At 40.9% G+C, this 144,179-nt stretch overlaps 2 protein-coding genes and 1 long non-coding RNA gene across 3 annotated transcripts in view; 1 reads left to right on the top strand and 2 right to left on the bottom strand.

The window, feature by feature from the left end:
• The window catches only part of LOC111267781 (uncharacterized), a 6,169-nt gene extending 554 nt beyond the window's left edge, over positions 1-5,615 (bottom strand). Inside the window, exons 1-2 of the long non-coding RNA XR_002684816.2 lie at positions 5,480-5,615; positions 5,120-5,258 (exon numbers count right to left, since the gene is read on the bottom strand). This is a non-coding gene — a long non-coding RNA (uncharacterized LOC111267781). The remainder of the gene's footprint in view (positions 1-5,119; positions 5,259-5,479) is intronic.
• An 18,933-nt stretch (positions 5,616-24,548) lies between these two features.
• LOC111267780 (uncharacterized) lies at positions 24,549-28,256 on the top strand. The gene is made up of 3 exons (XM_086971446.1): positions 24,549-24,767; positions 26,329-26,610; positions 28,064-28,256. Exons 1-3 carry the CDS (start codon positions 24,694-24,696, stop codon positions 28,254-28,256), a joined length of 549 nt encoding a protein of 182 aa, XP_086827572.1. The 5' UTR covers positions 24,549-24,693.
• Positions 28,257-32,259: 4,003 nt separating this feature from the next.
• On the bottom strand, positions 32,260-126,841 carry LOC111267785 (uncharacterized). Its single transcript, XM_086971445.1, has 22 exons — positions 125,906-126,841; positions 103,178-103,419; positions 65,193-65,225; positions 49,241-49,310; positions 47,818-47,858; positions 46,758-47,115; positions 44,611-44,921; positions 44,270-44,323; positions 43,986-44,117; positions 43,596-43,802; positions 43,032-43,208; positions 42,447-42,666; positions 40,970-41,121; positions 40,468-40,647; positions 39,632-39,944; positions 39,439-39,477; positions 38,921-39,009; positions 38,238-38,378; positions 37,953-38,051; positions 36,599-36,729; positions 35,614-35,793; positions 32,260-35,265 (listed from the first exon to the last, which is right to left on the bottom strand). Exons 2-22 carry the CDS (start codon positions 103,337-103,339, stop codon positions 34,788-34,790), a joined length of 3,567 nt encoding a protein of 1,188 aa, XP_086827571.1. The 5' UTR covers positions 103,340-103,419; positions 125,906-126,841; the 3' UTR covers positions 32,260-34,787.
• Positions 126,842-144,179: the final 17,338 nt, after the last annotated feature.

Here is a 144,179-nt window from a genome sequence, read left to right as displayed (position 1 = left end):
GTTTTCTGTTTATCTGTGATGTTAACAATAGGTCTGCGTCCGCCTGACGTGACTCACTCAAATAAAACTCTTTCCCCTTGTAAACGTATTTTTTTTATACTAATATAGGTATAAACTAATATAGGTTAGTCACTATTCTTATTAAAAAAAAAAAAAAGAAACATTTACTTAGCTTAGGTGAGACGAGTTATCAATTGTAAAACCTTACCCGAGTGGCTTTACAAAGTCGAATCCGCTGTTACAAGCGAATCCGGCGGACTTTGAAATTGAACAGCTCTAATGACCGAGAAACTTGCTAATGAAAACTAGTTGACTACATTTCAGGAAAAATAAAAAATAAAGAAAAAAACCTCTTTTCTCGATCTCGCTAAGGGGTTAAGGTTTTGTTCCTTGAAAGCGACAGCGCTCGGAAGATTCATCGAAGATCCATAGAGTCATAAGGCAAGGAGACCTTAAGGCACAGCACAGTGTGTCAATGGTGGAAACTGAAGTGTTGAAGACCAGTTAAAAAAAATGACCCTATATTGCGGCCTGAAATATAAAGATGCATTGCTACAATCGAGAAGGCTTTTTGTCAAAAAAGAGCTAGGAGTATAAGTGTTCCCTCGGCCAAAACTGGGACTACATACGTAACATGGTACAGAATTATGATCCGCATACTAAAAAACGGAGTCAAAAATGCGTCCATTGACTCAATTCAGTTGGTAATGGATATATGGTGTACTCTGCGTACAATTTGCGACACAAAAAACCGGCCTGGAGCATACAGTCGCCGTAAACAAGTTGCACTTTAATCTCTACCGCCAGCCGAAGAGGAACCTTGGAAGGCAATCGAGTTCGGTAGCGGTAGCATGTCAATTTGGACCAATGTGATTGCAATGGGCATTTGGGGTATCTGCTATTATAAGATAATCATCGAAGACAAGACAATGAATACCGCCCACCATATTAAGTTTAAGATGCTCATAAGTTGTTGGCACGACAATCGAAAGAAAGTAGTCTTGGTGACAATGTTAGATCTCATCGCCATGCTTCAGTTACTTCTTGAATTGAGCAAAAAAGTATCGAACGTTGCCTTCAATCCGTTTGTCCTCCCAGTCGAAGTCCATGTGATTACAAGGCTTTCCGTGCTTTGAAAAGGTAGGTTATGGGCGAGCACATCTAACTCGTTGATTTACTTCGAAACACCATAATGGAATCAGATATGGAAACGCAAATGGTGGGTATAAGGCTGTCTAGAATTTAACCGAGCACTATGATAAGCGCGTAGAAAAAGAGACTGCCCCTAACACATTAAAAGGTCACTCTAGTTCAAAAGTTATTCCATTGCAAAGTCCATTAGATCCGCTTGTAACAATCTAATAAGAAATGGGCTATCGTTATTTACAATAATACCGTTTTTGTTTCACGGAACAACGATTCCAGCAGAGATTTAGTTGAGGAATTAGCTCTGGCAAAATTGTCTTTGTCCTGCTTATTTTTACTAGACCCTTATATGAAAAATGCTTTTGAAATTTACTAACGATTATTATATGATTAATTATTTTAAACTAATAATGAAGGGAACTATCTCTTTAATACTCTATTGACGCATCCAGCTAAGTTCGTTTCGACTGCGCCGAAAATGAACTTCTTGACGGGTCGGATGGAAATCAAAGTAGCTGAACATTTCCGATGACTCCGATAAGGGCCCTTTCGTATTGCAGGCACCAGCCGATTGAATCTTGCATATAACGGTTTTCTTATTCCCTAGCATCTTTTCTGGTACACAAGTGTTCGGAAGCTATCAACTATGTAAACTGACGACGTCTGACGTCACGGTTGTCCTGGGTGTTGTTCTCCTCGATCTTATGAATCGCCGTCTGCGTGACCACTTTCGGCACGGCCGAAGCAAAAAAAAATCTCATCCAGTTGCCATGAAAAAATTCTGCTTTCGGTGTGTTGTTCTTCTTATCCATTTCATAACGGTCATGACGTGACGACCTCAGTATCTTCAACAGTCTTAGACGGAAACACTATGGTTCTTAAACAATGGGCAATTTTGTATTTTTGACAAGGATTTTTGGTGGTTTGAGAAGAGATGCAGCTGGTCGGTTGCATCTTGACGAAAGTCTAGGCTTTGTAAGGGTTCAATGAAACAATAAAACAGCCTGTTTCTCAAGTCTATTCCCGACCTCCGCAGAACGTCAAGGTGCGGTAGACAATACACTCAGTCGTACGGGTCCACGTTCGGCGCTCGTTGTAAGTTGTGTTTTTGGGTCCTGCGCCAACCGCTGTTTTGTGATTAATTGGAAAATTAGGTCTGCTATAGAAAACTACGAGTTGATATACTCGTAACTCCAAAGCATACCTCAGCAATATGATGACCTATTGTTAGAGATAGTAAGTGCTGTAGATGGGCACATTTATTCACGATCTTTAATCCGTCAGTAGATTAAACCGTCTGTTAGTACCCTATCGGTATCGGCCTGTAAGTATATCGACGGTATTGCGCCACGTAGATCAATATCAAGAATTCTCTTTAAAGCTGAGGCTTGTTGGATGGTACTCCACAAATAGTTCGCCAACAGGATGGCAAGAAAAATTCCGGCGTCGATGTCTTTACTACTTGTGACGATAAGGGGAAACTTCAGGATATAATAAACGTTGTAAAAAGAAATAAATCTTTGGCTTTCAATCATTGCAATTCATCGATGCATTCAATCATTTGCAATCATTCGACCACTAATATGTGGAACCAACACTTCGTAAGTCCTGAGTAGACTCAGGGATGCACGTACCTAGCTTTAGGAAGTAGTATTTTGTTGACCGTCTAACTTTTAACGGATTACGGACTATGACGAAGTAACAAAACACCGATTTTGCAAACGTACACTCCTCAGATTCATGTGGAGCCTTTGTTTAGCGCTCCATTTAAATAAAACCAGTATTCTCTAGTGGCCCTTCGAAACGATTATTACCAGTAACAAGTGCCTTACTTCGGTACTTCGAGATACCCGACTGTTCTATGCCAAACAAGTTGGCAATCTGCTGGAAAACTCTCGAGGTGCATATCACCTCGAAGGCATCAGCCCAGTATGACAACGTGATACCGTGCTAGTATCGTAGCGAGGACCTGTTATAGTACGGATATAACCAACCGAGTACATAGTTCTAGCGATAAGCGAACTCTATCGTGATGAACTAGAACAGATTTGCGTTAAGCTCTTTGACTTGTTCTCGTCCTACGTTGACTGGACATCGTTAACAATGTCTTGTATTCTAGAATCTACGGAACCGCAAATTAAAGGGTTAACGAAAACCAGAAAGTTAAGCCATAAGCAGGTCCTCACTGAAACTTAAGCAGATGATACCTATAAGCGAGCTTATTACATATCCTTATCGGAAATCAAATAACTTCGCAACACTTTGAATTCTACTGAAGAAACATTGAAACCGCTGCTTATTTGCCATGATTTACAACTTTTTTTTTATTAAGCAACGGATTCAGTGCTGTATACACACCAGTGGGGAGCAATGACACGTCTATTTCAATGTGTGATTCGCTTTGATCCGCTAGTATGGTCACTGACTAAAGTGCCACCTGCCATGAAGCTTCGCTCAAAACAGCCTAAATCTTCAGTTAATAGTATTACGAAAAACTGGCAAGTCGGGGCCAAGCAGGTCGGGGCCAGCGTGGCCACGTTCACCTCTGTCTCACACGACTTTGATACTTGCCAGAAAACGAAAGGCCCACTTTCCTTTAAACTGTACATTTTACATTGCGTCTCAGACAACGATTGATAGAGTATCACCCAGTTTTTCACTAGGGATTTGTATTCTCCCGGTGCGTCGAAATAATGACGCTTTTTGTACTAATAATAGTAAGTTTATTTTGATAGCTCTTTGTGATTTGTGGGTCTGATCCCGGAGATGGGTGAAATGTGGGCGAAGCTGATAACATGAGATCTTTTTATAAGCCGCATGACGAAATCCAGATACCCACGTAATGTTTTTACTGAGATTTTCCACTAGAATGTATTTGCAGAGCAAGAAAGAAATGAAACCATGTCAGAGAAGCACATACGAAGGTTGCGTGACAACGGAGTTGAGCGTTCCGCAGCAGAAATGAAATCTAAACAAACTGGCATTAGAACGTGAAAAATTTACGACAACTGCGCTCAGAAACCGTCGTCGATGAAATAAATAATAAAAACATTCTAAATTTGTAAGTTGAGGAGGTCTGGCTCTTTAACACAATACAACGATTATAACGTCTACAGTTTTTAAATGACTTGGTGACATAAGTTTAATGACACAAGTTTATCTATACGCCGAACATTAATCCTTTCATAACTAACTGTAGAACGTGGCGAAGTAGCATCTGTTCGAAGTAAATACTCCTATATTTCCTAATACGAAACAAGACAACAAATTATTCCACGTACAAAATGATGATATCTTAAAATAATAGTGCCCGCTCAGATGCATGCACCCGCAGACCCAAATCGGGTTGAATCGACCCACAACAAAAATTAGTGCTTGTTCACAACGACTCGATATGGGGCAATCAGAAAACCCGTTGCTAGATAGCGAATTTAGAATAGGGATTCCTATTCTGCCGCGAAAATCACGCAAACCCAGTTAAAGATTTGGAAGCACAATTTGAGATTCAAGCGCAGCCTTAAAGGCCAATGGTGAGTAGTAAGATCGGCTGTTCGGCTCAGCATTTTTCGACGTTTGTTTTTCCCTATGGAGCAGAGCTTTCTTAAACTGTCATGTACTCCCTTGAAGCACCAACATAAGGATCAACACTCGACAATGTGTCGCGATAATCTCGCGTAACATTTTACATTGCAATTAAGTACAAATCACTTAGAAATCTATCGTAGACCATCGGATTTTGCAGTCGCCAATCAGCAAAGATTTTCTGATGTAGAATGGTAGAGGTCGAAGTAACCCCCATATTTAGAATGGCACCTGACTTGTATTTAAGCAAGGTATATTGTTCAATTTATGTCGCAGATTAACAACAACGCGAGTGGTTAAAGTGTATTGAAACTAAGGTCGTATATAAGAATTTTGTTTATTTATCCTTAAGCTGGCAGAGCCGTTGCCAAGGCACTGCGTAGTACGATACCTTCATATTGTCCTCGAGACTACAATATTCCCAACGTGCTAGTTGCGTAGCAGGTCCTTCCGTCTGTATCCCGGGACAACTTAACCTAAGAATTTGTCCAATTTGATATAAGAAAGTGTCGATTTCCATTGTGCTCCACCTGAAGTAAAAATATAGAAAAGATCAATACTTGAACGACGAAGTGACAACTAGCAAATTGATCTAAAGAGAATCCACCGCCTTAATAACACTAGTTACTACCACACAGAACCAAACTTACGACTATTCTACAACAATTCTCGGAAGTGACCAACAATGTTGTTGTTATCGCTCACTCTACGACGTAAATAAAGCATAAGATACATAGTAATGGCCGCCTACCTGCCCGTTGAAATTTACGAGCGGCCCCGATAGACTATTTAGTCAAGAAAGACTCTTCAGGACATCATTGACGTCGTTCGACCAGAACCAACAATCGCACTGCGCTAAATTCGCACTGGCAACCACCTGATAAAACGCTATGCAAAGAAGCACTCACCTACTGAGCCTGCAGTAATCCTATTACAAATATAATAGGTTGTTGGAAAGCACTGACCGTTTTCGAACCAAAACGAAGGCAATTTTTTTAAACATTATAAAATAATATCACCAAACTAATATGGGCTATTGTTATTAATGAGACATTTTTTCAGCTGAAATCATAGTTTTATCACTGAAAAGCTTTTCCGCTTTCTAAGTGACAACTATGACAAATCACCCTCCACAGAAACCGAAACACACGATAGTGTAGTGATGTAAAATATAGGCTATACGGCGGATACGTTAGAACTTCTAATCTAAGTTCTCGCGATTTTGTAGGATTGCTAAAGGAGTACATGGCCCTATATTGTCATGCTGGTAGATAAGAACTTTTCTCCTCATTAGTTCCGCTCGATTTTCCCAAAGAGCTTGCTGCACTCCTGTTTGTTGCCAACAGCAGAGGTTCGATTCAATCGTTCTGCTGGGTGGCAACAACTCAAAACGTACGATTCCTCTCCGGTCCCAGCAAACGCATAGCGTCACCTTCTTTGGCGCCAGTGCAGACGTTGCTAGGACTGTGGCGTACGTACTTTCATCTGCACATAATTATCGATCCGCTTTTCATTACCCGTGATCAATTGCTCCAGACATGGCTCGGCTTCGTTGCGTTTTTTTTTTTTGTAAAATTTCGCAGATACAAATGCAATCCTGTAAAATATTTTGCGTCAGTTGGTGTGGCAGCGAAAGGTCAGGCTTCTGTTTCCGTAGCCAGCTTTCATGAAATGGTTCCAAACTGTTTGCTGGTCAATGATTAGCTTTTTTTCCGCTATGTTATGACTATTCACGTGACGGTGTCCCTTAATTTTACTTTGTTCTTAATAATTTTATCGACTTTCTTCGTAATTGTCAATCACATTACGAGATCCTTCGCTTCGACATTTGCCGAACCAAAGGGATAGAGCCATTCGTAAGCTGTTTCTTCCGAGAATGCTGACCCGACGTGACCCATATTATCTAGTATAAATGACATATATATATGTATAGCAGTTTTACTAGATCCTTGGACATTGAACGCCACGAGCCGTTAGGCGCTCGTCTGTATATACAGCCCGACTGGCTTAGTTCTCCCGTTGGCTGACAGGAACGAGCATCTCACAGTTGTGTTTATGAAGCCGTAGACGTATATCTACGCCCGCATTCAAGCTATATCTATTACTAGCCACGCTTACCCGGAACTAGCTTTTCGTCAAGAACGAGCTGAGATTGTTGATGGCTTCCCGATCAATAATTCACTTGCCTGCTTCTATCCATTAATAAACATGCATCACTTATATAACTTTATTAACCGTATGTTGTATATGTATTGTTATATTCACAGCCATCTATCAAAACCTGACCTTCTAGCTAAACGGAGATTCCACGATAGCGGAACTATACTCAATACGTTGAAGAACTACAGAAGCTTGTACGCCCAGTTCGCCCACACGCCACTTCCTGCGAAGAAGCTAACCCAGCTACTCAAAGCTGGCCGCAGAGTGAATCACATTGCAGAATTGTACACGTTTTGATTATGCGTATTTGTTCACGCATAGAATCCTTATTTTTATCATTTCTCCTGAATCCACTTACGACGAACGTACACGCAAGGAGTATTAGCTTTTTACATGGGCTATACATATATATATATATATATATATATATATATTATTTTCAAAAAGGAAAGCGTCCACAAGGTATTTATAATAATCTCGATGAAGTTGCTGCTGCTGCTGCTGCTGCTTCGAACGGTGGAAAAAGGCTACCAGAGTTGAATGAGATCTGAGATCCGCGTAAGAAAATAATGGCGGTTCAAAATGTTACCTAGTTATGCTTTTTTAGGAAACTGAATGAAATGCTCTCGCCAGAATTGCAGGCAGTAACAAGTCGACTATTCGTGTGTGTGTGTGTGTGTGTGTGTGTGTGTGTGTAAAATTAGCCGAAAGGAAAGGAAATGAAAGCGACTGCTATGGTCGTTTTGGTTCATTTATCAAGGTCGACACGTAATAATCTGTTTTTGCTAGAAAAAAAAGCGTACGTATTTTGAGGAATACACGTACTTACAGATAGCTAATCTTGAGTATTTTCCCATGTGTGTGGGAAGGCAAAGGGGATGCTGGTGACCTTTCAGCAATAGGCTTCCATTAGCAAGACTGTCTAGGTTACCGAAATTATTAACTTGATCGCTTTATTATTCGTTTGTCTATCTGCTTATTTCAAGAAATGACAGAACAAGACTCCGAATTAATGATATTTGGTACTCTGACAAACAAATCCTTCGACGAAATTATCAGTTTTCGAATTTCCTCGAAAATAAGTAGATTACGATTTCTGGCAGTGATCCCCCTTGCGAGCGGCTGGGCAAAAGCGTTCTTCGACCATGTGCTCGGGCGGCCGACGCCTGCTCGAAGGTGAGCCGTGAAAAGCCCGAATTCAATGAATACCTGCACAGAAATGTAGACGGGATTATAAATTTACCTTAATATTTGCAGGCGTCACACGTGTGCTCTATTGAATCAGCTATCAGAACTTTGATAGCGGAAATTTGGTCTTCTGTAATTGACACTAAGTATATTAAAACACGTGATAAACGACGCTTCTGACATAAATATGTGTAGCTTATGCTGGGTCAGAAGTGGAAAAAGTGATATATTCTGCATGTAAACGGTGGTGCACGAAAACCCTTTTAACAGACTTTACGAATCTTCGCTAAATAACCAACGCCAGTCATTATGACATGTGTACTAATTAAAATAAATTATAGATGAAATTGTAGAGGCGCAACAATCGTTGTATGATTTATGTGTGGATGACGATGATGATTTCTGTTTTTGTTTAAAACAATTACATCGGTCCAGGTCGACGTTTTCGTGGAAACGTGACATTCAGCGTTTCTCAGAGTCGCTCATGGCCGAGGAAAGCATTGTTTTAACATACTGTAGGGTGATAAAGCAATGCAAGTCTCCGTCGCTATGAATTTTTCTTAGAGTTTATATTGTTGCTACCTAAAATCAACGTAGTAACAACAGCCGTCGAATTAAAGCAATATACATCTGAAATGGCTTCGAAAGAAATTCATTTTTAGGTACATTAGACGTAGTCCTATAGATGATTTGTAAAAGACTACTCGCGTAACACTATACATAAAGCCGCCAATTTGCATTTTCAGTACTGAAGCTCCGTTTTCTGTTAAGTCATTAAATCGTAAACTATACTTATATTCATGTTTGCCAGGCGCCTATGTACGGTTAGTGATTCCGTTGCCAATGAAAAACTTCTGAACCCAAAAGAAAATCTAGACAGAAAATCTTTAGCTCGCCTTTTACAAAAGAAAACTTATTGGCCATATATATCAGAACCTAAATCAAACGTTTTCTGTGTTAAGCGCTCAACGCACCATTAAACCTGTCACTGTATCCGCAAATCTACTGAACATAGTCTAGTTAAATAACTGATCATCGTAAATGTGGTTCGTGAAAGGAACTGCTTAAAAACAAGTGCTTCCATTGAAACAGGTAACTTGGGGTAACTCTAATTACGAATAAAGTTAAGGCTATTCGCTGACACACAGATAAGTCGTTGTGATGAGTGATAATCATCATAAACGTAACGACTATTTCATCCAAAGTCACCTATTTGGCTTATGAGCTTTTAAGCGCATTTCGTTTTCGTGGGAGTATCTCATAGACTATATATTTTGACAGCGGGCTCTGTCGCCTTTTCCAATCGCGCGTATCTTTGACCTCTTTACAAAGGTCGCCTTGTCTCTGGTTGGATCCGACGGCCCTTGTCAGGCCTGACTGATGCCCGCGCTGGCCTGCTTACACCCGCCGAGTGATCCCCTCAATTAAGCCACACCGCAGGGTGTCTAGAGATCTGACGCAAGAAAGCAACAAGTTATACGTAATATCGTATATGAGATATCGGCTGCTTCAATATGTGTACCACCTTGCCATACGGGCCAGCCCCACTAGTATTAAATATGACTTATAGGTCCGATGTAAATGAGCTCTTGATAACAACATTGCACGATGTCTGCTCTGTATAAGCAACTACGTATAGCAAAGGTTGTTGCTGATGCATAGGGTTCACGGGGTAGTAAATGCGGAAAAAATTCGTTTGCAATAGAAATCGTCGCAGGATTTTAAGGCGGCGGGTTACATTTTTCCGGCCAATGCTCGGCTTGAGCACCTTACATCTTTGAACTTTGGAGTCGCCCTGAATGCTACTGTGAAAACTGCCAGGTGAGGAGGGCAAAAGGAAGGGCGTTTCCGTTAGGCAAAAAAGTAATCGTAAAACATATGTGATAAATACTATTAAAGGGACAAGCAGCTGATGAGGTCGGAACTTCTTCAGAGAACTAAATCACATGTTGTGTCGGTAGATATGAAAAGAAGCATCAGGCTTAGACACTGAAGGCAATCTAGTCGTTTTTTTAAATACGACATATCGCAAGCACAGCCGTAAAGTACCTAGAACATTGATTTTTTACTTCTACGTATAGCAACGTGTGGCGACCCTAGAACTGACTTCCGTTGGGTCCCTATAGCTTACTCACAGAAATTAGGCAAATATAGATGGCTCGTATTGTTTTATTGTCACAGTGTCGAACTCCTGTCGAAAATATCTTCATGAAAGCGTATATCTATGTAGCATTTCAAAAAAGTTGTCTTTTCAGTTGATGATCTAATGATCAACACCGGTAAATACTGTTCGCAAACTCCACTTCCGCATAAACTATCTGAGAAATTAAACTTCATCCAAGTTTATAGTTGATACGTGCTGGTCCGCCGACGAGAAGTTCAGCTAACGATATGTACTACGTAGAGGTGCTACTATCTAAGGAAACAGTCGATAAATTAGACGAGTAAATGTATTTAGGCACACTTTCCGAAAAAGTGCGCCGTTCGACAGCAATAAGCTAAACCCAATTGTTTTATTAGCACTAAACCTAGTCAAAGGTTAAAAGGTCGCCTCTCTTACCCGTAGCTGTGTACGGCCTGCAGTAAGGCTTTAACGTTATACTGCGCCGCCTATCTAAAAACTAATGCCGCCACCATTGCGAGTAAGCTAGGGAAAATGTCAGAACTAAGCAATGGTTACTGTGAGACGAGATCATTTGCAACTGAACATGAACGACTCTTACCCGAAGGATCTAACGACTAAATTGTTCGTGTTTCTTCCAGCAATGCTCCATATTGCTGCTTAGGTTTCAAGTTGGAACATTGAAAGAGAGAGAAGTTAAATTTTTTTAAACCGATCGTTGTGCCTAACTTATACTGACATAGAGCATTCACATACGATCCAGTTATACGAGAGGAGATATGTTATAGTACATATGTCGTCCGAAAATGGCCAGGAACAATATCTCTTAAATACAATTATTCCCTGTTAGATTTGGCGGTCAAACTAGTTGTTGTAGAAAATAAACATGGTCCGCTTTTGAACGGACCTCGTTATTCGCTTGTTTACCATTATCATTATTATCTTTATTATAATTCCCCATTAAAATGAAGAATTGAAATCATTATTATCCATCTATTTATCTCCTCGAATGGATATCAGACAGAAGTTACTGGTTGAACTTGATCTGTAATGGAGTGGTAATAATTTAATATTAATAATTTAATTTATTATTAATAATTTAGCTCCTTGAAACCTATTTTTGATATTGGTATTATCCGTAGTGCATTTCAAAGTCTCTGTTCCATTATGATAACGTAGAAATAAAATAAACATAAAGCGAGAGTTACGAATAGCCAGTATAGCACCAAAACAAACCTTAGACGGCAACCCATGGCTAACGATTGTAGTTTCACATAAGACGTTAGTTTTTTTTAGCTAGACCCATTGTTACCGACCCCACCCACTGCTGGGCATCATAGTTATATTAGTGTTTCAGTGTTGTCATGGTTAAAACTGGCATTAAAGGTCGTGAGTATAAAATTTTGTTCATACGAATGTTTGTTAACGATACAGAATCAGAGATGAATCTAAGTAGTAGCAATATTGCCGTGCTTCACTACCATTTATAATGTTCATAAGATTGCGCGGCACAGTATAACGGGTTCGGTTGTGTCCTTCAGGTCACAGCGTCTTTGGCGTCATCTGCTTTTCATGCCTTTGTCACCTTACTCAATATTCAGTCTTCCGTAGAATAATGCAGCAAAACGCCAATGGCAAATGTGTACAAACACATACATACGTACACATACACTTACATGTATATGTTACAGTGTTGTCTATCCCTGTCCCCAGTCCCTGTTGCGGGACGGACCCGTTGCATGTCCTGCTCGTGATTCATACGTCGCGTTTGTATGTTTTCTACTGCCTCCCACACCCTGTCCTGTTCAACGTTGTTTGTTTACGATAAGGCAACCGACGATAGCGCCTTTGTGCTATAGCGAGTATATCGTACCTCTGTCTGAGCAGCTTCCTGTTCAAGTGCCTAGCAATGCGCTTTGGCCATCGTTGATGACGTTATTTGACCTATTTGAGTAAGGGAAGGCAGGATCTATAGTTTAACGTAATTCTAGCAGCACTAAGAAATTTGCGTAGACGGCAGTGATAGCTTTTGTAGATACCAGTGAGAGACCAAACGAAGTCAAATGGCTCACTACATAGTCGCTTCCTTCTTCTGGCGACTGCTAGGAAAAGCATTCGCAAACACAAGTAATTGTTGGGTGCAATACTGGTACAAGAAGTAGGCATAATAAGTACATCCAAACGAACGAAACTTAAACAGCCGACACTAGCCAAAGTATTACATTTCTGATTATCTTTGCCTCTATGAGCTCCTCTGTGACTCTGACAAGATATCGGAGACACGCTCTGACAAGACGAGCTGTTTAACGTCAGCTCTTCTATTTGGGATGCAGTACCTCCAATAAAAAAAACAACCTTCTCTATAAAACGACATTCAAACAAAACCACCTTTGTATTTATATAGGCACCGTGCGGCACGCGTACACACGACGAGGAGGTGCGAATGGCCAACATTATGACTGGCTATTCAGACAAGAGATACCAGGCAGTTAATAAAATCCAAAACTAGATAAATTAGAATTACCAATTACTATGCATTCGTTATTTCCACCTATCGCAAACACTAAGCAGTCACAGATGAATTCTAGACGCAGCAGGTGATTGGTGGATAATACGAGTAAGGGTCTCCTGTGATGTCGCAAACCATCCTTTACGGCCAGACCGATAAAGTCCGTACTATACGTAGATGACTATTTAGAGATGTTTCATACAGACGTCCCTAGTTCCCAGCGGTGGAAAAGGTTGAAAGTATTAACGTCGTGACGATTTACTTGCGGGGAAGGGGTTCACCTAGTGAATTCAACCCAAAACCGGCGATACGCGAAATTGAACGATAGTGATTGTGTACGGTTGAATTAGAAACTAGCCGCAATCATTTAGCGAAAAACAAAAAAAGTATTTTGCTGAAGTTTGTTATGCCATCATGGTTTTTTGAATTTATTCTTGTCACCGGTAAGCAACGCAGTCGAACTCTATGTTAATGATACATTTCGAACAAACATTGCCCATTGATTTCGATGGTGGTAGAACAAGCTGTTAAGCGTTAGTGAGGTATCACTAGTGAATGTTCCGCTCTCACCATAAAAACCTGGCCATTAGCATTAATGTCGAGTGCTGCGTATAGAAACTTTCTCATCGAAAGTTTTGAAATGCGCGGGCAAAACGCAAGAAACAAACGCTTCAAGCCACACGATTAGCGTCAGAGAGTCAAGTGATTGAATAGCGAACCTGTATATTTATATTTGGCGGTCAGCCGTTAGAACATTGTATGACTTGTTTTTGGGAAACAAATTTATCTCTCGCATTAGGTTTTACTGTATGACTGACAGAATTCTAGAAGAATAGAAAGAAAAATCTAACAACAAATATCTATTCGTTCTGATATATATTATTCCTGTGTTCCCATTGCAATTTTGGCGCCATTAAACACCGATTGAACAGCTTTTTTCTTTGAGCGAGCAGTACATAGCTTTTTATTATTAATATCGAGACCGTGCGAGTGTCGCCATCTAACCCAGCTGGTAACTGAGAGAACCGTATTTCTTCACTATCCACTTAGCGCTGACTGTAAATTTTCAGCTTGATGCTGTTCATTATATCTGCTCCATATTACCCAGGCCCGATCCTGCCATGTGTACCGGTCTAGCCCAAAACCAATTTGATCGCCGGGAACGCGAAGCGTTTCAAGGCTACTTCTTTAATTATCTTATTAAAATAATCACTGCTATTCCGTTCGAGTTATCCCAGTGACGATATTGAGTTATTCCGTAGCGATGCTATGAGATCTCATTACCCTGCTTCAGAAAACTGACTTCATTATTTCTGTCATTCCGTAAGTTTACTGCGTTACATTAATTCGTTGCATTACGTTACCATGTTCTAGTGATACTGTAGACGTTCAGTGCTTCATTTGTTCCGCCTCCTTATTACGACTGAGGTGTGCCTATCTATACAATTTCGCCTACTTCGTTACCGCAAGATGAAATGATCCCTAATTTTCAATACTGTGTGCAAATCTTAGAGGGCCGGAAAAGCTAAGTACGTAGACCGAGTGAAAACATCGATGGGCTTCAAAACTTACAGCTTTTCCTTGAAAAAAAAAAAAAAACGTAATATGATTGAGAAAATTGAACATTTAAAAAAAATACTACGTAGTGTCTATGGTAACATGTTAAGCGACGTTCACACTTAAATGCTTCACAGATTTTCACGAGAATATCACTTACAAAAGGTGACCATTTCGGCTCCTTTTTTTTTTTCGTTTTTTAGTTTTTGCATTACTAGCAATTTTTCTCCGTCAAGTTATTTACGAAAAATTCACAAGTTGCATCGAAATCTCTTTCGAAAACGTCACAGTATGTAGAAGAAGAGCCAAATATATTTATATAGAATAGAAAAGAAAAAAATTGTACCGGTCAATTTTCCGAAAATTCTACTATGTGACTTAAGCGGAATTAATTATACATTGATTAATTTCGAAAAAAATATCAATCGAGAACACCTATATCATTGGCTGCACCATTTGGGGGTTATATAAGCTGGAGGCTATGTAGGCTACTAAGGACAAAGGTTAGGCATCTAACAAAGCTAACGATAAAATTCGTTTCCTCATAGAAAGGGCTGTAATTCTAATCATTTTTAAGTGACGCAAGAATGCGTTTAGCATAAATCCATACGAAATGCCGTATACCGTGCAGGGCGAAACTGGGCTTCGAATAATTCCGTCCATCAGAATCAGATTCACAAGCTGAGTTTTGTTTACGAAATCAGAAGGTACAGTAGAACCAGGCTAACTCAATAAGGCCTGTGTAGCTATCACTGTTATGGGTGATTTCTATACACATAATTACCCGTAGTAGATTTAATCCAACTCGTGATTACTCGCAATATCATGCATATCTTAACAACATCGCTTTATCGCCTTATCTAAATGATACGTTATGCCAATGAAGTCGTGAGATATCCTTCAAAATGAATCAGGAACGCGAAACTACGATGCCTTAACTCAATTTTCCCATGACACTGAGGTGTAAATTGAGGCTACCTGTATGTTCTGCTCCTTTTAGGATATACCATTGGTGGCATCCGGTTGTATTCGCGCCCGAAACGTAGGGCTTCATATATACCCGCCTTATACTGCCTTCAGGGTGGTCTTATTATAAAACTCTTTGTATGATCTTTATAAAACGTAACTCAATAGAAAATATGACTTTGGAACAGGCGAAATTGTGGCGGAAAGCTGAGCTAGTTACTTTGCTCCTTTGTCGTTCAATAAACGTTCAACAGAATCTGAAATAAAGGCTCAGCCCTCTAGATTGGTCCCAAATTGCAATGCACATTTTACGGTTTGGAATCGCACCAAATTTCCGATCGATACACATCTTGATAGTCTGAAAAGTTTTACAGTCTGAAAAACTTGAAAAATGTACGTTCCTTTGCTAGGAAACAAAAGGAAAAAACTAAGCGGCCTATACGAGGGCGTTACGTCCAAATCGATAATAGTTGAAATGAAATGAAAACTAACAATGTAATAACGTTTGGTTGTAGCCTAACGCTAGTTGTTGTTTTTGTTATTATCGCAGATGGTGACGGCGGGCACCGTACAAAAAGCCGCAGCTTCATATGGACTTTTCGATCGGGAAAACGATCGGGTACCCGGATCGTATCGTAGTAGGCCGCAGCAAGTAGTACTCCCTACATTTGCACGGCAACAACAGCGACAGCAGCAGCAACAACAACAACTTCAACTTAGAAAATCAGTTAACAACTTGTAAGTGTCTACGCATGATGTACGAACGTGCAGACAATGCACGATTTTGAGGCTGCTCGGCAAGCCGCGCAGCTTCATAGGAGAGAGAACGAATTATGACGCCACCATAGAAATATTTCAAGCAATATCTCTTTTATATCGTTTTCGAGCTATGAAAATACATAGATATAGCGTGTATGGCGAAAGAATAATGAACGACATTCGTTGTGGACGGCAAACTTCGCTTGAACTTCTAAAGGCCTTTTGAAGTTTTAGGGAAAGTTTGATACTTTTCACGAGAATTTTCTTGGGAGTTCTGAGCCTATGGTTTTGGAACCGCACTCCGCTACCGATTCACGGGGCAGCGGCTGAACGAGAGGCACAACATTTTCCCTTTGATCTCCGTACGTTCCCGTAATTCTCTCTTAACCGATGAACTACAAGATATAATACACGTTCAGAATGAATTTACTTTATTGAGCTTATTGTGTTTCTGTTTATAAACTGTTGTCTCTAATTGATTGAGAGAAAGGTACACTCAATTGGTTTCAAGGCAAGACCGCGTGAACGCGTACGCAAAACTGTATATGACTGAAGATGCCGTCGTTGTTTAATTATATGCCGGCATATAATAAGCAGGCATATAACTGACAGCAAGATACATTTACTTTGAATTTTCTCTATCAAGTAATGAAAAAGTCGAAAAACTGAAAAAAAATCAATCACCAATATACGAAGGCGTCAATCACTTGTCGAAAACAATTTTTAAATCATTGAGCAATGTTAATGGTAGGACTATTGCATTAGACAAAGAATAGCCACTGTAGGCGGATAATTCTATCATTAATTTAACTCTAAATTATTGTAGCCTTCAAATGCCGATCCAATTCGAAATTACCATGATTTAGAAACGTTTAAATACCAGAAATACGTACGTCAACGCTCCTAGTTACGAAATGTTTGTATGAAGTTTTGCTTCTTCACATGGCCAGATTTAGTGCTTGTAAATTTCTAAAATGTCGTATGCACTAGCTCAGCACTGAGAACCTTTCGCCGCTAGAAGTGCATGCCGAAAAAACGGGCAAAGCTTCATAGAAGTTCATCGCGTACGATCGGTGACCGTCGAATACGCACGTACGGAGCCGCTAAACGTCACCCCAATAAATGACGGGGATCTTTGCGTCAGGCTGCCTGGCTACACAATTCTTGGGAACGCTAACTAACACATATGAGCAATTCATTTCAGCCGCTGACCCACGATACCTCTAAATAATAGTACCTTTGGCGATAAGCACAATACGAGGCAGCAGATGAATGCAGTCCGGAAACGGTGACAGAACCCGGGGCTTTTACTTATTTCTACCTTTTTGTGTATCATGCTATTCTGCTCTATATATTTACTTTATAAGTTCGCTTCGACTGAACTTATTCGGAACAGAAGGGATTCATAGAATGAAATGTGAAATTTAATTTCAGTTACTCGATCAGGACTGCATTGCTCCACTGGTGGCTCCTGGTTGACGACAATAAATACATGATAGTTATATTTAACATTTTGTACGCGCACCGCTATAAACCTAAACAGTTTGTAAAAAAGAACGAACCCCTAATTCTATCAATTATTAGCTATAGAGTCACTCGCAATAGACAAACCAAGGGGTATAATCTAGATCACATCAACCGGGCGACCGATTCAACTACATGCCAGGGCGGCATTTCAGCACGGATCTCGCTTTTTATCCAGTGAAACTATTCACAAATTATGGTGTTGATCGTATAGGAGCTACCCAGGCCGGGCACGTGTAATGAAGTACGTAGTAACTCTCGACAAAGCAAGCTGCTCTCACGATAGCAGCAGCAAAAACAAACGCCCAGAACTAAAATCTCCTATCCTGGTACAACGCTAGATACCGTCAATCGTAAGAAAGAGAATATCGTTAATTTACAGCATAAAGCGTTGCTATACCTGTTCAATTTTGTTCTTTCGAGACGGGGCGTCTTTTCGTAACAAAACCATGAATCGAAACATAGCTTTACAGACAAAGCACGGAAGCACTTCGTTCTATGATATGTCTATGCAGATATATAAGCGCATGTATATTTGACAAGCGGGACCATTGCCGACCGCAATGACTAATCCCAACTATTTCTGGTAAATAGAAGTAGCTTCAGAAAACAAATCAAACCTTTTTATAACCCTAATTTCAGTGAGTTGCGTTTTACAGTTATATCTCAGGTTGGCAACAATCCCTTAGCGAACCTACCTTGCATCTGAAAAGTGCCCTGTTAAACTTTTCAAACGTCGTCTGACACCAGCCACCTATGAAAATAGAGTGTTTATTTTGGCGTGCCATCCACCATATCTGCTACGGATGTGGATTCCTTCTAAGTGTGACCTGTTCACTCCCGTATGGTGGCCATGTTTATCCGTAGTGCTTTCGCTATTACGCTTGACCAATACGTTGGCCTCATACTGCTGTTCATCCATGTCTTTGTGGTGTAGTACGTACGTGTGCAATAAATGCTGATAGTTGGAACGGGTTTATTCGGTGAGGCGAGGGATTATTCAGCAAGTATATTAGAATGCGGTATCCGATGATACAATCAATTGATCTACTGTTCTACATGAACCTACGGAAAACTCTCGTGCAAAAGGACCTAAGTTGATTTTAGAAAACATAAAGACTTCTTCTGTACGAAAGATCAAGTGTAACAGTTACTTGGTTTTCTCTACTCGAGAATCAGCATCGCCTTCATGGCAACCCCTTAGCTTGAAACACCCTACAACTTCAGCTGTTGAGTCCTACTGAATATTTCTATGGAAGCTGCGAGCTGCGCTAGAATTACTTGTAAATCTAAATAGCTCTGTTCGTGCTGGGTTTGGCAATAGGTAGTAGTTCCTGCGGTAAAAATGGATTTAGGCTTTTGTTTGCGTGCAAATTCCTAAATTTAGCTTCGTTCTATTTCGTTTGGACCAAGTATTGTTGCTCTGTTTAATCTGAAAGTGCGTTTAACCGACCTAGGCTTCTTTAGATAGAACTTTTCTGTTCACACACACATATATATATATATATATATATATATGCTATACGTACGTGTTATTCTGTGGTTAGCTGTTTTAGGGTCGAAGAGCAGGACCAGACAGGTAACGAACATACGAGGGTATGTGTCAGACGGCGGATGCGAAGTATAAAAAAAAGAGTGTGCTGACGTAGTAGCGTAAGTATCCAGTCTCGAGGTGAATCGGTGATGTTATTAGGGCACTACAGGTACTGCTACTACACTATCAGCTCTAATAGTATCGATTCTTATTGCTGCTGCTGCTGCTGTCGGAATTAGTTGTCCTACCGTTGGGCCACAGATCCAGCACCGTTCCATGCAGGGAGGGAGCCCATTCATAGAATTGATAATAATATCCGATTCGCGTACCTAACTGGACAGGATTATGCTGCTAGACAGTTTCCCTTTTGCCCTCGTTGACGGCAACGTTGGTTAGTATGATACAGTGGAAAAGTGAGCGAACGGGCATATTGTGAGTGGGAACGATTTGTGCCGGCAAAAACCCACTTAGCGACCCAGCGTAATGTGAGACCATCAGTGTTTAACATACGCTATCTCGTCGTTTGTAACCGCGCGCGCGCATCTAGGCGTATAGTTTTATCTATTGTCCGGTTTGAAAAAGATAGTTGTGTTATGCTTCATATCTATAAACTTTATCTACAAGACACGTGTGTCGATCTTCGTTTGGGCAGGAAGCGCATGGAGAACGATAAGAATAAATGTGCAAAAAAGAAAAAATTCAAGAATCAATGTATGGTAGAAAATGATGAAGCAGACGTGGTCATTTACTCCTCTAATAAAACGGGCCTTAACAAACAAAACGAATCTTTAACGATGGGTAAACTAGTGTAATTATTCTATATGCCACAAACATGAGTCCGGCCGGCACTAAGAAATTTTTTTTTCTGTGTTAGACAATAAACAGAATCATTTTTTAATGATGGGCTTTGTTAGCTTTTTGCCAGGTCGTGAGGACGTTATTAACCTCGAGTTTTTTTTCTGTTATTTCGCATTCGGACTCTGCATCTCATGAAAGCCGATTACTATATTTAGTTACAAATGGCCGCTATTGTATGGAATAATTTTCACAAAAACCTTCTATTTCATCTACATTAAGTGACTTCACTATTAGTGGTACTCTGTGCCGGCAATAGAACAAAATAGATTGCATAAAGTACGTTGATAATCGTTCTAAAATGAGCAAAAGTAAAAGTCACAATATGATCGAGATCTTCTCCGAAATTTTTTCTTAGAATCCATTTAATTTTCTGGTGAATTTCTTTTTTAAGGCTGAATAGGAAATAGGGTAACTGAAAACAGTATTGACGCCATTTAGGCTCTCCTTTGCGGCTGGACAATAGTCGACCGTGATAGCTTTGTCCTACGAAAAAGTCAAGTAGTCTTGTGGCATGTTTTTTGGTGACGGCGCAAAATCAACCAGTTCCATAATTGTTTATGCTTTCTGTAGTCGTCGATATGTATATATATATATATATATATAAATAAATAAGGAAACAAAATCGTATTTATCTCTACAAACTGGTTAAGCTTGCTTAGTGGAGTTGAATTCGCAATCTACTGGTCTGATTTTCGCTCGTCCATTTGGTTACGCCCGTCAACGTATGAACACGTTTGGAACGACGTCATATTTCATCATACGTTTGCTGTCTAGGGATAAAAATATCTGTGTAGCGGCGATTTTAGTCATCTATTTATCATAGATTATCTAATAAGTTGTGACTTCAGGTCAATTCCCCTATTTACTATTACTTTGTTGATACTCCTCATTTTACATTTGATCAACGCCCAGCTTTCGTTTGGACGCTCTGCCTCATGCAGATACTAACAAAAAGTATGAATATCTGTAAAGCAAGTTTTACACACGAAGTTTGTGCATATATCGTGTTTATCATTCATCATGGTTACTGCTAATGGTGGATTTTCCATTTGGCATCTCCTACCTTGAACCGGTGCTCCCCACCGTTCTAATTGAACGATTGCATTTCAGTAGCTCTTCTGTTGCTCCGCAGTGTTCCTACTTCAGCTGGCACTGGGCCTTTTTAAATACTTCACGTTTACAAGAAGTAGGATGGATCATACGGTATAGATTGGCCCCGAGAAAACACTGAGGGTTCAGACAGGGAATCGGAAGCTGGAGCAACGAGCCAAGGAATTGGATGACGGCTCTGGAGGTCCGCCACGCTAAGGAAGGCTGAGACTGACAAATTACATTGTTCGTTGCGTTCCTATTGGTGGCCAATCGTATTTGCAACAATACCATTCTGGGTAGGACGCGCCTGTCCTTGAGTGTAAGCTGTCCCGTTAGAGAACTGGAAGCCCTGCCCTTATGGTAAATCCTCGTAGAGGAAGGAAGTAGAATACCGCAAAGGTATGATAGGTCATCCAGTCTCATAGACTTGCATCAAAAAAACCGTTTAAAAATGATTTCTTTATCATATGAGGTAAAAGGAAACCGTCGCACTAGTATTGATATTAAGTAGGGTTTGACATAGTATACGTGTGTAGCTTCTGTTTAAGCTTACATGCACACTAACTGGAGATAACCTATAGCTGCTGCTCACTGTCCACCTGAATTATATTACAGAGCTTCAGAAAAGAAAAACGGTTAATGAATCGCTCACAACAAAAGTACCAAGGCGCGAAATTTCAAAGCGACTTTGAGTACCCTATTCACGCTTCCTACCGTTTACGTAAATAACTGCTTTAGCCACACCTGATAAAATCAAATCAAAGCTAGAGTACTTTATTTTTAAACTGCAGTGCACGTCTCAAGTAATCATGTAGCGTATTTTTGCGTCATTCTCTGGAACTCATGCTTCATGGAACAGTCAAATCTGCATATATATATATATATATGTATATATATACATATATATATAGAATGTCTCTATATATATAGGTAAATATAGAATGACAACTTGCACACAGTTGGTTTCTGCGATGATAACCTCTGCGCTAAGTATAGCACCTAAAACTACCCAAGCCATCGGAACCATTATTATATATTGGTTATGCCGGTACGCTGAAGTATCCACCTTAGCAGCTTCCATTATAGAATCTGAATTAGGCGATTGAAAAACTGCGCCTGTCAGCTGGGCTGGTGTCGATATAAAGGAAAATATCGCACAACCGCTACTCATTTAGTTGATTATTATTATTAGGATCTTTATTCTAGTTAGTCCATTAACGATATATAACACATTTCTGCTTGAAAGTACGACCAACTTAGTTTGTACTTTAAAATGATATATATTTTCTACTTATAACTTGTTAACAAAGAGGGCCAGTTCATCTCTTTTGCAAGAAAAATAGTCAAGCTCTTAGGGAAATATTGATATCTATTCAGAGAAGGTGTTTACTGAGACAACAAATGAACACTTTAAATGAAAATAGGATACGTACACACCGTTGATTTCGTTATTTATATGTCAATATGTGATGCTTAGATGGGGTAGGTAAGTTCTAGGTAAGCGAACTTATGCACGACCCAAACGTGGATCAAGTTCTATTGTCTAGTATTTTTTCTGTTCAAGTCTGGCTATGCAGTAAACTTGTAATTTCCAGGAAACTAATTATACAACGACAGATTATACTTGGATGTTTACGGATGAATGAATATCACGGGTCAAGTTGTCTTGGTACTGAAGCGATCTAACTTTGACCTAAGTAAGTGATGTTGTTATTATTATATATGATCACAATAAAAAACGAACCTCTGTGTAACCGGACGTTTTTTCGACGTGCTCATAAATATTAGGACTTGTTCAGTCCTGTATTTCTTCGAAGCCAATACCTTGACAAATCGCATACTGTATGGTCGCCGCATACACTATGTCCTTCATACGTACGTAATGCAGTTATGCACAACAGTCTATCGGCTTTCATTGGATCATGGAGGCAACATCGCCCTTTGGGAACGTATTCCGGTAACCGAATGGTTGAGACAGAAAAAAACATCACTACATCACCACATAGGGACAAGGACGCTATCATTGTCCAACGAAGCCAGCAATACTTTACTTGGTTTGTGTCCGTGTAATGACAAAAATCCGAGATAATACCATTTTAAAACCGATCTGCAGTACTAACTTTGGGTAATTATTCTAAGGGTACAACCAATTCAAGCTCCCTACAAATCTATTCACGGCCAAAATTTTGCCAAGAGACGATTATACTTCGCGTAGCAATGTTCTGTCTAACGTTTTTCACTAACATATAGGGGCAGACATCTATTTCCATCAACGTTTTTAATAGCATCGCTACTTTTTATTCTGACAATGTTCATAGAGACGCAGTGAAAGCGCTAGTATTGGACAGGTATGAGTACAGAAAAAAACTTTGCTATGAAGAACGCTGTGACGGCTGTTGAGTAGTTACGTTTGCGTAACTATAACTTGCACTAAGTCTACAAATCCTTGTTTCAACTTCAGGTGAAAAAAAGGAAGAGGTATTGAGGCAATAATGCGTTGATTCCAATCTTCCGTAGAAAACCTATCTCAAATATTAGTTATAAATCGTTTCCTTGAATCGACATCTGTAGCTTCAAAAATAAATTGATTAACACTAAACCTTATTGTGTTATGCTTGGCCTCTTTGTAAACGTTTCTTTCTTAAAAAATGATTCGTTTTTGAAACTTTAAAACTTACGGAGTAATTCAGTCACTAACCTTACCCAGACGGCTGTTCAGTAAAGTTCATTGGAAAGGCGTTTTGGCTTGATATTTAGCTTAGGATTCGAATAGGCTGGCCATTTTCTTAAATGATGCCCCGAACAGCTGTGCTAACTTTACGACTAGAGGTCTGCCCCCAATCCGTACTTTGTATTCCGATAGATCCCCCCTTGACCTGGTAATTACGTTCGCTATTGTGGTGGATATCAATGATGTATATTGCATTGTATATTTCAGTTTCAGCTCTGCGGTCTGCCCGCGATAGGTTGTTACGTAACCTAACTAATACAGCCAAACTGTGTATTTTGCATTGGACTGCTGGTCGCTCCAGGCCACTTCTGCTTGTCCTACTGTAAACGAGTATTCAAGCATAATATCTATCAGAAATTCGAAACACCTATTAACAATAAAATTTAACGAACTCTTGAAAATTTAATTCGTAGTCTTTCAAGCTGTGCTTCAGTGTATTGGTTTATAATGTCTATCATACATATGCACGATAACATACAATGATCGTATAGTAACTATCAGCCAAATGAAGTACTAATATAACATTAAACATGCAAGTAAACATAAATGGCCTAACAGATTATAATTCGTTTTTACGTTATCCTTAGTTAAGAAGTGCTAACCAGCATAACCGTACCGTATGAATGATAGTAGCTAAAAGTGTGCAATAGGGCCCGTCATACATTGCTTGTTATTTATCGTTGCCTTATCAATACACTAGGCCGTCTCGCCAGAACTAGGCTCAACACATGGCGATGCTCAATAGCGTTTGGTATGTACCAAATGATTTCTTGTGTTTTTCCATATAATGCAGTACTGCTCGTGCGGTTTTAGTCTGTACATACATAGTTGTACATACATACATAGTTGATAACTACGAAGCGGTTGGTGTATCGCCCGAGGACTGCCTTCCTGAAAACGTTGCGCAAACATGTCCGTTTTCTACGTAATGCGTTTACTCTGTGAAAAAAGAAAACGTGTTTCAAATGCAGGACAAAGCCTACATCAGTTTCCTAACAACATTTATCATTGCTGCCGGAACTTGTAAGACCTTTTCGAGGTAGGTACGAGTACATAGCGCGAGTTATGATACGTATTTTGTTCAGTATCAATCACGGTACTACGCTGGCGATCAGGCATAACGCTAAACAGATTAAATAACTAGCACACGCTTCTCTTCTATCTCATGGCAATATTACGGGTCAGGCCATGCCCTGTCAATCCATGCATCTACCGTTCTATCAAATCATTACACTTTACAACATGCCTCGATAAACAAAGACACCTTTGCTTTTACGGTCAACGGGGCATCGGTCCCACTGGCACAGTTAGAATCCACAGGCGTAAAAAGCAGTTATAGTGGGCAATGGGAAATGTCACCGCATCCCTCAGGAACTGTGCGGTAAAGAGTCAGGAGACTGAACGACACAGACATGCCCTAATGCAAGATTGGTGACATGCCCTAACACATCGATGGCGTCGTTGCGTTCCCACGAGAGGCGTCGGCCGAAAAAAACAGGAACATATTGGCGAAAGCGTGATACAAATGTCGTAGACTGGATAAGACAGTCTAGGAGCAAGGGTGTGGGAAAGGTACAGGGAAAGTTAACGAGACAGTAACGAGGAATCGAATTTAAATGGAGAAGGTATTATTCAACTTTTCTTTGCAACAATAACAGGTGTAAGGACATTGATATAATTAGCGATATCGTTTTCCTCATGGTGCAGTGAAGCCATCCTTGTCTACCAAATTAAAAGACAACGAAATGGTCCAGGTTCAAAAACGAGTGAAAAGACGCTTTGCTTTTTGCCAAAAGCCAATGGCCTAAGACAGTATTCAAAGGCTGCACTGAAAATAGAACCTGAAGTATCCTTGATTTGCGGGAGCCTATACTAAACATTACACGATTTTAGTGAAACACAAATGGCGAAAAATGTTCCTTTCTATAATAGGTGAGATTTACAGGCTTCACGAATGAGTCCATATCGATTAGTATGCGTCTGCATAACACATTAACTTACACAAGATTATACATATTCCTTACCAATCATGTGAGTGGTGTATGCAGGAGACTCTCAAAAGAACGGCTATGCTCTTTGTTTGCTTATTCTTTAGCGGCTCTGTTAGGGTTATGAAGAGATAGATATTCGAATCATAGAAATATCTCACGGGCACATTCGGCCCAAAATCGAAAGTTGTGACCCGTCGCTCGAGTCGACCTATGCGCGGAAGTGCCATGCACGTACATGTGGACCAATGTTACGTTGAGTTAGGGTACTGTGTCGTGGGGCTTTGACAGGATGAGAAGTCCGACATGTCTCGACCGTAGCGGTAGGGGCACCATCTATGAGAATTAATGAATATACATCCATTCACTTTTTGTTTCTTGCCTTGTCTAGCCTCCAGCTAATGATTTAGTGGTATCGACGATGAAGGGAAGAGGCGTATCTATCACACACTAGTGATGCGTAGAGAACGTATTTGAAGCATTGAAAGAATCAGTGTTTGTGTCGAACCTAAATGTATTGTCATATCGTCACGATCTTTGAGCAATGCATAAGTATCATGATTATCATTTTGGGTTGGTTTGACAGGGTGACCTTATTCAATTCTGTTACAGGTATAATAGAAATGCAATATGGGGAAGCTCCTATGAGGATACGACTGTAGCAGCAGACGGTGGCTCTTCGTTGGAGCTGTTAGGAGCTTTACCGGATGCGGTGCAGGATGAAGTTGAGGTTCTTGAGAATCGTGATTGCTGTCCATCAGTCACCGAACTCATCCATCCGTTGGCAGGCGTTTCTCGTTCTGGCCTCATACTTGAGATCTATAGAGGCGAGAACAAAACACAGAAGTTTTATCAAACCTCCTGCCGTCGAGATGTCAAAAATAGGCCGTGCAGGTACGTGGCGCTCAGCCTGATACACCGTTAAGGGCCATCGTGGGCTATCTAAGGCATACAATCACATTAATTACACTCGAACTGTGTAGGCGAAAATGACTATTTGAGTAAGAAAGCAATGCAACGTCTTTTCCATAGTGGTCTTGTATTAAAAATCAAAATTAAATACTGTCGACCTTCATAGTACAGCGTGTTAAATTTTTCGGTCAATAGTTACTAATTAAGAATAACATTCTAACTAAAAACAGAAAAAAAAACACTGAAAAAAATCACTACTTTTCCCTAAAAATAGCACAAATTGGGGATAGCCAATTTTAATTTATTTCTCAATAAGTATCAGCTTCTTGTGACCTTATTATTGACCAAGCATTGTGACATGTTTAGAAGGAAGTTCTTATTTTTGGCTTGCATTTTATGGCGGTCGTGTACACGTAACAAATTTTCAAGCTATAGAACAGATCGTTATAAAATACGATATTAAACTTCATAGAGTACTACCCATTTATTCCGTAACAGACAGAGCAGAATTATTGGCAATCAGCTCTGTTGGCACGCCTGTCTGGTCGCGCTGCCCCGCATAGATAATGTGCGCCTACGGATCTGATCCAGAATTGTTTCAGAGCGAAACGTGTAACGCTTTGTAGGATCGAATGATATATCGGATAGTATACCTCTCCAAATTCAATGTAATGAGCGTTACGACGCAGCGGAGCACGCGTGTTCTTAGCATGATTGTTTCTAAAGTTTAATAATATACATGAATCTCGGTAGGACTTCAACTGTTCACCTCACTTTGAGCGACTGTTTTAGCTTAAGTTCTTGACAACTTCATTATGAGGTTGATTTGGCATTCAATGGAAGTTATGTTCTTATATAGCTGCAATCATTATGCTGCTAGACAGGCTGTTGTCTTATATAAGTAGAATCGTGCACGATAAAGTTGAAAGTTAAAAGATGTGTCGACAGTCTGCTCGCAGTAGTTCGACCATATTCTACTATAGCACACACTCTTCTACAACATCATAATGACGTTTAGTATTATTATATTAGAGGTGTAAAACGAACTTTTATCCACTAAGTACATTAGTATTTAGGGATTCCTTCAAATAAACAAATAAGAATACTACCATTTTTTTCTTCGACTAAAGCTTGCCGTATCTCTAACATTGCTTACGCGAATTGGAAATGACAATATGCGCCACAATGGCTAGAACAATACACGTTTTGTATGTTCGAACAGAAGTTCTTCTGCTTCGGTAGTTTCCGTCAAACTACAATGCCGTAAAACGTTTCTCAATTCAAACTATCATACATCTCGGGCTATGCGTAAATAACAATTGTCTAAAAACTCGCGCAGAAGAAAAAATCCGCCTGTAAAATCTGACGCACCACGAACAAGTAGAGAATTAATGAAATAGTTTATAATAACTTTTTTCACTCTATATATTTACAGATTCGTGCGCTCCAAATACGAGCTATCGTCGCGCTGCACACAAGAATACAGTTATACATATGCAATAGTCCGCAACTTAAATTCGAACGGTCAGTGGCGTATGGATCATATCCGAGTTCGTTCTGGCTGCGCCTGCAAGGTGATTAAGGTCACAAGGCAACGCAGTCAAGAAGTGCGTAGACGACGCAAGTGAGCAGTAAAAAAAACTATCTGCACAGAACGTTTTTACCGTCGGTGGAGAAGTGGCCTGCAGTGGATTTTGTGGCGTATAATAGTAAGTGTAACTGGCAAACGAGTTACAACACAAACCTGCCAATTTGACAAACTTTAAGTTTCAACTCTATGAATAGTGAAGAAGGTCTTCACTGGGCTTCGTAACTTGTTCGAATCGTAACAGAATAGAGAAACGAACCATGATTGTTAGTAATTAAGACGCTATAGTTCCTGTAGCACATTCGCAACGACCCCCTAAGCTAGCTGACGATGATTCGAGTATTCCGATTATATATATATATATATATATATAAACCGTTCTATAGGTTGCTAAAAGTAGTTTGTCGCAATAACGTACAACTCTAAAAAGTAATTTCATCCATCGACACAAGTTACGATTTGTACTTAGGCTGTCGGGTGAGGGTACAGGAACGGGAATGGAGCGGCAGAGGAAAAGACGATAACGATTAAAGCAAATTCGCGCCCGGAAAAAAGTTATTACACGTAACCGTATAGTAAGTACTCCTCGACAATGTAAATACGATGCGCATCGCGGATTTCGCTACAAATCTTCATCCCAGAATCGACCGTGTTCCCCATGTTTTAGATCCCGTTAAAAACAAACTGCATTAGTTTCATCCATTTTGAACGGCTTTTAATCAATGCTGCTGCTGCTACAGGAAAGCGAGTCTCGATCTCCGTCTGTACAGTTGAAGATCGCGGTAGAAAATGTGACGTCGAGACAACTTACTTACCCTGCTAACTACGTATAACAAGCCTATCAGTTAGTGACTCCTTGACCTCATCGTTGGGAATTAACTAATATGACGTCCTAATATACACATACATGACAATTTCAGACAGTACTTTTTAGTTAATCGCTAGACATTGGTAGGTTTTCGTCTAGTACGTAAGGAAGTAATAGCATATATGAACAGATAGAAGTAGGAGAAATGCCTCCCGGAACAGCGCCTGAATCCATTGTCGAGACTGGAAGCCAGAGGTGGCGACTTATACACATATTGATATAATAGAAACGGTTGTCCGAGCTCACTGAGCCGAAGATCAACACACTGTAGAGGTTATCGGTCCTGCATGTGTTTCTAAAACTAGCTAAATTATTATTAATTTTATTATAAATAGAGTGTCTTCTAGCGTCCCGTCCCCTTATGTATATAGCTTGGTCCGCCGAAGACGTCGCGGAAACGAAAACAACAAGCCTTCGTAGCGACTAACAAACAGACATCGCCCCTTTCTCTTCTTATACATATATATATATATGTAATGCAGCAGGATAATTATGTGATTCTAAATAGTAAATTGGGCACCATTCGTGAGGCTGACCTCGTTACTTTTTGCTTATATTGTTCTTATTTTTATCATTAGTCTGATTATGATAAGGGCAAATCATGTACAAACGAAGCAACCATCACCTTCACTGAAAACGACTGGCTGTGTGTACGGTTACATATTATAAGAGTAACGTTGTAGGTCCATTCTATATATACGTATTCACACATAAATGAAAGGAACGAAATAGAGGGACGTTTCGTTCTCCTTTTATATATGAAACAATGTTACATTGCTCGATGATATTGAACATTACGCCGTTGTCTCGCTCGTAGTGGATACAATCACAGCATACATAAAAGAAAATGAAGAAGAGGCGTGTTACTATCGCTACCAGCCAACTATTCTTAGTGCATACAGTTAGTTAGCGCGTGCCGTCTACGACGTGGAACTAACGTGGGCAAACGAATGGAGCAAATATCTGCGCGTGCATCATATCGGTCAAGAACAATGCGCCATTATTATTACTCAGGCTCAGCACGTGATACGACACGTAGTAATAGTTGATTGGCCTTGACAACAAATAACAGTGTGTGTGTGTATATACAATAGTCATTAAGATGAGATTAAGGGTGACCGTCGATAATTAAACTATGCCTACCTTGTAGGATGCTGTTGAAATAGGACAACAGTAACTAACTTGCGTCGAGCGAGGCTACTTCGAACGAAGGACATGAAAGCAAAACGCGCGTCTGTGAGCGATGTCACTACGTTATATTGATGGGGTCTAATAATGAAAAAAAGCTTATCATTCTGTTATAATGCAATATGCGAAATAGAGATATGCGGAAGAAGAATTACAAATATATATATGGACACTTGTACATTTAGTGAGACATCTATATCCATACAAAAACATATACCTTGTGGGAGCTGGAAAGGAAGAAAAAAGCTACTGCCAGTTACCACCCACGCCGCTTCCAGTAGATGTTACGTACGCTCATGTCGCATCCGCAATCATAAGCCCCAAGAGGTTCATCTATTGCGTTGGTCCCGAGCAGAGGATCTATGTACGGAAAACCTGAGCAGAGGGTGAGGCTAAGATTTTCGGAAAAAATGTTCGCTTCTAAGGATTCCTCGTGCGGAGAAAAATCTCAGAACTTATCGCATAAATGATGTCTTCGGCCTGCAGTTGTAACGATTTGCCTTGGACTCACATAAGACTGGTTACTTAGAAAAACCTTGACGGCTGTAGTAATGAATGGAAACATGAATCCCTTTGAACGTGAGTAATATTCGGGAGACTAGAAAGTACTTGGTTGCTTTGAAAAAGATACGCTAACACTTTACCCATACGAAATAATCTCCTGTGCGTTAATAAAGTCCTTATTATAGGACAACAATGGAAAATGGTAGAGACATTTTGCGTTTATGAACACGTTGTCCAGTCTAAATTGGAATAATAGATTTTCCCCTTGCCAATAGCAAATCAAGGTACGGAAAAGAAGTGAGTTTTCCCTTGACTAATGCACTGGTAAAAGTTCTTCCTTCGATATAATAAGGGCTGGTAAACCTATATGAAGAATAACCGCTTCAGCCTATGTAAACGAATATAGAAAGAGGAGTTAATTTGCTTAAATTTATCATCGCATTTCTGTGTCAGGAAATGAGAGAGCGGCTTCATTCTATTGGAAACTCCCTAAAGAGGAAATCAATAAAGGGGTGCTGGTAACCAGCCGGCAGAGCGTTTGCCAGCACATACTTAACAAGATCCAATCAGCTGTTTACAGAAACTCTAATTAAACTTCAACAGCAACAGCAACAGCAACAACAACAACAACAACAACAACAACAATATAATTATATAGAGGCTAAAATAATAATAAATCATAATCATGTATTTTTGCTGCCTATGAATAGGTGTGCTTTTTTAAAATAAAAACCTTAAAATAGAAAATTATTAATTTTAGAAAATTAGAGGACCGGAAGTGTATTTATTAAGCATGCATGGCGAATGACCTGATCTATGAAATTTGAAAAAAATTAATCAGCCTAGGCCGGTTCATAAACAGTCTAACTCAATAATTTTTCAGGTTAAGAATACATGTCTCGATGACTGCCGTAGCGGTAGCGAGGTTGGTATCGCTTTATTATCGTAAAGGTCACATATCCTAACACGTGCGTACGTGCAGAAGTCTTATAGCGGACATCCTTCTCACAGGGACGTGTCTCCACAATGAGAAAATCGTGCGCGTGTTCTGAATCGATTGAAAGCTATATTGCCGGGGGAGAGAAGGGGGGTTTAGTGCGTTCACCTCATTCAGTAGCAGTGGTCAAAATCGTCGCTGCCCTGTCCTTGAATTTAGAGATGTGAGGATCTTGAAGTAGACGGACTTGTTTTATTTTAAGGATTCACCGATTGAGTCAATGGTCCCTTACAGTTCCGCTATAGTAAAACTTGCTCTAAGTTTTTTATTTATTTAATTTTTTTATTATGAGATCGGGTAGCTCTCTAAGAAAGTATGATAGCTTTGGCGACCTCGTAGTCATTCGTACGCGTGTACGATTCAGCGTACTCAATGGCGGCGAACGCGTACCGTTTTGATCTGACCGTTTCGTAAATCTGTGCGTGTCTAAAGTGCTTCAACGGTAAACGCAAGGTGGCAAGCACGAAAAAAGAAGGAAAAAATAAATTATGCGACGTGATGTAAGTAGGTGCAATGATCATCACCTAATACTTGTATTTCAATACTTTATTAAATTTGTTTTCTCGTATACCGAATGGTAAAATTTATTCGCAGGCATCTTTTGTCAATATGTTCGTACATATGGCAATTTCCGCCTATGGGTTAATTCCGTTGTGGATATAGGTACTAACCTGCCCGTGGGTAAAGGGTGTCTACCACTCGATCAGTATGTATATATAATCTTCAGCATCTCTACTTGACGCAAATGGTAAATTAACTTTGTATCTTATTATAATAGAACTTATTAAAAATAGTACAGTAACAAAGGTTTGTGTGCCTGTAAAATTATTAAAACTACATTCGAGCATATTTCCATGTACTTGATAAAAACCTTTTTCTCTGCTTACATCCTACGCCTTTTTGCTTTATCATCTTTTGTAGGTCTCTTATTTTCAAAGACCGTTCGCCCAATTTATATTATCCTGTTCCGTTTTTCGTCCTAACTCTTAGCTATACTTTCCATTATCTAGTATAATCACTATTATGGACCTGGTTGCCTTTCATAGAGCTAGCCATACAACGTAATTGTTTTTTTCGCCAGACACCCTGTATGGCTCTCTGTTGCAAAAAAGTATATATCCATTGGCATAACGAATTTTTTTAATATGTATGAGTTATTAAGTGTATACACGACTTGGCAACAGTTTTACGCCTTTGATAAGTGTCGCTCTTATTACCTAGGCAGTGTCATATGCACAAACGTACACAAGTGTAATTATCAGAGACGTAAGATGAAGACAAGGTACAGCTCGTAGAAACACGCTTATGCTATTGTTAGGTTATAAACCGACGCGATAATCAGGAGTCGTAAATCAATGAATGAGCTAGCAAAAGACATCTTAAAAAATTGGAAATATTATCAACATACCTAATTGAACGGCACTCTATGATTGCAAGACCAAACTCGTTTAACACGTCTCTCAAACCGCATAAAAATAAGACTACGATTCAAAACACGACGAAACCCCACACAGAGGTTTACAGGTTACATGCCAGGCCTTCTACGACCGTCGCGACTGATGCTGGAGGAAAATAAATCCATCTATAATCTACACCTACAATTTGATAACATAAAGTAAGGAAGCTAAGTACACACAGGTTGATATTCATATGTGTTTATATATAGATACTACTGTTAACGGAAATCTATCGTCGTAACTACTCACTGAAAATCATCACTCAGTTACCAGCCGTACTATTCAATATCTGGCACGAAACTTGATTTTGGAAATTTTCAAAAACTCGCGCGTTCACAGAAACACAATTCGGTAAAAGATATTATTCTGCTTCTCTATATGTCATGATGATACATTGCTCTGCTGACTGGTGTCATCTGGGCATCGTCGTTACCGGCGACGCCAAAATAAAAATTAATACAGTACAATGTATGCGCACACAGAAGCTACATTCGAGCTGGCTGACCAGCATTCGCACCATTGGCATGCTAGTTTCGTATGTAGGCATCTTGCGTTGTCATATAATGATAATAATTATGTTGCTATTGGTTATAATCATCATATATTATGTATATATATATATATGTATATATAGTATAAGTAGCAGTAGTAAGTATATAAACTAACCTAAACAGAATACAGTTTTCCCGGTAGAACCTTGGTAATAGCAGGACCAGGTTAGCATTTGCTTGAACGCGGTCACCTTTGGTACACGGAGGAATGGTGATTTAGACGGCAGATCGCTCGCGATGTTCGTCGAAGGAGGATTGTATAGTATTAGTGTACCTTTGGTTGTTTTCTGTTCCCTGCTACTTGCTTGTTTGGTTTAGCTATATAAATAAATAGGTTTTACAAATTCAGTCGTAGTTGACGTTGCCATTTTGATGATGTCTCCTCTTACTGGGATAAAAAAAGTAGCAGTTCAAGGCTTCGTAGTCGGCTCACTCTTCCTGCGGTTTTAGGCCCATGTGCTATTTCCGCTTTGGTTTATAATCGATTCAATGTAGTAATTTTTCCTTTTTCCTTTGTTCGTTAGTTAGTTAGTGGACTAGTGGTGGGGTAGTTAGTTAGAATAAACCAAGCGCTATTTCTACTTATAATAACGCCGGCATCAGCGTCGAATTATTAACTATGTATGTATATACTGAGTATTATTATTATTATTGTTTCTCATTCTTTTTCGGAAGGACAAAGGGGATTTATACACTGAGCTGAATTTATAGGTGACTGCGTATATCCATGATTGCTTTTGTACGTGCCATATGATGTAATCATCAATGGCCTGTTTTGTTTTTTATCGTACAAAAGGGTTTTTTTTGTCTCTTTTCGTTCGTACCGCTGCGAACACCGTTCTTAAGGCCATTTGATCGTGTTGGCCAGCGAGCTAGCCACCACAAGATCGCCAATGATGTTTTCGCAGTTCGCAGATGCAACGATACCACTGATGTTGTGCTAGCTTGAAATTTTGATATCAATTTTTATCGATATGATTATTGCAGAGCGGCTTTTACAGACGTTTTACAGATGCGGGTCATTTTCAATGGTCCAATCGCCAAACCAACTGTCCCTGGATTTTTTGTCCTTGTTGACCTTATCTGCTCCGTCCCGCGGTTCGATGACGCGGTTTGCGAGATCAAAATACTCCTCGAAGGGCATCAACTTGTGTTGTGGTGTCGACGATGATAGAGCATCCAGCTCTCCGTTGTTTGCTGACCTCCTTCGGCGTCTCCACTTAGAAGCCTCATCTCTATGTCCTCCGTTATGACTGCCCGACTGAGTGAAACTGCCGGTGTTCGAAAGACTGCTGCTAACTTCGACGCAGAGTACGACAAATCGCATGTTGCATGGGTATTTTTGCTGATCGAGCAGACGTCCATGAAGAAGCGACGATCCGAAGCCCGTCTTTCGTGGAGATGCGGAGTTCCACGCATCGCAGTAATTCTCCATACTGCGGGCCCCATTTCGGTCGGCCCCATGCCACACGACCTTCTGTGGCCTACAGTAGCAGAAGAGGGAAAACGAAGCGGACAGGCAATCTTAATACTAATACGTAGGCTTTTTATTCATGCCTAAATAAGGTCTGTGGAGTTGGCAGTCATGTAGTGCTGCACAATTTTCGCTGTGGTTATAACAGACTGCAGCAGATATGTTGTTATATCTTTTGATACTTTGCCGTGACAAGTCATCATTTGTGCTTAGTTTTTCTCGACTAGTACCAGCTTGCCGAAGGCCGCATGGGTCCAGTAAGCTAAGTAAAGAATTGCGGTTTACTCAAGAATGAATCCATACAGGTATTTGTATTTGGTCTATAATAGATAGAATGTATGTAGATGAATATCCGTACCATGAGGGGTCGTTCATGACATTTTTCCCGTCGAATGAGTAAATGCGCGGGCTAATCGGGAAGTGACCGAGACCCCCGGAAAAGATTTCCCGCCACGAGTTGAATAACAGCTCGCCCTTGAGGTTCACCACGGGCGCGATTGCATCACGAGCCCGTACTAGCGAGTCCACGTTCTGGATCCTGCCAAAACGGAAAGAGAAATATGTCTCATTTTCTATGCTTACTCATTAATTGCCTACAGTGATCTGTCCTTAGGTGGATTTAGTTAGGTATAGTTTCTGTAGACAATGCCCATTGCTACGCTTGAATATATCATTTCATTTTCAAACCCTGTGAGTCAGTAGAATGTACATATACCTTAGAAAAAGCACGACTCCATTAACTGACATAAGAAACCTTCATATATATAAAATTTAGCTAACTAATAGCAAAACTATCACGCTCAGTAAGATGAAGGTTTGATGTATCCATCTGTCTGGCTGGTTGCATGGAGAGAAAAAGTGATAGAAGAGAAATTGCACCGTTCTGCCTCGGTCGACGTTCGTAGACCTCGCATAAGGCTTTGTTTCTCGATAGAGCATAAAACCGAACATTTTCACTTCTTGCCATATATGGTCTGAGAGTTGACGATTGTGGCGTACGTATCAGGAATGGCCTGATTGATCCTTGGCCTGTTCAGTTAAATTTCGGGTGTCTTGTGATACTGTCTAAGCATATATAGCAGGCAGCTTGGGTGCCTTAGTTGTAGGAACAATGTATCTCAGATCCCTCTGCTATCATTTACGATACAACAACCACATGAATGGCTCGTAACCTTAAAGTGGGTTGCCGAGCCTTAAATTTGCAAATGCCAAATTAACTTGACTGCACTTATCAGTTGCTTACACAAACCTCTACAGAGATTGCCGAAGCATATGTAGAGGTTAGCTCGACCTACGCGTAGGTGTAGGACTCGATTATCTGTTTCAATAGAACAGAATCCTACCTGGAGGCAAGAAATGCCTTGAATGTGCCATTTAGACCGGCGTTCCGACTTTCACGATAGCATTCATAGTCCGCGGAACGGACACCGTGCATATCACCGCTAGACGCAGAGTTCAATGCCGCCATACGAATCTGAAATGTAATAGAAAATGCAGTGTAAAATTAATAGGGCGATAGAACAAACACTATCGATAGATGGCTACATTTTTTTGTTGATTCTGATGGTTGGAGAAGCTTGCTTTTGCTACTTTGCTATAGTCGAGTTATAGATTATTTGCACTTTGATTGGAAAATTGAAGGAAATAAAGGAGCCCATGATGCCGAACTCGAACATATTCATCTTACGTAGACTGGCAATCTGTGCAGGCCCAATACAGACCCAACTTCTGCAACACTTAGAATTGGCAAGCGAACATCCTTACCTTGCGTCTCTTCTTTATACGGGCAAGCATGCGTAAAAAAGTTAATTTTGTATTAGACAATAGTCTCTAAGGTCCTTGCCTGGAACCTTCGAAATTGTATCGAAGCAAATATTAACGAAATAAAAAAATTCCAATTTGGTGCCTCCTAAAAAAATTTTGAAACAATGGGTAAGGCTTAATAACCCTCTCAAATCCCTGTGAGGGATGGTGTTCGTAAACGGGACTTACTCTTCGAACAAACGAAGAGCAATACGGGCGTGGCAGAGCCTACATGGATCAAATGCGATTATTTAACGATGTGATTTTTTATTACTAAAAATGTTCCAAAAAAGATATAAAATTGCTCATAACATATGCCTAGTCTAGTATTGTTATATATTAACACCCACTTTGGAAATAACTAACATCTCGATGTCGGATAGACCCACTTGTCATGCGCTATTGTAGCAGTGCCTCATAGGGTTTCACTAGAACTACGCAACTCTATCGCAGTGAACGCTAATACCAAAACTCAATGGGATTACTATGTAACCACTGTAAATGTCACGCTGGTCTAAGCCTTCATATAGGCCTCGTCCCATGTTCATCCCACGCGAAACCAATGGCTGTCGAGTAGACTTCAGCTGTTACTAAGCAACTAGCGGGTTAATTTTCTCTCTTGTAACGTTTCTCCAGAACGACACCCATCCTGTTTTCGAATAATATTCTCTGTCTCCTGTATATTATTATACCTACCTAATACATCGATGTAAAATAGGATATTAACGTTTCTAAAGTAAAAATTATAGCTGGGTTAGGTATTGTTCGAACTGAAAAGAAAGAAAACACCATATAGCAGTTTAGAAGCTAAAAAGTTCAAAGGTGCAGATTATGTTTTACTTTTGAGTCTAAAACCTTTGGGACCTAAATAGTCATTAATGAAAATGCACTCACAGTGGGAACATTTCTAAGGTCGTCTGCTGTTAAAGGTGGTCTGGGTGGTTCCGTTGTGGATGTTGTTGCTGTGATCGCAGGAAGAATTGTAGGGCCAAGCTGAAATGAAAAAATCAACTAGCAGCCTTATGGTCCAACAATGAAGATACTAGCCCCACGAAGTAAAGTCAATAAAGATCTTACAATGTTTAGCTTCCCTATTCTGGTGTTGATCTATCATAACCGAAATGCGAACACTATCCAGCAAAAAGCTTTCTCATTTTAGTGAATATTACATAGACCCACCCCAACGTATTGCCATCCTTGAGGTACGCGAAGCATAAGCGCCTCATCATCGCCGATGTATGCCAACACGCCAGGAGAAGTGAAGTCTGTTATTTCGTGGAGAGCCTTCTGATCCTTCACGATCAGGCCGCCCGGTACGACCTTAATTGACCATGCAACAAAGTAAGATTTTTCTCGATTATATTGTATTTTTTTCACCCTTAGTCTAGGCACCATATGACGTTCCAGATTTGGTACAGCCCATGTGTATACTAATTATAATAATAATAAACTTGGTTAGTTATTATTATTATTTTGCAAGAAATTGTAGTTGATTATTATTATTGTACTTAAATATTTTCTAAAAGCAGTACATGCGCAGCAAATGAACACCAATTACAATAGGAATCATAAAAATTTAGGACCAGCAGACGTAAACACTAGATCAATACCCAAAGAATTAATCGAAAACGTTAAAAAGTAACGTTAACCTCATCGAATATAGTGCGTCCAAATTTTAGTTGATGAAAATTTACAGTCACAGAACACGTCACAAACACCGCAGCTTTTTATAACCCTCGCGTGCTATCAATGTTTCGCTCCATTGCAATATTAATTGTAACCTTAAGTAGCCGTTACTAGCATTAACATTTGGAGGAAATATAAAGATCCGTAAGCCCTTTTACAGACTCTGGTACACCCACCTGAGAAGGTTTCTGGTTTGTATGACACGTGCACTCTCCGGGTGGACCTGGAGGCCCTGGTGGACCGCGAGGACCCATGAAGTGTGACACTGCAGTTCACAGAAATAGGCCTTATATTGTTTCATTACGTATATATACTTATAATATATATTATTGATAGACGCCAAATGTCTAGGCGCGAAGGAATTTTATGATTGACTAGATCAGATTTTGTCTGACTTTTGGGACCTGCGCGGTAGAGGTGCCATGCATAAATGCATCGCAATTTTACGTACTTTGATTCAACTACGTTATTTATTTATTCGTTGTTATCGGGATGGAATAAATTGGAGACAACATTTTTTTATAAAGTTAGTGCTTCTTTCTTGTATTTACACAGAAGCATTGCCTTTCAAAGCTACTGTTTATTGCAAAATGAGATACATTTGAGGCCAGTATGTTCAGTAAAAGTTCAATTGAATTGAAGATTTTTTGGCCAGTTCCAAAGGACGAGTAGTAATTTTGCATGAGTCACTTACTCATTGGTCCAGGAGCACGAAGCATGGCGCTTACAGGTGCTGTAATTTTGAAAACAAAAACCTGTTTAAACAATATAGACGCCGTGATCTTAAACTCTGTTTTTAGTTAGTCTTAAGCGACAATCGGTATACACTCGCAGGTAATTCCCTACTTAAGTAGGATACAGAAAATTCAGCTTGATATTGAACATGCCATTGCCGTTTGAGGAAGTATCCCAACTTGGTCCTGCCGGTCCTGGAGGTCCAGGGGGCCCGGGCGGTCCAGGAGCCCCAACTCCTTGGGCTCCTTGTGGTCCGGGGGGACCTTGCACTCCTAATCCTGGTTCGCCCTTTTCGCCTTTAATTGTTGCCACGTCAAATGAGCTTCCATCCGAGAATGTCACAGGCCCGGGAGGTCCTGGCGGACCGGGTAGTCCACGTTCACCTCTTTCACCACGTTCGCCAACATCGCCACGAGGTCCAACCGGTCCTGGGTCACCAGGCTCTCCACGGATTACGTCACCATTCTGCAATGTGGCGTCAACCAAATGGGTGAAAATTTAATTATACACGCGTTTTTCAGAACTACAGTAAGGCATTATAGAGTTGAATATATTTTATCCCTAAGCAAGATTTTACAAACGGCCAGGTAAAGGAAATAACCCTTAAGCCGCTGTTAAGAAGCTAGCGCTGATCGAGTGAAATCAATGTGCAATTTAAGCCTACCTACAAAATGAATACTATCTATCTAATTTAATGCGGCATTCGTTCACATGAAGGCCACTTGATGTTTTAGGAGGAATTCATATGTTAACTCGTACACAAAATAATATATATATATATATATAATTCAGTACACGATACTACCAGCGGCTTTATGTCGATTAACACCGAAAATACTTAGTAATGCAGAAAAGAAGAGCCTAGGACGCGTTATCAATTCAGTATTTCACACAAAAAGCTAATGAAAGGTTTTTCTATGCTTTAAGTTTTTCTCCTCCTGTAGAAAAGCCGTTTTTCGCTTAAATTTTTTTTATGAAGCTTATTTACCGCGCCAGTAACGACACCCGGTGGTCCTGGGTCTCCTTTGTCTCCCTTAATTCCGAGATTACGCCCAGGGATACCAGGTGGTCCTGGAGGACCTGGCGGGCCCTCAGGACCTTGTGAGGGACCTGGAGGCCCTGGAAAGCCGCGCTTTCCTCGACGTCCGGTATCACCTTTATCTCCCTTCTACAACGGAAAAATTACAAAACATAGAAACCCAGAGGTGATGATTTTTTTTTTTTATCAACTATTACTTACATAAATTGCCCAGAATATTTATAGAATGCCTTCCACTTAACTTAGTTCAACTACGCTTACCGCCACTGTAGAATTGTTGAGCTGCTTACACCTGCAGCTTAGGGACTGTAAAACAGCAGGTCATAAATCTAGAATATACTTTTGGAGGTATAACCTTTAACTGTTCATGAACCTAGCATGATCTGTGTTAGTTCCCGACATCTATGAAGGAATGTTTTATTGTTTGAGATCGTAGTTCCCAGTGACTAACCATAACACGTATAGCTACATTATCTCCAAGTAGGGTGACAGGTCCTGCCTCTCCTTTGGGGCCTACGGGCCCTGGGGGTCCCCGTTCACCAGGTTCACCTTGAAGCCCTGGCGCTCCCTCGGATCCGTTCACGCCAGGGTCGCCCTTATCACCTAATGGAATGAAACAATTTATGTGAACTGCCAGCGCACATGATAAACTGAATAATTTACTTCTTGAACTAAACACCAATTACGAGAAATCGCTAACTGGAATAAATCAGATAAAAATATTTGTTGTTTTTACTGAGATACCAGATTTTGCTTTAGAAATGTTCTATAAGGGCACTTCACCATTTGTTCAAATTAATTAATAAAGTAGCTCCCAAAACAATTATGAAATCGTAAACGGGAATTTTGCTTTTTTGCAATTTTGAAATGTATTTTATAACCAATATACGGCAAATGAAATGTACCTTTTACTGAAAAAATGAAGGAAGCTCCGCATTGAACCAAAAAAAAAAAATCTTTCGAAATGTATATATATATATATATATATATAGTATAGTTTTGAAATAATATTCGATACTGTACCACATGCTTGTGGGTATTTTACAGCAGGATATTTTACAGCACAGTTTGCAGGATCGAAAGGTTAGATTATTTGTTGAAACTCCACCGTTCCTACGCCACTTTCGGCTTCAATTGAAACGAGGCTTCTTCATGGACCCGCACAATTATAATTATCATCCTTACAATGATGATTATTACTATTTATCGATAACACGCGTATCGACAACTATAGGTGACACTGCCAACAGATCTGATGGCCATATGTGGGTCCATCTACGTGTACGTGTACGTCCGTCTGTGCCTAAGCGTATCAAGTTGAAATCAACTAACGCGGCGCTACTTTTACCTACAGTAATAATAAATCAAACTCGCTCGATTTTTATTCGACCACATAAACCCGATCGCCATTTTGCTTTATCCAAAACAGTGTCATAGGACCGGTCATATGGCTTGCTCGTGTTGAAGTGGTCGAGGTGTCATCGACCAATAGCGTCGTAGTTCGGTCCAGTTTGGACCTTTTCGACACTAGCCTACCATGACCACTGACAGTGGGAGAGTGTACAGGGGATGTATGGTCCCTAACTATCGCTTGCGAAGAATGGTAACAGTGGTAGAAATGTATATAAACTGTTATATTTCGACGTCAACAAACTCCCATTGTGACCTTCGGTGCCCACAAAAAACCAGCAGTTTTTTTTTTGTCGTAATGCATGACCATCTAACAAAATCGTTGACAGTAACAATGAGAATGAAAATTTCACTGATGCTAAAAGGCTATATATATATATACACATATATATATATATATGTGTGTGTGTGTGTGTATGCAGTCCAAAATTGTCGCGAAATCGTAAAACTGCTATAACGATAAAGCATACCAAAGATTTAATCTAACAAAACAAATCGTGATACGTGAATCGTCATACCTTTGATGGACTCGAGTATAAGTCCATTTTCGTAATCATCATGTGTCAGCACACTTCGTCCTGGTGGTCCTGGAGGTCCAGGCAAACCAATTCCTGGGTCTCCTTTCTCGCCGCGCTCTCCTGGGGGACCGCGCTCGCCTACTCGGCCAGGCGCTCCGGGTCGTCCATAGGCTCCAGGTATACCTGGTTCACCTTTACTTCCCTGTCGTCCGGTGACCCCCTAAAAAAACGACATAGAATCTATCGGTATGTAATAACTCGTATAGCTTAGCATGCTATTCATATTTTTATCGGCACATCAGCTTGAGTATAACGGTGTGTGATTCGGTTTTGTTTTTTTAACTGCACAAGAAGGTATACAAACAGGTTCTTTTGATCTATTTTTAGGTCAATAAATCCCAAAGGAGAGTCACCAGCTCCTGAGTAAAACAAATATGTTATATATTTTCTATAGTACTAAAGCATAGACTAAGGCGGAAAAATTACTCAATTGATGGGGTCCATTTTTTTTATCAATGCATAGCCTAATTAATCATGCCTGAAGAGTGAGTCTGCATAATATGTCTATAGTACTGAGTTTCCTACCGGCGGTCCTCGCAGCCCTCGGAAGCCTTTAGTACCGGGTTCTCCTGGGGCTCCTTTTTCTCCTCCAGGACCGCGCGCCCCCTTTGGACCGGGCGGACCCTGAGATCCTTGCGGTCCTACTGGTCCAGGTGCACCCATATATGTGCCATAGGTACCATCAGCCAAACCGGTGTCAAACTTTAAATGACAACAAGCGACAATCTGATTAATGAGTTGATTTTTCATTAATTTTTGTGGTCGTTATATAATTGCCATAATTACACTGTAACAAATTAATTAAATATACATATAAATAAACATATAGTAACATACGATAATTAGAATGTAATACTGCAGGACGCCATGCAGAGTACAGTATCACGTTAATCATTAAATATTCGCATCGATATTTTAAAGACTACGTTCAGTTGAAGACAGAGGATCATGTGTGTCTCCGGGACCGCATACGTTAATGCAATTCACTAATAAACAATATGCATACATGTCCGACCATATGACAAAAACTACCGCTTCGGTCAACGTTTATTGCAAGAAAAAAACGTTAACGAGAATCGATATACTCACGTCAAAATATCTGCCGTGCGAAGGTCCTGGTGGCCCCGGTGGTCCGGGCGGCCCCTGTGGTCCCTGCATACCAGGCGTGCCTTCTGAGCCTGAATCACCTTTTTCACCACGGGGCCCTGCAGGTCCCTGTTGTCCAGGTGGACCTTGTGGACCTTCTGGGCCTGGAAGTCCCATTTCTCCACGGGGACCCTCCGATCCAGGTAGACCCTGTACTCCCATAAAATCGGCACTCTCAATTTAGATTATCTATCGAGACCAGCTTTTCCATGTTTAGACAGAAGTAAAGCAAGCGTTGAACCATTCTTTTTTAGAGCGAAAATCGTTTAGAAACAATTTTGTTTAGCTGTAAAAGCAAACAAATAAAGCAACACCTATATGACAGAATCTTACAGGGCGTCCAGGAGTTCCGTCAAGTCCATCCCGTCCATCCCTTCCAGCCTGTCCACGAAGCGTCTCGAGGTTGACAAAATCCGAAGAGCAGCTGCAATTTCCCGCGGGGCCACGAAGCTTCTCTCGCAGCCCCTGGAGTATCAGTTATAATTATGATGAGCTTAGATTACACTTGCAAGAACGCAAGAAGATGCACAAGTATGTAGGCCAATTTATATAGGTACGTACGTATATAAGCATATTTCTTTTTTTTAGTATAATTTATACTATATTTATAGACTTACGTGCTTGTTTTCGTCAATCCAAGCAGCCAAAAGGTCGAAGCTGCAACGTTCGTCCTGGAGAGATCAATGAAAGTATGCAGAAAATTCCGTGAAAATCCCTGGGAGAGCTTTGTTGATTATAACCCGAGCAATATATTTAATTATTATATTCAATTCTAGCAATGCTCACAGAAAATCCGTAAAAAAGTATTACTTACCTACCCCTATACCAATCACCTTTGTTTTGTATATATACAACAATAATAATCATTTTCATACAATAACTAGCAACAATATGGAAGTATGCGGAACGCAGCAATGGAACTTCAACTGTCCAGACGATGCTATTTATTGGAATGTACCTTGGCGACGTGTTCCTCGACGGCATTACTCATATCTGCGTCCGGCTCCTTACAACCCTCCTCATCGGTTTGCGCGATCTTTTCATCTGTACGGCCTACAGTGTCCAAACGATTGTCCGGTCGTTCGGTACTTGACTCTTGGAAGCCCTGGCCGCTCTTAGGGTTACTGTCATACAATGGACTCTCTTCAGCGTTATTGTCCCCCTGACCACTTCCCAGGTCCTCGCGGGCCTGTACGTCGTTAGGCAGGACAACGTCTGCTTGTTTATTGGAGTCCAAGCGATTTTCAGCATCAATATATTCTCCTTCGCCTAAATAAATTAACACAGTATTCGTAACTGCTGAAACTCGAACAGGTGCAACTCTGCATCTATCATTATGGCAAGCAAATTCAATGAGCAGATTTGTATGAATAACACTCTATTTTAAACGCATTGTGAGGGATTTGCTTCGTCAAAAAATCTGTGTTATTAAGCGGACGCAAAGGCGCTGTTAAACTACTAAGCACGGGGAAGCATTGTGTACAAAAAAGCAATGAATATATGTATAATCTTGTTAAAAGCCGTAATTCTATAGTTCAGTATTAAATTGTACTTATTCTTAGCTTCCCTTAGCTGTCGTGCATTGCTTGGCCCTAAAACACAAAAACCTAGCTAAAGCTTGGAAATCCGCATGTAAAAAGTTATGAAATCTTGGACATGTTAATATAGTTTGTTAGAATATAAAAAGGGACAAGTAACATTTTGTACTAAATGTATAAACTTGCCAAGTTACTATTAATTGTCTCCAATCGTCTTTACGAAAAAAATTACCAGCTAAATTAGTAAACCTCTGTTACGAAAACAGACACTACTCAGCGTCGAAATTTTCGAAAAGGTCTGTTGACGTGATATTGTGGGCATTAATAGCATACGTGAAAGGTAGGCAGTGAATCAAACGTTCACCATAGTCAGTGATGCAAGAAGTGCTTGTAGTAATAATAGTCATAATTTTAGCGATTTGAGCGTTAACCGGAGATCAACCTTAGGTTGCCAGGCAAAGGTTTAACACTTCACGCATTGTTAGTCGATTTAAAAAACGCAGCCGCACAGCCACGATGGCTATAAGCATTGTTCGTTCGTAACTTAATTAGTTCAGGTTAGTGCCACCTGGATCATTCTCTTTTTGTCCACTCATCACATTCTGTGTAGATAATACACATATTACCAACAAACATTCATTCATACAAAAAAGCAAGATGTTCTCAAGTGGTTTGGTTAGCCCTGTGGCGTAGACCGAGGTGCTCTCGTCAAGCCCTATAGGCTGTGTTACTTATTCTTTGGTGCGGGTGAGAGACTTATCCAGGCAATCGATATCCATAGTATAATCTTCTATTCATCGTACCGCTGAAATCCGCCCTGCCCTCTTCTTCTTCATCATGATTAGCATTCGCTTGACTATACACGATATGCTTCCGGACGTCATGTGTGCTTAAGAGTTCGCTGTCCCTCACATGGGTGAGTTCGTCCATTGCCTTCATTTTTCCGTTTGCTGTCATTGGTACTGTTGCCGCTGTGCTACGATCATCCCTAGCCGTGGCCATAAACTGACTGCTACCGACGCCCCGTCCACGGAACGGTGGTGCCGACAAATCTTCAAGACGACGTGTTTGCGTGGTTTCGTGTTTGGTACTATGGTTATCCATGTAACCTATGTCCGCCTCAGCCGGAGACAGTATCGCTCCGTTGTTTTTGGCGTCATAGTTATTATACTCGACGACAAAGGTCGTTGGCCGCTCACTTGTTGATAAGAACAGGGTCGTGGATAGAAGCGCTGTGTGATAGCCTATCGCGTTGTCTGAGGACGAAGCAAATGGTAGATCGATGTACTTGAATTCAAAAGGCATTAAGCCGTCGGTATCTATCGAAATGGTTACGTACTTTCCAGATGAGTTGTTCTTAAATTACGTAAAGCATATCTAAACCATCGAGCGATATGCGCCTGACGCCAGATCAAATTTGTAACTATCATACTATGCCTAACAACCAGGTTCAGTGGGAGCGGAACGCCATAGCAAGACAACTTTTGGGAAAATGTGCATCTCTATATTACCATGTCAGCTGTTATGAAAGAGTAACGTCATTTAACATATAGCTTGTTTGGTCTACCAGTATCAAGAGGTTGCTGGCGTTCGTTTGTTCCACGTCTCGAATCAACCTCGAGTTGCTTCAACGGGTTATCCTTGGTTCTGCTTTCTCTGACGTTATCGTCTTTGGCTGTTACAAATGGCTCAATCTTATCACCGCCTTCGTGAGGTCCTTTGTTGAACGACGCGATTACAGCACTGGTTTCGGCCACCTGATTGCCAAAATGCTCGATATCTTCACGGTCCGCGTGGGCCGCTCCAAGGCCGCCGTCCTCATACGCACCCCCGTGTACCTGATGGCGGTTATGGCTGTGCTGCTGCTGATGCGGCTGGCGGTGACGTTGACGGTGGTGACGCTCGCGATGCGCTACGTGTTCCTCCTACGAAGTCGATAGAATTTGTGCCCACATAAAAGCGTCAACTAATTACATTATTTATGTCCCAACCCCTGTATATCACAGCAAAACTAAAGTGGGCAGTGCCTTACCTATCCGATCAAGGACGCCTCTTTAGACTAGGGAAAATAACTAATTTTCTTCCTATAATCGCTTGCAGGAAACAATATATATATATATATATATATATATATATATATATATATATATATATTGTTTCCTGCAAGCAAAAAGCTTTTAGTGCAAAAGTAGAAATAAAATACCATGATTTTTAAGTAAAATCTTTTGCTGGACTATGTAAGTGTTTTAATATCCGATTGAGGTAGAGTTTGGAAATTCTACGTTAAACTAAAACCAGAGATGGGTTATTATTATTGTTATTATTATTATTATATGAGAAATGCTAGATATTGGCCGAGTTTCTCATGTTTCGGCACTCATATATTGAAGCTATGAAAGCAATTGTTAAGACTTGTGGCTCTCTGATTCGATCCGGTCGAACTCTAACGCTTAATACGAGCTGTCTTATTTATCTTCGTAATGAGAACGCTTCTTCAAGCATAGTTCAAAGTAATGTTTGGGTAAGCATTCAAGCTCGACTGGATGTGTGTGTGTGTTGGATAGATCATGCTCCAGCTGATTCAGCGTTGTCCAATGGTGACAGGAACGACTGCCGTTTTGACATACCTTCTCGTCACGGTGAAGAGCATCTTTGTGCTTCACGGTGTCTGCAATGAGTCAAATACACAACCAACAATATATCATAGTTTGCCCATTTGATTTTATTATTATTATTGTTGTTAAAAACGACCTATTGCATAATTTGTTAAAGCACCTACCATTCTGGTATGTCAGCCATATTAGTCTATAGCCGTTTGGTTATGAGCGTACATTGGACAGCCTTCCAATGAGGAAAAATCGCACAGAGACAAATTTCCATGTTTGGACTTTAGGCACGAAAGTACGCACTCATTTGAAAGATAACGCTCACAAACTATATTCCAAATCGTGATTTGGCCCCTGCATGCGGCATCGAAGCGAAAAATAAGTTGCTGGTCAAGTGTTGCTTTTCTCAGGTGCCATTGGAATCATCCTCACCGCGTATCTATACGGCATAAATACTTTTAAACGATATAGATAAGAAGCAAGCACGATATTCAGCCGCACACACAAAAGTAACAGTGAAAAATTTAACTGCAAAGCATCGATCAAACTTAAGTCTCTTACCCTGTTTCACAAAGTAACGCCCTTCTGAGGGTGTCGGAGGAACTAAAACGAAACACAACCGAGAACAGATTATGAAGCAAAAAAAGTTAACTCGAACAAACACCATTGATATACAATGTCGTATAAGTTACTTTTCTATTGAAAACGATGCTACCAGTAACATCAACATCTATTGATATGTAATGACAACACTATTTCATTGATTTATTATCCACTTTATAGCTGCTAAATGATTATGTGTGCAAGCTAGTATGGGCTAACAGGACAATTTCTGTTTTTTTTTTTTTTCTTAATATACATAATATATAATTAATGCAGTATTATGTCCATTTTAATGAATTACTAAAAAAAATGATTAAATGTCACTTGATAGTTTGGTCATATCGATTTGTTATTGGCGCTTCATACCAACACGCTCTCTTCCATCGTAGGTACCCTCTATGGGTATCTTGAATGTATTTGAACTATTAGCTTGCTGACCTCCGCCTCATTCTGCTAAATAGTACGAAACAAAATATTGAATACGGTTGAAAGCTACGCCCTACTAAAATAATGTTAAAATCTAATTAATTCTACATGTTTTATCGAAGTAACCTGAAGGTCTAAGCAATGACTCGTTTAGACGTATAACTACTCAGTAATATTACGTTAGCTTTATGAGTAGTAGTACTTTTTATAATACTGAAGTATTCGCTGCTAGGATTAATTTGGCTGGATTAGGCTTAATTAATTTTGATTTTTACAATCAAATCCAGTAATTCGTAATTTAACAGGTAATAATATTTCGGAAATTTTATATAAAACAGGTAAATTTCCTGAATATATATTGGAAATATTCATTTTGTTTGAAGAGTTCAAGACGGCGGGCCATAAAGGGACAGACCATAGTTTCTCAGATCATCGCCACTGCCATCCACGGTTAGTTGAGTATCATCGATGAGATGGTCCCCCCGCTGAAAGGCAAATAAAGTTATCATGGGTTAATGTTTTAGTCAACATCGTTATGTAAATTAAATTCCTCTAGACTAAAAAATGAGACCGACCAATTTATCGATAATTACAATCAAAGTGGGTCGATTTATCGCGTAACTTCAAATATCCGCCTGTCTGATCGGAACAATTAGAACTACTTAGTTGTACTTAGTACTAGAAAATATGCCTATAATATATCATATAAGGTTGCCTATAAAAAAACCCGTGCAGCCGGATCCCGCCAGATCAAATCAGACCTATGTCATCTAGTAAATTATGATCCAAGCCGACATTTTTCAAACTGCTGTTTCCAATACAGACGCTTAAAACACCACATTAACATATTACCTATGTCGATAGTGTTTTTTTATTATCGATTTTGGATTTACTGGATTCGGCTAATCTATAGATTTTGTTTCTAATTCTGTTGGTAACTTTTTTTTCATAAAAAAATATTTAAATGTCCATCACGTCCTTCGTCCTTATTTTTTTGCAATAAGTAGATACATATACGTATATATATATTTGGTGCATTATTCTGTTCCCAGGACGCTACGAAAGCTTGAAGATGAAGAAAATTAACTCCAAATTTGTGCAAAACATTCTGCAAACAATTGACATTTGTTACACAGGCAAAACAATAAGGTTTTCGAAATTTTCATTCAAAAATGTCAATTTTAAGTGTAGGTGTACGTAACAGTTACTGAGATTTATCAATTTTGCGTCAGTAAAATATTACGTTATCTTCCGTTATTTTTCCTAGAAATTTTTTTCAAAGATTATTTTCGAACAGTGTTTACTATACTAACCGCTACAACTTTCCGATAGATACGTATCGGAAATCCGCTCAAAAAAGCACTGAAAAATTCTGCCCCACTGCTACGTGGGTGAGACGGACTCCCCGATGCATTTTTGAAGGGTTTCACGCCGAAGTATCTATTTTAAATTCAAAGACATATATAGATTTTGACTGAAATCAGCGAGCGCTTTTCACTGATATTAAGAACGACCTTCCGCAGAGAACACCATCTAAATAGGAGGCTACCATTTTGTCAGTATAAACAACTTTCGACAGAAATCTCGTCAAAATATGGCCCATTTCAGCCCTATAACTTTCTCATAAACATATGTGCATATGATTAACGTTATGCTTTGTGGAGTGTGTAAAAAAATGTTCAGTAAATTGGCTCTATGCTATGCGCATAGCTATTTTCAGGACGAAACTCTAGTGAGCCGCTAAAAATCAGTCCAATTCGATCACCTCAAAAACCCAATTTGGGTCGGGCATATAAATAAATAAACAAACGGACACACAGTTTTAGTAGTATAAATAAATTGGGTGGAAGCCTCTACCCTCACAAAGTTCACCCTATGTTGATTGCAAATTTAATCAATTTATTGATATTTGTGTCAAGTGTAGACATTTGGCACAAAAAATCAATGCATTCGAGAATAAACAATCTTAATGTTGGCTCTCCACTTAGCGAGGCACTTCTGGTCTGTGATTGTGCATTGAAGACTTGATAGGCTATTCAGTGAGTGACTCTGATTTTCATCTTCCGGGTTGGTGTCGTCTTAACAGCGTTTGCAGAGCAGTCTCACGAAAGAAGCCGTGGTCAAGTGCTCCTGGAATAAGTAACTCAAGTGTAACGGTCATCTGTATGCGAACGTGATACGTAATTTCAGTGCTGGCAATTATCTTGGCGTGTAAAATTAGCGATACGATATAATTTAGGTTTTTTTGTCTTATTTCACATTGAGAAGTATCCGTGTCGGACAATGCGAAAAATCTGTAACAGCTTTCAGATTAGACAAATGAACCCCGAAATACGTAATCGATGGTTACAGTCAGAGCAAACTCACAAAGACTCGCCCTTATAAAGGTCCTGAACTGTAGGTGCGGAGCGACAGATACCAGTCCCCCATCCCCGGGTAACGTTCAGTATCTATTAACCGCTCAAGAAGTTGAAAATGAGATTTGAGCATTAAAAATAAATGACATTTATTAATAGAGTTAATCTTGGGAAATTTCTTTCAGCTTTCCCGATAAGTGTGTCGTATATATATTGGAGTTTCGAAATAAAAGCATCTCTAGCTAATGTAACATAGCTGATACACAGTGGAATAAATTCGAATTTCATTTCGAGCTTCGACGGTCTTTATCTGTGTTTGCTGATAGCTAGCTCTTCTTCGACGCGAATATTATCTGTATAATCTAGTAAAATATGATAATAAGTAAAGCCGATTGGCATTAAGTAGACCGCTAGATCTTGTTCTAACACGAAATAGGCTTTCTACTATCTTGTTTGTTCGAATCTATCTTGTTCTACTATCTTGCTTGAATCACTACCGCGCCTAATTCTTTAATCTCGTTCTTCTGATGTCGAAACGACGTTTAAGTACGCAAAAATATAACCATTAATTTCTTTTCTTTTCGTTTTGTTTTTTTATCCGTTTATCGTCTGTTTTCTGTCACTCACTCAAACTTCTCAAAGGAATCACCAGTCCTTTACTTTGGGCATATGTTTATTTCGTTGTTCGCGAAGCATTTAGGATACTCAATAAGGATTATAGGCGTTTGGCCTATTATGGCCAGTTCAGTGGAACTTAGTCATCCCGTCGATGGGAGCCTCCGCTGCTATGAGGTTACAATTAAGGTGGGAAAATACGATTACCTCTATAGTATAATTGGCTATAGTTAATGGGTGCATAGTAAATCATTTTACTTTTATAATAATTTATAGTTTTGTATATTTTGCTTTACATTTATGTAGAATTTGTTTGCATGTGCATAGCCAACATTTCATAATATTCAATATCCCAACACTAGTTCAACATGTTGGCAAATCATATACTGTAGTGGATGTACGTAGGTAGAACTGTTTTCATATTCAAAGAGTTTTCAAATACTAATAAATTATCCATTATATAGATTCGTCATGTTAAAATATGTTGATATGTGTTGGCATTGAAAATAGTTTTTCATCTATTAATAAAAAAAAAAAAACTCTAACAATTATTTTCATTTCTACACCGACCTATTTAACTGGCATCGTTCAGCTATTTGGTGTTTTTTCGTGACAAAGTAACTTGAACTAATTTGTTATTAGAGCACCAAATCGGTACCCTTGAATAGTGGATTTTCCCTTCGCTAAAACTATCGTCGATTTTTACTCTGAATTTTTTATCGCAATATCAACACCGTAGAGTTCTACCTATCGTATACTTAGTTTTTCTGCGCAAAGTCCTTTCGCTTTTCTGCGTCAGACTATTCGTATATTATACTGTGTTGCTGGCATATTAGTTCGACATTAAGCATCGCCTACAAACCTAGATTGATATTGCCTGTTTTAGTAGCTACCAGATAGCGAAGTTTCAATCTAACGGTATTAACAAGTTGCTTGATTCGTGATGTTTGTGATTGCTGCGATTGTCATTACGTGTTTTTTTTTTTTACTAATTCGTGTACTGTTATGCCTTGAAGGGCACGTTTTTTTCTTTAGTAACAGTTGAAAGCGCCGCGGTAATACAGCACGGGATAGATAAGAAAACTGAACGAACATTCTGCCATGTTTTGTACATGACTCAATCAGCAACATTTATCGCGTATTCATAAGATATACGTTTCAAAGTGTTGCTTCCTATTATGAGACTGCGATCTGGAACGCGTACACTGAGTTTAGATGAGCTACACGTAAGTTATAGATGGCCTGTGAAACGGAGAAGTATACACCAGATTATACCAGTAGAACAATACTGTCGCAGAATTGTCTATTGCCTAGCATCTGTCAAAAATAATTAGAAGCTATATATATAAATAGAATTGACATAGGACGCCACAGTTAGGTAACGTTTTAAATTTTTCTACATGAAGACGAATAGTACTTAGAAATGGCGATTCAAAAGAAGCAGTCACAATGGCGGGTGGATCCGTCTTCTAACAACAATCGTCTACCAGGACAAGATTTGAACCACAGGCGACTAAGGTCAAAATCGAGAATATAGACTGCCATGGTATCGCACATGTCTTGCATAGGTCGTTTCGGCCTTATTGCATGCGTGCTTTCCGCTATACTCTTTGTTTTGACGTTGTATAAGTTCAGTGCGAAATCGTGTATATTGCTCCTTATTATCAATGACACAGTCAGTGGTTAGCTTATCATCGTTGGCCAAGCTATTGTATTCTTTGTTGAACCCTTCTCCAACGCGCTTAAATATCTATAAGAACGCAGGCTCAGGTGTCGAGAAACTTTTATAGAAATTTGGTATTTCGATTTCTGTATAGCGGCGCGTAGCAAACTGATATGGTGCCTCTGATGAGAATCAATAATCGCTAATTTCCAAAACGATTATAACCATTTTTGCGTTAATTTTTGCAAAACTGGTCCAAGTTACTCGATAAATATTGATACCAAATCTTGACGCTACGCACGCAGATAAAGTTCAGTTAAGATCGCATTAGATTCAACTTTCCTGAACTTCTTTTACAGAAGCTCCGCTTGCTAGAAAATCATTTGTGAGAATGGCTTAGTTTTATAAATGATTATAAGTATTAAACTTAATCCTTAGAGCTTCAGCATCAGAATCATAGTACTAACCTAAAATGACACTTTACGTAGTTTATACTTTTAAATACTTAAATGTTGGTACACGTAATTGCATATTCGGACCATCTTAAGAATGACTATAACGACCTTTGTAAATTTTTTTTATGCGGGACTCATCTGACGGAAATTTACTGCAGCGTCCACTACATGAACTGTGTTCTGAGGAAAAAAAATAAAATAAAAATTATGTATTTTTTGTCGTCGTTCTCTGAAGAAGGCAATTTATACAATGGTGGCTTTTTCTTCAAGCGAAAATTTTGAGAATTTAGCGGCCTAATATTTCCATCGAAGTTTCAAAGTGAAGTCTGTTTTACTTAATACACCAGTAAAATAACCATGAGAGGAAAACGGAATTACTAATTTAAAATAAAGTAAAAGCTAACTGTTAAAGTAGGACTATTGGATTAAACAGCAAAGTTAAGTAATTACTCGGTCAGCGCAATGAACTTAATAAAACAGGGCGACGGGGTGCATTAATAAACTGCAATGGAACAAGAACGATCATTGCAACGGAGTAACGGATTTCGTCAAGCCGGATTATAGAAAAACAACAAAGAATTCAAGCTTCGGATTTAGACTGAGCTGGTGTAGACTCCCCGGGGGTTAAATTTACTAGTCCGAAGGTAACGTCTGACATGCACGTTTAGTTCTAGCATCTGCTAGAAGTACGTGGAGAAGCGCATGAGTTTAGGTGTCAATAGGTAAAAGTAAACAGCTTCTGTATATACGCAACGTTTATTGTTATTAAACGGATGTAATAAAAGCAACAGCTCAATTTCGAAATTTCGAGTTCATTTGCATACTAATTTTATAAGGAATCCTTATTATCCCTGGGCAATCACGCATCTACCATCGTCCCGTCAGCAGAACTCGAGTCGACAGTAGAGAAACTACGTCCTGGTAGTTACTAATGACCAACGGTCTACAGGCGGTATTGCCTTCGCCTCATCTCTGATCTTTGGTGCCCACAGTGATCGATCTAACTCGAGGCGAGTCGGATTGAAAATGTTCATTGCGGCATGCGATATTAAAGCCGGACTACACCCTAACTATTTGAAAGATCTGATACTCATGAATCGGGATCTGCTGAATCGGCGAAAATCCTTCTGTCTGAAACGTATACTGGGCCTACATGGGTCGGAAAGAAATATGATTCTTTTACATCCCTGCCGACCCTTCCCTTCATATCGGAGGTCTAATATTATGCTTCAGAGTCCTAGCCGCCGGAACCCTTTCTTAATGGTCCTCCGCAAAAAAATATCAGAAGAAGTTCGTCAAGTTCCATGCGAAGTTTTTTGATACGAGAAAAATAAGAGATAACAAATGAAATGAGTCCGATGGGATAAACCCTCACTTTGCTAGCCATTCTGCACTGCACATGATTTTCAGCAGAAGCTATACCGCGGGCCTCTACAAGCCAGGCAACATCTGTATTTAGACGTGTAATAAATCCAGTGTCGACGGCCTACTGTCGCCTGGTTTCCTTGCTGAAAGGTTCAAAACTTCGTAATGACTTGTACTAGTCAACTGTCGAATGTGTTCGTTTCATTTTCAAACTGTTGACAACATCCTTGTGACAAATGATCGATTCCTTTATCCACTGCCATATGAATTACTACTATACTGTTGCTTTGTATATTTAAATTATCGTTGATAAGCCAGCAGCAGGAACATAATCGCCTCCTTGAAGATTTTTGACTTGCCCCAGCCGTTGCATCGGTAGGCAACGACATGATTGTTCCGTCACCTCGAAAATGGCTAACTAAATACGTTTAAAAATAGTTCTTTGAATACATTGATTAATATTGCTATTTATTTTTGTATTTTAACAAGCTTACAAGATTAGTGCTTTTTCTTAGCTTGACTACTAGGCAATCTCTAAATCATCTTCTAATGCTACGATATTTCAGGGATTTTGGCTCCTAGAGATATCTCGTTGGTAGGGTAGGTGTGCTGAAAGTTTCCCTTAGCCGACCCGCCCGGTCCTTTTGCCCGACCCCCCGGGCAAAAGTACCCACAGCTTACACCCTCCATACTCTTGTTTTGTGCAATCAATTATTAATCGTGTAGGAAGCATCATAGATACCTCATTAAGTATCTGTCAAGGAAACATCAGTTTAGTATATCTTAGGGCTTCCAATACACTGATAGTATCTGCATTGTATATTTACTATGCGAAAAGGATATTGCACACCTTAAGGGCACAGATTCAGATGGACAATTTATCGTAAGTAGTTCGTATTGAAAAACACCCCATTTTGAAACCTCAATCATCAGACTATCGTAGTTTTTTTCTCGTAGATGTTTTAACGAACGTGACTACGACCAGTTTTGAAATGACCGACACGAAACTGAAGCAGTTACTTTACAATATATAATATGAATTTACGACAAATGTATTAACACCTGACCGTTTCTAGTTTATGTTTACCAGTAAAGATTACTAATGGATGTTTCTAAAGTAGCTCGAAAATTCCCAGCCACTTAAACCCAATAGAACATACCACTAATACATTAGCTTTTAGACTCTAGACCTAGATTTTTTTTGTAATAATATTTCTGCACAGGCTAAGCGATTTATTTCTATCCTTCCACTTGCAATACGGAATATTGTTTACGTTAATCGATACGGATTCCAGTTTTAGGTTAGCGATCCAAATTGGGTTATACTGGAATGATGACAGTGAGGATAACAACAACGACAGCATAAGGCCATATCGGTGTGATGATGTGTCTTGCGTACATACAAGCATTACTGCGGACAAGACCTCATTAGGTTCGAGGTTAGATACCTGAGAAATTTGGTGTATTATCCTGTTTTGATCCCTTCTAAAGGGAGTCGCTGCGAGGCCACCTCAGGTTTTCCGATGGCGCGAAGGTTTCACACTGCGTTATGTTACTTGTACGCTGTCTTCGTATTATATAACAAATAGGACTCTCCAGGAGTAACTTTTTAGCTATATCACTTGTTTCTATTAGGGTCCATTCAGAATTTCGGTGGACAGCTTCCTATAGTCCATAGCAAGCTCGTATAAATCGGCTCTCTATATTTTAATATCTTGATATGTACTGTAGCTCGCGAAGTACTTTTGCTGAGTGTATTAAGGGTTAACTAAACGTTAAGCAATTAAATAAAGTGAAATAAATTCTATAAAGCCGTCGTGTTTTACCGTTTTGTGGTGAGAACAGTCACGTAACAATGAAATTTCGTTGAGAGTTGAGAGATCTCTGAATTAATGCACCACTAAAATTGCTTAACTTTTATCTGACAAAACTGGATTATGGATACGCCACACACCCGAGTTGACCTGAAAGGGGGTCGCGTACGAGCAGATCAACAATTTCGATATTTAGGAAAAATATAGATTTACGATTAAAGACAGCCCACATATATTTTTGCTTTTCAATTGCTTGAGGTGTAAAGCAACTTTTTTCCAAATGGCACCCCAAGTTGAAAATTCCCGGGTCATTAAATTCTAACTAGAGCGGTTGCGCCCATTTTTGAACGGGAAAAAATTATCCTGATTGGCAGCGCGGAATATTTCCTATAAACTATTTTCCCCATCAATTCACTCAAGCTTTATGGCAACACAGTTTGCGCTGTCCGACAGCTGCGTCCCTTCCAGGTGGGAACGAGACACGACATAGTCGATTTTTCTTATAACCTCGCATATGATACCACGCGATAGCGTCAAATCAGCGTGAAAAAGCTTAATGATCCAGCCATTAAGAACATCAGGAACTACGCAAATAACTTTTATTGTATTAAGGTATAACGTTTTGGCAGAATCATCAACTGATCTGAATGTAGGCCTAGAAATGACATAGATGATCAGGATATTACTAGTAATTTTTTTACTTTAATGTTCACTTTAAGGAGGTTGCGTTTAGTTGAAACGGTCTCAGCGCTGAGTGAAGTCGATATTTTAGAAAATTTTGCTATTCTATTCACTTCACACTTGTAACGGAGGGAAGGAGGAATTTTTGGTGAAAATAAAAGAGGCCTTAAATTGGCCATTGCTAGGTGAAAATCCACAGGGTGAAACGGGCATACCAAGCTTTATATGGAATCCTTCGCTCTGCCGCTATTTGAATCGTCAGCTCTACCGTTTCACGGTGTGGCTTCCAACATTCTATAAGCTTGCTGATGCGTATTAATTCAATTCTGTACGAGTTATAACAGCGTGTGACGTAAGCAAAATGGGGTCTTCAACGCTATATAGTACCTGAAATGAATTTGCTGTTTTTCTGTATCCAGGCGGTAATCTCGAAGCACTTCCTAACGCTTTGTACGGTCATGATATCTGGGAGTCGATCAGCGATAACAAGGACTCTCCCCGCAGAAAAGCTTCTCGTAAACTATTACAAGGGTTATTTATCAGGGATGACGAGCACCACGCAATAAGGAAGGGCAACCGTAAACTGGTCTATAATACACTTAGAGGCCTTGAGAATATAAACAGGTGAAACACCTGCTACTCCGTACCCCGTGGCTGAGTGGTGAGCGTTACAGCTCAGCTTTAGGTTCGAGGCAGTTATAGGTGCACAAACTACTGAGCCATTGTACGGATCTCAGGAAGCGGAGATTTGGCGGCTGTGGGGACAACTTCAACGTAGTCTGGACCAGTTGCTTGCGGATAATTTCCACGGCAACGACTACAAAGCTTGAAAAATCAAATGACGAAGAGGAGTGCTTCAGGAGCAGCCGGTGCCGTCCCATTTATAAAATTCCGGCCACAAGGCTATGGCTCGTTACTGTTGAAAACGATACATGTAAACTTACGTAATACCTGAGCCTAGATCATGACAATTCGATCAACGAACTAAAGGTCTTCTGTCCGGCTGCATGGTATCCCAGAGGTTAACAGTTCTTGACTAAGGACACGACGCTTCGTCGGTACGTTAGGCTAACTTGATACTTGGTGACTATAAAGTGTACTGATAAAAATAGTATAGATTTCATTAATGTTTAACATTATAAACATTGTCTCTAGTTAGAGCTATTTAGGCTGTACGGTCATTTACTGTTTATTACGCTTGTACATAGCACTCGTAGATATCTTGATTGCCAACAACTAATGGTAGCATATACGTCTATTTTCAGAAATCGAAATTTTATCTCGAAGCAGTTTTATCTAAGTTGTACTTTTTTTTTTTTGTTAAAAGTTTGCCGAATCTATCGTAACAAAATCAGAGTAGTTTATGCCGTGCGATACGTATGTGCCGTCGTGTTGTGACTATGTGTATTATGTGATTGTTGAACTTTTATGTTTGAAGAAATTTTTTGTATTCTAGATCAAAATATGTAGATAAAAACTGGGAGAAACAATAATTGTTTTATTTGACAATGTGTATACTTAAAGCTCGGTTAAAGGAAAATTATCTCTTCCGATAAAACATTATTTTGCTATCAGAGGAACAAATAAAATATATTTATTGATTTTCAGTCGATTTTCCCCGAGTGCACGCCCAAATCTATATATAAGACAGTAGGTGCCATATTGATTCCCTCAAAACCTCCCCGTTCATGGTAGTTTCTCTCTGTTTTGTGTTGGCCACTTAACGGTGTACGCAATGATTTCCGCAGCTACACTTTTGAATACTCACGTTCGGTGCTACGACGATGGGATTGGGGCAAGCTTTGTGTAGTTTGAATTTTTTTTTACTCATTTTTCCCGAAGCCAGATATAGCTGGACCCAAAAGGCCTGTTTTATTTTTCCCAAATGAGTCTCGCTACTGGATGCGAGCAACGCAGTTTCTGCCAGCATCTCTCCTACATGGTGACATCGATTCGATACGCGGTCACGATCGTCCATCATATGTAAAAACCTCGCCATTTCTGCGATTTCATTAACCAACATTGAATGAGTTAAGACTGCATACGAGAACGTCGAGACGCAACAATTAATCAATGCGAAAAAAAAAAATAGTATAGCATCGCTGTGACCCTATTTGCGACTTCCTTGTGACAGACTGCAGCAGATGAAGGTGAGCGGTCAAACATCTAAATTGGTGCTTTGACGTAGACGGTATAAAACTTATATATAATAGTGCAATCATCATTGCAATTGCAAGAATACATCCCTCGCAATAAGTCTGATCGATAATCCCTTTAGTGTAGTATAGTGATCTTCCGATGCTCAACAGATTTACAGACCTTTCTCGACAGTGATCATTGGACATAGCTATTTAACACCTGAATAGCGTTATGTGATTGGCTTTTGTCCAAAAAAAAACAGATTTATCATATAATTGTTGACGTCTTGTCACGTTACAACGTGCACGTGTACGTGTACGCTATATGCGTTTGTATGGATCCGCCGCTACATAAGGGGCGAGCAGAATCTAAACGTCCCGATATCGATAGAGAAATTCAGTGACATCGGCTATACCTGCACAGACAATCACGAGTACAAAAAAAAAACTCCGAATCAAACAATAGTTGAATTATCACTGCCATATAATGAGCCCTATTTATCAGGGGGTTTGGCAGTTCAGGTCGTAATCGTTACTGTTTTTTCCATAACAGATCATGGTCACTATGAAGCCAACATCGACCCCGCACCTCATCATCGTTTTTCCTTCCTTAGTTGCCTGATTGTCTACCCAGTAGTAGTATACAATTAAATACTATTTGTTTAATCTATTTGCTACTTAAACTAATAGTATTACTATTCGCTGAGAATATTTAAATAAATCTAGCATGTTCGAGATAAGATAAGATAAGGAAAGTGTCTGAGCACGCCCACCTTATGTGTGGCGCAGGAAATTAGCAATGGCCAGCTACATAGTTGTGACAAAGTTAAAATACGTAAGGCTAGACTATATTTTGAACTTTCACAGATACTGATTAGCAGACATCCTATAACTTTCTTATAAGCATCGGTAATGCATAATCTGTTTATATACTTGTGTAACATGTCTGTCTTTTGTTTTTTCAATAGAAGCTTTCATTATTTGCACAAAATGCAGCGTATTGCTGCATATAGCGTATGCTATATATAATACCTTCCTTTGTGGCCATAAATTTATGAGCGTCAAACTGGTGCCTTTCGCTAAAATTACCCTATACATTATATGTAAATACTACAATAAGCCTAACCTGTTACTGTTGTTTTCACTTTTCCATGTTCTATGACTTGGGTCAGTACTTCATCGTTTCTAATTGCAATAACGTGAATAATTTCTCAAATGAATTGGCTACCGACATCTTAATTACGTATCACTTGTTACCCTGGCGTCTTATGTACATATAGGGGCCGATTTTCATCAAATAAGGCTAGCCAGACATCTCAGCAAATTTCGGCACCTCACATTGACACGATGTTCTCTGGCAGCATCTGTTATAACTGCTTCGGACATCGAGGATAGTATACTGGAAAATGTCCGATACGATACGGCACGCTACTATAAAATCAGAGGGAACGCTAATTAGACATAACAAACACTTTACTATACTAAAAGATAATTGTCTATTAACAAGATTTCTACTTCTGTTCTGTACCACAAACGAAATGGCACAGGTAAGCACTAGGTGGGAACGAGCTAAACAGAGTAAATCATTTTGAGGTTGATATTGGCGCTAAGTGATGAAGCATCACACGGTGCAGTTTCGTAAGCTTCATTTCACAAACATTGACAGTGTACGACAACGAACCGATAAAGATTAATTAGTAGATGTACGAAAATAGACGGCTCTAACTGGCAAAAGGAGGTTTTAAACGCTGATATTGGGCTTATATATAGCGCAGTATCTCATGGAACTTGATTATCCCATGATCTAATCAGAAAGCTTCATTAAGTTGAATGGCATACTTCTCTGCTCTATATTAGCACCCCTGACGCACGTGGGAGAAGTTAAAAGAACTATTCTATAGCCATGCTTTTCTCAAAGGCGTCCAATCGTTTCAGCGTTACAACAAAGAAACTACCGCAAGGTGCCGTACTTCAGATTTCAAAATATACTTGAATATCATTTAAAATATGGAGGAAGCAAATTACCTTTGCTATGTAGCGACACCAAAGGAAAGCGTGCGTCAATTGTGTTAAATATGGCGTTCGGTCGATCGGTTTAGCTGGTTAAACGAATGTTTTTTTCTAGAGATTTTACGGCGTAACAAAAACACGAAAGGACGATTAACATTCTGTAAACTGTATGTTGAAAATAATAAACCAGTCTTCTACTCGACGGCGACATCTGGAGCATTGTCTGCAAAGACGAGTTTCCACCTAACAACTATGGGTTTTGTACATCCTATTACTGCCTTAATTGCATTGAACGCGGTGTATACCTGCATATGCGTCGTCACGGAGGAGATCTATGATAAGCATAATCACGACACATGGGGTCAATATACGTAAGGACCATGGAATGCATATACGAAACGCATTTGGGTTTTAAATGGAGATTACGACACCAGGTTTAACGAAAAGGGCATGCTTTTTTATTAACATTCGGGCAACTGCCATCGTAAATATAGGCCGTAATAGGCGCAGAGAAATTCAATAACGCTGCATTGTTGTTTTTAATCCGGCAACCATTATTATTATGATTATAATTATATATATATATTGACAATGATTAGCATGAGGATAGCCAGGTGACTGGATCTGTTGTTGGAGCGTACCCAGTAGACCTTATTAGCAGACATTTCCGGAAAACGAGTCTTCAAAAGGTGAGACAAAACTTCACCCATTTTTTTGGCGATATGTCAGATGGTTCGCTTGAAGTCAAAGAGGTTCGCTTGAACCTTGCCTCCAGGCCCACAAAGAATGGGCCAAAGGCCAGGGTGTTCTTCACGTGCGTAACACAAGAAACCAAGTGGCGTAGGCAGACCCAACCAAAAGTTCACTGGTGACGTAATAATCACTCGATTTGCCTGTCGTTGTTATGGCAAGTGTCGTGAAGAGTGTACTTAACGGGGTAACGATAATTAATTTTTTGCTAAACGAAATTGTGTAATCACTGAAGTTATAAGTTACGCTGGATAATTCAACTATTTCCTTCAGTTCAGCTAACGCTAAAACGAGCATGGTTGGCAAGGGCTACGGTGCGTCTAAATAACTACTGAGAGGCCTGAAGCAACCGCTATAAGAAGACAGCACAAGCGTGGCCAGTTTTATCGGGAGTTCCCTAATAAAATCACGCTGATACGTTAATAATTATCTGTACAACTTCACGGCGTGCCAGTGTTCTAGATCTTATCAGGTGCGTCTTATTTATTATGACAGTTTGGAACAAACATAAGTGGTAGATCGTAAGCTAATAATATTGTGCTACCATGGCCGAAGGTGATCCGAATAGTCTGCCATAAGCTCTGAGGGGCCTGAAAGTCTGCCTGCCGAAAATCGATGATGCTGGTTTCACTTGCAAAGCTGCTCTCATTATGAGCGACACAAATGGAACAAACTCGTTCGCTTTTCGACGGGGTTAGTTGAAACTCATACATGGACCGCCCCAACAGTGCATACATACACTGTGGTCGCCCGAACCGTACAAAACAATCGGAAGATCAATCAATAACTTTTTGATACCTGAAAAAGTATATAAAGCGTAATCTAACTTTTAAGGTCTTTTAAGGCAATCTCAAATGCCCCACCAACTATATGTACGAGTGGTTCTCGCGGTTGAAATAGCTTAATCACTATTTGTTTGATATCCTAAAAGATCCTTTCGGAATAGTTACAATATTGGAATGCTGACTCAAAAACTTGTCTAACTTGTCGGGCAGTACTTTTCTAAATGTTGCTCCGAGATATCGCAGGTCTTATATTGATAAGGCTCTGGAGCCAAGAAGACATAATGCCTTCACTAATCCTTCGCTATCAATTTTACTTCCTATCAAATTTAAATATAAACAACTATTATTAAGCAGAATTATTAAATATTATAGCAAACAGGTCTGAACAGTTGCACGCTCCCATTACATACAATGCTATATGGAAAGAATATCTATCCATTTGTTTATGATACATACATTTTGTACGTTATTCGTCTGAATTTAACCGTTGTAATAACAAATCACCTGCAGAATGGTATGAGACCAATGTGACGCCGGCCAATATATATATATATAAATTACTGGTACATATTTTAAGCTACTATATTGAGGTATGGCAACTATCAATTTAGCATTGCAAGTTCTACCTTAACTCTTCATGCGATGGAAAAACTTTCGAAAACAAGTAGTAATAAAAAAAAAAAGAAACGAACCCCTCATTGAGGCCATTGTGAGAAAAGATTTCTTTCTGTGCGCCCTTTTATACACGATATAAATACTTGCAAATATCATGAGCGCTACACGGATCTACAAGGTATTAGTATTTTACGGATAAGCTATTTTGGTAAATATGTTTAATGTTCAGATTTTTTTTATTAAAATAGAGACCCAATTCAAGAACAATATTTTCCCTTTTAGGCCCAACTTTAGCCTTCTAAATATTACATTTATAGCATGTTATTCCAAGGCTTTATCGAACATTCAAACTTATTCTTCTTACTTATTCATATTAGAACTTACTTATTCTTCAAGCCAAAATTTTTGGAAGCTCACCAAAATGTCTATTGCCTTTTTAGGTTAAAACAATATTGAACATTGTTTGCTGGAAATATACGCCTCCGGAAGCGTCAAATATTAAAGAGTACCTAACACACAGGTCACGTACTTACCACTCTCTAGAATATCTTACCATCTTATGCTCAAACGTATCATACTCAATACTACACCGTATGTCATATAATTTTTATTCCTTTTATAACAACTTCTTAGACTTCATACTCCGCAATTCCCTCCCTGTGAAGTACCAATCTACGCCTGGTTCAGCTATAACCCGGTCCAGCCATCGCCTCCGGGGCCGAATCACTCAGTGCTTAATTATCCCTTGATATCTGTATAGGTAGAATTGGGAAACTGGGCAGCTGTATGTACCATAGGCGATAATAAGTCTAAGGGCCAGTTGGAGGAGTGCCCAAGAATATCATTTGCCCTACTGCTTGGTTGTCGATAGCATATTGACGATTAAAGCCATCTAAACTGGACATTGTTTTCGGTTCGTGTGAGGCTGATTCTTCGTAGGCGGCACAGATGAGGCCATTGCTGGCATTATTCATTGTGAGCAGCCGTTACGTTCTTTTTGATTTGATCCGGAGAGTGCAGGATGGTCGCATATATAACACCGACGTACTTTATGCTAAATACACAACATAAATTTGCTATAAGTTAAAATAGACTATAATTAAATGACTATGCACGTACCTCGTCTTCGTGGAATTCGCCATTTCCCAATACCTGTGAAGCAATAAAATAGCTACTTATTATGAAGGTATCGAACAAATTATGCCACATTTTGGTGTCTATGAAGTTAGTATATTGATTTTGTTTTAAACTGAAATCAATATATATACATATATACTACGGGTGCATTCGGAAGGAGCGTGGCCATGTGAGCCGTATATGCGTAGTGGACAGTTATATCCGATTTTGCGTTCATCTTGATTTAAAATATAGGGGCAGAATGGGCAGCATGTTTCAGTCGTTTGTTATCGTCTCATCTTTACATATTTGCTATAATGTTCAGTCGCAAAACAGTATCTTTTTTAGATATAGAAGGTGCGGACCTATGAACCTACTCGTTGCCAGCAACTGGCTTCTTAACATTCTACTAGCAATTGCTATAATATTACTAGCACTACAGGGAAAAGGCCAATAATCACCCTCCTTATTAAAACATCAATCAGCTACCGCAACAGCAGGGAAAAGCCTTAATTTGATCGAACGAGCGAGTTCGCAGCTATTGCGCAAAGTCCTTACTACTTCCCGATATTGCGGATTAGCTCTAAATCGACCCCTAGGAACGACTGGCTTTTACCATTACAGCTTCATCGCCTATCCAAAGGCAAGGGGAGCTGTGAGTCATCGAGAGGGTGTCACCCAATATCCAAGAGGACCATACAGTACTGGCCGCCAGACGACAGAAAGGGTCATGGCGCCTGTTCGTTGCACAGTGTAGACAAATGAATAGGACATGACGCTTGTGTGGAGTCTCGAGATGATAAAGTTATAACTGTGAATGTCAGTTTTTTTCTGGTAAGCTAGGCGGTTCAACTTTTACACTTTCCGATGGAGAGATCAAATTCCAGGTGGCTACGGTGGCAAGACGACCAACTGGTACCATCGAGAGAGCGTGGTGCACTGCTACATTCCTCCTCTGTCCTGCTAGGTATATAGCAGGATCTCAGCGGGATCATCAGCAAGGTGTTACCACCGTCTCAGCTGGTTTCTAGTGTAACCCAGTGGCTTGGCAGGTTGCTGAGCATAACATCCGAACATAAACTGCCCGTGCAATATCCCAAAAGAGCCTTTTCTTCAATTCCCGAATGCGCAAAGCCTTCGACACCTATATACACATTCGCGGTAGCTAGGGAATCCCTGCCACAGATCAATGCCGCTCCTTTTTGATCGTGCACACCCCTGGGCTGATCGGTAGCGTGCGCACCGCAAGGAAGTAGAAATCTTTCTCCACTTCAGCCAGCCTCAGTGCGCCCTTTAGCTTGGAACCAGCTGAGACCGAGAGCTTGTCAGCTGGTGGTAAGTGAGAGTGTGATCGATGGGATCCTCTTCTTCCTCTATTACGAGCCAGAAGCAAGGTAAGACGACGGCGCCATTTGGCGATTTCGCAACCACTATCATCGAGGCTCGCCACTCTCCTGGCAAGTGTCACTAAATGTGCTAAATTCAGGCCGTTCCACACACTTATCCTCTCTTCACTGGTACTTCATCAATTCTGCGTCACGGCATGCAAAGAAAAAGTCTGCCAGTTTTAAGAAATCAAAAGCAAATCTTAAGCGTATCGCTACCAAGCGATGAAAACTAGGTCGATGAAACAATCGTATTGAATATATCGTGTATGTGGTGTAAATTCATAGAAACTATTTAGATATAAGTTTACTGAACGCAACTACTAGTCGAAGTTGTCCTACGGAAGAGAAATAAGGAAGCGATTGCGATACACCGGAAAACTGACGATACGTACAAATATATTGAATGCAAACTTAGTTCTGGATTACAGTTTTCCTGGCCGTCCCATTGTTTCAGCAGCCAAACCTTTAGCATCGGACATCTTTGTTGTATTGGTTTTTTTTTTACAAGCTATAGTACGGTGTTTATAGAGAGCGTATTACAGCTTTACCACGCTAAATATAAATGAGCTAATAAGGTACACTTGAGGCATAGCAGTTTATTGACTTATATAACGAAAGCGATATGGAAATTGTGCAGGATGATCCGTAGATGTACATATCAACAAGATTCGTGAGAGCTATTCGAAATCTTCATCCACTCCGCTTCTCCTCATGGTATCTTCCAGTACGACTGTGCACCTTTAAATTGAATCGCTGGGTAAGAGAGATTTCATTATCTAATTGTATCGGCTTGTTCGATTAACTTGCTTACCTAACCTATATTATTACGTTAGTCTTCAAGGACGGCGCTTTTCACTGCGATATACTTTGTTCATTACACTGAGCGACTGTGTTGGTGCGTTAGGGACTGTTGAGTGTGGGTTGCTTAAACCTAGACAAATAAATTGTTTAAAGTAAAATTGGCCCATGGAACACAATTATTTGGTCTACCGTCACTTAGAACAGGTAGAGAAATATATTTTGAATTGAATAACACCTCTTTCCAGTAAGCACTCTATGCTTCTAATTGTGGGCTATTATAAATGCTATAAGTATTCATTTTTTTGCTTGCCGTGTTCATCTCCGTTTTTGTTCGCCATCTTGATCGGAGATACAGTTCCCTTAACAATTTGAATGGAAACTGTGAGTAATATTTACGTTTACGAATAGTTACAGTAGTAACCGGGCTTCATCGGCTGGCCCCGGGCGATCAGGCGCCGACCCCTTATGACCTAATCATTGCAAATGGACCCACCAGCTGGACAAAACAAAGCCCTCTTTCGTCCTTTACTGCTATACTGATTCTCTGATCCGATTGGCCATTGCAGTTTTCGGTTATGCGGCAACCGACAACTGCAACATCCACACCGATAACTTTACCTTTTTCCCTTCTAGAGCAACGTTACGCTCCGTACCTTCGCAACCAGGAAGTGTCTACCCGGTTAGAGGGGTAAACCAGGACTTTCAAGTCCTGGATTATGTTGCTCCTTCCCCTTAGGATGCCCTTTTTGCTTAACCCGTCTAGTAGCGGCTATGACTAGCCACCGACCAGTGCGGAAAGCAAATAGTAGTTCTTCTTCGGCGCCGAACGAAAGAAAAATCGAGGGAGAGACATAAAGAGCCAGTGATCAGGAGTGTAACGAAGGCCTTTCTACTGCTACTTCGTTCGCCTGCACTCGGCAGAGTCTACGACCTATTTCCAGCAATACCTACCCCATAGGGCCAGTACCCTATGGGTTCGACCCAGGGGGCCTTACCGACTCGTAAACCAACGTAAGTTAGCCCTTGGTTCGCAGGATTCAACAGATCGGCAGGCCACATTAGCTGAAGAGAAAAGCTTGCATTGGCTTTTTTTCGGATTTTGCTTAACTTCCAGCTACTGGAGTGCCAAGTTCTGTTTATCTTTCACTGTATACGCTGGCGTATGCGCGACTAACGTACCGCTATAACCTCGCGCGTTCTTCTCTCGGGCCGCGTTTCGCTTTCGTTGTTTGTCATGGCACTATGGTAATCGACAACAGCCAAAGAAATGAAAGCATACAAAGCAACGAGTAGACAATATAAGAAGCGACAAGAACTACAACCACAGGTTTTCGATACTGTTTCTATCCTGATCTATTTTGCCATATGGGCGGAGGCTGCGAAAGGAAGAAAACTACTACATATTGATACACAACATAACGAAGGTGATCCGTACAGCCTACGTTCTACTGCAGACGCTGCTGCTATATTAGCCAAGTTTGTCAACAACGAAGGACGACAGGCAGATGGCCCCTGTCAAAATCGGCTAAAATCGGATACTCTATTTTTTTTACATACGCACATGCGGGGTTTAAGCGAGTCTTCCGTACTGTTTGTTTTAGTAGCTATTGAGTCCTAGACAGCCGGCAAGGTATAAGAGTCAAAAAATAACAGAACCTAGGTTGTTATTTGTTTACGGACGGTGCGTAACTTGTTTTATAAGCTTACCGACCTTAGATACAATAGCGAATTCTAAAAACCCGTTTTAGCAAAGATTGGCAGCGGATTAATGGCCGAACTTTTCATCGTGCTATGACTCCTATACGTACCTGCATGGATGACTAGATGAAGGGAACAGGAATGTTTTTCAGAAATGGCGTTGACGGACATCATCACTGCATTTGGTACTACTAGCACCAGTACGATTTATGTGCCTTAGCATCTCGACGCGGTAGCAGCTGTCATAGGACAATGGCGGAAGGTATTCTGTTTGCAGTACCCGCAGATTAACATCTTTCTACGGGTGGCACTTTATAGCTTCGATAAAAAAAAAACAGACATGGGCAATTCGTGGCGCAGCTGGGGTCTGTCCATCATCGTCAATAAAGTTCACCTTTTTTTGACGAGCACCATAACCAGGAAGTCTATAAGGTTAGGTGATGCCGCTCAAACAAACCACCTTAGTTAAGTTAGTTTCGAGGCTTGACAAGATGTCCGCGCAAAGCATAAATTACCTCCTACTTTATCCGAATCCCGCAGGGGTTGCCTACGGGAGCGCATATATATTTGAAGACGACAGACGTCTTGCTTTCGGTCCACAGACCCCGAAGGGATGTAGCCATGGAATTAATCAGCTGAATAACCGAGTAACTATGATTACCACAGTTGGAACGGGGGGGAAGTGGGGGGGGGGGTATAGAAATAAGATGTATAAAGACTAAACCGAAAATGGATAGCTCCCAAGCGATAGGCGTGAGATGTATGTTGTCTACTATGTTTGGTCATATTATTATGGAGCGTTTAGTAATTCATATACGATTTAGGTATCAACATAATATCAAGTGTATAGTCGTATCTATAAATAATCGATAACGTTTAGAAGGGATTAGCGTCTTAGAAAGATAAGCAGCAAATATACAGGCGAAGAGCAGAATTAACCGTCGGGAAAATACTTTTCGATTTGATACATTGTACTTTAAATCTCTCAACAGGCTTCACTTAGCCGCTTATTATACTAGCTTTTGCTAGTGGCGAGGAATGGACAAAATTGATTTGTCGGAACGCGGTACTAGCTCGAAAACAAATATGTGTTTTTGTTATTGACATCTCACCGCAGGTCACGATACACCCGTATGGAAAGAGCGGTGAGAGCTCTCAACCTATAGCAGCGGCGACAGCCACAAATTGACATCTACGATTGCCTGCTAAGTGGAACGAAGCAGGGAAGGGTTTCGAATTGAGCCTGTGGCCTCGAATGGGATCGAGTCTCTTTCTAGGCACAACTGCGCGGTTCAGTCAAGACTACAAAGAAGTTTTTTTCGTTGTCCTTTACGCTAAGGTCCCCGTTAGGCTCTAATACCGGTCAACGCCCACACGGTACTGTCTTTTTTCCTTTAACTTGCCTTTACGCTTAGCCTGATTTCTTGCTGGCCAAGTATTGATCTGGCGTAGATTCAAGCTTTGCAAGCAAGCGAGAAGGTGACAAGTACTTGCCAAGAAAGAGCGGTGCTAAAAACGATAGAAAAGGCGAACGACAGGTAAGGCTTGATAAGGTAACGAAAACAGACAGCTGAACCAGAAGCGGAAAAGGCCACTCGAACACTTGGCTCTTGTCTACTCGACGGGACGCAATCGGTCAGAGAACGATTTAGCCGCAGGCACAATCGAGCTATGACTCCTTGAGCAGTAGACGCAGTGAACTATCCGGTTAGACAACAATAAACAAACCAACAGGGATAGTATATCGTTTGAAGTACAATGAAATGTTTGCAGTTTGATAAGTTGAAAAACTGAGTTTAAAAGAACCTTAGTCGAGAAATTACAGGATGATTATGAGCTAACAGTTTTTAGATTAACATGAGAATTATTAGGTTGAACGTGGTTGTCAAGGTCGTGCAGATAACGTGTTTGAGGTCGCTTTCACCTAAGGAAGAGCGGGTGTTAATGATCAGTGAGCTGGTTTCCTTCATGAATGTAAATACGATTACTCGACTGATATTAAATGAAGAGTATTTGTCTACTAATTAATATTATCAGCCCTAAACCATAATATATACCCTTCAATATGATCAAGATTACAGTGCTAGTACCCAAATGAAATAAATAAATTTCCCGAAGCAGGAGGCACAAATGGTTAGGTTTTCTTGAGGGACTCATAGTGTAGCACATTACTCAAAAAGTCTTCATTACAGTGTAACAATGCCATAAAGCGAAGCCTCTCGCAAAGACTGTCTGCTAATCGTACTTCAAAGTTTTCCCTATTAAACCTAAAGGATATTTCTATCGGTGCAATAAAACTTCTGCGCTCCGTTACTAAATCTAACCCCCCTTTTCCAGGCAGTTAGTGTCACTCCTCAACGCGATCAAGGAATTTCTTCGAATCAACATAGAGATAGAAAGCGCTTGATTATCTAAGAGGATTTAAATCAACGTCAAATATTTTGTTATGGAAAAAAGAGTAAGTTCCTGACCGTAACAGTTAAAGAGACACGAGGCGCTATACACCTTTAGTAGGTGCCAATCCCAGGGCGAAGCAGCCTTGGACGGACTCTAAAACTGCGAATAGGTTGTTTTCAACTATGTCGTTAGTTAGGGAAACGGAAATGAGGTAACATTTGGTTTGATACGTGAACTACACATTTTTAAATAGAAACTGATATGTAAGCATTGCAAAGTCCTTTATGGGGCACGTGGTCTTTTTATCTGCTTTAAAATAACTAAGCCTTTTTTCCATGCTATACAAAATAACCAGTGAAAATTACATAATCTACAACGAAATCATTAAAAACTCTTGATTTCTCTCTGATTTCACAATGACAGGGTAGCCTCACTGACAATTAAAAATATTAAACCGAATAAGACCGTTCGGACGAGAGTCAATGTCACTTCTGTTTAACAAGATAACCGTAGTCTTACCGGCCCCTTTCCACCTCCGTGAAAGGGTGAATGCGCATCTTTTCGATACTTCGGTTTACGCGCCGGTTCAACAGAGTTGGAGCAAACTCGTAACTTTACCCTGAAAGGTCGTTTAGAACAACAATTCATACTTATAAAGGCTTCGTTGTGGTGGCCGTCATATGAAGGCGCTAAAATGAAATGAAAACTTCGTCACGTCCAGGGCTCCCCGCAAGTTCCTTCATCACTTCCCCCTACCATAGGAGTTACTTTTTTCATCCGCTTTCGTTTATCTTGTTTTTTCGTATGGCTGGACAGATGTGTTTGTGAGCGCTGTATGTATATACTTTTAATCAACGCTCAGAGTGGAAGCTCGCATACACACATTCACATAATGTGTGTGTGTGTGTATGCGGGGCTGGAAATTGCGGGGCTCTAGGAATGGCTGCGGTTGAGTAGGTGAGTCTGCACTGACACCAGAAGAAATAGCTAAGGAGTCCTAAGGATTATTGTAGGAAACGAAAGCCTGACGTAATGGGAAAGGGGGGGGGGGTCGAAGAGTACGTGCTCAAGCCCCTTTCGGTGGGCAACGCTATCCTGAGGACCCACCTATAAGTGAATGAACAACACCGACTCGACTCTGGGGTGACTTATCGGTAACATAAATAATAAAAATATTCCATCATCAACGGTGCTTTCTACCCCAACCCTCCTTAGGCCCATCCAGTAGACGAGTTCCGAGGTCTGACCTCTGTTTGGTCTCTGATCTCACTACTGCTAGTGCTGTTGCTGCTGCAATTGCTGGTTCCGTTGAGTCGTTTCACGAGACGGCCCGAGGAAGGAGCAAGTGGGTGGAAGTGGGAAGGAGCAACGGCTGGAGCACGTTATAGAGGGAATCGGTTATGGCGGTCGAAATACCATTGGCCAAATTGGCTCAAGCAGAGAAGTGAAGACAGAGAGCTGCCTGCGGTGGCCAAACTTGAGGAAAACCCAAAACAAGGCGAAATAGAAAGTGACGCCGAAGAAAGCCAAAACTTCTTCTCCACTTGTCTGTTAGCGATGCCTGAGGCAGTTGTTAGGCCTTGCTGCTGGTACGGCGGCCGCTGCTACAGCTGCTACGTCCACGACCGACTATCCTGTCAAGCGGGGAAGGAGCACTTATGTCTCAAGAAGAGCGGGGAGGCCAGAAATACTCGGTCCTTCTACGGTTAGGGGCTGACCGGCATGCAAGACCTACCGCGGTAACTAACGCGGGCTTGCGTAAACGACACGAACTTGAAGAACGGAGGAAAAATATGTTCAATTGAAATTAAACCAGCCACTGGCGTAATTCAAGTCGATTAAGAGTGACGTGAAAATAGAGGTACCGTTACGAAATACAACGGCCTCAGGACCAAAATCACGGTCAGCAAGCGGCGAGAAGAAAGACTAGACGCGAATTACACCAAAGTATAAAAGAAGTGATTAAAAACGGGTCAGTATAATTAAATTAAAACAGTAAGTGTACCTAAGTTAACTAAACACGCTAAATGACGCGTTTTATTTTTTACTGTTTAAATAGTACCCAGGCAGTTTCCAGCACAAGAAACTGCTTTATTATGAGACGGATAAAAACACACAGGCTTTTGCTGCGGCTGGAAAGTTAAGGCCTAGCGTTCGAAATCTTATACATTTCATATTGAGTATGCGTGATGAAGTATAGCTTTGCTTTGTAAACAGCGATGATATATACGTATTGTCTCAGACAGGGGCAAGCGGCGAATGTGAGTAACATATAAATATGCCTTCTGAGCTGATTTACGTTGCCACCCTTTACTTCGAAACTGAGGAGTCCATCAACAAAAGGGCTGTTACAGCGCCTTACCTAATATTTACCCATTTTGCCACGCATGTTGGACTCGGATGCGTGAGCAGACCATTCATATGAATACTCTAAATACAATTAATCAAACAATTCTATCAACATATCATATCTATGGTAACAAGTACGTGACAACAAATATTATGTTTCATTTCTAAACATATATTGTACAGGGTTCCGTATAAGTGTATATGTGCTTTACGAGGGTTACTTTCATTATATCGTTCGATGAGGCGCGAGAGAAGTGCACCTCTCCTCACCTTCCACTGTTTCTGTCTATCTGTTGTGAGTTGCCCGTCTTCTGTCTATAGCCATTGTTCATTTATTTGCGAATAGTCGCCTATTATCTTGCAACACTGGTAACAGAGCAATTACGTCTAGCCGAAATATTGAGGAAGTCTTTTCGAGTTGCGAACAAAAAACTGTTTCCGCTACCCGTCGTCAGATACCCTCAGGCCTCGCAGTAGTAATCGTTATTACAGGGCTGACGCTCAAATAGAAAGAAAAACCGAACCGACAAACGCAAATCGGCTGAGTTAATGCGACAGTCAGTGCATGAACGATACTGTCTGTTTCTGTGCTTTCTAGCGTGCGGCCCCTTTCTTATGTTCATTATCTACCTCCCGCAGAACTATCGCTGACATGTGCGTGGAATCCCGGTGGATTGCCGTCTTGGCTTGGACGGCAGCCGTTAGCTAAACGTCCTTCAGCAAGAACCATCCTTTTTTTTTTTTTTTTTTTTGCCTTACCTACCTCGATAGATGATGCCAAGCGAGGGGAGGCTACACGGACGGGAATAGTTTAAGAAAGGGGACAAAACAAAAAGATGTGGGAAAATTGGAGAAACGACGGCCTGGCATTATGTTGGATATGTGTTGTGACCAGGTTGTTGTTTGTGATGCACACTGTAGGGCTGCTGGTATCGTAGAAAACCCGATAAGTGAATGAAGAGGTAAAGGTGTTTTTTTTACTAAGACCTGATGTGAAGTACGGTTGATTGGCGCAAAATAACAGCACAACTGCGACTTGATTCTTTGATTGATTCTGTCAGACGCTAACAAACGAAGTTAATCTACTATGCTAGAGGATCAAAGCCATTGTTGAAGCGCTCGATGAAGGAGCGCGCTTTAATAAGTGTGAACGAGGATATTTGCTTTAGCCTTCTCAGCAGATGCTTTTTTGCTTCTTTTAGTTTTATTCTGTTCACTCCGTTTGCGCTTCAATTTATTTTGTCATATTTTGCCATTTAATACTATGGCAGATAAAGAAGAACACCAACGTTACCTTAACTAAGGCTCATACAGAGTATAACTTCATGGATCATACAACTTGTAACTTCCATTTTATACGGTTACTTGTAGAACCGAACGTCATATTCTGAACACTGATTGATAGACAAAGTAACATATTTCTATTAGACAACAGATTTTAGTTATGAAAGAAAAAAAAAACAAACAAAGTAATACGTACAAGGCTCACACGTTAATTGGCTGGCATATAATAAATATATATATTTTTTATTATACTTAATGGAAAAGATATGTTTATTGACGTCTACTCGATTTAAAAAATGTGTAGCCACACTGGAAATATCACATTGCTGAAAAAAGGTGGCAAAAAAATTTGAAGCAGGAGAGGTCAAGCTGTTCATGGAAAGAAATTCTAGCTTCTGTGTCCGTATACGTTCACCACGTCATTAAGATTGTCCATATCGTCTCTCTACGTTACATAGATATTAAACGCTGATGTTGCGAAGCTGTGATCTTTGTTCTGTTTGAGTTTGTTTTAGAAGTTAATAATACTAGTCGATGCCCCCCTTCAGGTTGTGCATGAATTTTTAACCAAACAGCAAATACAATATGCTGAGTATTAGCTGATAGTTACCAGTTTTCATATTTTAAGCACTATCATACACATTAGTTTAGAAATAATTAAGCGCGTTATGTCTCTAGTGCACAAAGAGATAGCGCCAACTCAATAAGACGGATACTAACTATTTATGCGGTACAAACAGTTCTTCAATCTGGGTTTCTAGGTCGCCTCAGTTAACTGCAGACTCGATGTCCTCCACTGTTAGCAATCAGCATCTATAGATCCACTTTTCGATGGAAAATTTTGGCTGATTTTGTCGGTTCCCGCTATAAGCTTGTTCCTGTGCACTCCTAGCTTTTAACCACCGAAAGCACTCAGCCGTTGAGAATCAATGAGGGGTGTTCATTTTTCGTATGAAGCAAAATGCGTCTTACTTCTTGCTTACCATCAGTAAATGATCGGGGTAAATGCGTCAGGCGCCGTCGTGATGAAAGGGGCCGATGTCACTCTCGGTAAAAATAGTATGAGCCAGCGACTATATTGCTGGGCAACACGAGTTGAATGGGGAGCAGCTGGGTAAAGGGACGGGGACCTGAAGGGAGCTAAGGGCTCTGGTACATACTCGTGCGAACCTAAGGCAGCCTAAGACCGATGCTGGCTACTGAACCGACTGGCAAACGTACTCGTTCCCTGACTCCAGACCTCTCTTAATCCAACACATCTGGCATGAGAAGGAAAAGACGTATTCGCACATCAGCCCGTTTGCCCTCTCTTCGCACTTCCCCTTATTCGAACTGATCGTCGTCACGCCACTTTCGAAAAACTTAACAGCGAGACGGGTTTTTGCGCTGCATAGCCCTCACCGCCGATGTGGCGTCGCTCTTGATCTGCTGCGAAGGCCGAGGGGCAAGCAATCTGGCTCGGCACCAAGGAGTGTCCTGTAGTAGTTGCTCCTGTTACGGTACCAGCTCTAAGGATTACTGCCCAACCACTCATCCGCCGTCGCTGCTGCTACGGCTGTACTACGGCTCCACTCGTCGCCGCCGCCCTGGGGTAGAAAAGAGCGAAAGCAAACGTTGCCAATGCGTGCTGTGGTAGTAATCTTGTTTTTAGGGCGAAATTGTTCAATGATGGGGAAACGAAATGAGCGATAGTTCAGTGTAGCCTGACCGTGTGCTCCCGGGTGCTCTCCCTTCGAGCGAAGAACACTTGTGGTATTCGTGCTGTAGTGATAGGACTGATTCAGGCAAAAGCAAATCCTAGTCTCCTGGCCCACAACTATCCGCACCACCAGCACTGCTATTACTGTTGCCGCCGAGGAAACGATTAGCTTCCGAATGAACAGAGACCACTCGCGTGGTCAGTGTCTCTGGATGAAACAAGCAAAAGAAAGACGGAATGAACTGCTGCACGACGCGATTTCGTTTTTAGAGGACGACTCTCCATGCATATCACGTATCGCCAAATCACCATCAGCAGCTCTTAGCGACTTTCTCTCTTCAAACATGGTGAGTATTTGCTTTGTGGCACCCGGAAGACGGCCTGGACAGCACAAAACGGTTAAATTGGCGGAGTCCACTGAAATTAGCCCTATCAGCAAAGACCTTGGGCATCAAGCCCAATACGCAGAAAAGAAATTTTCGAGAGCACGAGACGAGTCATCTTTGTCGAGACAGTATCAATTAAATTTAGAAATGAAGTCTTCGGTTCCTAGTTCGACTTATAGGAGGAGGAACAGAGACATTTAGCAACCGATGATTGAAATATGATTTAATATATCAAATTTTGGTGTTCTGTCTTCTGATTTCGTTTTTTTAAACATCTCGAATACGTGAATTTAGTTTTTACGTTTGCAGTTATTTATCAGCGAAAGGCAAGCGACTTTTTATAGGCAAACATATTAATCTGAGTTAACTTCTTAAGTTTTCTTTCCTTTCTCGGAAAGTAAACTTGTTTATTTCACAGATCTACATTAGCAGATTGCGTGATTGATCGTAGTTTCTTCAGTGATGCTTACCGGGTTTACCGCTGGATGATTCTTTCCGGCTCATGTTTTCCATTATACAGAAATCTTAATTACAGCGTCAATCTTAATATAGAGATTATAATACATTTCTGTAAGTACATTTCTCATCAACCAACGCAGCCGGTCATTTCACCATGCTCTTCAATTCAGTTTGAGCTGACCACTCTAGTCTGACGTGATTGGTCAAGTGCTTCTACCAAGAGCGTATCGACCTTGGGGCTCTTAACATCTTGTTTGATTTTTTTTTCTCTCCCTTTTAATTTTCTTTGTAGACTTTCTGGATACCAAAGGAACGCAATAGCCTTGGTATTGATTCAGGCTTACAGAACGTATCGATAAGCACTTGGCCGTACGATAGAGTCCAACGTGTAATGATACAAAAGCAAACCTGCTTGGGGGAGCAGTTAAGTTTCGATGGTGACGGAGAATAAATAGCAGCAGCCAATAGGCCTTGTTCTACCTGTTTTCATCCAGCAAAACACGGGATAGACGAACAACGACGAAAGCACCAAGCTGTTAAAGCTGACATAATGATTCTCTATTGAAAGACCGTTTCTTTTTATTCGAACTCCCCTTGTACTTCAGATGGTTGCCTAATATGACCTATGTTGCATTAGTTGCACTTAGTAGCCTCCTGCGTGGGCTTTTATGAAGCTTATGATGGAGAAATCAAAAATGAAATTGCGTAGTTAACTGCATTCCGCAAATAGCTTGCTGCAAGGTATCTACACCAATTACGTATGCCCCTATACGCTGCTTTACGATATATATAAGAGAAATTTGCAAAGTCTGTCATTTGAAGACGAGCGTTATTTCTATAAAGCTATTTATCGTATTAAAAACTTGTCCCACTATATTGCCCCGATTCGGAAGAATGGCACCCATTTTGAAACGTTTGGCTAATCCTAAAACCAGGACTCACTACCACTGACACATTTCAATCATCCGTATGGCTCCCTGCTTCTGTCTTATCGCTTCAACCGCACTGCTATAGCGCATCTTCGACATTAGTTTTCATACTTTCGAGGATCACTACTGTCCAACGATCTTTTCAGCCTCCTCATTTTTGTCTACAGTCCTACTTCTTCCGAGGGCGTTTTCGGTAGTTCTTTTTTAGATTTCTGACCGAAGTCCTACCTAGCAGCTTTAAGCCGCTGCTGACACTGCGCCTTCAAGTTAAAGCAATAAAGACATTTTGGGGGTCCATGAGTCGTCGTCAGGAGTAGAAGTCCCTGTCGGAAGCCACGACCACGACCAGAGTCCTGGTGCTATACCAAGACACATCACGAGTGAGCGCAACGAGCAGCGGCGACTAGTTGACGCTGCATTGAATCAGTTGCGGCTTCCTCTTTCTGACGAACCCAGCCTATTTCTTTGTCCCCAAAAAAGTGGTCACCCCTACTCGGTCATCTTGACTTGATCCTCGATCTTTCTCTCGGCCAGCGTTCCTTGGGCCTTGTCTCTGCTTTGGGCGACACCGCTTCCGGTGTCGTACAGAATACTAAAAGGAATGACATCAACTCTCGCTCCGCCTGTGGGACAATACAGTAGCTGATACTGAGCCTATAGGAATGGACAAGGCGGACACAGAGACTAGAGAAAAGAAGAAAAGGGAAAAGGTGTAGGTCTACGGGGGGTTATTACACTTTTTTCTTTGCTTTCGTCGCAGAAACCCGTCGTTCACCACGGAAACCGTAGAGCTGGGATGACGACGAGAGGTGAATCTGTCGCGTGCAACCGAATCGGACTCGCGCGACCCGCTTCAGGATAGTGTTAATACCAATAGAAGAAGGGCTACTTGTAATGGTTCCTGGGGTCTGCTACCACGAATCAGCAAGATGGCAACATTATCCTAACGCGGGGTACTTCGCAGGGGTTGAGGTCTTGCAGCGTTTGCCCGATATTTTATCGGGATCGGACAGGATTTGTGAAAAACCTCGTGAAAATCGAGAGAAAATACTGACATCTCGCCACCGGTTCGGACGGAGTCCCATATGTAAATCGAGCCTTACACGAATAGATGTAACTCATTTCACTATCACTTAAGCAGATGTGGTGTGATGCACAATTCATGATAAATTAGGCTGAATCAAATTTTCCGGGTTAGGCTCAATTTAATGCTGTACTTAGCATGGAACCGGGCCGACAATTCTAAGCTGCAGATACTAAAGTCATAATGTAAGCATAGCATAAGTGGGCCTCGTCGAGTGCTGTTGGCTCGTCAAAAGACTGCTTCGACATTTTACTTAGGAGACTATATATACATTCTTTACGAAGCTAATGGATTTTAAATCTGCTACTGTTTGATTTTAAAACCATTTCGTTGAAATCTCAAAACCATTTTCACTTTCCAATAAATGCGTTACTATGAAAACCAAGAATCAAGCACATAAGTATGTATAATAAATGTGTAAAATAGTATTGCAAAAAGAAGGAAATGTTTCTTGAATATACGGCCATGTTAGATCCAGTCTGTGAGACAGATCGTCTTCTAGGTAATTACTAAGTACTTATAAAAAGAGCCAATGTCAAAAACGTGTATTTAACGAGAAATACAATGATACCGCTTATTGAAAACATAATTAAAGAAAAAGTAGTATAACAAATAACAACAAACTAGACCCGAGAAAAATATCGTCGCTTTCCCAAATTATTTCTACAAACAATTGATTTCACTCCTTAGAACTTCGGAGCCTTATTATCATTGTAGCTAGAAAACGACGAAGCAACCGTGACAAGCGCATCTTATTCGAACATTCAATTTTCTTCGCTATTGGCTAAGTACATGCAGATATGTCCTGTATAGCGACAATAGTAGATGACAACAAAAAAAGATTACATTAGAAGGCTAGAATAGCCAGGCGTGGCTCTTTCAAGTCTCCAGTTGTTCTTCGTTTTTGTCACATCTTTGACTTTCCACAAAGACGCTTTCACTTTCCCTGCTATTTCCCATCCTCCCTGTCTTTCCACCGAGCCGTGGTTTTTTTTCTCGTTATCGAGTTTTTCTTTTGTTCTTTGCCCTTCGTTTAGTCGGCCTCAATCGACGCATATAGTAGGTACCTACAGAAAGACAGGCAGAACTGAAACGCCCATCGGTCTAGATCGACGCGCGCATCTCGACTCTTCTATATCCCACCCTCTTCGTTCTCTATTTTTTGTTCTCCGATCCGATCGTCTTAGGCGATGGTCTAGGCCTGATTTCCTTGAGCCAGGCCTCTTCTAGTGTCGTCTGCCCCCCCCCCCCATCAGAGCCATCAGCAGCATCGTCAGCACCGCAACAGCCAGCATCGCTCTCTTGTTTCTTTCTTCATTTTCCTCACAGCCTTTATCCCGTCCTATCTCCCGTCGTGTGTTCGAGCTCGCCCAAGATTCTCTATTGGCGACCTTTCTTGTTTTTTTCCCTCTCTTTCGTTGTGCTTCTTGACTTTTTCGCTAATCCCAGGCGTCATGGTTGCCTCTATGACACCGCCCCCGAAAAAACCACAGCGCACAACACTGAGGTTCAGTAAGTCGTGACGCAGGCACGCACGCAATAAATGGCTCATTGCGACGGCAGCGATACAATACGGACGATTATGTGTCGAAACCTGTCATGTATCTAGAACCTCCTACCAAAGCTGCTCCAGTATCGTGGACCAGCCCCATGATCTGGGGTTAGCTAAATGTGGCACTGTTTCATAGCGATTTTGTTTGCTCCTGTGCGATCGTCGTTTGTCGTTTGCCCTTCGTCGTCTTAATATGGACGTATACAACCGAGATTAAGCTTGTTGCCTGTCACCTTGTATCTAAACTATGTGTATACTGTGTATACAATGTATAATCTCCTTGTCGAATTCATTGATCCTTGGACGTTCGGCAGCTGCTGATGCTGCCATCTTCAACATTGCCTGCTAGCGTGCTACCCCAATAACCTGAGACTATAGTTGATCGAATGAAATTTTTCTGTCTTTACTAACGCTGCCCCTGGTAGTACTGCCTACAGATCTCAGTGAATGGCCACTAAAAACGAATGAGCAGACTCTGTCGTTGGCTTGCCCTTTTTTCGTGGCAGTAGTAGCCAAACATTACAGCTTTCTCTTATTTTGGCTACCTTTTTAACAGTTTTCTTTCTCCCTAAAGCTATTGTTAAGCGATCGCCTTCTTACTTTGTGTGGCTTTTGTTATCCAATGACTGCACGGGAGAAGACCTGTTAGAGCCGGAACGTAGAGCCTAGTCCTGCTGCCCAATGTGGCTCCTACCTGACCCGTACCGACCCAGTACTGTCCTAAAGCAGGCGGACGACTTCGCGCAAGGCAAAGCGTACCTCTGTCGGGCTTCGATTTTGCCATCAACGTTGATCTGTTGATCTTGATCTGCATTTTGCTGGGCCGTCGTGGCCTGCATAGACCTTTTTGCGACTTTAGTTAGATGCCGGAGCAACGGCAAGGGCGCATTAAATGACTTGACCTCATAACAACGTGTTCAGATAGCCAGATCTTGTGGATTCGTTTACCTTTTTACCCAATAATACCGGCGCTATATTTCGGGAGTGAACCCTGCGCCTAGGTTTAAACACCTTGTCCGAGGCAAAAAATTCGTTCCTTTTCGCTAAACAGGACTTGGTTTGGTGGACATCTAATTGATTGAACTATCGTACGGCTGCTGAAAGTCAGCAATGCTCCATTTGGTTTCTAGTTCAAAATTTGTCCCTAAGATATTGGTTTAAGAAATATTGAGACGTCGTTAAAAGTTGCTTCTTTGTAAAGTATATACCAACACCTATTGGTGGCCATCAGCGGTTCCACGGAATGTGTGTGGCAGGTGGTGCGTACTCACTAGAACAGTATCTTGGGATTTAGACATATATGAAAATCGTTGCGTATAGCATAGTATGAAATGCTTGACCTTTTTGCAGTATTTCGAAGCATGTATGCTATACGACATTATTACTTTTTTTTTGCCCAGACAGGAGACTTACTAAAGAACGCTCTGACCGAAGTTTTCATTTCTGTGTGCCTCAAAGCGGCACAAAAAAGGCGTACCAGCAAGGCCCTCTTCGCTATCAACAGCGGTGTCCGGTCGCGTGCTCAAGACCAAAATCACTTTAATGATTTTCTATTGTCAACTGAGCCGTGGTAAAATGAGAAGAGTTTAAAGAGGCGACACCAAATCCACTGTCAATATATTATCTCTAGTTTGTGCGATTTTTGTGTTGCAGTAGTTCTACTTTATTATTTTTTTGCTTTTACTCTGGTCTAGTATAACAAAAGTTCAACACCTGCCACCAAAAAGCGGCAACAACAATCGGAGTCGAATTCAAGGGGCGACTTAGAAGCTGACGTACAGTCATCACCCCCCTTGGATTAGAGATGGACCATTTCTCAATAGGATTTGTCGCCACTAAACCACTATGTCTCACTATTTTGTCTTGTGCTGCACTATGAGCGTCGCTTACCCTGGTTGGAGAGGTAAGCTGCTGCCCCTCATCTTTATCCGTCCGTAGCAGGAAAATTTCTAAATCCTATCACACCTCTATCCCTCCGCTCTATTCGGATGTACCCGTGAGTGAAGTGTGTGTGTGTATATCCATAGAAGTACGTTTAGTGTCTCTTTCGGTTACGACGTCAGCCAGCCACTGGTCATATGGTGTTAATTCATTTCCGAAGTCGATATCTAGACCTTTGCGCATATTTTCTTGCAATATTTTTACATGTATACACACTATATCGACGAGTCTAGCACTATTTTTTGATAGGACTACAGTTTTACGCACATTTGCGATTTGTGGGACACAGGTGTGTGTCAACGCGTGTATACGACTCCTCTGAGGGATGACATTGTTCCGAAACAATGCACAAAAAAGCAACACTTAGTGAATAATATTTATCAGTATGCATCTTGTCACTAGTCCCTATTTCCTGAACGGCCAATATAACGCTATTAGTATCGTTCCATCCATGTTTTTACTAAATACGAATTTGCGCGTCTACTAAGTCGCATTGTCCTAGAGAACCTTGTGGCTCTAGTCAACATTTGAATAGTACATTAAAATTCAATTGAATCTACTAAAGAGACTAGACAATAACACATATTTTTAGGTTCGAAATGCATCTCGTCATGAAATAACAACATGAACTTTTTCCATCGACTCAATCGATCATTCATTCATCTATAGTTGTGATTATTCTATCTGTTTCTTTATTGTCTACCTTTTTCCTTTAGCTGCTCTTCCTTGACTGCCTTCCAGCAAACGTTTTTAAATCTGTCAAATAGTGCAGGGCCATCGCTCTATAGCAGGCGCATTTGTTCAATGTCAACCTGCAACGCCTTATAGTCATGTTGGCAGCCAATTTCCCCTGACAATTGTCACACACTGAAATGCATAAATTTACACCTAAAATTGGTCCTTTTTCCGCATCCTCATCGTCATCACGACTGGCGTTTGAAGTAGAAATACGGGCAGCGGGAGCAGCTGACGACTAAGCGATTGTGTCAGTTAATGCGCATAGAGGGGAAAAAGAGAAATATATTGGGAACGAAAGAAGGTACAAGCATAAGAAGGGCCTATAAGTGGAAAGAGCACCACACTAACGGCATCGAAAGTGGCCGAAGGCCGCAGGAGGCGAAGTAGCGCGGGTGAGTGGCGCGAACGAAATATGCACCCAGGACCGGGAGCCAGATGCTCAGGGCTAGTAGGGGCGAAATTCACTGTAAAGGTTTGGTCTGACCTATAATGGTAGATAAATACCCAGACCAACGTGGTTCGAAAAAGATGAACGCCTATGTCTCTGCACAGCTACAACGAACATTCGATATCTTTTCGTGGGCTGTTCGCTGTTCGCTTTTCGCCCAGTTGCCAACCAGGTTTTGTTTCTTCCTTTATGCCCATGCGCCTCTGGCCAAACGAAAAAAAGACTCCGTCATCGTACCTCAGAGCAGCGACGAAGACATCCTCCATACACCTGCTCTGGTATTTATCTATCAAGCAACTACACCTTCCTATACTCTCTATAATGGCAGCAATACAGAGTGTTCCTATTTGCCGCTGCTGCTGCCATTCCCGTTCGAAGCCAACTGGAGGCCAATTGAAATTCCATGAAGGAACCCGACGGTAAACGACAATTGCGGGCACTGGGTAACACTGAAAAGATAGCACAGGAAGAAGCAGCAGGGGAACAGCAGTGTAGAACGAACTAGCGATTCTTTGGCCTCGTCAAAAACAGTCCCCTGTTCTAAAGGCAAACTGTAGTAGAGATCGCGACAGAGTTATAGTCAGGGGTTAGCGCAAATGTGAAAGCCGTTGCAGGCTGTTTGAAACCCAATAAGTGGCAAGCAGACATCTGTTTGTGGGTATGCGCCTGTCATTATACATATATAGAACGAGCAGCTACAAGTATAGTTACACTACTCAAGTTAGCCCCCAGTTGGCTACCAAACCCATGACCGATGTAGATTCGACCTACGATCTGTTTTTTCGCGTAATCAATATCGTTGTTTATGACTAACCCAAAGCAATAACATAAGAGTTGGTGGCAACTCATCGTATGAAAACACACACTGGAGGAACAAAACACGGATCGTAAGCATCGTATTCGTTTGAATTGAAAGTCAATAGCCGCTATTGCAGCCATTGCAACTATTACAGTGCATGAGACACAACATTTGGGGGAGGATGGGAAGACACACGGGGACCCTGTGTCAGAAGGCAAAGGGGCTATCGGCGAAATTATGGCGGCATCCCACCCGAACGCTCGAAATACTTATTCCCAAACACAACTTATCGAACTCAAGGAAGTTCATCGGACTAAAATTGTTCAGAGACCCTGTGGAAAACAGGTGCGACCGATGCTGGTCTGGCGACAACACACAGAACGCGAGACTATTCCAAAATTAGTAACAACACCGAATCCAAGAAACATATTATGTTTGCAATGACTGTTTTATTGTGGTGATAATCCACGAAATGCTTGTAACTCAGAAATTGTGTATGTATCGACGGATAGAAGCTTACAGACATACCACGAAACCCTCTCTACTCAGAGATTTCAGCGACTCGAACTGGAAAGCGAGGCCATAAACGTCTTGGAAAATGAAGCGATATGAAACAAGAAATTATGTGCGTATATTTTTTTATAAATATACAAAGAGTTACTCGAAACTGATATTGTTTGTCACACCGTCGTGGCCTTGTACAACTCCCCTTACGACATGATGATTTATATCTCAAATTCATCTGCTTCATCAAAGTTCGAATCGGCGTTAGTTGGCGAGAAGTTGCACGCAAGAAGCGCGATGCAATGCAACAAGCCACACGCTCTACAGGCTGTCAATTTTTTAAAGAATATACAAATAATATCTTGAGCATAATTTTGATTTAATTCGATGGTGACACACATATTTTCCCCTAATTGGTAACATCGGAATGACCCAGAAAATTGCACTTATCCGTCTCATAGGTTTCCCCATTTTAGGCCCGTTGCGCATCACTTAACTGTAGCTCGCTAGCCCGAAAGGTACTTTTGTAGATCCTCCGCACTCTGAATTTTCTGGGATTCTGAACGTCCATTGAAGCTTGTTATTATCTTAAGTATTTTGATTGGATCTCCCTTTTTCCCCTAACAGGCTTTGGTGATGTATCGAAGCTGACCATAGGCCTTAGCCGCCTAGACCGATTCTTCTCGCTGAGTTGCCCGTCTGTTCGTTCGTTTTTGTGACCGATGGGAGAAAAGTCCTGTCTGCTGTCGGTTCACGCCCGCCCACCCCACCTCAGACCATGCAGAAACTACTGCCTGCCAGGGATAGTAAGTTTGACACTCCACTAAAATCCGGCAGCGGTCATCCATAGAGTTCCGTGATAGGCTCGGCCTCGAAGGCGGAACTACGGGTTGGCTTAATATTGGAACAAACTAAGTCGCAGACTTCGTCGATTCTCTCCGCCGATGAGTTTAAATCCTCATCGGATCCTCAGAGAATTCTGCAAGCCCCTTCGTTTTGCCCGTTTTCTCTGTTTTCTCCGCGCCGTGGCTCTCCGCCTACTCTTCGGTTACTTCCTTTGTTTGAGGAAGGAAGTCCAACGAAGTGCCAGCCACTCCAGCCGGCCGTAAACTTATAATGCCTGGCGGTTATCCCCATCTTATTGTGAGAAGCTGTTTTAAGGTTATGTCTTTACGCCAAGCAACGATAGGTGAACAACAAAAGCAGACAAAAATACGGCGTGTAGCGTTCTGAGTCGGAACTCTGTTCGGCGGTGCTACTTAGTTCGTTAGCCCCGTTTATATGCCCTTAATGATCTTCAAGGTTATATCCGTTTGTATTTTATAGGTCATTTAAAGCCACAATGATTCCGAGTCCAATCTCGAACGACAAATCAGAACAGAAATTGTTTCCAATAATCATAGGCTACTGTAACCTCAGTTTCAATATTACTTCCAATTATATTTTTAACAATATTATAAAGACAGGTTTGGCCATGTCTCGCCTAGTTTTCTGGCATCTATTACATCATCCTCTGAAAAAGAGAGATCAGACACGCTATAAAGACGTTAGTGATGGCTTGTACCTAGGTTTTCGTTTGCTTCAGACATTCTTGGGTGGATATACATATATCTACCATCTCCCCATTTGGAATATCGACGGTTAGGGTTTTTAACCTCTTTTGCCTTTTCGCAACACGCTGCAGGCTGGATCAGAATCATGTATGGCAAGCTGTCTTATGTGAATGCGGGTGACGCACGTACCAGTCGAATAGAAGCCACTGTGTTTGCCAATCGTTAGCTAGCAAAATACTCGACCCACGTTTTCCCGCAATTGAGATCGTTGCCTACACTGGCAGCATTTGTCTTTCTCCTTCTAAACATTTGCCGCTTGTTGGCCATTAGGGCTGTATGCGCCCTTTGTACACGCATGTCCCTTTCAGAGCAGCACCCGACGCCACTGGTCTGTTTAACTTTATAAACAGACCTAATTTGGCCATCAGGTTGCCTAGCCACTGAACGGCGTATCCAATAGATGGCATAGCTTGAGAAATTCTATTCTGGAGGCGCCCATAAGATATGCTACAATGAAATCAAATAGGAGCTGGTAAGCTACCAATATAACGATGCTTTAGCATATGGAGTTGCGAGGACTTGATTAAATGAAGCGAAGTACAAACGAGAAAAATGCTTTTGAACCCTTTAAAGATACCAACTCATATGTGTGTTTGAACCGATATAATCTATGCGCATTTTTTTGTATTTATGACAGCCATAATAAAATTTTATGAATGACAAAAATAAACTCGCGAAATGATGATTCCCCTAGAGCACCGAAGAAACGTATTTCCCCTTTCGTGACTTTATAATTCTGTCACGAACCTAGGTTACTTCTAGTAACATCTAAACTGGCTAAAACTTAGTTTTGCTTTTTATCGTCTGCTGATGTCGCAAGCAAAACCTGACTTGCATCACGTATGGTTAATTATTTCTGTTTTGTTAAATATGGATATTGCCACGATTTGTCATTTATCCTATAGTATCCCATCATCGTTGTTACTGCCGCAAGCGGGGTTCGCAAACGTCCCTTTCGAACACCTGCGGGTTGCGTAAACATTGAGCTTTTTTGACTTCACGAAATACAACACGGAAAGCAGCTAGGGAAAATCGTTGTGGCTTCCTTACTGACATCGTAACTGCTTTCCTTTTCGTTCCTTTCTTCAGGCTCCTCTTATTTTTCTCATTTGCTTTTCTCTCACCCCCACTGAGCTATGGTTACGTGCTGTACTACTTTAGCTTTGGTCCAACATTTTCGTCGACACTTTACAAAAGCAACCGTCGCCTACGTTGTTCCTGTGTCGTAATATTATCAAACGCTAAGTATCGCACTGTGATGTTCGACTTCGGCATGCTGTTTTGCGCTGCACATTTCCGACTGCACATACGGTTAACGTTTCTCTTGGAAAGCTTGTGCATCTCCAACTTCGACTGTGACGGGATAATTTAATGGGGCGCGTGCGACTTCAAGACGTGACCAGGCCACCTCACCGCGTCGCCCAATCATAACCCAAATACAACTAAACCCACCTTCCCGGCCGTTCATACTTCACCGCATCGCTTACGACCATTGCCCTGTAGAGGATTGGCCGGGTTCTCACATGCGGAGAGAATGCGCTTCACGACGAGTGCTTTTTGAACCGATACATGTAACGCTGCCGGGCCAAGAACCAGGAAAAAACTATAACATATACCTCCTGTATTCACTGCTGTTGATTTTGTGTCGGATGCCAGGATAGGAAGACAGTATGTCAAGTAATATTCTTCCATTTCTAAGCAAGCGTCTCGATATAGCTTAGCGAGTGAATACTTGTGATGAATCGCAATGACAAATAGAAGCTAACAGTGTATAAGATGATATACAGATGACCATGTCGAATAATGTGCGCGCAAATGTCCGATAATAGGTGAGATATATAAATAGACAGGATATATATTACAGGACTATGGTGTTAACGACAAGAGGCGAACACACGAACGTTGCGGAACGTAATGTTTCTACATAAACCGATAAGAGCTTTGGACTACAGGCTGAATTGTATAAAGTCGAGCAACGGCAATATGAAAACACGTTGTTGCAAATCTCAGCTGTCGTGTATATTAAATCAATGGTATGATATTTTTTGTACGAATCACGAATTAAGGACACTGTGTTTATTGTTGTGTGTGTGTGTTTTTTTTTTTTGTATAAAGTGTAGCCCGCCTGTGAATAAATTCGTGTTCTGATTCGCAGCGTGAGGCGTTTCGTCGGTACACCCTAGGGAACTGCGATAAACAGAATATACAAACCAGCCCTTTATAGCAAATGGATAAGTAAAACACTCAGATCCTTCTTTTATGATTGACCTCACCCTACATCTGGTAAATGTCAAAAAGCATCGAGACTCGGTAGAAACATTACGAGTAATTCCACTAATATTTTAATAGCGACTACGACAAAGATGACACCACAGTCTTTGGCGGACAGGAACTTTACGAAAAACGCCGAAAGTTATTATTTGTTGATAAGAGAATCTAACCTACTTGTACCACAAAACGAGGTTTCTGCCTGACAGCGTAGTAGTATATTCGTCTAGCTGGTCATAAAGGATGCCAGAGCACCGCAAAGAAAGCTTTTGTGTAGTGGACTGGTGGGCACGATTCATCGCTAAATGCAACCCCCGCTGTCGATGGAGTTCTGCTGTTAGGCGCGGTGCAATGATCTTCCTCACTTATGCCAAATGAAATAGAGCATCGATTTCAATGAGTAGAAATTGTACGTACGTTACTAAAATTGTAGGTATAGTACTAAAGACTCGTTTCGCCGTCGTATTGCAACAGCAAGAACAGTTATCGCTAAATGGACAAACAATTTCATATTCAGGGCAAACAATTTTTGAAGTTCCATTCTAAATTCATTAGGCGAAAAAAAATTATACGAGTAAATCTAATTAAACTAGTCAGCAGCAACGATTATATAAGAAAACAAGCGCGGCAAACAGTGCTCTGAAGAACGTTTCCACTTGTCTGAAAATATTACGGGCCTATATGTGATACAGATCAGACACGCAACGCTTGTATCACACGAACCCATGACAGCTCAGTCATAACTCTCCTGACAACAATGAATCTGTACGTAGTAGTGAACCGGCTCAGACGCATCTCGTCTGACGGTTAGATTTTTCTAGCGGCCGGCTTCGCTTAACGCCAGTCAACGATCGAGCGACAACTACGATGACGAAGAAACCTATCGAACTCGAGTCGCCAAATAGCGAAAACTGGAAATCGGAATCCGCTCAGGACGGAAGTGCGGCGAGCAGGCTTTCACGATGAACGGCAGTTAGGCCGAGTCTGGTCGACAACGGTCGGCGCCGCGTTAAGCCCGTGGAACGATTCAGCAAAGGAAGGTTTCGCGTTCGGTCATATGCCTTAAATGTAAAGCAATGTTTGCTGCTCCACTTGGTTCATAGGCCCGTTTCCTTGCAAAGGAGATCAGGACACGGACGTTATTAAGGTGGTCGAGCCAGCGAGCTGCAAACAGCGAAGCTAGTTTCCAACCGAGTTAGGGAAATTGCAAGGGTCTTCGACGTTGTCGTCAACATCACCGCGCCGAAGGAACGGTCCAATTACAAATCTGCTGATGCCTTTATATACATCTGGCAGCCGACATACGTACGTCATTTTGCAGACGGGCATCGTGGCACGCGGAAAGTGCGCTGTGTTGGAATGAAGGCTGGCAGGAGTAATAGCGTAGCGGAGCACTGCAGACAAGCGAGTAGGCAGGTTTCGGAACATGTTTGTACTTGATCAACCGGCCGGTGATTTTCGTTGGGTCACAGATACGAATGCCTGATACACTCCGAAGCCAAGATTGAGCTTGCAACTCGCTGACTACTAACATAAGTCGAGAGTATCCTAGCAGGGGGTATCGGAAGTACTCATATTGCTTCTAGTGAGTTCTTCTCCTTAAAATTCTCAACGACCATATAAATTTGCCCAACACATCTCTTCTTTTATTAAAGCCTGCTTCTGGTGCCCTGCGCGTCCCTCGTTCACAAAAGTTGTTCGAACCCGAACTTTTACCATTCACGCCTTAAGATCCGCTACGAACTATTCCTGTAGCATAAACCCTTGTTCCCAACATTGAACGAAACCATAACTAACGTTCGCGCAACTTGAGGCATACGCTCATCGCTACTGTTACCGCGGAACTTAATATATTGTTTTGTGTTCGAAATTACGATCGGTTAGCGCGAATCCACTTGCTGTCATACTTCGAATGCTCGAAATTTGTCCTGCTCTCAAATAAATTAAGAGAAGCGCCTAGGAAACCTTTTATAAAAGAAATAGATGATGGACGGAAATTTTACAACCAAGAATTCCTTCAAAGAAGGAATTCCTTCAAAAAAGTCTTGTTCACTTCATCAAGTTAACCAAGGTACCACTAAAAACCGCAAATTTGGCTTAGCAACCGCAACAGAGGCATTTCCAACGCCTCCTAAGTAACGCAGATTCTGAGCGATCTGGTTCCCTTCCATCCGTCGTTTGCCTAAAACCGATTTGCCTCGCGTGCAGGCTTGCACGCAGATTTAGGTCGAAGCAAGCGCTTTAACAGGTATACGTACCTGTGTATAATTCAGCAGTTAATCAACTGTTTTTTCAAAGAAACAGCCCTTGGCAAAGCGCTACACAACATGTTCATAACAATCTATATATAAAATAGATGACCGAATGATTTTCTCGCTCTGACAACGGACATAATAAATCGATATCTGGTCATAGTTTTGTTATAGCCCAGATCTGAATCTGACATAAAGTGGATAATATTCCTTATTAAATCTTCTATTCTAGAGAATCGATTTACGAATTAATTTCCGTCTACATTTATATTGGTTTAGAGATTGATTTTGCTTAGTAGGCCTGATTTTTCTTTTGAGAGGCATTAATGATATAATTTTACAGTGAATTAACGTTCTCAACTATACAACCGTTAAAAGCATCAATCTGTTGCTGACGGCTGATTATTCTCGTTAATGGATTATCAAGTGGTCAATATTGGCCGATTCGTCTACGTATGTTCAACGAACTCAAACGTTTTTCTACTTGAATCATTTCTATTTCATACAGATGTCTAAAAGGGCACAATCATCTGGCTAGCAGTGGTTACAGAGACACGGTTAAGCATCTTTGGAATCATCTTTTTCTAGCCTTCGCTGGCAACTCCAACTACGTTTTCGTTCAATTAAATTTCGACTTCTTAGACGTCCATTTACTGGACCCTGTCGTGGCCTTCTATGCTGCTATTCTACAAATCTATGCGCGCCTGCAGCCTGCAGCTCAATTTAAATGTAGGTATATGTCCGTACGGGCGTGCATGTATATATAGTGGTATGTATGACGAGCATGACGAGCGCGTTGGTGCTTCAAGAGTCCTTTACCGTTGCTGCCTATGCAGTTTTCGCTTTATTCTACACCCAATGGCCCAATACTGGTGAATAAGCTGGGAATTAATTAAATATTGGTAACGATAGAAAGCACAATTCCCCAAGCTGAGATTCAAAAGCCAGGTCCTGTAGCCTCGTCGTAGTGCCACACGCGACGACCCCAGAAGCGGCAGAGTTTCCTTGCCCCCCATTCTGTGCAAATCATCCCCATCCAAATAGCCCCCAGAAGTGTGTTTGGCCTTAAGGCTCGCCCGCGGGACACTTACAGTCTCTCCACTCGAAGCCTGGCCAGGCCAGCCACGGCCGGATCGAGCCAGCGAGTTATTCGTGTAGCTACACGATGCAGCCAGGCGCGCAGTATGCCCCCTCCGTCGTTCAGATCTTTCGATAGTTTTGCCCATGGGCAGGCAGGCTGCAGGCAGACAAAAGATACGAGGCAAAAGCCACACTGGCAATCGTCGTGAAGCGTCGTCCTCACAGCCTTCACCAGTGTAACTGCATGCCAACCGCCGTGGATTGTCACGGCATCCTAATAGTGATTGTCTAGTGGATCGTGTTGCCTTTCTAACAAGCCTGCTTTCGAGTTGTCGCTCAGGGGCCCTGAACTGCTGGGTCGCTCTCCCACTTCCTGACTGAGCTCGCTCGAGCCGTACGAATTGGCCAGGCTCAAACGTACGCCCGCATCAGCACCTTGCCAGCAGCCACGGCGGTAGCGCAACTTAGTTGGCGTCCTGCGAAGGATTCCTACATCGAATCTCCCGTTCTCCTCTGCTTCCTCCAGAACGAAGAGTTCGCTGGCCCGCCTTCTTCCACCCTGAAGCCTCTGAAGTCAAAGCCATCTTCTTGCACCCAGACTTAAAGTCTTCCCAAGCCGGGCTTCCCTTGTGAGTTCCTGGGATAACGCTACCAGCCAGCTCGTCAACGTACGTTCTACTTCTCTCTTCGAGAGACACTGAGCAATAGTGCTAGCGACTATAGCAAGACAGCTTGCAGTAACAGCAACAGCTTCATCGGCGGTCACAGAGGCTACGGCGATGCCGGCAGTGAAACGCAGTACCGGGCAACTGTGAGAGAAACAGTAACGGCAGTAGCCGCAATGAACAGAACCCAGCAAAGTCGTAACCAGTTTCGTGGGACTTATTTATGTGCATACTGGGACCGTCCAACGAGAGGTCAACTAGCGCACAAGGAACATAGTCACACACCCGATCACAGTTACTACCATGCACACTGACGCACACACAGACCGACGTAACACTCGATGCAATAACAAACACCACCCGCCGCAGAGACCATTGAAGTATACACCTACTACACGCGTTACTGATACGGCGGACTGAAACGCTAGCCAGCCAGTCAATAATAGGTAGTCACAAGCTAGTCGCGAGAATTTTGCTTTTAAGGGTTGTTTTGCTCAACTTTACGATGACGTGGCGGGGTCGCGAATTACGTAATAGGATCGGCCTCGCTGTACACGTGGGTAAACTGTGAATACTGTCTATGTAGAAAAATGGCCACTGTTGTAATTAATCTGCTTTGACAACTTTTACCGTTAAACAAAGGAAAATAATGTTACTTTATTAGTAGATAGGTCGCTAGGGCTGTACACAAGTTACAACTGCCGCATTGTTATGGCTTTTTATGAGCACAAACCTTAGAAAAGCTGTATTTTCATAATTTACCAAAATCAATTCAGTCTAGATTTTGGAGAGTTTCTAAGAATCGTTTAACCACAAAGAGTATTTGTCTGAAGGCAAGTGCCGATCACTTTTGCAATATAACTAAATCTCTCTAACAAAGCGATTTTTGGCCAAGGCGCCGCCATTACGGTAAAATCAATCATAAGTAGTGCAGAATCTTCTTTGCCACGTTTTGAAAAATAATAAGCTTACGTTTGCTTAACGCTACGATTCAGAAATTTCGTCATACCTCCTAAGACATCAACATAAATAATAGAGATTAGGATCAAATCTATGATAGTCGCCTCCATAAAAAAAAAAGTAAAAAGGAGATAAGTGTTTCACTTCATACATAATGTGTTCATAGCTAATCCTAGTTAGATAGTAACTATGTTGGAGAGGTGACGCGATTAGGGACCCTATAGCTACTAAAGCTCTGTAGCTTCGTTACAGGTCGTCTTACTTTTGGCCGTTTGATTCACTTGTCGACTACCCGGCTGCGTAAGCGACCGAGTGGCCGGCCTCCCGCACGTCGTCGACAGCTGATTGGCTAGGGCAAATGCTTCCCAGGAGACAAGGGGCAAGTCACAGGGCTCATACATGCTCACAGTTTGCCACTCAACTTCCTAGCTTTCTTGCCACCACTGCGCCCTGGGGGCTTTTCTGCAGAACTACGTCTTGACAGGAGGAAAAACCGGTGCTGTAGAGGGGCGTTTGTGGGAAAGGGTAAAATATATGAAAAACGTAAAGGACTCGTAAAGTATCACAAGGTACGATCACCATCAGCTCGCGCAGTGTACTAACATAAAGGCACTGTATAGGTCCCGCATAGGCCAACGCACGCAAAAAGGGCATCTGGAGCCCACACTTGAAGAGGCTCTCGCAAAATAGACAAAACGTTCGTGTGAGGGGTTTGGACACAGTTTCGACATTAGGCAACGCTCTGAACAAATGACTGCAGTGTCTTTCGAAACGGACTCAGCTCCAAGGTAGACTTTTTGTTTGTTTGATTTTTGCGTTCCGTGTGTGAATACGCTGACGTATTTATGAATGTTTGTATTAAGGCGGTAAATACCTTAAAATGAGCCGATAAATGTTTTGGTAAAGGTGTTTGTTAATTAGCTCAGGCGAATAGGTAGGGTAATTACTGATCTTTAGTCGTAACTGAACTGCTTGAAGGGGCGATAAAGACGGTGAAAGTAGATGACATTTTTGAATAAGATATTCGAGATTAGGAATATTCTAGAACCTTTATGAAATAACCAGCATATCAGCTAATAAGTGAAAGTATATTATGTGTATGAACGTCCAGCTTGTTATCTCGTACACTGTGCTTGCACACTTCTATAAAAATCGTACAATCCACAAATGAATTGCCACATTACGCATTTGGACATTAATGCAAGTCTGCGTCATTTAATAACTCAATATAAGCCATTGGTCGTTAAGCTTAGGGTGAGTCTCTCACACAAGCTTATTGTCTGCTCCACTTACCTGCCACCAGTGATCTTCAAAGCCACCTGCCGGCTTTAGGCCGTCGCTGAAACATAGCGTCAATGGTCAACGTGGCGCTAGCAGATGAACTACAACTAGTAACCTAACATTAAAAAGCGTTTTTCTTTTCACCCCTAGAATTTTCATTAACATTCAATCTCTCTCGATACCTCAACCTGTTTTTTTCTTTCAATCTAACCTTATATATGTAATGTCTACCGTCGGCTGTCTACGACACTACTTCTCTATTCCGTTTTTCGTTATATTATAATCACTAAAGTCTTTAAACAATGCCTCAATCCTTGAGCTGGTCGACGCGAAGATTTTAACTAGGCATATTCACAAACACCGATTTAAAACCCTGGCCAAAACCATCCCACCGCTCACTTTCTACTTAGCTTCTTCACCATACATTTTTTCCTGTAGCTTTACCGCACGTCACCCACTTCTTTGTCTTCGGCACCGTCACCCAGTTTCAACTTCCGTTGGTTCATCTTCACCAGAGCTGTTGGTATCTCTCCGTACTTTTTCTGCCCTGTAGAACGCCATACGTAGTAGCTCCAGCGATTACAATCGCAATACCCCAACCTTGCCGAGTCTTATAAATGCTGCGGGGCTAAGGGGAGACTGTTCTGCGTTGTCCTCCATCCACACTTCGCACGCGATAGGCCGTGATCGACGTGCTTCAGGGTAAAACGATAAGAGATAAGTGGTGAAAGGAGCAGTGCTGGTGGTGGCAGTAGGTAATCGTAAATGAGGGCAAATGCGTGAAAAGCCATGTGGGTAACGCTGCTCAAATCAGGTCTGTAAGTAAAAGGCCTCAATGTTTGGGAGACATCAGAAAGACAGGTCGGGCCTGGCTTAGTGCTAATCCCTGATATCCCTGAGTCGTCCTTTACTTCAATGCTCAGACTGTTCCTCGTCAGCAAGAGTCCCCGCTTCATCGAAAATCATGCACACGATTGGTAACGAACCGGCTTCACACTACATGGCATTCCCATATCCGCCCTAGGTTTCTCCACGAGACAGTTCAATCATTGAACCCGTTTTTTTGTGTACATACTAACGAAGCTGCTTACGCGACGCTGCGATTATTGGTGTTTTTGTTATTACTTGTGCTACAATTGCCGCTGCAACGATGGCCACGTTTTAGATAGCTCAGAGAAGGAATGAGGTACAGCCACAGGATCAATTTTGACCCTTGCGATCTCCGTTATATTTTCATCCCTTCTGTATTCTTCAGCTATCGGGTCACGTGAACAGTCCTAAGCTAGCCACCATCAGCTATACGCTATACGTGTTAGCAGCATGGTGGGCGCTTAACTCAAAAAGGCTGCTTTTGCATCTTAACCCGAAAGGAGTCTGTAATCGTTCGTTACACTATCGTAGCGTTGCCAATAGTCAGTAAGATTGTTACCGGATATGTAGATACCTCATTTCGCAATACTGCTAGGTTAAACTGTTTGATACAATCACGCCACGTATTCCTTGCATACAGGCAGAGCTGCCTAAGGGGGTTGCCCGTTGACATCTGTTCTGATACCCGTTTACCGTTTCGTGTCCACCCCCAATCAATTATCGCCGACCCGAACTTATATATCCTTCTTGATAGGTACTAATTATTCAGCACTAAGAAATCATGGCGCTCAATGAATATGTGAGTTAAAAGGTCACGTGAATCGAATGAATCATCGATAGCTTTGACCCACTTTTTGAGAAAAATTGTTTCCCTTTAGAATATCGCTTGATACGCTTAGATCATGAATGCAGCGGTGTCGCCAGCTACTGTTTCTGAGAAATCGATAGAAAAAAAAATATTCGAAGCTAGTTTTCGATACGTCATCTTGATTTTGAGATTTTCCATCCGCAGATCAGTAGATCAATACATTGGTTTACTTAAGACGTTCAAAAGAAAGCGGAACGCTCAAGGTTTAACCAAAAAAGTGGTAACGACAAAGTTGAATGTTGTATTGGTATGCGTGTCCTATCGCATTATCTAAGACGCTTTACCGTTTTCTAAAAATTCTTCTTTTTTTATCAGTAGTTAGCCAAAAAAAACCTTTGCAAGAAAATTTAAAAAATAAAGCTTACTAAAAATATTTTTTCTCAGAAAAGGGTAATTAGCTAACGAAATAACGATTAGCGCGTGTCCATAAAGCATAGGGTCTATAATAATGCTTTCATTGATTCTGCCCAATTGACTATTATGCACATGTCAATGGACGAGCATAAATTATAAATGGTTGCAACACTTTCAGGGTTCTTTGCCTCATCCAAGGATCGTAGGACGAAAAGGTTTACTCAGTTCCCTAATCAATTCTGATGAAGCGGATCAATAAATACAACTGGCGGCACGACTGACATCGACGCAGCCTAATGCAAGTATTGATAATGTGACCTCAAGGTTTCTATAAGATGCGATTTATAGAACCAATCGTATTCCGAATTAGGAGTAAAGATTACTGGATCCTTTTCCTGAAACTGACTACGGCTGAGTACCCATACAATTGACGGCGATGCAGTGAGAGGTATCGTAAGTGATTCACAATGAACTGACATTAAAGCTTACTAAACCCTGTCCAATAGCTTCGAGTGTCGATCGTAATATCCAGCAACCATAAAGTAGTAGATCTGCAACGCGCAGTTCAACTTGAGCGTCGTAGTGGCTGCGCGGTATATTGATCGGGTACTGGAAAAATCGAATCAAGGAACGTCTTCACTATAAAGTGAAGGTGTGAGAAGTGAAACGAGCACGCTGCGTGGGCGCACCACTGACTTGTATTGTAGGTTCCAAGACTAGACGGAACTAGTTCCAAAGTACAATAGTATTGCGTGAATGAAGTGTTGGCCGAACGATGAAAACCTGCTTGATGATCATGTTGGCTGTGTGTTATCATAGATAAAATTCCGACGTTGTTTCCTGTGGTCGGTGTGCATTTTACGGTGTTGTTATCGTGGGGAAACGTTTCCGTGGAGGTCGAAACCGCGTGGGAGGTTTTTGTGTCAACTCATAAGCTGAGCTGCTAATCAGATAGCCTTCGAGAGCCCCTTTAATTCAACTTCGCCGTTTATGGCCAATTGGTTGAATCGAGAATGAGCAGAACTCAACAGGAGAAAGAGTGTGGCGTATCTTTTCATTAGTGTTTTGTCCTATTTCAACTGCAAACCTAAAAAGAGCCGTGACAAGCCTTTCCGGCAATTGGGGATGGATGAAGCAAACTACCTGCTAAACAGGCCACAAAAAAATGCTCTGCTAGCAGATAGATACCATTTGATTGTCAAGGCGTATTAGAGTGTTGCCTTTTATTATTATTATTATTATTATTACTGAACCTACCGTCAGTAGTCAACTTGCAAAATGTGTTTACAAATGTACATATTTAAGGGTTATCGAAAATTAACGTTCAATTATAAAACAATAACTTTATTTTATAACTTTGATATAAAAACATACAATAATCTTGAATGGAGTAGATAAATAACTTAGTGTTATTCCGACTGCGATAAACATGGCGTATTCGTTTTCAGGATTTAAGAACTGTTTGTAATTATACTCATTAGGTATCGTCGTAGGGGGGCGACTAACGCGCGTAGTATGCGTGCGTTGCCATGGTAACTCTAATTAGCGAGTACGGTGGTTCGAATCTCAGCGTTGACAAAATGTTTACTAGAAATGAGAAGGCCCGGAAAAGAAGAAATCGAAAAAAATAAAACGTTAAAACCATTAGCTAGTTGTTTGGTTAGCGTATCGTTTTATAAATATGTTGGAGAAACGCTGGCTAAGTTCAGAAAGACCCGCTGCGGTCAGAGTACTAATGCGGGCAATCCTTTGATGATTAAAGAACATGATTTTCAGACTTGTTTATGAAAAGACAACTTAGAGTCCCAAAAAAACAATATACAAAATAAAAGAGTTTCGGCTTGTGGCAACTACTTCTCCACTATATAGTGAAGTGTCTTTAGGTGCTTTATGGTGAGCACTGTAGATCCATCCGTTTGTTATCTTTAGTTCTTCCAATAATAATGTTTCGCTTCATTTTTGTTCTAAAATGTAAATGAGGACTCGATGTTTGTATTCGCTGAGATGTAAGTTAAACTTTCTCTAAAAACTGCTCTCTCCCCATAGTTGAATGCCGTTACCTAAAGCTGTCCATTTTCCTAAGCATGTAACAAGCTCAAAGTGATAGTTTAGATATGGGCAAGCTACGCAATCCTTTTCATTGTTTGCCCTTGCCTTCTTTTCATGTAGTCGCCCACGCTCGCTTTTCATTCGTTTTGTTTCGTGGCTGTTGAAAAGATAAGTGGTTTCGAGCAAGTGCCCCTATTCCTGGCGGCAGGAATTCCGCACGTGGGTCTATTTCACAAAATGTTTCATATTCAAGTCGCGTAGCAGAGGGGTATGGAGCCAGTTGAGCGTTCGTTGTAATACGTATGTGGGGTGCTGCTCAGCCAGGCCTCAAGGCAGGTGGAATGAAGCGACACCAGCGGCCATGGCTTGGCCGACGGGGCTATCGTACGATGAGCGAAGCTTGTCTGCGGGCTCTAACGCAAAGAAACCCTCGGGCAAACACCCTGAGAAGGCTCGCGCGCTATCACGAACGCAGCATGCTGCGGTGCCGTTTGCACATAGCGCCAAAGTTTACAGCATTGCTCTAAAGCCTCCGTGAAACCCCCGCTCCATTCAGTCAAACTTCAACCAACATCGAGCTCGCCCCATACTAACGTCCGAGTCTCATCTGTCCATACCGGTGCAGTAGCCAGCCAGTAAAAGCAACGTTGCCATTCCACATCAAGCTGAACGAAGCATCGAACGGATCAGCGTGAAGCACTAGGTACACTGATGGGGTTACACGCAGAAACTATTGGTGTAGCACTGCACCGAAAAAAAAGCATCGTAGATATAATAAAGGACAGCAGCCAGTCAAAAGGTTCACGAGGACCGTCGTTACGGCCGCACAAGGAGTGAAAAAAAGAGAACCTACTGACGAACTGCATAGACGTCTCGTAGGACAACCTTCTCAGGATTGAGACTTCTGAAGTCAGAAGCACGAAAAAACTAAATAAAAATGGCAACAATGGCATAACCTAGCACTCAGCATAACCTAGTGCATATTGATATCGCTAAAGTTGTTCAAACGATATATCAGTAAATGTCAATGGGAAAAGTTACCGCAATGACATTTGTTTCATAGAAATATTACGGGAAAAAATGATGCACATAGCAGGTTACAAGGTTATCCAACAGGTCTTTGCACTCCGTCGTCTTCCTTGTCTCCCTATAAATCGCATACACAACACGTTCGCTTCATTTTATGAAGAAAATATAGGAATAAGAATTAAGCATTTGAATGAAAGCTGCAGGGCTTCACTGTCTTCATAAGCATGCTCACCGTTGTTAGGTTTTAAGTCAGCTGCTTATGCTGTTTTGAATGGGTGGAGAAGGAATGGCAGATGACGTCCTTTGGTGACCGGATATTATACAAGTAAAGCCTCTACAAATGGCTTCAAATTATCTAAATTCTGTGCAGTGGATAGTTAGTCATTTGTGACCGTACAATCATTCAATGTATACTTTGGATACGTCTTCCTGTCGAACTCGGACATTACGGTTTCACATTGGCTACGCTTGTAAAAATCTGTCAGAAACAATTGCTCCACTTCGAAAGAACAGGAAGCTACAATGAATTATATTACTTAGGACAATAGTCCTAAAAACATACTGAGAATCTCTGGGAATACTATTGATCAAGTGGAAAATTTAGGCAGCTGCCTGAAGCACGAAGGAGTCGATGCGTGTTTTACGTATAATGTAGATAGACAGATAGACGTATCATTGGTCGTCGGGTACAATTATATGTGTTAGAAATGTGTACTGAAGCCGAGATTTGATTGGCGTCTAATATTTCTTTGTCGAACGTTATCGGAACATTATGATAGTTTTTTTTTCTTGTTTACCTTTCCGCAATCTATCTAATCTTGTACGGCAACGCACCAGGGCGCAGGAAATCTCACCTTAGTGAAGGTAATAATCAGTTGTTTAACCCAATTCCAAACGCTGATCCCATCAAAAAAGGCTCAGAGGTTCAGAGTGGTTCAGCACTTAATATAATAGTGATAATAATCTCAGAACTATGTTATGACTCTTACACTTATTTGACTCAGTGTATAACTAGATTCACAAATAAGGATTTTCTATCGAAAATGTATAATCTGTATTTTGATGTATTGTATCATCAAAATGTAAAGTTCAGACCGTTTCTGAAGCCGTTATCATGTTTCCGCCGCGTTTCTCTGTGCTCTAATAGCATCGGATTCACGTAGCGTATTAAACAAGTTAACGTCTGGCGCCATTCACAGCCTGATTCAGAGCTATTTTATAGTACTTTTCCTAGTGCTTCTTGAAAGTCTTTTTTTTATCTAGCCCCAAAGAAAAATGCTGATCCGTAATCGACGTGTGACGAAGTGAGATGGAAAAACAAAGCACCTAAAGAAAATTCTGTGTATTGAAAAGTAACACTGGATTAATTAAGATAATTAAGAAAAATAGAGCAATTAACAACGCTCCGTCCTATAGTTCTGCTAGATTTTCCCGCGTTACCTTGCATTATACAAGACATGACGAATTACACTGGACATTTCGAGTGTAAATGCCACCTTGTGATAAGCTTGCATATGCCTTAAATTTATGTTGAGACTTCCATAAACATGGTAGCTCCTGTGCTTTACTAGGCAGTACGGGGCCAAAGATCAAGCCTTTTATTTCGTAGTCGGTAGGTGAGTAACAGCCTCTAGGATACGTAGATGATAGTCCTGGTCACCGACATCTTAATCGATTAGAATAGGCGCTCTAAAGTAAATAATCCTGTCAAAAACTTGTGTTTTCTATTACTTCTAGGTTTGGGTACGTAGCCATGCGGGCCTGATGCTATATACGAATTTCGGGTAGGCCTTTTCTTGTTTAATTTAAAATTTTTTCCAGTGCTTCTCAAAATCGATTTTTGTATGACAAACAGAGGTTTCTTCACTTCTTAAAATATCGTATACACTAATTTGCATACTGCGTGAGATAATGAGGCTCCTGTTGTAATTTTAAATAGTTCTATAATTCTTATATTAGGGCTAATTTAGATTCAAATCAACCTATCATTACTAAACATATTTAATATACTTCTTACGTTTTAGATAAATTAAAGAAATTCCTATTTACGCAATATTCGCCTAAATGAGGAAATAAATCAATTTTAGGGCATATAGCTAAGATCTTTATTTCGCTATGGCTTCTTTGTTATAAGACACTGACGTACACTGCCTAAAAATTTAAGGAAGAACAAACGTGTTTCTGATACTCATGCTTAAAAATGCCATATCATAAGGTCAATAATGTAAAAAATTAGTACTTACGAGAAAGGTGTCATCGCAGAGGACTTCCGCCGGAGCATGGGAACTGAACGAGAAGATCTTGAGGGATTCGAGAGTTCCCTGGGAAGCGAACACAAGCAAATAGGCACGCAATAATATCCAACCAAGTCCCAACACTCCATATGAAACACTCCGGAGAAGCATGTTGAATGGGCCTTCAAGGTCAAGGTCCTCCGGACAAAAACACACGAGTCCCGTGCTACCCTCACGCTCGTCAACGCCCACTGTAAGAGGCCAAATAAGTCAACCGGAAAGCTACCACAAAGTAGAAAAGCTCACTCAACATTACAAACATGCATATATAAACAATCGTTAAGAACAGAAAGGCAGTACGCTTAATACGCAGTTTGATAGCGCCTAAAACGAAAGCAAACTAAAAGTCTACGTTGATTTGCCAAAATAGTCTCTTAAAAATACTACGACAGTCATTTCGATATGGCGATTTATGAAATTTAGGAATGATGCCGTTGAGTGAGAGACATTCAGTGGACGGCTAACTGTGAACAATTCCTTAAATGCTGCACGTGACCTTTGAGCTTCAACTGGGTTCCGAAGCGACATCGTCACCAATTTTATGAACGGCCTTCAGATACCCCTAGAGATATCAGTTATCAGAGCGCCGTAACCTCTATGATATAGAAGAACATAATGTTCCTTCAACGTTCAGCCTGAAAAATTTCACCGCCTATGGCTCTACTACAAAGCCATCAACTAAAGCCCGAAACGTGTTTTGTCGACGTCGTCAAATGCAGAAGTTCCATTGACGTTTCCCTTGCAGGCCTTGTTCGTCAATGGAGGACGCAGACCTTGGCAAATGGATCCTTTTGAGTGTACAAGTTTCCCACGGACAGCTCCCCTATTTTTGAATTTTTTCCCTCTATTTTTGTATAGAATATTTTCATTGGCCTTACATAGAACAAGGTATGTGAAATCAGCCCATGCTTTAAGCAAAATATATTCTACCAATTCCACCGCAATATTTAATTACAGTTACCGACCATTGTGCCGGATGTATGGGTGTAGCCTTAAGAAGCATGGCTAAATTACTTAGAAGAGATTTATGGCCACTTCTTGCCTGATTCTTTTGACGAAGATTCGGCAAATGGCAGCAAAGAAAACCGAAAAGTCATCTCTGTTTACGTACCTACAACGGGTTCCTTCATGTATGTGATGGACCGAAAAAGATTGTACTAGGAACCGATCAAACTCGCAGAGGGCAGCGTCTCGTCGATTCCACAGGCAGCAGTGGAAGATGATTCGTCTCGCCTATCGATCCCAATATATATTGCGATTCACGACACGCCAGTGGAAATGTATGTTTCGTTTTTATGGTTTACTTTAACTTTTAGTTCTCTCTCCAACTCATAAGGAACGCTGTTGTTTGTTAGTGTTATCCTTTTTGTTCAGCTTCGTCTGTTTCTTTCCCTGTTTGCAAGCTCTAATTGTCCTGAGTCCTTACTATGGGTAGTTGCGTTTTCTTCATTTGAAAAACCTATTCATAGTATCAGCCGAAAACATTTAGCGATCAATGTTGGTAATACGTCAAATGCCAGCTGTTGCTGATGAAATTGCTACTGTTATGCAGACGCGGTGGATAAACTACAAATCCAGGACAAGTTGAAGAGTGGCATCAAAACGATTTTCTGCCCCTAACAACATTTATGAGACGATTGGGCGTATTTTACTTAGAGTCTCTTGCCTATTAGGCCTGCTCGATATTCGCTATTATGTTACTCCTCCGTAATTACTATGACCGTCTAGCTCAGAGACGAGCGTATCTGTTGCTTTAGTTATATACTTCAAGCTAAATGTAATTATAGTAAAGTCCTGAACGGTAGAGCCCTTGGAGGCTAAATAATTAAATTGTCTGGAAATGAGAACAGATACCAAGGGATAGATTTTTTGCGTAGTCATAATAAGAAAAACATACGTGATAAATAAGGGCTACATTACTCCATGCAGATACTTGAAGCTTCAGAGAACAATATAACTCTAGTTATATTAATAACTAACAACCGAATTTCAATTTGGCAGACTATTGTGGAGAATCACTTCCGGGCCTACTAGACCACAGTAGACAAATGGGCAAAATGGATCTTAGCCACTTCATGTCCTGCTTGGGCCAGCTACAAATAGGGCAGTGTGGTACAGATCTTGCCGAGCATTCGATGTCGGCGTCACGCACGAAGCACTGAGAGTCACCAAGTTAACGGATGACTGTCTTTTCCGCTACAAATAATTCAATTGAATGCTAAAATTTAAGTCAGTATATCAAAAGTTCCTGTCGAGTCATTGTACATTTCAAGTACCATTTACCACACAGCGATGAAGTAAATAAGGATAAGTTTTTGATGGTATATTCGATAAATTTAGAAAAAAACTGTTTTTATGTTATCAGACGCTGGAGTTTACGGGCTTCGAAAGTAGCATTTGCTTGCGGGAACTTGTTATACTTGTTATATATACTTGAACAGAAATAATCTTCCTAAGATTTGTTTATGATATAAAGCAAATCCAACCTCGACGTACATTAATTTTCCCCTACACGGGTCATTCTCCTCAAAATACGATGTGTTGAAACGTGTTTATTAAATATATGTCCTTAATTATCTTAACTGCGCATCATTTCGTTAGTTCCACCAGTAATTAAGACGGCAGTAGTAATAGTTACTTTACCCGCCAATCCGGCTCTAGCCATGTAGAAAAGTGGTTTAACATTTTTTCCTCTGATCGTCCACGTTGGTTCCAATTGTGGCACGAAGCACAAAGGTCTGATCCAAAAACAAATCGATTGTTTGCTTAGAAAAAAAACATCTATAACGACTAACCCAAATTACTCTAGTAATTACCAATAGTGCATTATTAATCGATAAACCACAATATACTAAATTGCTTTGTTTGGAAGTGATTATATGAGACGTGAAGTACCTGTACAGGTTTTTTAGTAGTAGATAATATGACGACATACTTGGCCAATCGATTTTGTTTATATTACAGTATCTATACGAACTTTCAGGTAAGCAATCGATTAGACTTTTTAAGCTAGTCCTTTAACCTAAGTGGAGTAGATACCAGCTAGTATATTCCAATAGGCGCAGCTTTAAACGGCGGCCACAAGTACTGCAATAACGAAAAGCCATCTTCGGAATGGAAACAAACGTTGTTTCGTTGCAGTCGCAGATTCAATTGAATATTAAGGTCCCTCTGGACAGCAGATGTTAGCCATGGCAGCCATTAACATGTTAACCGTCAATGAGACTCGTTGGCTTCTAGGGGCACAGAAGCATTGAGCGCCAATTGGCCGTAGGAACCCAAAATGCTTACTACATATCAAGTAACATCATGTCTCAATAGCATCCGAACCCAATCACTTTCTGCTGAGGTATAGGAATCCGTCGGGATTCCCAGGCCATCCCGCTGTGGACAAGAGTGCAGGAGCGCCTATACACCGCAGATAACATAAAACATAACGCTAAATGCCACCGTTTCTGTCCTCTTTCGTTTCGTGGGACTGGAAGCAGTGGGAGTGGGGAAAACAGCTTTACTAACGAACGAGCATATCGTCTATTCGTTCCATTTTGATTTATTTTAGTCCATCAAATAAGACGACAGTAACAAACGGAATCGAGATAGTGATACAGAAGCTGAAACCCGGATTGCAATGGTTATCATATGCCCAGGCTTTTGCTGAAGTGATGTTCACGAGTAGCGATGCTGAATCTTTGTGAAAAATTCATCATGTTGAGAGCAGTCAAAAGATAAAGCTAATGTTTACAAAGACAAACAAGGTGAAGTCGACGCCCAATGGACGATATCAAGTGATTCGGTAGTCTAACGTGCGCCTGAGCACAAATACGAATGGGAACAGTACGGAGTAAGGAAGGCATAGATTCAAGGGGCATGATTCTAGTTTGCTGTTGAACTTGAGTCAATAAGAAGCAACCACTAACCGATACGACTGTGCGGCCGACAAATGCGCATAATAAAAACAATCTCTATGGGTTTTTTTCACGGTGTTCAAAATAATAGTGGTCGTTTAATAGCAACTACAATGCTAGCAGAAGCGGCTGCTTAGCGGACGAATTTAGGACCAGGGGTTATGACAGTGCTTAACGTATAACCGGCTGTAAGCTTCGGTCAACCTGAGGTCTAGGAATTATAAATGCTTCCAATAGACGTTCAATACTGAGATTTATTTACCTTCAGTGATATAGCAAATGGTATTAAACATCTAGTAAGCACATTGTATAAGTAGCCCAGCTTATCCACACAACCTTTACCAGTCTGCAATTGAAATATCAAAACAGTTATCTCCACCTGTATGTTATCCATAAGGTTTATACTCAGTTTCTATCGGTTGCGCCAGCCTTATTATTTACCGAGCCTAGCTCCGCAGACGCCGTCATTCACCTGAAGTGAATTACTTTTACGCGTGCCGTCGTTTCATTCTCTTGAATTGAAGCCCTTGGGAGCTGGGAGGCCGAAAAAGGGGCCATTGATGTAGCGCCCACCTCCTTCCATTGACTGGCTGATGTCAGGTGACAACAGACAATCGGCCGGAAATTCAGGCCACTGTGTTTACTAGAGGCTGCTGTTTCACAAAAGAGACAACCGAAAACGACCAGGCGTTGTCGTCAATTTGGCCGCGATAGCTGTGCTCCTCGAGGTTCGCCTTTACAACCGCTGTAGACTTCAGGTGTACGTGTATGTCTACGGGTGTGTATATATATTTAGAGATTGAGTCATTGCGCAGAGAACCCCTCTACGTGGATCGGTATAGCTGCCAGCAGGTTTCCTGTTGCCTATATATCGAGCGATACGGTAACTAGGTGATAGTGCAAAGCGGCTTTGCAGATAGAAGGACAGGGCAAAGGCCGAAACAGTTGTTACGCGGCACCAATAGCTATACGGAGTATACGAAAACTATACGGAGTGAGCCCTGTGCAATATTGTTAATACCAAAGATGCTTCTCCGCCACCCAGTGTTATGTCAGCTGTCTGTCACTGCAAGCACAAAGATCAAGGTACTCATTTGTGGTCTTCATGCATTTGCATTTGTGAATTCGATTTTCTCGTAAAAGAACAAATCGTATCAGAAAATACAGAGGCTATGGGGCGCTGGGCCGAAGCCTCCCAGAAGGACCTGGATAGCCAACGAGTCATACACATTTGTGGGCTCCAAAGTTTTTGAAATCTGTCTTGCGACTGAAGTGTTACACATACATAAAGAATAGGACACTGCCTTTTAAGGTGACAAGGAATACATTTTCTCAAAGTAGTGACAACTACCCGTTGGAGCAGCTTCTATTTATTTAAACCATCTGAAATCTGGGTGGTGAAAAGGAAAATAATTTTAGAGCAGAGGATTGGAGACACGGTCTATTACCTTAATAAAGTAATAAGGAGCCCATTTAATTGCTGCCCTTTACTGTATAATGTTTAGGTATTTATTTACCTAAGGAAAGTCTGTCAGCAATATACCATATCAATTTCCAGTTTTTGACTCTGACGATTTGTGTAACCACTGGGTGGCATTTTTCACTTGAGAACTATTTGATTCTTGTATACTTCAACGGATTTCATCCATTTCCTTGGAATATTGTTATCGATGGCCGATCTAAATTTTGAATTCTCTACACACAGCATGGTGTTACGGCGGAAGATCGTCTCATTGATTTTTATTTTTCCATTGAAAGGACTTCTACCAGACATGATAGAGCCCCAGTTTTAACCCCCCAGTAATAAGCGTCTCTTAACATATATACCTTTCCACGCGGAAAAGTTATAAAAGCTAAAATCTTCATCTTAGTCTGCCATATAAACATTTCGTATTAAAGCTTGCTCATGAGGACTCCACGTGATATAGGGTCTTTTTTCAGGGCAAAAATCGTGCCAAGTGCACTCTACCCTTTCACTGTTTTTTTTTTTTTTTTTTTTACTATTGGCCGATTGAGTGTTGGATTAGGAGTATTCTCTTAAAGCCAAACTGAGTCAGATTAGTCTGAATGAACCTACAGGTTCATTCAGACTAATCTGACTAGGAGTAATCAAATACTCGCACAAACAGAAATTTAGAACCGCCAAATGCGTCATGGATCCTATACACAGTACGTGTGTTTGGTTTCAAGCCTAGACGTTTTCAGTAGTAGGTTTGTCCTATTTAGTAATTCTAAAACTGGAAAGGAACCACAGGTTTAAGTACAAAAGGACTTGGCTCATAATGTGTTTTCGACGCCGTGAATTATTATTTCAAGAATGATTCAAGAAGTTCCCCAGGTGACTCTTTACTACTTAAGCCTTAATAGGTAAAATGTTTTGTTCCAACAGAAAAATTGTATTGCATCAAACCGTGGTTCATATCAATCATCATCAGCGATCCTCCAACTTTCTTGTAGCTTAATGATATCGTTAAATTTTAAAATTGGAGTTACATTCAACTGTCTTATACATTCGAGGTACCACTAGTAAGTAGAATTCTCTTGAAATTATTTCAATCTCCCCAATAACTTCACCACTTTCGAAAAGCTAACGGGGTAGTGTTTGATAACTTCATACATCTTCAAGTTTAATCAACCTCACCAGCGCGGGTTTACAACATTCTCGCTTATCTTTTTCTTGACTTTCTCTATGAAGAGAGAAATCAATTAGTAGTACTGTCAACTGCTGTTCAGCTTCTTTCTCTATAGTGTTCTTTGTGTTGTCGTTGTCCTTACCATCACAGCTCGTCGGCTCTGTATTATGTTTTCGGTTTGGAAAAGTCGTTGTTGGTAAGGTTTCCCCCTGTTGATCAGATACTAGCTGGCTTGGTAGGAATTATTAAGGCATACGGTTTATTTTCCAAAACAACTCACTGGAACAACAGCATCAACGGCATTCATATGAGCTAACTGTCTTGCGAAAAAGACTCGGACCTTTAGGACCACAGCAGCTACAACTCCAGTGATGCTGACAACAGCAACCAGCATTTTCGTCGACCGAGGACAGCCGGCCCAAGCCATCGCTGACGTGGCACCAGCTAGCTCTCCCTTTCAACGCATCCAAATAAACCACGGACGCATTCTGACCGTTTCGAGGAGACAAGAACGAACCAGAGACACAAGAAGGGATCGATTGTCACCCCCTTTTTTCAGCGAGGGATCCCACGTTCCCCAACAGACCGACTGACCCTATCGCTATAGACTTCCTAGCTCGAAGCAGCTGGCCTGGTAATAATGACGGTAGATATCGAGGACATATTCGTTGAGAGAAGCAACAAGGGTCACGATGATTTCAATGAAGTTGTGGTTCTACCGCGCAAGCAGGCGATTGAGTCGAGTAGTTGATTTAAGCATTAGTCCGCGGGCGCCCTTTTTAGTGGTTGGGTCTCAGTTGCTGGTTTCCCGAATACGAAAATTGTCCATCGTTTCTTTACGATGTGTTTTCTTGTTTCGTAACCTGAAAACTTGAAATCTGAAACTGTATTTTTTTTCTATTTCGGATAGGACAGGTACATATGTTACGTTTGTCTTTAGGTCGGTAGGTCACTAGCGCGTAAGTTAGTACTTCGTCACCATTGGGCGCAAGTTAACGAAGTCACGCACTAGGGCACATAACAGACGACGTACTACAACGCTCTCGTCAACCGAGTACTGTTACTGAAATCCCTGTGGAGTACCTTGTTTGTATCGAGTTTTGTGAACCGATTGGCTTCTCGGGAAAACAAAGCCTGCTTTTTATTGGTTAGATTATCCACCACAAGCATCTGGCGGGGAGGGCGGGTCTGGTTGGTGCTCCCAACTGATTATTAACCGAGGGTGTGCGAAGTGCTTTTAGTGGCCTCGCTCAACGGCGAACTATAAGTAGAGGGAGAGAGGGATTTTTCGAAAAGACGCTTATTAGATGAGCTACCTTTTTGGATTTATGAGACTCCCAGTCAAGTCAATACAGTGTGACCTTCTTTTTTTGAGTTTCGGTGACCTAGATAGTGGCATACACTGTGTAAGCTAAGCGCACTTAAAGAACATTTCCCAGAAAGCGCTTTGCCTCAAAGGCTTTGGTACACGAACCCGTCATGGGTTTACCAAGTTAGGTCCAGCCAGAGGTCTGCCGGATCGTCACCATGTTCCTGATCCCGAATAGTTCACAAAATAAGCAAGAACGCTAGAAATTTCGATAGTAGCTCGAAATAATAGCTTGTATGCTCGTATATGTCGAGCTAGATATACAGAATCGTCAAAGCAACGGAGTATACCTAATGCTCTATCGAGGTTGATAGCGAGAACCCTAGCTTGTACTCTTTTAAAATAGCACCGCCGAACAGGACAGGCATTAAAAAATTTTCAGGAAATCGACAATTATCCGTTTATGGTATATTCCTACTTAGCTTATGCTTCTCTTATGGCTGCACGATTTCTCGATTTTCTATTTTCGATAGTAGATGCTCAAGAGCATCTCCCATTCGATATTTTCCATTATGTAGTAGTATTACTATACAATTAGATTTAAACGAAACCTTATTTTCCTTAGCATGCTTGTTGTGGAACTGAAGACGCGATATACTAACAGGTATTGACACTCTGTCAAGCATTTCGTTCGTTCTAATAGCTTCACTATTAGTCTTCTCGAACGTCACCTTTAAGGTTAATATTTTTATTATTTTTTATTTTATCAATACTATATTTACATCTAGACGCGTCGACCTGATTGCCCCCTATTACCTCATGTTTTAAGCCTCTTTCTCCCAGCACTCAGGTCCCCGGAGGGCATATTAGAGAGGCACATTTGAAAAATTTAAGTGGCACCTGACGTCTTTTTCATGACGACAAGGCGACATCACGTCCAATTCACTAGGCAAATCATTCAGCGTACGCCATTCATACGTAGCACCGAAATTTTGTCTGGTGCTTATTTACATTCGCAGCCAATACATAGTATATGGCTTATCTATGGCGAGGTTATTTGGGTAAATATCGAACGTGGCAACACCATGAGAATCCTCTCTAGGAAGACCTCTCCCTACGCTGCTTATTACATACTATTGAACTCTAAGATGAACGCTTGCCTAAAAGCAAACCATTCTTAGAAGGCGGACAAATCCTACTATGGAAACACCTCGATTAGAAAAAGTTCGATTTTTCATATTTACGTTTTGCTTCTTATATTTAGCAGAGGCAAATACTCTCCTGTCTATGCCAAGAGGGTTCGTCGGTACAGAGCAGTACAAATAGAATGGTACGATCGTTAGTCAGAATGAGAGGCTTGGCTGTGATATACGATTTGGTCCGTGTTCCCTTCTTTCGAAGAGAACAGGGCAACTCAACGTGTCATTAGATTGATAACCAAGCACGCTGAATCGAATAGCAATTAAGTCTGAGGGGCAATTGTATGTACTGGCTGTTCTCCTCGTTTATTCAGTGTCTGAGAAGCCGGAACTCGCGAAACAACCTGATGCTAACACAGATCAAAATAGGGCCGGCCTCTAGACAGGAAAAAGGATCTCATGTAAGCTAGACGTTCATAGAAATGAGTGTCAGCTTTTTTACGCAACTAATAGATCTACACTCTGTAACGACGAACTCAGAAAGAGAGGGTCGTCACTGCTTACTACGTTCAGCACCTCTGGCTAGAGCTGAATTAGATCCCGTTTTAGATAGAGCGCATGCCTCGCTGGAAATACTATAGCTATGGTTGCATAGGTCGAAAATCAGGATACGATCAAACTGAGGGACATATTCTGCTTTTTACTATGACTGACCATGCAAGGTAGAAAAGTATCGGTAAGTGTACTATTACTAGTTTACCGATCGACTCGAAGTTAGACTGACAATAAAGTTGTCACTTATTTAACCATTTAGCTTTCAAAGATGAAAGCAAAAACTTGATAGGTAATTGCCAGGGAGCGGCAGTTGGTGACGTTAGAACTTTCTAGTTCTGTCACCAACAGTTCGATCTTCGATTAGCAACAAAGAAAAAAAACTATCACTAGAGGCGACCAATGCCATGGAAAATAATTTCCGATTATGCCTGCGCTACTTATTAACTCAATGGCACCGCTGGCCAGTTATTAAGTAGAAGTATCATAAACGCACCCTGTTAGCAAAACAATCTCCCTTTAGTTACTATAGTCTAGCATAGATAGTAAGGATCGTACACGTTACGTGTGGCATCTCTACCATTCGTACTGGTACCAAAGTGTACACAGTAAGCAGAAACAGTTTTTTTGACGCTTGTAAAAAACAGTATTCAAGCTATCTTCTACATTAAAACGCAGCTCCTATTTTACGCATAATCAAAATTGTGGGCAGTATATCTACTCGAGCTGAAACAATTGGAGCCCATTTATCATTCAACCTATTACCGACACGGGCAGGGTATACGAACTCTGCGATCGTCAATTAAAATGGCCGAATTTTATTTCTAGCTCCCTATCCGAACGACTAGTAATTATTAAAGTATATTATATCTATAGCTGGTGAATTTGTTTTTTTTTTTCATTCAATCTACTCGAACCAGAGGTGTTGCCCTTTGCTTGAATAGTCCATGTTCGCGATGTGGGATTCAAAGCAGGACGGAACATTAGACGTAGTTAGGATTCCGCTACTAAAAAGTCTGTTTAGCAGAGCTACGTCGACCTAAGCCAATCATCTGTTACTCCTATTCGTTTGATACTGGCCGATTAATGTATGTTAATACGGTCTAAAAAAAAGTCTTCATAGACAGTGTTTAAATGATGAATGCCACGTTCGATGTCTAACTATACGCAGCTTTAGCCGTTAAACAAAAACAAACATCATCGCACTCGCTATCCGCGACATGCTTTAATTGATCTTGGCGGGCAAGAGGCTCTGCCATACTTTACTGACGCTAACAAATACAAAACGATTAATTACGATCAAATATACTTGGAGATTCAGATCCGCCGGAAGAATATCACCATTAACACTAGACATTTGATGAGTCTGAGCCTGACCGGCCTTTCTATGGACAAAACAGCTCTTGTTTGGCTTACAAACATATATCCGAAATTGTAATTGGATCTCTACAGTATTGAGCAAAAACGTACGTACGAAGGGACGAACGAACGCTTTGCGATATATAAGAGTGCAGTCCTCTATTGCAAAGAGATTTATTCAACAAATAAACCAATTAAGCTAAGGAAGTGCATAGGATAGACGTTTTTCCATTCATAGCAATCATACGCTTACAGCGTTTCAAATTAAAAGTATCCGCAGCCACAGTACCGTATCGTTAATGATATTTCGTTCACTATTTAATGAAGAAACAAATTTCTTTACATCCTTTCTCGCAACAATGACTATCCTTTCTACGATGTATTGTGTGTAGAGGGTACTTACATCCGGGGTTGATAACCTTTGGGTTATCAACCTAGAGACTGGTCGATTTCGACTGGCTTTTCGTTATTAGTTACTGTCTGAACCAGTCCGGTAACCGGCGAAATTCAATAGTTCTAAATAAGTACGAACATAGTACCTTAGGTGTGCCCAGTAGGTTTGGTCCAGTATAGCCTTTGAGTATAAACAAAAGCTGCAGGTGTAGGCCAACTAATACATATGCAGTGGAGAATGCTTAAGGTTAACGACCTTACCAGACCCGTTTGAAGGAGCATCTCATTTTAGTTTCAGCACCATAGCATAGTGTCATTGATCCGTAACCTATAAAGGACCATTCAAAGGCCAACAAACCTACTGTCGGTGTCGTTCTACTTTCAATGGGTGCTCACTTTTCGATGATAGAAAACGTATTAAATCGATAAATTTTCAGCAAAGTCCGAAAATTAAAGCAGAACCTTTTGGCGATTTTACACACCAAATAGCTACGTTCTTTGTTTGCAGCAATTATCGATCTCGTTCTTTTCCCGTTAATATACACCATGACAATTATTCTATTTCTTATCTTTTTTTTTTTCCAATTATCTCACGTTTAAAAACGCTAGCTCTGTGATCGTAATCTTTTTCTATTCTTTTTCTTAGCCTTTGCTGGATCAGACGAGTCATACTACCAGTGGCCCTTGACCTTATTCGTTTGACTTCCGAGATCTACCTAATATAACGTTTCCAACGTTTACTGGCCAGACACGCTCTTCGATTATGGTGTATCTGATTGATAAGCAAGATATTAATTGGGCCTCCCTTACTGAGAATCAATGTTTCGGACAAGGCCCGCCTAAACCCGTTGAGACGATTCTCGATTCTGAAGAACTTAGATATGAACAACATAGGTAACGACCAAATGCGGTTGTGCCTAGAAGAAGAAGGCTGGGCCAAACAGATAAAGCGCCGAGACGCTTTTTTTACTCGAAGATAATTCCGGCCATTCAGTTTTCTTTGCTACGACATTACGGTACGCAAGGGCATAAAATCGCACTATTAACAGCGTCGTGCCTGGTCCTTCTTTTACTCCAACAGCACGAGAAGATCAAATTAGATATATATATAGTGAATGTCAGATTGCCTTCCAGCTGTACACACATCGTTTTGGAACTACACATTGAAAATAACACAATGAGAAGATTGTTCCGCATCTCTGAATTCGAAAGATACGAAGACCACTCGCGCAGCATAATGGTCACGATAACCCAAATGCATTCAACACACCACTATACTAGCGTGGAGGAATCTTGTCACGTGAAAGACAAGCAATAAAAAAAAATGCTACCAGTGGAAACTGGCAGTGAGGGTAAAATAGTTCGACGATGCCAGAAGAAGAAGAAAGAAGACCAGAATGCCCGAAACGACATTGAGAGATATAATGCTCGATGTTGTTATAATGTGCCCATAGACGAAAGGAAAAATGTCACTATGCGAATCAGTTCGGGTGAGCAGATTAGTTGGATACGAAGGCCAAACATGGAGAAAGTTGAATAGAAATGAGCTACTAGAGAGTGTCTTGGCCTGAACTTGACCATGAATCACTGCACGTTGGTTTAGTGGGGGAAAAGGCGGCTTCTTACGGGACCATCTTGTGGGGACAGAGCTTGCCTTGGTGTTTTTTGACAAGCTCTTTGCTGACTAGACACAGGGCACGAGGGAGGCAGCAGTAGATCTTTCTAATGGTAGGTTCTTAAATATGTGGAAAGATCTCTTGCCTTTGTAGGTAACAGTCATTTCTAATGTGAGAAACATGGTAAACGGAATTTGACATAATTGTCCTATTAAATGAACGCTTAAAAAGCTTGGAAATTCACTGTAAATTTAAACGTTGCCAAAGTAGCATCGATTGCGTATCCTACGGCACGGAGTGGTGAACGAAGAAATGTATACACCAACGCTTATAGGGCAGCTTGATACAAAACTAATAAATACGACCTGTTGATTTGGAGGGTTTCTTTTGATTTGTCAGAAGGTTAGCTAGAACGACCACGTTTAATACGAACGCACACGCAAGCGTTGACACGACAGTCACGCCTAGCAATTTGTTGTTGTTCCAAACACATTGGAAATCTATTATACAATAAAGGTTTTTATAGTTTTTGCAAGTCTACAGCTGTAAACTACTCTATTGTAAATGGTAGACGGCGGATTATTTCACATTAGACATATTTACTCAAGATCGCCTGACAAAGACAGGCTCGTCTATTTTTGGATCAGAGGGCTAGTTACAAGTAAATCACTCGTCAATGAAGTACTGTTAATAGCGGGACGCCAGTCTTGTGAAACCTCCAAAGAAGAACTCTACAAAATAGTCAGTGCTATCCATTTACTGGCAATATTGGTAGTGGTAGTTCGCCATTATAATGAGAACTTTTAGCTTAGATAATAGTAAACTGCACAACATATAACTTAGTTGGTATTTTCATTTTCATAAGCTGTATCGTTTACTAATTCTATCTCCCTGCGCAAAAGCATGAGCAATGAAGTTCGCATATAAAATTACGCGAGCCGCTTTTCATATTAATATACTAACTTTATTCGATCATTTCCTTACGTATTGCCTGCCTTAATAATCCGACATCCTCCTAACGTTTAACACATGCCAAATAGTTAGCGGCAAATTACCTTCCAGCTTTTCTAATGGCAAGACATTTTCCTGGGCTTGCTAATTAAGTCAATGTCGAGACAGGAATGGCACAATGTTCCCTCTGATACCCATCCTGCCCGCTCCCTTTCCGAACTGCCTCCCCAGGTATCTCACATCATCACCAGGACATCATCCACATGCTGTTGACAACTCGCAGGGCCGGGTGCAGTTCGCCCTATTTTTCAGCGGTAGTTCCGCGTACCTTGTGAAGTCTGAGACACGACGGAAGGTCTTGGCGTCTATGTATCAAACACGTGCTTCCCCTTCCGTAGCGTCCTATGCGCGGTAGTAAGCTCAACGGGGCGTCGGAGTTGGGCAGCAACTTCGGTGTCAGACAGAGCGATCGGGGCGCAGCGACAACCAACAGGACGAGTTCTAGATTCGGCGTCGTGCGCAGTGAGGGAGGCGCGGGCGGGGCAGCAGTGGGTAATGTCACTTTTTGTCGAGTGCGGCCAGCTGCGACTACCGCTGCAATCAAGATCGCTGCCCCCCACTGTCGATTTAAAAAACGCTGAACGCCGTGAATTAGCGCCAGCCTCAAACGTCGGCGTAACGACGATATTTTTAAACATGTACACAACACAAGACGACGCTGCGCGAACACGGACATATCGTCAGACGCAACGAGCTAATAAGCAATCTATTAAGCGATTAATTTATGACCCTTGCCAGGATTAAGCCATGCGAACAATTGAAGCTTTTCGTTCTCCTTTTTCTTGTCTCCTGTTTTTCTTTCGTCCTAGCATCTCTTTTTTAGCTCACTTCTAATTGTCGTGTGTCGCCATCGTTCTTATTCGAGGTTCCGACAATCAAGTTACCCGCTAATAGCCTGCCCGACCATGCGCTACCAGTCGCTGACCTCGCCCGTGGTCCTGCCCGTCAAAAGCTTACGACAGTGGACGTCGTAGACTGGTTTGCGATACGCACCGCAACAGTAACACACAGCTAAGCTTTACCAAAAAAATACTATCATATTGTTAAAGCTATGTCCTAGCAACGTGATACTTCGATTCTGCTTTTTTTTTCCTTTTTCATATAGATCGATATAATAAGCGGTGGCTTGTTCGCGTCGTTTTTGAATTTTAGCTTATAATAGAGAAACTATTTGTATACGGAGTATCCACACACAATAACTCATATAATTAATATTTAGGCCACAAAGGAATAGATATGAAAGGTCTTCCTCCTGCCAAAATTATTACCAGCCTGGTCATCAGACAGCTGATGACGGTAAGTTATTGATTCTCAAACTTCTACAAACAATACCATTCAGTGTTGTTTGTTTTTTGGTTTAAATTTTATCTTAAAGCTGTCCCCACGAGAAAAGTACAATAGCGTCAGGTGCGAGCAATGGACAGAGCATTCCGTAGGGCCTTTTCGCCCAATCTATTTGCTTGGAAGATTCTCATCAAAGCATACTTTCACATTTCGATGATCACGTGTAGGTGCTCCATGCTGTCGGAAACTACACGCGTTATCTTCATCAAAGTCCTTTTGAACGCGTCGCAGTACAGGCTTCCGCGATGAATTCTAACACTTAACACAAGCTAATAATAACTGTACTGCCAAAGAAGAGTGAGCCAATTGATCCTTCGCTTGAAGTAAATTGTAAAAAAATATTGGAAAATCTTCGAGTGTTCTCTGTTAACACGTAAATTTGCGGTCAGTGCGTAATAAGTACAATAATGTTAGGTTTTGCTATTCAAAATAGGTAACTTTATCGCTGCAGGTAAACTTCGCCGAAACCTGTACGTATTTATCCAAGTAGCATTTGCATAATTCTGTTCTTCGACTCGGATGATCTTCGCGTCTGTCAAATTGTTACAATGGGACTATCGCATTTTCAACGTGTTGAAGTGCGAGCGACGCTTGATTTACTAATGCTAAGATTCTTCTTTTACAGATGTTTACATGTTTCGTTATAGTTTTCTAGCACCGTCGTTCGACCTGTGAAGCTCCAGAACATCTATATCTAGTATAGTATTTAGGATTAAAATGAGGAAAATTAGGACTAAATATAGTAACATGTCGATGGTAATATGGTTCGCGACCCAACACTCGTACCCAAGAAGTAAATGTACCCAACGTGTACATGCATAGATAGAGACACGCTTAAAAATTCGACTAAGAAATACGTAGCGTTCCTTCACTTCAGTAAAAACTAGTCGTCGCAGATGTGCGAAGTTGGAATTAACTAAATGTTACTACGTATCTATTATTAATCAGAATCGTTTTTTTTCCTCTAACTCTAAAATCCTGCACCACAATGAGAATTACATAGAACTACTACGACGATAAAATGTTTCCTAAAGACAAGTACTCTTCAGTGTGAGTTTGCCAGTCGTTTTTGACTGTCTGTCCATTGATCGTTCTGTTTCAGTAGCAGCAGATCAACGAAGCACCAGGCGACCATATCACAAACGTACGTATGTGTCTCCACGTAACGTCTATATAGAGATATGAGAAAATGATACATTTGTTTACATCCCCTCATTTGTTCACTGAGAAACTGATTACCATGTCAACTCGATGCGTCCATTTTCACTGGCGAAACGCACTTGGTCTCTACCTAACTTGAGTCAACACAAACCCACAAAGCGCCGATTGTGGCTTACAAAGCGACCTAACAAAGCGCTATGTCATACTCCTTAGTAAGCTAAATCGACAACCCATACCGTTCGGCGCAGTTTTCGTCTAAAAGGACAAAAAAAAAAAATCAATATCCTTTTTATAAGCAGTATTTCAATGGTCACTGTTACTTCTTGAATCCGATCTCATCAAAAGGACCGTCCTGGCCAGTGACCTCGTCGGTGCTCTTTGAATATAACTGCTTTCAGATATGGAAAATAACTTCCCCCAACGGATAAACAGAAGCACTCGAATGTTTACATAGGCGTACTTCATAAGTTATTTGAAACGCTTCGAAGCGATGTTCAATTTACTTACAGAGAAAAACAAATGATTACTTTTCCGTTAAGCAAACATTAATGTACTGCCAAGATGGATGTGATTGGTCAGTACGAATTGAGCCTTCAGGAAGTGGTCGGACGGCATTTCTGTTCACATATTTATTGAAAGACATATAGGCTTTTTTTCAAGGTAGCTTTTTGTCTCTATATTACATAATGTTACCGACATATGTCAGAATAGCGAAGAAGTTCTGTTATATGATTCCGGCACTAGTTCATGCACGGGATATTTGCTAGAGCGTATTTTTATTTTCGAAAACATGTATGAGGGGAACTACTTTGGGTAGCACAAGAATAACGTAATTTAATTGACTCAGCCCGGCGTCAAGCGGCGGTTTGCAGCTAGCATCGACGCGTGACAAAATCATTTCAGGTTGCGCTCATAGAAACGTTTTCTTCGCTACAACAACTCTTTTTTTTCTGAATACATACTTCATTTTCAGGTGAAATTTAACAAAGGTTCTAAGTGTTTTGTATTGAGTACCGCACGGCAGAGCTCCATTTGCAGTGTATCTGTTTATTCTGATATTCGCCAAATCAGACACACTCATATGGCTCACAGTCTTAAGCTCAAGCCAAAACGGTGCGGGTTATACGGCTTGCCGTCTTTACCCATTACCTACTGACCTGCTACGCAAAGCTCCTTCAACAGAACTTCTGTCGCTAGTTAATAAGTGCCAACGGCAGAGATAGTACCAGAGGTACCTCTAGGTATGTAAGATAATAGTAATAATAACTCGACGACGCGTCGCCAAGGGCTGCACCAGCTCTAGATATCGGTCGAGCAAAGGATTCCGGACCTTGCTCGCTCGTTCGCAAAGAGCCTCGCGAAACAAGTTATAGGATGGAACAGCCCCTATCGTAGCCGCTTCCATAATGGAGACCTTCCTCTTCCAACCCCCTGTGCGTAAAGGCCATTTGCCTATATACACACATACACACACCTATGCGCATATATAAATCTAAAAGGAACAACGGCACATGGCTGTGGCAAGTGTGTGCGAATGATAAGTAGAGAGGTGTCGATTGTAGGGTCAAACTGTAGGCGCAAATGACCCCGCTACCTAATGTTTGTACTGTAGAAGAAATGTTCCTAGCGAAGGCCTGCTAGGGTTGACCTTACTGTGCGTCTTCCCTTTTTCCAGGCCCTTTCTCGCCAGTCCCCCTCTTGTAGTCGATTAGGCTCGAGACCTTTTTGCGCTCAATGGTTTACTAACGCAAGGTGATACGTTCTACACGGCAGACACAGTCGGCATTGCTGATGACATATACACGCACACCCATGTACATACATAAATGAGCTGCTGAGAATCCCTTCTACTTTACGATATTAAATTCCTGTATAATTCGGCGTATCACTAAATATCCCCAATAAAAAAAAAACGTCAAAAGAAAACATCGTTTCACTTATATAGGCGAACTACCCCTTGATGTCTATTTAAGGATGACAATGTTTTACCATTAGATCTATGAGACGTTCCAACTAAATACCGCGTACGATAAGGCAATCACACATTGCGCACATATCTCCTTACTATCGAATCTACGTATACAGTGGCTGTAAAAATCCGCACAATTCGTTTGTGCGGGGAGTCATGGTCGTCTGCGAGACAATCTTCGTTCAAGGTTTTCTTAGAGCAAACAGCATCAACGAAGTGTGTCGCGTTAAACTCAAACTCCGGATTAACTTCTCATAATTTGGGCATGTAAGCTCTATTTCATGACGGGATAGCCATATAAACCACGACTTCTGAGAGACGAATCCCTCGGCTCGTACAATGTCCTGCGGAGTGCCCCCTAGACTTTGTAGCGACACCTCTTAACATTATGTTCTCATATAAATAATTGGAAAACCGGTTTTTGTATGGCATTCTCAAGTCATACTCTTTCTACGTGTATACGATACTATATGAATATGCTAGGGGCAAAAAACAGACATCGCTTGTAAACATTTGTGGTACATCTGAGACAAATCTCACACACGGTTTTTGTTGTTTTCAAATATGATTGTATTCAGGCAGATGTATAGCCCGATCACACTCGTGACGTCCTAGAGTTATTGGTGGAGCTAGAGAATGGCACAACCAGTGTCCAAGTCGTCTATAAGAACGACCCCTTAGCCGAACGAGCTTCGAAGACAGCGCGCCCCGCACGCGACTAGTTATGTGTTCATTCTTTTCATCAAGTACGCTAATTCCCTCGTGCTACCTGCTGATAAAGAGATCGACCATCTCCTAAATCCGCTCGACGACTCAATCTGATTCTTTGAGGTTGTAATGCAGTCAAAGACGCCGCAATGAAGTAGAGTAAAAAGAAGGTCGCTGCCCTATAGTGAGGTAGAAGTCGTTTCAATTACAATAGTAGTTAAGGAGACGTTAGTGCTTGTTTCAACGAGCTCTATCCACGAAGGCAGACAGGCAGTGCACGACGCGTGCCGCTGCCCTCGTGCGGTCAGTGATCCAATGAATTCCAACGTTCGCAAAAGCCTAACATTCTTAGTTGGATTGGCACATTACAAAGGGGCTTAACGAGAAGCGGGGTCGGCGCTCCTATGTTCCCCCGGCTTACCTCGAGCAACTTGGTATCCTTATAACAATACCAATACACAATTACCACCATAGCCAACAGGACATACTTTGCAGGTGGGCTTGAGAATGACCAGGAAGGCACTGAAAGTCGGAAGGAAAATCAAACCAATATCATGTTTTCTATTATCGAGAAGTGTATCTGTTCGCTTAAATTGTAAGTTTAGGTGAAGTTCGATAAGCATAGAACATGTTTGTAGTTCGGTGCTGCGTTATTGTACCTTGCTTGCTACGGACTTTTCGACTATTTTTGGTCTACCCTTACTTTTACATGTTGTTGTGTTAACTTACGAAAGATAGTACAGCTTAAAATCTGCAGTCTTATCTCGGGGTGTCGGGAGTGCAACAAGTATTTTGATGAATAAATAAGCGGGCTGCAATAACAAATTGTGTGTTTTATAGTATTTCAGCTAGTTCCGTTTAATAAGTCAATACTCACGGTACACACAGTACTAAATTAAGATGACAATTAACCATCGCAGTAGACTTACAATCTGTGAAAAAGAATATGGTCAAGGTTATACACAAGTTGTTATGCGTGTGCATAGTTCACGCGTATAACCGAAGCGTGTTCACGTCAACCATGTTTAAGAACTAATGTTTCTAAATGTAGCTAAAGGTCATACCTTTTAGTATAATTCACCTCGTCATGATTGTTGTTATAGTTTCAGTGATCTCTCCAAAGTGGTTTCTTGTAGTGATACTGATGTAGGTCCGCAGGCCACTATGCGTTGAATCCGCTACCTTCCACTATGAAAAATTTAGAATGAGGAGCACGTACAATGTTGCCCAAGCCTTTCTTTACCCCCCAGAGTGACCGATGTGGGGTACGCGGGTCGGAAAATGCGGCCACTTTGTTGCGAGAATTGCTGCAGCTCGGTGGTATGCGACATTTCGCGCTACTGCTGAATAAATATTCGTTTTCCCAGTACCTTCCCCCCTCCGCCTCCCCCAGATACGCGTGCACCTATACAGGCCGATCTCAATCTATTCCCCTTTCTCGTGTTAACTTTTTTAAACTTTTTTTTTGAAAAATGAAGCACGCCTTTCAAAAGCCCGGAGTCGCCTCCTTTATGCAATCCGACGCATATCGATTGTTAGGTATACCTCGTCGTATCGCTGTTGATAACAGTGACTGCTTTAACTTAACTGAAGCTAGAGACGATTAAGTGTCTGAAGATACTGTATTTCTCAAGAAATGTACTTCAGCGAGAATTTCGACGATTTTTTATTTAGGACCCAAAAAGTATTATTTTTTTCTAATGCACAGGGCTTTTAAGTCCAATCAAGTATATAATAAAGTATCTATAATTTATCTCAATTCGTGGTGCGTCGAACATCGATTCCACACTCGAATATCTTTACGGAGCCGACAAATATACTGCGGCGGTGCTGACTGTGCAACGCTGTCCTAAAAAGTATCATTAAAGTTCGAAAAAACTTATGATCGCGGTCACCAAGAATCCCGTTGTAAGGACCCGTTGTAGGTGCAGAGATGATGGAACCTTACTGGATCACTTAGTGGAGTTCTATCGAGCCCGTGTGTACGATATCGAGTCGCGGTAAATCGTTGCGTTTAAGGTATTTGCTCAAAAGCTGTATTATGCGTCGCGAACAAGCGCTGGGACCGAGCGTCTTATAACACCAATGGTAGCGTGCGACGCGCGTGCCATCGGTAAGCATGGGGCGCACGTCGTGGCATGTTCGTTAATGCATATTCGGTATGTCAATACGACTTGGTAGCTTGAACGGCCTGCTAATACGAATTGGAGAAGAAACAGCATTTGTTTTGCCGAATCTAAGTTGGCTCTCTTTACGTTAGTTTTCTTAAAGAGCTGGCTGATATCTTAACCTAGCTTATTTCTGTCACACGATTTCTTTGTTATCTGGCAAAGTAAAAAGATAACTGGATGTCAAGTAGTCATTGTACTTGCTGTCGATGGAAGGGCTGAACGACAAAAAATCAGCAGGAAATGACGAGTGGCGCTTATTTCTGGTTACCGCTAATAGAATTACGTGTTTTCTTTTTATCTGTTCAAACTTTATTTTGGTTTTGGACAAGTTTCACGAGGCAAGCTTGCCAAACTACTAAACGGAACGTTCGTTCAGAGTCAACCCTTGGTGAATCAATTTCAGCATTCGCTAAAAAAGGTAACTTGTATTTATCATCTCAAATAGCAGCCGGACAGTCGAATTTAGGGAAGCCGCTCTCTCCTTTTTAGCAGCTTAACCTACAAATATATACAAAATAAACCTACAAGGCTAGACAAAGTAGACGGTAGGTGTTCATATGGCGGCGTACGTTCGCAAATGTGCAAGGTGGCTATTGGCTGCCATTGGATTTGAGGCTGGGCTCATCATTTCAGCTGTTCTCCCCCTTCACAGCTCCAGTCGGCTATGTTATTAATGTCAGAAATGCCCATTTAGATCACAACTATCATCACCCGCGTAGCTATAACGAACTAAGATAATATAGTTAAAGTTTGGATAATATTTCCATTATTATTATTAAAACCCGTTGATGTTCCCAATTCGATTGCCCGTTTGAGAGACTCCAATGCAACTACTGTATTTCCTATGTTATTTTTATACTTAAGACTTTTTTTAGTTGTGACAACAATGGTCCACTGTGCCTTCTTGGCAGGAAACATTGATCCTAATGGTATACGTATCTGTGCTAAGGAATGTCTTCACTGTTTCAATGGAATGACAGCAGCTAAATATATTACGACTTAAATCATATGAGAGCCGATGGTTACTCTTTACCAATAGTTACTTATCCTTGAGAAAAAAACGAGTTAAGGATTAAGTAACGATTTACTTCTGTGTGCTAATAATTTTTGTGAAGCAAAATTTTATTAACTGAAGTTGAAGCAGGTAAAAAACCGTAAGACGATAGTCGATCGAATAAGCTTTCTACTTCGTCCCTACGCTATGGATTTTCACTTTGGACTGCAACATAAAAAGGAATCGAAGGTTTATTGATCTCCAGGTCCTATTAGAACTTATGAAATCTGTATAACTTAAGTTATGAAACATAAAAATTATACCAGGCATTAGTAAAAAATGGCAAGTAGCGTATTCCAATATATATATATATATATATATATATATATATATATATACATACATATGCTTACCTGTTTTGTTTTTCCCTAACTAACGTTCGACACGATTAGACAGAATAAGTACGTTGACATACGTCCCTGCACAGACACCATACATTTACAGGTAGATTCTGCACAATCTGATGCTGTCACAGTTTTCCAACAGCTTTCGCCGAAATACTTCTAAGCTCTATCGAGTTTAGTTATTTTCGAAAAAGCTTCCATGAACTTTGCCACATTCGTTAGGGTCACCTGAGCCATCTAAGCATCGTTTATCAGCTCCATATTAGCGAATAAGCACGCATTCAATCCAAGGAAGACGTAGTACCTCGATGACGGTGTTGATAATAAGAAGAAATCATCGGTATCTACTGGATACAGGAAACACTGTGCGGATCTTCGTTGTGCGCACTTTTCGAACTTGCTCCACTTGGGTCAAACACTTCATGTAAGGTCACTAACTTCAGTAACTTAGTTCGGGCCGCGTGCTCCGTCAATGGTTTGGCCCGGCGTTGTAGCAACCCACATGTCAATCAGCGGCCGTAGCATCCTTTTTGAACTGACCTCTTTCGTTTCAGTCGATCGTATTCATCTTGTTGTGTCGACCAGCCTTAGACAGTTAAAAAATATATTAAGCAGAGGCATCGCAATTGATTTTGTAAACAGACTTCAAATCGAAAGAAAAAAAACTTTCCCCCGAACTGCCCAGCATTTCTTGTATGTTTTGTTAAAGCTATCACAGTTTTCTGTGCTAAGCTTTGTGTGCATGTCTTAACTAGGTTACAACAATTCTGTCCTAGGTCTTCGCTTGCCGTGAGTATCGCCGAACTCAAGTACCGACGTAGTCCGCCATGGTCACAAACCGCGAGTCAAAAGCCAAGAGACAAACTCGAGGAGGAAGCGGGGTAAGACGCTGAGTCAAGCCAGCAAGAGTAAGAAATCGCGACCGACCATAGCACTGTCGCCGTAGTCGAGAGTCCTGTTCATGCGAACAATCCGCTCCTGAGGGAGAGGAGAGTGTTCCCGCCACGAGATTGTTCGAATTTCCCTTTCCCGGGAAGCGACTTCCATTTTACCCTCTCCACATCGTCAAGCAGAGTTTTTCCTGGAGCAGCGGCAGCTCGCGAACGCCCGTCGTGTCGTTCGTCGAGTCAGTGATTAAACGAAGGGAAAAAGTAAAAGTTTTGATGACCTTCGAGCCCTGTCACGAGGAAGGAATAACTAATATAGAAACTGACCACTTTGATCAAATAGTACAAAAGTAATAACTATAACTACGCTAGCATATAGTTACTACAGAGTATTGTTATTATATATAATAGGAGCAGCTACGTACTACTGCCCCATATTGATGTGTTACGAAAAGGAATAATCAGGAAGATAAACCAATATCCCAGTGTTATTTAACTATATTTTTCGGGCCCTGACGAATAATTAAAGTAAATGGGTCTAGGTTTAGTGGGCATTTACGACAAATGTGATATAAATTGCAACAGCTATGGTAAATTAAATATATAGTTTGATGTGCACCTTGTCTAGATTGGAGCCCTTATATCATCTGCAGCAGAGTAATGGCATCATCGAAAGCTCAAAAAAGGTTCCTCAAAAACAAACCAGTTCATTGCCTCGAAGTGCGTACAAAATGCGTTGAAGGTGGACAATTCGAACGTTTTCTAGAACAAAATTCAAAAGTAACTTTGACTTTGCCGAAGAGGGTACGTGCATAGTTCAGTAAGTTCCGACGTACATACACGACGGTTGTAAACAGCAACATGCGAAATGTGTATTAAAACATTAGTACTCGAACGTTCAGCTCGTTCTGCACCGTTAGATACACTGAATACGTATCATAGGATACGTAAAAAAAATAATGCCGTCGAGCTCGAATCAGATCTTCTCGCTTGTAGAAGTGAGAGAAGCCACTGTTCATTTCGATAGTGGACCATCGAAACTGATGTTGTATATTCGTAATGCTATCAGACAGGCGAAGATAAAGGAAATCCTCTGATGAGCGGGAATTAAAGCAGTTTCCACATCACTGCTATATTAACCCACTTTTTGGCTGATTACAATAGACCTATCCTAAACTTCAGATCTAGCTGGGAGCATTTAGAAGTTGCATAGCTACAAAGAAGGGTGCGCATACCTCGCGCTTTCCGTTGTCGTATCCATTGCGATTCCGAAGTCAGAAGTTGCAAGGCACTTCTGAATGACGATTGGCCAAGAAAAATGTTGAAAGTTTGCAACATATTAAACAACTGTTCTTTTTCAATAACATCCGATATCGAAACTGTCCGGGCACTAGAGGTCCTATTGCTGCGACAATTCACGAATGGTAGAAAATAACGAAATGGCCTCAGAGTCAAATCTGTCACATATTGTATTGGGCAGATTCGTGCAATAGCCTAAAAACTACTTTCAGGTGCATCTCGGAAGGGCAAGGGCAAGATAACGGAATTTTTCAGAGATCCGCTTTCCAGTCGGTAGAGAAGATTGCTGACGTTGTCTGTTACGATGGCGTACCAAAATGCGCCGCCCCTCACAGTTGGTCAAGACCTTAAACGTTATCCTGCTGTACGGTATAACCTAAAATTTCATATGAGCTCACTTCTGATGAGTTTTCAAATACTCGAGTGGCTTGATTATATTCTTACAATCATGGCTGAAGCTGTAATCGAATTCATACGTCGTCACATCTTCTGCCCAACACAAGGTTAAAGGAATGAATGACCAATATGTGGATACGCGCAACAACATCCATATTGACCTTACGAGGCCCCGTTGCAGCCCTCTAATTATATGCGTGAACAAAAACCCGCCGGCTGCATTGCGGACTTTACTCTACTACTAAGGATACTCTACTGTGGTTAAAGAAAATCCGGCCTAGTGGTTAAGAAAAATTAATCGAAATAAGATAATGAGCAAATAAAAATAACAAAATTCTAATTTTCGTTCAGTTTCTATTGTTTCTGATTACGTGCAGGCGTGATGCACGACCAGAGTTGATGTTTGACGCGTGGGTCATTGAATATGGAACGGCGTATTTTGCAGCCGCATACGCAACGTATCTAATCAATAATATGAAGGCCTAATGTGAAGTTAAGTCAGTCATTTCAATTGAAAAGCATGTGTAGAGGAAACACGTATAGTGCGGGTACTCGAACGAGCCCTCCGGTTGAATTTTACTAGGCCACTTACCCTTACAGTCGAGCGTTGAGGCGACGCTTATGGTTGACAGGGATCTACCTGCGCATGGCTATTCATTTAATTCTATTGCTTATTAGAAAAGTACAATTTAAAATACATGTTTGGATATGGCGGCGAATGTGCAACGTTACGAGATTCGCGCAATGGACAATAAGTCTACCCTGCCACGAGCGTATGGCAGAGGAATAAGAACTCAAACCTAGATACCCATCAAACGCTCTTCGTACTCAATTCGTGTTTAGGTTTTCTTGATGTACAGTAGAGATATTTTACACGGTAACTCCATTATCGGCCTATGTTGTAGGATGGGGTGTTTTTTTTCTTTTTTCGTATTTACTATAGCTACTTGAAATGAAACTTAGAAAGCGTAACCGCCGATTGATCAGTACAATTTACGAAATAACAACTATCCATTCCCTGTCCTTCTAAGCAAAAGGCGTGATATGAAAAAAATCCGCCAATACGTTGGCCAACTCAATGAAATGATGGCTAATAAATTTGTATTTCTAACAGTGAGGTATATACAATATTAGTAAACTATTCTCTAACTGATAGTCTAAAACTAGATTAAAAGACTTTACATATAGCTTATATTTAAAAACAGCTCTTACCACAAAATGTCCACTGAAAACTGGTCCACCTTGGCCCACAAAAAGTGTAGAAACCATATCAAAGATTAGCCCTCCAGGACTTCGGGACACGCGAGCTGTTGAAACGTTCTTACAGTTGATGAATAATGTGAGATCGTTCCCGTGAAGTTTCAAGCTCAACCTGTTAAAATTATGCAACGCTAACTGATATACCAAGTATATAGTACACGAATAATAAGCTGCGACAAGCATCTATACAGGGTGTCCTCAGTGAATTTGTGTTAAGCGCAAACATTCTATTGCGAACGGAAAAGCCGCCATTTTGGCGATAATCGAAGGCTTAAACGCTCTGCTTCTCTCTACAATGAAGCGGTGGTAATGAGAATTGGATTCGTAGAGACATTCTGCGACAGAGGCCACCTTGTGGCCGCGTATTCGTTGCACAAGGCTAGCTTTGTACCTAAATAATTATATGCTAAAAAACCAACATGCTGCATTAGGGCAAGAAAATTCGAGCATAGTAATTAAAAAGCCCACTTCACCCCGTGAAAACGCCAGTTAAGTATGTTAGGCTTCGTATTCATCACGGCTATTTGGCCTAGCCTTTAGAGGCCTGAAAGGCCATTCAGCTTAGACAGTTTGGGAGCTTTATATATTTGACAATTTGATTCGATTGTTTAAATTACGACTTTTTGTTTATTGCTTCACATCCCCAAATGTCGGCTCGCTGGCTGTCTACCGCTCCGAAGATCTTTTCTTTCTTACAAATCCATTGTCGCCGTTTTGCCCAGACCATAAAGTTTTACTTTATGTATGAATTTCAGAGGTCATTTGGTGCCCAGCACCAAAAAAAGGGCTTTCGGGGCGCATTATCCACTCAACCCAAATATCTACTGAAATGAACCTAGATGGGTACGGCGAGTACGAATATAACCCTATAACTGAAAGTGCTACTCGGAAGTGGCTTATTGTGTACAAAATGACATTTTCAAGTAAAACAATGCAATTTCTCTGTGTTTATGTGTGCGCGTGTGTGTATTCTGTGTTTGAAATAAAGCGGGGACTACCTTGAGCCAGCATGAAAAAAAAATACTTGATAGATACGCCGATACCTATTAGCTGTACCCTTTACTGTATGCCGAAAAAAATCCTGGCTTGTTTTTTTGACATCCGTCAACTTTTTCTTCAAAGCTTCCTTTCTATCCTATTTATCTTTTCGAATCGCAAACTGAAAATAAATTCCGTCATCAGGAAAAAACGACAATAACAGTTTCGAACAGCTTTGCAAAAGTATACAGCACTTGAGGATAAGGAAAAAGGAAGCCGTAAACGAAGACGACATCTTTCGAACTACGCAGTATTTTGTCTCCCATAACCCTCACCAAAGACAAATTTATGCCGCGTCAGGACCTGCGCCTGGAAATTATTCATAATGAACTGCCGGTTTCTATTTTATAGGACTAATAATTGAACTATTTATTGGCAAATCTGCTTCGCTTTAAATATGTGTTTGAGGAGCCTTAAAGTGAATTTACGTCAGCTGATTGTCGTTATATCGCGTGGCAAAAGACGAAAAGCTAAAGTTCAGTTTGGACAAGTAACTTAGGCTCTGCGAAAATATGTGTGCAAGCTATGAAATGGCTGGAAGCACTTCGAAGTGGAAGAATACGATGCGGGTCTACCATTAGCAGAGCAGATGTATCGACAATTTATGCCAGCATACGCTTTATTGCCCCCCATTAATAAATTTACATGTTGCTATTTAAGTATAATGCCCCCGTAAAAACATCTTCTGGATCGCACTGTTTATCTTTATGCTGCTGCGTTAAATATAACAAAAAGTCAATTGTATGAAAAAGTTCAAATGCACGATTAATATACTTGGCGTATAGTTGATCGATGGTTTGAGTATTCTTGCTATGGTTTCTTAGATGAACACGAAACGCGTTTGTCCCATCACTTTCTTCATTAAACTACACGCATAGCAGTTATATACCCGTATTTGGCAAAGGGACTCGAATCGATTGACTCTGCCTCGCCAGGAAAGGAGCCGTTTGCTTGCGGTGGATGTAATGAAAAAAGTATTCAGCGTTTCATAGATTTGTTACTGTCCATATCGGTACGACAACGTTGCCATTCGTCAATAAATCATATACCTATAAATAGCGTTTGCAAAAGAAGCTTGTATTTACCATATCCACGATCCGGTGAAGTCGTCAATAACAAATTTTGCAATCTGGTTGTTTCTGGTGTTTCTCGTATCTGAATAATAGATGGTAATATTTTGTTTAAAGTTGTCCACCGGGTGCATGTACATGCCGAGCTGGATAACGGTGTCCGATGAGTCCAACACAGCGAACAAATAGCCCCCTAATGGGCTTTCCGACTTGAGCCGGGAAGATAGCATGAAATGGCGGGGCATTTCCTCCGGAAGCACTAGTCTAAACAAAAAAAAAACACGCACAAATTGAATGCGCCTACACAGATAGCGCACAACACCCTATGATAAAGTTTCTAGAATTTTGTTTTGTGTATTCAATCCTTCGCCAACAATATAATCCCTATACGTATATATATATATATATATATATATATATATATAGAGAGAGAGAGAGAGAGAGAGAGAGAGGGCAATTTAACATGAAACTTGTTTACTTTCCTGATTGTTCTTTAAAAAAGTATCCACGCTAGCCAAAAAGCATACATGTGTATAAGTTGCGCCTGCCAAAGCAAAATCTACTGGTCTGGCCGGTTTTCTAATCTGGTAGGTATCTTCGCATTCAAGAGTTTGTGATGAAGTTGTGACGGGTCAGCCCATCGCGGGCAAACTCTTCGGTCCTGTCGCCGATAAGAAAATTCTGCAAAATGACTCCTAATCTTAGTCTTCTTACCGATATCTAATTTCGGTCGTATACAACTAAAGAAGCGATGGAAATCATTCTGAAATACACCAATACCCCATTTATAAATACTGGCGGGGCCCTTGTAGTGGAGGCCTTAGTCCGACGCATGTATTTAATTCGGGCGAGGTGCATAGCCCACGCACTAAATCTCTCCTTTAAAGGTAGACTTATTAATACCACATCTGATCAATCACGACGAACCGTGCGAAAGGACAACTCTAAGAAAGAGCAAACAATGATCTTACCGTATGTCGCAAATCGTCTTGAATCGGTCACCTTTTTATACGGTGGAATAGCACGGCTACTATATTTACTATACACCTCGAGCAGCGTACTGCCATCCAACAGTTAAGACTTAGCAATCTGTCGTGCAAATAGAAGAATCTGAACGTTTTGTGCCTTAGTATCGTGAATGGTGTGTCGGGGGCGTCTTGTAAAGGGCTGCTCGTTATCCTTCAGGAAGCAGCGATCGACAAAGTACTATTGAAGCATCCAAAAGAGCTAGGACATTTTCTGTATCACTGGGCGTTTGATCTTTGTCGCAATGTGATACGCAGGCTCACGCCAGGCCAATCCGATCATTACATTTTGTGCCTATTTTCGATATTTGTTCCTCACGGAATTTATTGACGTTGCAGAGAACTGATTCAGAATTCCAGGTACATTAAGGATGCTCGTGTCAATTCTAAAACGTACGCATGAGCAAACGTCGGCGTTTCTGGGCAAAGACTGCTTGAGCGTGTTTGCAAAGAAGCATCCGTAAGTGCGGATAGCTGTGTGGACATTCAGGGACCCTTTGTAAAATGAAAGGTAAAGATGACGGCAGCGGGCGAACAGTTCCGAGCGAATGCGCTTACCGGAACTGCCATCAAACAGATAAAAATTGACATCCCTGCACTCAAAACATAATTGTGTTTCAAGTCTATTACTGGAAAAAGGAACTCTTCTTTTATGTTTTTTTTCCTTGTTGATTTTTGAGTGTGAGAAAGCATTCAAGATTGTCAATTACTTTTCGAGGGAACCAAGAAGCTTGATGTCTATGGAAACGACGAATGATCTCCTAGCAGTACACTCACCTTTTAAATATGAGGAGATCATTGTGTTGTTTACAGACATTTAATGAGCGTCCTTTAAGTACATGCTAACTCTTTGCATAGCGCGGATAACCACTTTTGTTGTGTGGACAAAAAATCGATAATTTAATTGATGACAAAAAATATCAATGCAACAAAATGCAGAAAAAGCTCTGTACTTTTGTATTCTCTATTGGTTGTATAGGTAACTCGATAGTTCGTCAAGTACACAAACATCGATTAAATAAAAAAATCGACTGGGTCTTTAGGTTCGCTTTTGAAAACGGTAACTTATGCATAAGTATACGTTTTGGCCATCGCGGACAGTTCTCGAAATATTTACAAAAGTAGACGAAGTGCATGGTAATACTTCTTCCGGCAAATGCCGGCGAGAGATAAGGAAGTAAGGTTTCACTCGCCTGTGCGGTATCCGGATATTCGAGTTCGGCGCGAGAGAAATGGCATTGCGGTAGTAGTTATTGGAGTTGCGATGTCTATTGTTGTTGTTGTTGTTGCTATTGCTGCTACGAAACTTGAAAACGTTTCCATCGCTTTCCGAATCCAAATGTTGTTGCTGGCGATTACTATTTTTTACTGCCGTTAACGTTGACGACGACCTCCGATCGTTGGCAGCTTTCCTCACTCCGGGCGTCGAGTCCGTGGGGTGAACCTCGTACAGCAGATCTATTTCGTGGCATTCGAAGCCTGAAACGTAGCCAAAATAATCGTCATTGACTAGCTGTTGTAGCTATTTTATTGGTATCAAATTGATGACATTCAAATAATATCAAAACATAGTATTTTAATGAAGTGCGTTTCGTCAGCATTTGGCTACTTGTCTTATGACACGCTAGTCCATAATGGTATGAAAACCTTTGAACAGAGTAACAGAACGTTGTTTTATGACAATTTTCTAGTGAAGGCTGGATAACTCAATCGATCAATCAGCTCGATTAAGGCTTTTAACGTGGATCACCGCTCTAGCCAAATATACGTAAGGGCGGTCTCTCAAATGGTTGGACTCTGAGATCAAATTATATATATATGTATATACATATAATAAAAGCTAAGAAAAATATGAAAGACTATTGTAATCTAATTATACATGTAGATTAGCTACCACGTTGATCTATTAATTCAGAACGCCATGAGAGCACAAGGTCAATCTCACTTCACAAAATTTCTTTAGCGGCCAGGCAATAACTAAAAAAAAAAATGAAGCTTCTTTATAGACGTCAGCTATATCTAATCCCTACTAATATAGGGATAGAACAGGTTCTAAGTGCAGCGAACACTAATCCGGTTCCATGCGGCAGTCGTGGACTTGGGCCCGACCATAAACCTGGGCGAGACGGAGACGACGGAGAAGTTCAGAAGGGAAGACATAAGGACAGGAAGGCAGCCGCTGACACGTCATATGCCCTCGAATCGCCTTTTGCGTACGTCGACTAGTTTCCCTACTTAAGGTTGCTTTTCTCTGCAAACGGCAGAAGTCTCATCGTCCACGTTGCCTACGCGAAAAGATACAGGAAGGTAGTGCCAGCCACGTAAGCGATTAAAACGTCTGATCGTTTGTGTCTGGCAACCTTTCTCAGCTTGTTCGATCTTAAGGTAGCTCTAATCGCTACCTGTAAGATACGCGTCATTTGACAGGATCTTACAGCAAACGATCTCGAAAAATTAAATCATGTCAATACCTTTTTCCTAGAAAGGGCATTAATACTACAAATAACGTATTCCAAGCCTATTCGCTGCTGTTATCCAATTTGACCTCTCAACCTTTAAGACTAATAACAGGAACTGGGTGAAAAAGTTCACGAAGGCAAATCGGCGTTTCTTTGCTTTGCGCGCAGAACGGAATAGGACGATCTGGCCAAACAGACATCGGATCAATCGCCTTGTCGTGCATGAGATCTAGCACAGACTATACAGGGAACCAGGTGTCCACAGGTCTGATGGTGCGCATATTTACTTCAGATACGGAGGAAATCATGGTGGATATCATGCCGCTCGTTGCCCCTTAGTGCATCTTTAGGAAATTTGACAAATCTTTCAAACTATTTTTCTATATTTAACAAAACTCATATAATCCATATGGCATAGGTTGCTCCAAAGATTTAATGTATAGTATATCTAGGAATATTGTGTTGTTGGTCTATATGTAGGAAACATTTGACTACTACCAACAACGATAAATAAATTTAATTTTACCGACCGTTCATATAACCAGTAGTGAAAGGTAGCGGAGCACTCATGCCACTGGTAGAAGGTTAGTCGCCTTCTGGCCAATACTCCCCGTGGGAAACCAGTAATGGTCCAACCTCATCATGAGCAGTATATATATATATATATATATATATATATATATATATATATATATATATATGCTCTTAACATTAAGCAAATAGTACTCATTGTAGTAAACCAACTGTAACATTTCAATGGTGGCCGATTCAAGGAAAAGGTTAGGTTTTTTTTTATGTATAACATGATTGTCGTCGCTACAACGTCCTAAACTATCTCCATAATGTAGTTCAGCTCCGATTTTCGTTTGTTCAGGACACCCTATATATAAAAGGCATTCTTAGAGACAACATTAAAATCTACGTTATGTCGTCACTCACGCAAAGCATCTGTTTACGCTTTTTCAATGATTTATGTTTTTTTTTTCATGTTTATGATTATTCAAATATCATTAAAGGCTAATCGGTACAAATTGGATTGTAGCACTGAGACAGCGATCTCTGATCAAAGCCGAAATTTAGGTATGTCGCCTTGCTTTTGTCTATTACATCAAGTTGTGCATGTTATTAGTTGAATCAATTTTTAAATTTAGTTTCGTTTACGTGACGTACGATGAACCGCTCTGAAAGCTTAAGTTCCCAGATAATGGCACGCTTAGTTCTTCACCTGATTATCTAAGAAACGAGTCGCTACGCCTGTAATTACAATTACAACGTTAATAACGTTGGACGTTCAGGTACCCTTGCAAAAAGCTGGGATACCTACAATCTGCTGGTTTATACTTACACTGATCGAATCGTGACCATTCAAACTATAATCAGTTTCTGTTTATTCCGTATGATAACAAAAAAGTGTAAGTAAAAAGTAGATCCTTGAGAATAGATCATATTTTCCAATTTGTCAGTATTTGATGTTTGCTGCTTCTCGATGTCCTATTTGTTAACGAATATTTTGAAGTCACTAAATAGAGGTACCGATCGCCGTAGTATCTCGACTAGCCACCTCGATCGGATTAGGGAAGCGCCATATGTAAAGGTTCTATTTACAAGATGTAAGACGGTATATGTTTGTTAAGTCACATTATTTATCAAATGAAAAAACGTATCGTAACCACTGTGTCAAGCCCGGAGGTGATATGCCAAAATACTCCGTTGGAATTCATGCTTTTATACAGACTCGTTCTAAACGGGATGAGGTACTTGGATGATGATATGGATATTTAAGTATGGAGAGTATCTGAAGGAAAAAAAGGAGAATATCAGAACTTTTGGAACTTAGTAGAAGGCCATTCATGTATCTTAGTGCACTATCAAGTGCTGAATCAAGAAACATGCTATCCCTGGTGTATATCGAACGTATCGGACAGGCACGTGAACTCGTGAAGATTTAGTTTCTGACCACCGTTCAAGAATAATCATGAATCGCTATGGAATACTGTAAAAGCGCTTGATTCCACTGAACATATTATGAGAGAACTGAAAAGGACCATTTAATAGAAACCAGTAATTCATGTTTTCTTAGATGGTCTACAATCGACCTTAGAAATCTTCTCGCTAGTCACAAAAGTTGTTCTAATCAATCACAGTCAGCGGCTGAGATCCGAAAAAACAGCCAATGAGATACACGATATTAAAGGATGACGTTAAGCCGAAGAAAGCCGGTGGGTAGGGCGTTGATCCACCACACGTGGCATAAAACGTTTTGCGCCCGCCCGCCTTCTCTCCTCTGGAGATTGCGTTCAGACAGACCTTGCCGAGCCCATATGGCATCAGCCATCCCTCCACCGCGGCCCTGATCCAGGTAGGACGATGATCCCTTACCTCAAAGTCGACAACAGGTTTTTGATTCTAGGGATTAAACAAATGCACAAACAAAGTTGGTTATCAGATATCTAGGCATATCTCGCCATTGAACTTTCGGAGACAATACACAGCGTTTTGCAGGGTGAGCGACGATCGTATAAGCTAAAAAATGTATTTGATAGGAATACGAAGAGCCGGATTTTCGCTAATGAATTGCGTAAGGTTTCGATTTCTATGTCTGGTATCACCGTTAGGCTGGCTCCCAGGACGAAACGTCGCCATGTGTCCGTTCCCGGATTCGAACCTACACCACAATTGTGCTTCTAAGTATCATAAATAAATTACCCACGAAGCTATCACGATGACAATGCAAAATTATCGCTGATGAATCTATAGGATGTAAGGAGTAACCGGTATATTGTACATAGCAAATTCATATTATAGACGACTCTATTTCTCAATAAATTTTCGATTTTGATTAGTGATCTGTCGTGTGCTTAGACGGGGGAAAATCGATTATCGGACGGATAATTTCTTACTCAACGGTCATAAATCGGTATGTTTATAAATGCTCTGTTTTCCAATTAACATCAAATATCCGGATACCTTATCACTGTACTATAGAAGTTTGGCCTATACGATGCATCAATAGTAGACCAACACTGTCAAACCTGAATGACGACGTCGTTTGTTATTGCAAAGTGCTATTCTCCTTATATGTTCTTGGAAAATAAGGCGCTCTTGATCGCGACTAACTGCAGAAGACTCACTGCTATCCACAATCATTTCAATTGATCCTCACCGTTCCATAAGCAGGATTTAAGGCTTAGTCAGATAGAAGAGGTGTGTTTAATGACTGTACCTCACCCATGAAGATTTCATTCGTCTGAACCCATAACGTAAAATGACCCCCTATACTACCTAATCAGCACTAAAAATCGTATATCAAGCTCAGATCCGATATCCATATTTCCCGTGATTAAAACTTTACCCCTGCATTCGTTTACTAGCAATTTTTTATTTACTAAACTATAATTAAAGTACGCATTAATTTTTGGTCGAGGTCCTGAGTACAACAATGTCGTTTTTCAGAGTTAGCGAAAATTTAGGTAACAGCTGTTTTCGAAGTTATTATTAACGAGACCAAATTGCGGACCGAAGACTCCGAACGTATTATTATACTTAAAGATATTTTCCGTTTCCTGTATGATTATATTTACATACCAGTACGGGTGTACACACTGAACGTGCAACACGTTCTACCCTCGCTGAAAATTCTGAGAATACTTCTTCTCGCTGAATGCTTCTAAGAATTAGCAATATTTCAATATGTTGAAGCAAGAAACATCCACGACAACAACGTGGACAATGTTGCCCTGCCCCCTTCAACACGGCCTTTTGCTATCCTGATTTGCGGTTACAAAAAATATATAAAAAGTAGTAGATGATATGTTGTGCAATGCGTACGTGGTACACAAAAGAAACAATGTACTTGGCGGGATGAAAAGTAAATTAGCGGACTAAACCTGAATGTCGACATAACAGCTCTCAGTCTTAGCACAATAAAATTTATCTATATACAATTTTTTGCCTAAAACATAGTCTAGTAGTCGCCGCTGGGATTACATCTTTTTTTTGGGGCCTATACTACTCAACTCAGCCTTATGCCATACTTACTTATTTTATACACGTATATTGGGTCATATTTTTATATGCTATAAATTTTATGTGTCACTTAAGTACCTATTTAATGAAATGATTCAAAATATATATTCATTTAGCCTTCAATTATGTCTTATGACATATACTACATGAAAATCGTTTTCTGAATCGAGATTATTATAGAATATGCTAAATATATAAAAACCGTAGAATGGACATACAAATCCGCAAAACTGCATCCAAGATCTGGATCGCGTAAAACTTCACCTAATGGCTTCTAGGTTCATTAAGTTGTTAGTACAATAGGCCAGTTCGAACTCAAGACCCTAGTAGATATGGATCTGCATTTAGAAGTAACAATGAAATGCAGGTTATTTATGGGAAAATTAACGACAGCTGCTCTAATATTCGACGAAACAGTAAAGCTATACTGCGCTTTCAACGCACTGTATGTTTAACACGTTTATACGTATTCACCTTTCGACGACGATACAGTACCGTTTCCGATAAGAAATTTGTATCGTTGATACCGCAATTTAGGAAATCCGCCGCGGGCTTCGACGACAAATTTCAAAAGTTCAATGAATTTCGATGCGTTACGTATCGATATTACTTAATCGTATAGAGATAACCGTATCAAATAGAAAATCCTGGATTCGACCGCGTTGTTCAATCTTCGGCTACGAACGGTTTCAACTAGTTATAAACTACTGAGCGTTTTGTCACTATAGCTGAGTTGTAAACGGACAAACAACTTCCGCCGGACGTTCATAAAAAAACTTGATAGCTTATATTCCATACAGTAACATAATCATGTACTTAACAAAGACAACCGCCAGTCTTTTACACTTTAGTTTTATGAATCGATGCTAATGTGATACATCCCAATATGCCGACATATAAAGTACGTAAAATCTATCTAAATAACTTCGAGCCATACTGCAACGTCGACAAACATCTGATCTCTAACTTCCTTTGCGACCTGTGATTTACTAAACAGCTCCTTTAACCAGTAATTCCAGGATAGTTAGGAGTGACAGACAATTTAGCGACGATGCGGTGACATAAAGCCAACGGAAATAAGCTACAAACAAACAAAAGCTGTTGTTCTGATAAATAGGAGGATTAATTTATTTTTCTCAACCGACGATGGCACTGACTAACGCGCAAATGCTCGGCCGTGTTGTTACGCTATTCTAATTAATGGTGGCAGACATAGCAGGCAGCAACTGGAACACTGTGGACGCAAAGGGGGGAGTGAGGATGAGATGGGCTGAAGGAATACGGGCATTGGCGACAGCTAGACATACAGTGTATGACGTGATCCGCCCGCCGCAGAATACCTTTCTCGCCCCTTGGCCTTCCATTGACCCCTGCCCTCTAGAGTATCGCGAACGCTCAGCAACATTCCTGGTTGGGGCAGAACCCGTTATGGGTTGTAGATATAATCCAAGGTGCCTGACTCTTGTCAAATAGGCTAAATGAGTTACGACAGAGATTCCTCTCTCTGCAGCTTTCCTCAAGATTAGCTACGCAGTATATGCACAAGTTCCTCTCCAAAGAATTCCTCTCTAATAAGTAACTGCGTTTTCATTTTGTTACCTGGACACGTGATCAAATTTGTTTGGAAGGTCGGGTCAATAATGGGTAGATGACGATAACAACTTGCAAGGACAAAAATACGGCGAAAAATGAGCGGAAACTGGAACTAACCCTGCATGTGCCCTTTCAAATCTTCGAGGCAGAAATACTCCCTGCTGCGTGCCTTTCCTCGTTTCTGTTGTTGCATGCGGTTAACGCATTTTAGAGGGAAGTCGAATAATAACTAACATGGGCCGTTAGTGACTAAAGGTTATATTCCAACGGAAGGCTCTTCCCACTCCGTGGAAATTATTTTGTTCGAGCCTAGCTTTTAAGGCAGATGCCCTATTTTAAATATAAATGACAATTTACACATTTTATAAAAATAGAAGCGCTGCGAATACGAAGGAAATTAATAGATTGAAAAGTTGTATTAAAAAACAAATTCACGGAAAAACATTTTAAAACGATCGAAGTATGTTCAAAACGAAACAAAATAATTTAAGGATAACGAACGAAACAAAATAATTTAAGATAATAGTTTTAATAATTTAAGATGAGTTAAATACATAACAGAAAAATCCTGGTTTGAAGCCGTATTCGCTATTTCTTTGTCATTGACAAATGTGGCTGAAGATATCCCTAGAAGTTTCCCGCGACGCTCATAGTTTGACCGTCGCTCATCTTCTAGCTTGATCATGTTCTATAGATTAACCAAATGTCGTAGATGTTCAAGAAATAAGGTTCATTAGTACCTATTAATAACCTGAACTGTTTAGCATGACCGAGGCAATGGTTGGTATGCCAGGGAACAGCTCTGCCCTTCTGGCAATGGCCTCATGGGTGTCAGACTAATGCCGTTCCGTAAGAGAAGTAAATGTTAGAGAGGGATGAGTAATAACTGAAATTGCTAATCAGCTCATTGGTCCCAGGAGAATATCAGGGCCGGTTGATAAGAGTCTGCAACGGTCAAAGTTGAGGTGTCATGTCTGACCTTGGTCAATTATTAACAAGGAATTGTCAATCTAGAGTCCCGACATAGGATTGCCTGCGTATGATTATAAAACATCAAATCGCAACCTAAATGTTGAGTCTAACAAAAAAAGCATCCAAAAAAAAAAACACATAAAACTAAGGTTTCTAGAAATCATCTTAGAATCAAATGTCTGAGGCTAGTCAACTTTCTGCTGATGACCCTAGGAAGTCGTTCTATATGAGACAGAGCTTATTAGACCTTTATAGAAGTTCATAAATATGTCAACCTTTATAATAGCGTTTCATTCTAGCTGACATAAAATCTATGCGATTTTTGGGTTTCTTGGCTTATTCACACTTAGACTTAATACAGTTTACAGATTTTCAATATACGTAATAATTTCACGAAAAACCTATATCATCATATTGATTCATTTGAATTAGTTATTTGAACGGCGCAGCATATGCGTCCTTTGGCCTGGTGTATACCCACCACTCAACTGGATGATTCCACAGGGATTTATGTCTAGCTTTCCTTGATGCTCTTGTATTAGCCATAATCAGTACAATTGATAAATGCTATCAGAATACTTACGAAGCATAGAAAACGACGGGTAGTGTACGCAAATGTGCGCGCAAGAATTTTAATATTATTCTAGTTATTTTAGTAATAATTAATCATATTTTTAAGTTCCCTTTTGCTCGTGCCTCTCCACTCTTGGTGTCCTCCTAAACCCCATTTGAGTTCCAGTTGTCAGCACGGCCGTTTGAACAGAGAGGGATCGCTACTTCAAGTTCTATCAACGACGTAAACTGCAAGACATGCGTAATTAAAGAAAAACAACCATACATGATTTAAAAATGCTCTCTCTCTGTTTATTTTTCAAGCTCATCGTATCTACTATCAAGGCAAATTTAAGCCAAGTTCAGGATTCAAAGGGTTAATGTTCCTAATTACAAACATGCCTTTTCGACATTTACTCTATTTCCCCTTTTCCGGGGCCAGAAAACTATCAGCCCAGAATATCTGTGCTGTATCTAGCGGAGGCTTTAAGGCTGAGAAAATTGCCCAGAGGAGTTCATCACGATCATCAAACGCGGAACCCTGAACCTGTAAAGGGATTTTGTATTTGCCATATGAGGTCGATAAGGACCGCGGTTCTACCTCTACGTTGATACGAAGCAGAAAAAAGCATGAGCAACCGTGGAGGGGAGCTGAGAAAGATGCCCATCCCAGAACGAATATAATTTGCATCCGGTAAAATTGAAAAAGTCTTATATAAAGTGCTTGAAAAGAACGACACGATCGACAAGGATCTGTATGTGGTCCGGCTATTTAGGTTCTTACGGTCGGTCCTTAAGTCTTTAGGCATTACACTGGACAAATGGCATCCAGCAAGAACGAATCGTTAGATCGACTGAAGGAAGTTAGCCAACAGAAGAAATCAAATAGGCAAAATTATATATGGCCAAGATTGGTAAATGCCGCGTTGCGAGGGCCTGAGTGGCAGTTCCTTTCTAAGTCATTACATTCTTTAGACCTCACGCAAACGCATTACCATCTTTTTCGATCATTGCAAAATGTGGTTCGTACCAGGATATTTGATAGCAGACAATGCCTCAAAAGCTGGCTCGACCAGAAAGAGCAAATAAATTGATCGAGAAATGACAACAGACCATGGAAGGTGACAGCTAATACGTAATACATTAAATTGCTACTAAAATTCGAGTCCAATGCTGCATTTTCGTTTGCTAGGAAAACTATCTCTTAACTTCACTCTAATCTATTAAAGCTTCTATAGACTGAATCTGAGTAACTCGTGCTCATCTCAGTGTTATGCAATCTGATGGCTTGCATTGAAATCTACGCCTTTACGGTGTTCAGACACATACTTCACATGTATTTTAAAGCCAATAGAAGTAAATGTCCAAAACTATACCGTACGGTCATGGAGTCACCCATTTTTTATTTGGTCCAGTAGCACGAAGACACAAATCGCGTTGATCGTAGTCTAGAGTCAGTCGATGTCGTTTTTTTTTTTGTTGATATAATCCAATAAAATTCGTTTTCATACACGACTCCAGACAATCGTATTTGTTAACGACAGTCTGATAAATTTCTTATGTAACCCGTCAGCTGTCATCTATTGCTAACTGGATGGTTGCTTTCGAAAAATAAACGAATCAAGCGTTATTTTAGGTTAAATTGGATCTAGGTAGATACCTCTAAGTTGACCAATTTCACTAACTGCAATATTTTGTCACAGAAA

Source organism: Varroa jacobsoni, unplaced genomic scaffold, assembly GCF_002532875.2.
Source record: "Varroa jacobsoni isolate VJ856 unplaced genomic scaffold, vjacob_1.0 scaffold_1221, whole genome shotgun sequence".
Lineage (NCBI taxonomy): Eukaryota > Metazoa > Arthropoda > Arachnida > Mesostigmata > Varroidae > Varroa > Varroa jacobsoni.
Note: the sequence above shows the minus strand (reverse complement) of the source record. Positions and strands in the feature narration are given on the sequence as shown.

Excerpts from the sequence above, each read along its gene's own strand:
- LOC111267780 (XM_086971446.1), top strand. The coding sequence starts at position 24,694 with ATGCAGGACAAAGCCTACATCAGTTTCCTAACAACATTTATCATTGCT. Across the intron at positions 24,768-26,328 it reads ACTTGTAAGACCTTTTCGAG|GTATAATAGAAATGCAATAT; the intron begins GTAGGTACGAGT and ends ATTCTGTTACAG. Across the intron at positions 26,611-28,063 it reads GTCAAAAATAGGCCGTGCAG|ATTCGTGCGCTCCAAATACG; the intron begins GTACGTGGCGCT and ends ATATATTTACAG.
- LOC111267785 (XM_086971445.1), bottom strand. The coding sequence starts at position 103,339 with ATGCTTCTCCGGAGTGTTTCATATGGAGTGTTGGGACTTGGTTGGATA. Across the intron at positions 44,118-44,269 it reads GGATTGACGAAAACAAGCAC|GGGCTGCGAGAGAAGCTTCG; the intron begins GTAAGTCTATAA and ends CTGATACTCCAG. Across the intron at positions 40,648-40,969 it reads ATGTAGCTATACGTGTTATG|AAGGGAGATAAAGGTGATAC; the intron begins GTTAGTCACTGG and ends TTTCCGTTGTAG.